General features: G+C 42.4%; 3 protein-coding genes across 6 annotated transcripts; 1 reads left to right on the top strand and 2 right to left on the bottom strand.

Annotated features, from left to right (window-relative positions):
* Positions 1 to 18,462: 18,462 nt before the first annotated feature.
* Positions 18,463 to 48,870, bottom strand: LOC116939057 (signal-transducing adaptor protein 1-like). 2 transcript variants are annotated; one of them, XM_032946946.2, is made up of 16 exons: positions 47,818 to 48,870; positions 47,263 to 47,331; positions 40,177 to 40,224; positions 36,690 to 36,809; positions 36,237 to 36,293; positions 33,681 to 33,955; positions 32,222 to 32,359; positions 31,532 to 31,601; positions 29,987 to 30,071; positions 29,729 to 29,827; positions 26,110 to 26,187; positions 24,908 to 24,988; positions 23,242 to 23,322; positions 22,678 to 22,758; positions 21,852 to 21,926; positions 18,463 to 19,858 (listed from the first exon to the last, which is right to left on the bottom strand). In XM_032946946.2, the coding sequence occupies exons 1-16, from the start codon at positions 47,905 to 47,907 to the stop codon at positions 19,794 to 19,796; spliced, it is 1,512 nt and encodes a 503-aa protein (XP_032802837.1). In that variant the 5' UTR covers positions 47,908 to 48,870; the 3' UTR covers positions 18,463 to 19,793. The 2 variants fall into 2 exon arrangements, with proteins under 2 accessions (XP_032802837.1, XP_032802845.1); XM_032946954.2 differs by lacking the exon at positions 40,177 to 40,224.
* Positions 48,871 to 50,547: 1,677 nt separating this feature from the next.
* On the bottom strand, positions 50,548 to 73,828 carry LOC142924288 (signal-transducing adaptor protein 1-like). Of its 2 annotated transcripts, none has more exons than XM_076066385.1 (11): positions 73,425 to 73,828; positions 72,768 to 72,839; positions 69,645 to 69,764; positions 67,038 to 67,091; positions 61,659 to 61,903; positions 59,708 to 59,845; positions 57,546 to 57,615; positions 55,680 to 55,767; positions 54,687 to 54,824; positions 53,426 to 53,500; positions 50,548 to 52,089 (listed from the first exon to the last, which is right to left on the bottom strand). In XM_076066385.1, the coding sequence occupies exons 1-11, from the start codon at positions 73,533 to 73,535 to the stop codon at positions 52,007 to 52,009; spliced, it is 1,194 nt and encodes a 397-aa protein (XP_075922500.1). In that variant the 5' UTR covers positions 73,536 to 73,828; the 3' UTR covers positions 50,548 to 52,006. The 2 variants fall into 2 exon arrangements, with proteins under 2 accessions (XP_075922500.1, XP_075922492.1); XM_076066377.1 differs by having other exon boundaries at positions 53,426 to 53,503; positions 73,425 to 73,826.
* A 5,382-nt stretch (positions 73,829 to 79,210) lies between these two features.
* Positions 79,211 to 143,895, top strand: LOC116939048 (serine incorporator 5-like). Of its 2 annotated transcripts, XR_004402366.2 has the most exons (13): positions 79,211 to 80,677; positions 88,972 to 89,139; positions 90,483 to 90,661; positions 92,588 to 92,670; positions 93,941 to 94,034; positions 106,771 to 106,982; positions 125,304 to 125,399; positions 129,174 to 129,303; positions 131,291 to 131,363; positions 132,752 to 132,821; positions 134,669 to 134,708; positions 136,809 to 136,956; positions 140,065 to 140,202. XR_004402366.2 is itself a non-coding variant. In XM_032946932.2 (12 exons), the coding sequence occupies exons 1-12, from the start codon at positions 80,651 to 80,653 to the stop codon at positions 140,213 to 140,215; spliced, it is 1,398 nt and encodes a 465-aa protein (XP_032802823.1). In that variant the 5' UTR covers positions 79,213 to 80,650; the 3' UTR covers positions 140,216 to 143,895. The 2 variants fall into 2 exon arrangements, 1 of the variants encoding a protein (XP_032802823.1); XM_032946932.2 differs by lacking the exon at positions 131,291 to 131,363 and having other exon boundaries at positions 79,213 to 80,677; positions 140,065 to 143,895.
* The last annotated feature ends 284 nt before the right edge of the window (positions 143,896 to 144,179 follow it).

The raw sequence follows: 144,179 nt of genomic DNA, 5'->3' as shown, positions 1-144,179 counted from the left end.
AGGCACTGTTATCGCGCAAGTTTTGAAGGACACAGTGCAAACAAGTTGATAATGGGTCATTTCGAGCGAATTAGTGATGGATTAAGAGTTTTGAGAGAGAGAGAGAAAACAATCGCACTTCACTTCCGTCAACTTAAATTTCGATTTAAAGCTTTCGTGACTGCAAGGATTCATCTTCTTTGGTTCTTTCGGTAAAGTCACGTAGAATGAGAATCAAATAATAAAATAACACAATAAAATTCTCACGACGTTTCGGCCACAACGCAAGCGGCCGTCTTCAGGTGAAAGGTACCGAACTGTCGGGATGACAGAGCTTCAATGAACGATGTTAAGATTCGTAGCGACTTTTAAGCTGGTTAACCAGCTGCGAATCTTAACATCGTTCATTGAAGCTCTGTCGTCCCGACAGTTCGGTACCTTTCACCTGAAGACGGCCGCTTGCGTTGTGGCCGAAACGTCGTGAGAATTTTATTGTGTTATTTTATTATTTTATTCTCATTCTACGTGACTTTACCGAAAGAACCAAAGAAGTTCCGTCAACTTTTCAGGTTTAGCACGCGTGGGTGCAACAGTGCAGTGGTCACAGCAAATTATTGATATTAAAAAAGACCCTGTACGCATTCCACTTCATGCACAACACTCTCGTGTCACCGAGGGCTTTCATCTCACCTGGGTCTGTCTGGGTCGGCGATCCGGAAAATATTTCTGCACCCAGCATACAACAGCCAGGATACCTCTTGCTATGGCTACCACTGTAGTCACATGTCTACCTCCGGTCGACCTGCGACATGAGAAATTAGACCCTGCTGCTGCTGTCGGTGCAAATACTCGATACACAGACTGGCATACCAATTGCGTCACGCATCGATAGCCATTCCATAACTGGTTCAGAAAAAAAAAATCCCTGGTTTTTAGTTCAAACGCTTACTCTGCGGTGGCAATTTAAGACTCTCTTAACACAATAACGTCTTTAGAGAACATAGAAAAATATACGATGGGATTTTAAAAAAGTGTGAGCTTTTTGTGAATCCACTGCTGGATGTAGGCCACCCCAAGCCATGTCGGTCAAGTGGGTTATTAGACCATGCTTCACCACGCTGGTCAGTGCAGGTCCGTGCTGGGGAGCCAGGAACTGATGAGATATTAATCACCATTGAATTTAGCCGTGGCCAGGAATTGAACTTAGAAAAGCTGGTTTCATACCGCGGTGCATGAATCACTACATCAGACACTGTTATGCTCTCCGGGAGAAGAAAATAAGGAACGCGCGTAAGTCGGGCTCATACGTTACAGCAGAGACTTTCAATTATTGAACGGTTATAAAGTAGAGGTGAAAGGATGCATCATTGCATCGATTAATATTTACTCCTCCAGCTCACAATGTGTATTGATTGCTTTATGTTGCACTATATGTTTTGGGTTCTTGTGTCTCCTCCATTCACTCAAGGCCACTACATTCACCACCGCATTGTTAAATCATGGAATAATTTCTCGAACCAAATGTGGCAACTCATTGAAATGGGAGGGGGGAATAAGTGTTGCATCACTCATTTCAAAGTTTTGTGAGATTAAAAAAAGGTATTATTTCGTCTTCAAATGATTAAGTCCTCAAATATCAGGACACGTTGTTAGACTTGCTTCAAAGCGTGCAAGATAGACATTTAAACCTGGGAACTCGGCTACTGGACAGACCCAGATGGATGAGACGCGTGCCATAACGCTGTGGTCATTTTCGAGGAGTGTTGTGTGAGATGTCTCAAGGGGAGAGAGAGAGAGAGAGTTATCAAGCCTCCCTGCAACAACGACTAAGATCGCAAGATCATAATCACCATCATCAACACGATCCACGGGCAGATAGCCCGTAGGTGTCCACTGCACATTTCGTCACTTGTTTCCACTTTGCCAATATGCTGGAGTAGTGCCACATCTTTCTGACACCAACCTCTTGCGTCGTCAGGCCGTACCCGATAAGGTCTTCCTCTCTTTCCGGTTCCTTCCATTTTTCCGAACAACACAATTGAAAATATCCTGGCCTCGTCCATCCTCCAAATGTGCCAAAATAGTGCCAGTTTCCCTTCTCATCACTGCCAGCACCAGGTATTTTTCTATGGCAAGATACGTGACCGCATTTTGTAAGTCTAGGATATGATGTATGATTGCTCGTCTCCCATGTGAGAAGCCATAAACAAAGAACATTTTCAACATAGAATTGAAGCCAACAGTAGCTGAGCACTCATCGGTTGGAGTGATGTGAGAATACATGATCTACAATGATTAAGTCCTGCTGCTGACCATGTTTACTAAATTGATGAAGTGTTATTCTAACTGAATTTTTTGTATTAAAGAACCATAATTCTGATAATTATTAGAATGTATGGGTCACTGATTATATGCACTGATTTTGTAAATTACTTTGTCTTGTAATGATTTCATATAACCTCGCCGTGACGTCATGCATTGCGCTTTGGCGCTGTGCATTATAAAACTACAGGGCACTCCCTACACTCACGTGTGAGCGCCTTCATCCCAACCTAATTGTACATTTTAAAACTACAAGGCACTGCCTACACTCACGTGTGAGCGCCTTCATCCCAACCTAATTGTACATGATAAAACTACAGGGCACTTGCCTACACTCACGTGTGAGCGCCTTCATCCCAACCTAATTGTAAGTTCAGGACCGAGGCCAGGATGGAGTTTTATTATAAACTACAAAACCATGAACATTTTTTGTTATTTTACCAGGTAAGGCCCACTGAGTTATATAGCTTTTCTTCATAAGCGACCTGGTCATAAATGATAGCTAAATGAAGTGGCTCATCGCATATAAAATTTATAGCAGCAACATACTCCTAAAAGGATTGTTTCTAAATGTGGAGGGAAAAACTGGAGGACCCGGAAGAAAATGCACACAACCGCGGGGAGAACATGCAATCTCCACATGTACAGGCGTCAGGGTCGGGATCGAACCCGAGCTCCTGTTTCCCTGGCGATGCGGTTAACGTCTTGCGGGAGTGGAACGGGCTGCACCCACACAGCAACACGTGGTGGAATCAGATTTACTGGGACTCTTCAAGAGTTAAACGCCTCAATAAATGTGTAAAATATATCTGCTACAAACGAAAAAAGGAGCAAAATGGACTGAATGGTCCACTCTGTGTCTAATAATTATTGTGTTTTTTTGGCTTTGTTACGTAAAAAAATAGCTTAAATATTGGCATGATTAATGCAGGTAAAATATGAAAACATAACGTTAATAGATCTTGCAATAATGGTCCCCAAACATTTTTATGAGACTTACTGCAGTTATATATGACTTATAATTCGTCCTAGAGTTGATACCATTTTGTCCTTGTGTCAAACTTAAAAACGAAATGCATGTGCAATGGACGTGTGCGTGTTTCCTTTTATTTATGCTTGAAAGAAAATAGATGATAAAACACAACAAATTACTTGTACAGTGCTTAAAGGGAACACTGTGGATATTTTTTATCAAAGAAATACAATTGTTTAGAGTACTGGTAGATAATACGGTAATTTAGTTTTAATTAATCTGTCTGCCCGCGTTCCCATGGGAGGTGTAACCTTGAGCAAAACTGTTTGTACATTTTATAGGGGTGGTGGTGGGGGGGTTTATGGCTCCTCTGCAGATTTGGAGGCCACGGTGAAATCGTTTGCCCAGAAGAAATTGAAACCAGGGCTCAGCATGTGTTTGCCGAGCGAGGCGTGCAGCCAAATAATAATGCACACGTGTATATATGTCACGTTCGTACAGAGTAAGGCTGCTGATGAGCACACTGGACTTGCAATCCAGAGGCCGTTCACCCGTTTAGTCTTCTGGCGCGGCGCTAGAAACAACGACGCAAATTTCTTAAAGCTTGTCACTTCTGTCCATCCAGTAGTCTGGAAGGGCTGCGACCACCGTTGTTGATTGACAGATCGAGTGTGGTGGTAGTAAAGTTTGCCGAACTGCCATCTCATGTCTGGTCAGTGTGGAGGAGTGCTGTGTACTCCAAAATACCCAAATGGAGGGGCACTTTTTAAGGTCACCCTGGAGTGCACGTGACCATTTGCACCAGCAGCGGTTGTGAGCAAGCATTTGCAGGGATTCACCTTTTTCCTGATACAGCCGAATGGGAGTTAACAAACGGAATTATCGACTCGAACAAAAAACCTCAAATGATGCCAGGAATCCATCAGAAGATGCGGTGTATTTCATGGGATCTCTTTTGTCAGTACCAAAATATGAGAATAGGTTTGTCCCTTTTTTCTGGCAACAAAAACACCAAACTGAAACCTTTTACAAGAAATCATGTCTGCATTCTGACCACAAGTATTGTGGTCAGAATGCAAACCAAAAAATACTCTGATAATATGTATATGCATTGTCTTTTGGCGTCCTCTGGTCTAACACTTTCAGCGGTGGGTGAGTGAATAATCCACAGTTTGTGGGTGCTTTATGTAGCAGATTCATTGTGTTGTGAAATTGGCATTTTCACAAAAACTATTTGTCAGAACCCTGGAGGCATAGTGTTGAGAACTACGTGTGCAATGCATTAGTAAAGCCACAAAGACTGGTGATGCTTTTGTTTAAATGGTTACTAGTGCGGTGTTTAGAACGAATGTGTATGCAGGGTCAAAATAGATAGACGGAACCCATATTTAACAATTATGCTGATGAATAATTAATAAAAGGAAGCGATGCATAAGTATGCTCATATATTTATTAAAGGAGATTATCACTGCATAAAAAAAACATCCATCATATATTTAATCACTTAAAAACAAGAGTAAAATGTAATCGTATCCATTTGACCGAACTTAATTACAGACCTGGATTGTCCAGTGTTCCAGGTACATTAGGCCACAAGGCTCAGTCCGCTTGTCCCAGTGAGGGTCGCGGCGGCAACATGTTGAGTAGGGCAGTCCAGAACTCACTTTCCCTGGCGACAGACTCGAGCTCTTCCTGCGGAATTTCCAGGTGTTCCAAGGCCAGCTGAGCGACATAGTCCCGCTAGCGTGTCCTGGGCTGGCCCCGGGGTCTTTTCTCATTGGTAAGTGCCGGTAGAGTTCCAGGGGGAGTCTAGAGGAGGGCATCCTTACCAGGTGCCTGAAGCACCTCAACTGGCTCCTCTCGATCCGGAGGAGCAGCGGCTCGACTCTGACGCTCTCCCGGATTACCGAGCTCCTCACCCAATCGCGAGGCGTGAGCCCAGCAACCCTGCAGAGAAACTTAATTTCGGTCCCTTGTACCAATTTTAATATCAATTTTAACTATAATGTTACAAATATTACTCTCATATGCAGAGCAGGTGGGAAATTGATGCCCTCTGGGACCAGGGGTCCCTTTATTGGATCTCAGAGGTAGCTCTGTAATGTCCACTTCCTTGGACCTTTCACGAAGATGAAGGGTTGTACTGTTCTCTGAGAGATCTAAATGGATATTTCATCTCATGACATGATGCCAGTAGAACAATCGAGATTAATTCGAGGAAAATTATCAATATATATAACAGGAGGGTGGCCTACACATCTCTAAAACCGCCAACTTCCCTAGGCACCATGCTCGACCATAATGTCGTTTGATCACCACGTGCAAAATGTAGTCAAGTCCTGCAATGTTCATATCAGGCCTCTATGACACATTCGACCAATATTGAGTCAATGATATAGGCAACACGGTGCCGTGTAGCATAGTATCGACAATGCTCGATTATTGCAACTCACTACTCTACGGGACGTCTAGAAAAAACCATCACCAAGCTACAGCGTGTACAAAATTCTCTGGCACCACGTGTCGTGACCAGTACTGAGGGATCTGACCATGTCCGTGCAGTGCCTACCGAGCTGCATTGGCTTCTGGCTGCCGAACGAATACATTATAAGGTCGCACTCATCGCACACAGAGTGCTTGCAACAAATGAACCACAACACCTTGCTGATCTCGTTAAGGAGCATAAACCATCACGCGAACTCAGCTCATCCTTGCAGCGGAGTTTGGCTTAGCCGTCTGGAAGGCTCTTCCTTCCGATAATAGGAAGCCACTGGAGCTGTGCACTTTTAAAAACTAATTTTTTTTAGAACAGTTTTTTTTGTGTTTAGTTTGTTATCCTTCCCCACACCTCTGATTATCACGGTTGGCTATGTACGGTGCGAAAGAAGTTCAACCTACATACGTAGCCAAGTATTTACGTGTTTTATTTATTTCATTGCGTCTAAAATTTCAAGCATTCTATAATTTAAATTCATATCGATCTCATCCACTCCATCAAGTGTCCTCTCATGTTTGAAATGTGAACAAAATCAATATTACCTTATCTATTGGAATGCGAAAACACATACTCTCCAAGTTAAGTTTTTGTGTGAGTGCCAGTCACACACAACGTTTGCAGCATGTGAAGAAAGTGCCAAATGTTCGCACTCTGGGCCGACATCCAGAGAATGGAGGGTATTAAATAGGGTGTGCGAATGAGTTGTGGCTAACGGGTAAACCAGTTGAATCTCAATGCACTCTATGAGTTTGTGTATTCGAATAAAATTTATTTTTACGTTCTTTCAAGGTTCAACATGCTGTGTTGCTCTTGGAACAGGCTCATGTAATATATCAGCATACTGGGCCAGCGCTTCTGGAAACGTTACCGAATAACCAAGGGCAATTTCAACTTAGGCAATAAAAGTTATTTGCATGTTATCAGTTTGAATAATTTGGTAGTCAATCACTGACTGCACTAAAACCAAAAATATGTATTCATGTTATAAAGTACTTATTAAGCCAGAACATGATTTTTATTTGAATGAAATGCACAGCACAAGCAATGATATTGTCATTATCTTTGCTTTACAGAGTCGAGTATTTTTCTTCGTATATTTTTTCAGGGGTAGAGGGGGGGAAATGTGCAATGGTTAGCGCAATGCACCATGATCCCGGAAAACCTGAGTTAAAGTCCTGTCCATGTCTAACATTAATGGTGTTCGTATCTTAACTGGGCCCGGGATTTTGGTTCACCAACTTGTACCGACCGGCGTGGTTTTTTTTTTATAGTAAGCGTAATTAAAATTCGTTCAATTAAATCTGCGAAGTAGACATTGCAAATTATAATTTTCGCCAGAATCATTTTAAAATAACCAAACTGTCACCGTAATGTAATAATAGGGTTTTTTCCCTTTTTTCTGGCAACAAAACTGAAACCTTTTAACAAGGATTCATGTCTGCATTAACCACAATACCTGCAGTCAAAATGCAAACAAAAAACATATTTCCATTCTACGTGACTTTACCGAAAGAACCAAGAAGAAAAAAACGTACTATGATAATATATGTATTGTCCTTGAAACTGATTGGTCCACACCAAGGGACGGCTTTCTTTTGAGCCTCGACCCAATTGGTGCTCGACCAGATGACACCAAAAGGTGTACTCCAAGCATCTTATTTGACAGAAATTAGAATTAAGTAGCTTTTTAAAGAAAATGTAAGTTTCGTGATATGGGCACGTGCATTACGCTGAAAATGTAGGGAGTATATAAGTCTTGGGTGAAGCAGTTGTTCACACACTGTGCAATGAATCTGGCGACTAGACCTCGATTCTCAACAACTGCTTACATCAGTGGCGAGTTAACAAGTCCTGAGACCACCCCCTTCACCAAACCGCACTGGCCAGCATTATGCAGTATGGTCATACAATCCCCAAAACTGATACAGCATGCTGAGGCCTTCATCCAGCAGTGCATTAATAAAGGTCAGTATATTTTTACTGTGCAGTAGTGAATATATTATTTTCATTTTTTGTGCTCATTGTTTAATATAAAATGATAAAAGTGTAGGAAGGAGTCTACAGAATGGAATGTTACAATATGAACATGTTATTTGCCATCTTCAATGTCACTAAGTCCAAAGTGAAGGTTGTATATTGTTTAATACCCAAGGTAAGTACACAAAATTGAGCATGTTTTCCATTTAAAACATGGCCTGGTTTGTGGCAACAGTGAATGAGAAATCATGATAGCCATCAACACGATCACCACATGCTGGCGGAATCAGCATGCGGGAAATACATTTTGATCAGCCAACATTTCACTGGGGGGTTATCATCCGAAGAGTGGCGACTGTAAGATTGTGCTTCAGGAGATGCCTGCCATGGTGTGGCGGTCACCACCCTGGGACCTGCAATCCACAGGTTGCCGGTTTGATCCCCCCACCCACGCGACAGTTCAAGCAAATTGGCAAGTTTATTTAACCTCCTCTGCCTCCGTTCTCCCAACAGTACAAATGGGTACAACACAGTCGATTGGCAGCTCCTATGTGGTGAGGGGTGGGTGGGGGGGGTGGTAACGTTGTGGGCACTCTCACCTCTTCCGAAACGTCAGCTGGCCAAAAATGCCCTCTTAAGATGGACTCTCCTCAAGAGCTCCATATAGTGGCGGCTCTTTCGCCAGCAGTGGGATGAGCGAGCAATTGTAGAGCTGCACCTCGGCTTGCCGCCTCGCTCTATCAAAATTGTGCTGTGCACTCTAACAAAGTTCAGCACAATATCACCGGATCTATGTACAAATCAATTCCAGCCACCTAAAACACAGATGCCAGATTCCCGAGCTGTACGGGTCAAACCCCAGACAGATGTCAACCCCAGCTGCACCTGAACCTTTTCACCCTGGTCAGACACACCTAGCCCACTCAGTCGGAGCACGGATGGAACTCGGGTACTCGCCACCCGCCTTTGGATCTCGTAATCACTTCTGGAAATGTATTTTTTGGGGAGACGCATAAGGGCGGTGATGCATTTTAAAAATGCATTGCGCTTGGCAAATGGTGTCTGAGTGTGAGGCACAATTCGGAGCGCACTGAACCGGAATGAATTTAAATAGTTTTTTTTGTAGTTTATGTGCAGAGCAGGGCCGTATTAGTCCATGGGTTTCAGACCAGATATTTCTCTTGCCGGTACTGTACCACCTCAGGTGGCATGACTTTAGCGGTGCCGAATAAAATGTCAATTACGTGGCCAATAACGTTGAATTATGTGATAACTGCTTGAAATTAGCGGTGTTATGAAGAAAAAAACACTCTTGTTCGCCACGTAAATCCATCGGTACGACTAAAGTTCTGCTGCCTTGGTGTGTACTAATTTCTGCTTGGGCTGATGGACTACTCACGGCGCAATCGGAGCGGACGCAGAATGCATTTGGATGGAATAGCGCTCTCTGTTGGCAGCAGTATGGAAATCATGTGCACGGAGAGGTGGCATGTTGCAGCATCTCAAAGAGTCAGATAGTAATTTAGAGAAATAACATGACTCAAAATGCCATTCAGCAACTCTCTTCAGCTGTAATACATGATGAATGTCTCCAATGGATTCTGAATGATCGAATACATTTTCCCGTCTAGCTATCCATTTGCAACGATGCTTATGAACGTGAATATAAAGTAGACATCTGGACAACTGTAAAAAAGACCTTCATAGCTCATCGGATTCCTCCCGTCTCAGATTTCTGCTGAAGTAATATTTTTTTTGGATAGCCCATCTTGCATAAAAAATGTAGGGTGAACAAATCGAGCGGAGGAGAGTTGCTAGCCCAGGGGCCAAGTTCACAATGTATAATTGATGGCAAGGCTATAGCGACGAAGGTGCAAGGCTGCAATCGGCAACACCGGTGGGTGGGGGATCTTGAAATCACTGGTTCGACGACGCCAAGTGAATAAGGTTTCCAGGGTTCCGTGTGCCCCTCGTACACCTCAGGAAGGGAGATTAATGGAATTGATATTGCTGGAAAATCCCAGCGAGGCACAACACCCCTTCTTGCAAAAATTGTTAATTCTAGTGGGAGATCAAAATCTACACGGTCACCGCCAATGGTGAGCAGAGCGAGCGTGTCCAAAGTGAAATGAGAGGTGTTCGACCCGAAGATTATAATGTATCTAAAATATATATGTCTCTGACGTGGTCTTGGATGTTGCCGCAAGGCAGCATGTGGTGAAATGGTGAACGGTTTAAATTTGCAACGGGAGGAAATACTTTAAAGTCTGACTTTCGGAATATTTATTTATTTCCAATGACTACAGCGTAGTGTTTCGACTGCCAAGTTCCGCTGTCCTTAAGCATTTTTCCACTTGAAAGAATGCCTCGCTGACGTGAAACTCCTCAACCCCATCACGTCTCAGTCCAATTAAAGCTCTCGTGGAAAGAGTCAAAGCTATATCCAAGTACAGGAGTTTAAACGTGATCTCCATGTAATTTTGACATTCTAAAACAATAAATGCCGGTACATTTAAATGCATTTTAGTAGTCAGGAAAATTTTACGTACCTATAATGCCAGCATGTGAATATCTTTTATTACATTCATCCCTTTTGTATGGAGCTTGTGTTTTTTTACAATGTAATGTAATTTGGTTTTATATGGCTTAGAAGTTGGACCACATCTCAAGACACTGTCGACAACAGTGGGGATATTTACTTTGTAGAAAAAGGCGGTTAGTCATTGACAGAGGGATAAAGGGACGACTTTGAGCCTGGACTTGAATGGGGGACAGATAGTCGACAGAGCTGGTGGCGGGGGGGGGTCAGACTACGAGGGCAGCAGAGGAGAGAGATTGACCTCACACTGAGCGAAGGTCGACTGGGGGGCTGTGGCAGAAATCCTTGGTTGCTGGAGTGGAGAGTGCGTGGAGGGGAGTGGAGTGAGATGAGAGGTAGGAGAGTGTGTGGAGGGGAGTAGAGTGGAGATCTAAATACAGGTGTATCCATAGAGGATATTGTTGAAGTAAGATTGTAGTAGAGCACTGCCCTACTCTTCTGGGCGTGGCGCTTTGGACCATTTAGAGTTCAAGGATGAGAGAATTGCGGAGGCTGTAGAGGAGTGAGTTGCAGTTGTCTAGTTGATATGCGATGAAGGCACGAATGAGGGTCTCAGCCGGTGGCTGGAGTAATGAAATGGTAGATGTCACGTTGATGGAGGTACGAGGTCCTGCAGTTGAGATTTGTCGGAGAAATCAAGAGCTAGGGATTGATGAAAACTCCAACGGTTTGCATTCTCTTTGCCAGTGCAATGTCAGAATTTAGGAGGTGCATGCTCAAACCGGAGTCTATACTGAGAGGAGACTGTCTTTTTCTCCTCACCAGTGACTAGTACTTCTGTTTTTTTGCAACATTTCGCTGGAAGAAATCAGAACCAGTCCAAGAAAATACCAGGTCAGGGCATGGTGGAGAGTGGGCACTGCAGTTGGGTTCACGGAGTCAACGGCAACTTTAGAGCAGCGAGTCATCAGGACACTAGAGACGATTTTGCTCAGCCGGGGAGGAGATATGCCGAGATGAGCAGGTGGCCAAGGGTGGCGCCTTGTGGGACACCGTAGCTCAAAGGGTTTCTGAGAGTAAGTCAGTCCTTGTGTGGAAACAGCGGAAGGAGCGGTTGTAGAGGTAAGAGCAGAACGAGAAGTGTTGCCGGACGCACCTGCAAAGCTGTGGAGACTCCCAAGGAGGATGGAGTGAGGCAACGGTTGTCAAAGGCAGCAGCGAAGTCAAAAAGAACGCCGGGTGAGGGCGCACCATAGTGTGAAGAGTGGCACCGGTCGTTTAGCACACACAGGAGAGCAGTTCCAGTCGAATGGCCTTGGCAGAAGACAGAATTTGCTGGGTCATGGAGACCCTGCAAAGGAAAGGTAGTAGAAGACAGTTTAACACGTAGGCTTTCGCGACCAATAGAAGACAATTGGCCTTTTTGGAATTTTTCAAGAAAAGGGTGGTTTGAGATAGCAGTCGAATGATATTAAAGACTTTCCTCTTTCTGGCATGAATGCAGTTGTCATAAGATGTTTAAATATCAAATAGACACCTATTATTACAAGGCATCAAGTCTGTATGAACCACACATACTTTTGGTAAAAAATGCTCACAAATGTTTTGATGTATGCACTGTCCTTGAAACTGATTGGCCTACACCAGAGACAGCCTCTTGTGTAGCTTTGTATCACCGGTGCTAGAACAAAGTGGTCGACTATGCAATGTCGGGATGTGGTTTTATGCGGTCCGGTGTGCCTGCTGGAGATAGAATCCAGGCAGATCTGTGGTCGGATCATCGACAAGTTTTTTTGGAAGGTTCAGTTTGAGGTGGAGCAACGTTCGTTTCAACGACTGCACTTAAGAACCCAGATTAATCAGAGACGGTTGCCTGGGTTTGAACCAAGAGTCTCAGCACTGCCAGCTCAGTGTTCTGATTTCTCAGCCATGCAGCCACCTATAGCCATTGTTTATAAAAACGACCCTTTCAACGTTCACATCTATGAAATCGTGAGGGTGGCACTCGTGCCCGTGAAATGCACGTTTACGAAGAGACTATCGTTTTGCAATTTATACCTTTGTAGTGGGTTCAATTGAGGCGCACACACAACATGGAGGCAACACTGTTTATTAACGCATAACAACCAACGTGAACATTATACATAATGTTCATTATACATTATACGTTCCTAATCTCACTAACAATCGGGGAATACTACACAGCGTGACCAAGGCAGGTGACGGACTGCCTGGTCACGAACGACGATCGGAGACTCGAGGACCTCTGATGGCGTCTTCATCTCGGGGTTGAACAGCCCCGCTCTCTGTTCGCGGCCCGCTTGTAACCTCTGTGGCGTGGCCGGCTCAGCCAAAGGCCACGCCCCCCTTCTCGATCCTTCGGGAAGGTCTGGGCCCCCAACCACGTGACCCCCAAGCTCCCCCTTGGGGCCCCTAGCCCCCGTTTATCCGGTCACGTGTCCTGTTGGGTTCACGCGGAGTGTCACGGCCTCACACGACCCCCGTGACACCCGCCTACAGCACCCGTACCGAGCCAACACAGTAGTGACGTCGCATGTCACTCCATTTTTATCTGCTTCCCAAAAGTGTTTTGTTCTTCTTTAAATAATTTTAAAGGACTTGAGGCAGAGGTTTCTTTACACTTTTTTACTGGAAGAAAAAAAAGTCACCTTATATTTTGTGCAGGAAATATATATAAGCCTTCTTTAACACTATAAAGTTGCCAGGCTTCAATAGAACCACCTTGTCTAAGCAGAGAGGGGAATTGTGTGCATTGCGAACTGATTCACAAAAAGGGACCAATTTCAAACATATTTTAATCAACACTCCCTGCGATGGAAATATCGAATTTTCCTGCGCAGGGTTGATCTGTGCCTCAAAGCACACCCTTGGAAGAACAAACATGTCTGAAGGAGCCGATAATGGCTTGCTGTGGTCATTTATTTTATCCTAGCGGGCATGCACTTTACTTCAACCCGTATTGATTTTTCTTTTTCATTCTAAACTACATTATTACCGACAATTAACTGTTATATTGCTGTAGCTATATGCTCTATTTTTGAATATTTATTTTCAGGTTATTAACTGCAAAAATACATTTCGCAGGAATTGTATGATATTATTTGTTTTATTTTTTTAATGAATTTGACGATGGTAATAACGCAACGTATGTTCAACGTTGTAAGTCAGGGTTCGTGTACTTGTGTCTTACAGGCATCGGGTAAATATCTGCATATTTTGATAAAAACCGTTAGTTTCAATTGTTTTAATGCTAATACTAATATGAAATAAACTCCAATTATTCATATAACGTCTTTCATTGCAAATTGCATCTCACAATCTCTGAGAAATCACAAACACGAGCTGAAAAGCTACCAGATGGTGAGCTGGCGCCAAAAATTGCTCTGCAGTTCTCTACATGTTAAGATTTTTTCAGCCACTTAGTGAGTGTTTATACGTGTAGTGAGTCGTAGACGTACTTCTTGGAGGCAACACATATTTATTAACACCAACACATTAACACTAAGGGGTTACTGCCCCTTTACCAGATGACCTATGGTGGTGGACCACCAGGCTAACTACGCTTGTTACTGGGAGTAGCTACAACAGACAGGACCCTAGCTGGGGTCCTCGTGTTGGTGACTTGGACGTAGAACGTAGAATGTAGATCTTCAGATGACAACAGCAACACTGAACCCCTGTCCCTGTGCGGACCCAGTTTGAAAGCTGCTGGGTCGTGGCTGGCCCCGCCCTTGGCCATGGCCACCTTCGAGAAACCTCTTTGTCGTTTCTCAACCCTTCCCATAGGATCTCACCCTGACACGTGACCACCCCCAAGCCCCCCCACCTGGGGCCCCTTGTGTAGATCTTATTGGTCACGTGCCTTCCAGGGTCAACCAGAGTGCTAAGGCCCAGGGTAACCTCATCCCATGGCTGACACTCTCACACTCCCTCCTGTAGGAGTCAGCACTGCACGCCACGCGTTGTGCCACTGCGCTCTCTCAGCGCTCACCGAGCCCCCTCTAGGGCTGGTACTACACCCACCTATGGGGTGTCCACGCTGACAATGCATCGCACGCCGTGCCTCGCTAGGGCCGGCACCACACAGTGACATCCGCGATGCCACTACATACGTATGGAATTATAATACTATTTTGTAGGTTTCCATGGTTGTGCTGCTGCATAGCTCTCTGAAGTGTTTTTGGGTTGTACCGTGTGTCGTTTAGCATGATGTCCAATCTCCTGACAGCTTATTAGGTTCATGAAGAAGCTTCCTGCATGTGGAGGCAAACGTCGGACATCGTGTTGAACAGCAGGCAGTACAACCTGAAAACGAATCTGAGAACTGGATGACATTGTGTTTCTTTATGCACATTTTAGTAAATTATGATATGTAGTATTATTTTAGTCATTGACACAATCTTAATACAATTAAATTACCTTCAGTAATCATCAAACATTTGTTTGTGATATACCGTTATGTTCTCTAGTAGAAACTGTCATCAAATGTCATGTAAAATTCGTACTTATTAATAATGCACATCACAGGATGGATCGTTCAATACGTGTCTCTTGCCAAACCGCAGATGTACCTCATTTACTTTTCACGTGCATGCGTTTTCTCAGAAGTTTGAATGTTCAATATGTATATGGCTATTTTACAAAAAATACATATATATTTTGGAGAGGAACACATCACAAGAATGCCCTTCAAACAACCCTGCTATGGTATGCATTCAAGAAGAACTTCATGGATAATATGAATGGTTTTCATCTTTGGCTTTTCCCACAATTTTAATAATGCATGGCCAATTGCTGTTCTTACTTGTGTCATGAATTTATGAGCATTTTGTATGTGTGATTCCAGCAGATTTCGCATAAATTGTACCCTCCAATATACCGTGCATTGTCGAACAACGCACGGTACAACTCGAATACCCATTGGGGAGCTCTTCCAGCCTGTAATTTTTATGTAGAGGCCTCGTCTCATCCTGCTTATGCAATGCTCAGTGTAGGTGGCTGCCAGGTGGAAGATAGTGGCACCAGATGTGGAGTAAATGAGACCACATGCCCTTCCTGGTTACTGTTGCATATTGCATTATACTGGAGAAATGTATTCCTTTGTAAACAAAAACAACGCAGCTACTACCACCATCAACTCTAAACGTGTGATACGTTCTAGATTTAAAGCTTTCGTGACTGCAAGGATCCATGCTCTTTGGTTCTATTCGGTAAAGTCACGTAGGTAAAAAATAAAACAACAAAAACCACGACGTTTCGGCCACAACACAAGCGGCCTTCATCAGGTGAAGGGACCAGCGCTGTCCTCGAGACAGTCTGGTCCCTTCACCAGCGCTGTCCTCGAGACAGTCTGGTCCCTTCACCTGATGAAGGCCGCTTGTGTTGTGGCCGAAACGTCGTGATTTTTGTTGTTTTATTTTTTACCTACGTGACTTTACCGAATAGAACCAAAGAGTGTGTGATGCGTTGGCGCATTTGCAGCAGAAACATCCGTTGAGATGTCCCATTGAGATTGAGTTCCCTATAACGTCCCCCCCCCCTGTTTGCGCCTAAGTGCAGGCTAAGGCATGCAGAGACCACAGTGCACGGTTTGTGTCCATTTCCTGCGTAGGTCGTGACGGCTGCGCTGCAGAAGCTCTGCCGCGTGACCGTGTTGTACCGCTCGTTGTTCAGCACGATGTCTGACGTTTGTCTCCCACGCACACGGTGCCACGCAGCGTATTTCTTGACCTGTAAGCGTCTTGACCAGTGAGCATAGAGGGAGGAACTACTTTTGGTGTTAGTTTTGGGAGCCATATAGACAAGTCAAGAGTCAGAGTTTTGTTGAGCATGTAAAAACTTGTGCCTGCATGGGCTCTCTTCAAAGGTCGACATGGTAAAGAGAAATGGGCGTCTGAAACATAATTCGCTAAGCCTACCCAATCAACACCTGTGAGGCCTCCCAATCAATTGCAATCGTTAATATTTCTTTAATCTTGTAATGTTATATTTCTGCTCAATGTTATCCCGATGGTGCTATTGAAGTTATCGTGTCAGGAGATGAAGTATCGATTCGGATATCCCGTAAAATACTACGACCCTTCATGTTCAAGAGTGGCCCTCAGACGTTGATATCACAGAGCTACTCCTGAGGTCCCTACAGGTGACCTCTGATTACACAGTAGGGGGCAGCACTTTCCCACCCGCCCTGCCAACGATATCAATGTCCGTCGCATGACTGTCAACCCGACGTTTCATTATCAAAGCCGGAATTTATCCGAATTAAGTGCAGAACCAAATGTAATGCAAAATGATTTTGTGTGTGTGAGCATTAATTGGTGACCAGGCTGAGACCCCCAACTCCCTAAACCTAAGAACTCTTTTTTTTTCTCGAATCAATATCGGTCCACCACATGAGGGCTGCTGCTTAGTGGCTACAATTCCGAACAGAACAGCCCATCCAATTTCGGGGGTCATTGTAAACTTATCTATTACTCTGTGACCATGGCAATGTACTCCTTTATCACATTTCATGTCATCTTTGCATTTCAGCTGCTGGTCACACCTCCGGGTACTGGACGGCGCAAGCCTCGTATGTTCTCGGTCACAACACGGGACACATAGATAGCGTGCTGAAACACATAGATAGCGTGCTGAAACACATAGATAGCGTGCTGAAACACATAGATAGCGTGCTGAAACACATAGATAGCGTGCTGAAACACATAGATAGCGTGCTGAAACACATAGATAGCGTGCTGAAACACATAGATAGCGTGCTGAAACACATAGATAGCGTGCTGAAACACATAGATAGCGTGCTGAAACACATAGCGTGCTGAAACACATAGATAGCGTGCTGAAACACATAGATAGCGTGCTGAAACACATAGATAGCGTGCTGAAACACATAGATAGCGTGCTGAAACACATAGATAGCGTGCTGAAACGCCACGCAGGCATTGTCGCTTCATAAAAAAATATATATGTAAAAAATGGCCCTTTAGAAGTTTTATACGTTGATTGGGTAAGTTGATGGAACATGTTTTGTTAACAATTAATTGTTTTATGGTTTAAAACATTTCAAAGAGTGCTTGGATTGTATAACACATTTACGAATTATGAGGCTATTTTATTGAAGCGTGTAATATTTTCTCTGGATTCCTAATGAAGTATTTAAATCGCATACATTGAATCTTAAAAATACTTCAGTGAATTATAAACAACTGCATAAGTATCCCATTTCACGAAACAACCTATTTGCCGTTTTATTACGAACACAGATTTAACGATGAATTTTATGACAAGTGTTTTTCTTTAAGAAAATATAAACTGCAAAAAACATAATTATGGTGTTTTATATTTGAAAGAGTGGGAAATTGTATGAATTATCCTCCTGCATCAAACACGATATTTCGAGCTGCTACACTTGAGACCATCTCATTGCTCCATATCCATGGTAGACGTTGCCCTCGGTTGTGTTGCCTCGGATGTGTAAGTCCTGATCATTGGCTGTCATCTCTTTTATGAAATGTATATCTTGTTAAATTACATTGTTCTTTTTATGGCAGTTAATTAATACATGTTTTAAAGTTATATTAAAATATAAAAAAATACTGAAAAGAGTAATTGCAAGGTCAAATTACGGAAGAGTACTGCATTAGCCTGATATAATTAGAACTTGACCGACATAAGAAACAATTACAAATGTATATGACTAGACATAATCGTTATTTATTTAATAAAAATTGCGGTAAAAAATATAGTTTTTAAACACCTTCAAATATTCTTGCAGATTGTAAAGTTATCATTATTTAATTAGGGGCAGTGGCTTGATTCCAGCAGTTAATGAATAATCGTCCTTGCGTGAATGTATGAGACTTGTTGAGGGCTGTGTGCAAGGCTAATTCAATTACTGCACAATTATGACCGGAGTTGATTGTTCAACTTGAGAAGCGATATATTATGAAATTAAAATGGAATGGAATTAAAGATTGACGTCACAAATTAGGAATTATTTGTTATTGAAAAAACCTATGTTGGTCTCTCCTGTTCAACAAACATGGTATGCACTGCACACAACGGTTATATAGAGAATACTAGTCGTACATTTTATATAATGCTGTAAAACGTTGTCGCGGCCTTGACATTCAAAATAACATTCAGTGTCAATAATTGTGGACACATGTCATGAATATTGTATTTACGTGTTGTCAATAAAGCAGCATGTAATCCGTCACACAATATCTGTTTGTAAGGGCAATTGGAAACTGCATTTTTACTCATAAGCCATCCGGGCATCTTTAGTTTGCCCCCATTCAACGGTCTTAATGAGCATGAGTTGACCATGTGCCCCATCATTCCGTCGGCTCCACAGCCTTAGAGGCTGCCCATCAAGAACCATTGCACGGTGGCACCAAAGTAATTTCAACAGCTTAAAACCAATGCCTAAATAACCATCGAATGCCTAAACAACCTTCAACATTCATATAGAAAGTGTGTTGCTGTTCATCGCCCTCTTGGCTTTTCAGACCAACGGTGTCCAGAAGCATTCGTTTAAGCAGATAATATTTTGTATTTATATGTGGTAACAAAGAATCGAGTTCGGCTAATACATATTCTTTCATTCATGACACTCCATGGTAATGCATATTGCGTTTGTATACATAATTAGAAGATTGATCAGCAGTACGTATTGCCTTATTCCTCCGTTGGGTGGATTTAGTCCTCGCTACAAATCTATTTTTTTTTTTACAAATGACCGTGTGTGCGTCACAGCAGCTGTCACTACTCTCACACCGCGGTTCCACAGATGAACTTCAGTTGAATTTGGGGAAAATTACCTTCCCATTTTTGGTTATGAGTGAACCCGGGGCCTCTCATTTCAACAAATTGTTTGGTGATACTGCATTGGCAGTGGTGGAAAAGTACAAGTAGGAAAAAGCTCAAAACATCTGTCAATAACAAGACCTTGAAAGGAAAAAATATACTGTTTGCTAATGAATATGTTTTATTCGTTTGTTATCTGACCCTCTCAATGCTTGCTTTAGACTTTGTGTTCTTTGTATTTATTGATTTGATGTGGCTTATGGCATTCACATTTTCACCTTTTCTCGTATGTAGATGCATTTCAATGACTTTTAGGTCAAAGTTATGCATATGATCAGCATGTACAAAAAGTTTAACACGTAGGCTTTCGCGACCAATATCAATGAGTGTGCAACGTATGACAATGTTAAATATTGATTATACCATATAATCACTCTATACACAATACCTCGGACATGTATATGCTAGACGTATGATTTACAATCACGGAGAAATCGATGCAGCTTCTCCATAAACAATAATAAGTCTCGTGTAGGTGTGTTAACAAAAAAAACACGGCTAGGTTGTTCAGATTGCAGTTAGCACTGTATGTAAAGCAAAGGTCAACACTATTCTGTTGGTAAAGTACAAGTCCACAAGTTGGCTCTCCAAGTATCTGCCTTCATCGATGACCCCAACTATTCATATTCTCCTTCAAGCTGCAGACGCCTGAGTTCAATGGCCCTCTTGAGTTCATCCATTCCTGTAGACACATAATAAATCATGACAGACATTGAAGTGTCACTCCTGTGTTCGTGCTTGTGCTTTCAGGTTGTACCTGCATGTTGTTACAAAACGATGTTCGACGTTTCGTTCCACATGCTAATTCAGTTCCCAAAAAAGCTCCCCAAGCACGTGAACAAAAAATGTACAATTTGATTGGCCAGGTAAAGCCCACTGAGCTATATTTTTATTGTTCCGAGGTGACCCAGCCACAAATGAAAGTGGCTAATGATGTGGAAATGCATAGCAGCCAAATACTTTAAACGCATGTCTCTAAACGTGTAAGGAAAAAAACGGAGGACCCGGAGAAAATCTACGCGACCACGTGGAGAGAGATGCCGCAAACTCCAAATATACAGGCATCAGTGTTGGGACCGAACCCACGACCTCCTGCAAACCAGGCGAGGGAGATAACACCTCGCCACCATGACGACAACCATCAGGTGGCACACCTAGAAAACACATCGAAGAGCTAGACCTTGATCTGCAGTGAGGGAGAGGTCCAAATTGTTGGAAGGGAAAGTGTAGAACACTGCACGGTAATTGCCCCAGACCCATTCTCCTCCACACTGAAGAGGAATATTTGTTGTGTCTTCGATAAGCCATTCCCTATTGGTGGAATACGCTTTCTACGAGTGATTTAGCTGCAAGATGTGTCCTGCAATACAGCTAAGCGAACACACATTCCTTACTGGAAGTGCATTCTAGGTACGAACTGTATTCAACTTTAGTTCTCCGGTGTGTGCTTGGGTTGTGTTTTTTTTCTGTTTTATTCCCAGAAAGGGAAAAAACCTCGAAGTATTTTTTCATAATTTTGCTGCTGGCAAAAAAGGTCCCGTAGCTATAACTGCTCAACCCGAGTTATAAATCCTCTTGATACTCACATTGTCTTTGTACTGTTCATCTTGTGGCATTCTCTGGTCTCACACTGGCGAGACGAGGCCATGAAAAGGCTGCCTCTGGTATAAGCCAATCAATTTCAAAGTAAAATAATTTATTATCAGAGCATTTTTGTTTGCATGTTTTGCCACAAGTACGTGTGGTTAATGCACTCTTTATGCCTCACAAAAGGCACCTATTTGGTGTTTGATCATCGTAAAACCTATTTTATTGCCAGAAATGGTAAAACCTATACTTATTTTTTCATAATTTTGATACTGCCAAAAAGTCCCATAGATAGGAATATCGAAATAGATAGAAAATCATGACAAGGTGAGAAATGTCGATGAATTGAAATATACAGTACAGAGAAGGGAAGAGAAAGGTGGAGAAAGACCGGGCTCTATATATGATTAAACGTTTTCCTGGCTGGCTGGCTGGGAGAGACGGACATACAGTCATGTCCATATGACATGCGAGTTGCTAGTTCAGAGATTTAAAACAATACGCTCGTGTTTGTGAGAAAAAAAATCACATTAGAGCAGTGCCGGATAATCCTAGGAACAAAAGCAGCGACATACGCTACAGGCCGCGCACTTTCAAGGGCCCCACGCTAAATGCTTTCAAGCTATCAATTCCGGTTCAGTGATTCTGCACTTGCTCTATTACTATAGCACTATACTGCCTTTAACTTTTATGAACGACTGGGTGTTTAAGTTTAGCGATTTGTCGTATTATCTGGCTGTATGGAAAATGAAAAAAATACAATTACTTTACTATGCAAGTTAAAAATGTACGTTTTTAATTTTTTTTTTAATGTAGGGCCCCTTTATAACATATGCTACAGGCCCCACACTAGCTTAATCCGGCCCTGCATCAGAGTATAGAACTATATTTTAGAACGAATACACATCACTACAGTAAGACGTTAAGTGCCAACCATAAGCAGCTTTGAGGTCAATCCCATGACCATTATTTACCTATACACTGGAGTTGTCATCACATTTGAGTACTTTTACCAAGTCGGATTTGCAATACTCAATCATCATTTTTTGGGGTCAGTGGAAATGCAATTATAGGCAGTGGATCAGTACCATTTCCTGGGGATGGTAATACTTCTTTAATTGTAGATACACCTTTTGGCGGCAACATCGGTAACCAGTTATCATCTGTAAAATATAAAAAAACACAACATTCTATTATGCTAATGCTGTGAGTATACTACTATCACTCAAGAAAATATTCACCGAGTTCCAAGACACTTTCAGGAGTGTCTTGTTCACAGATGTTTAGCCACATGTGTGTCTCGTGCTGCACACTCTACCAAGTTTCAGGAGAATTCAATTTGCTCATTGCGCTATGAGAGTTGCCCTGGTTACTTGGAGAAACCTACAAATGTCTTGCTAGCAATGCATTCTAGGTACAAATTGTATCCGCATTTAGCTCTCCAATGTGCGTACGGGTCATAGCGCGTGTCGTTTGGCATGATGGCCGCTATTTCGCTGCACATGCTGGAAGATTATTGAGGAACGTTGGACATCATGTCCAACATTAAGCGGTACGACCCAAAAACACATCAGAGAGCTATAGAGCACAATGACTGGCGCTGGTGTCAAAATGAAAAAAAAATACACTCATGCTTATGGAAAACATAATCAAATTGGAGTAGAGTACAATATTTTATTTTTAAAAATGCAAGACATTAAGTTACAACAATCAGTAGCTTCAAGGTCAAATTCTATGACTAACATTTACCTCAACTTTTGAAAAACATTCTGCAGTAAAACCCATGCTAAAAGGATTACACCTGAGTTATCGTCACATTTTAGTACTTTTACCAAGTCGGTTTTGCAGTGCTCATTATCATTTTTTGGGTGGGTGAGTGGAAATGCAATCATACAGTAAGCATCTGATCAGTACCATTTTCTGGGGTTGGTGATGGTGACAATGTTGTCATTGTGGATACATTTTTTTGTGGCAACACAGATGTCCATTGATCAGCTGTAAAATAAAAACACACACAACACTCTGTTGTGCTAATGCTGTAAATATACGGACATTATGCGCAACATTAAGAGGTACACTCAGAAAACACATTGGATAACTATACAGCACAATAACGAAAGCCAAGGCAGTAGTATATACATCTTTGTAGAACTCTCCCAGGTATACCTGTGTGACTGGGATTGGTGTTCACTAAAATAAAATACACTCGCGCCAGCATTAGACTCGAGAACAATATTTTATAACAAATATACACGACACTTGAGTGCTAACAATAAGTAGCTTCGAGGTAATTTACGTGAGCATGATTTACGTCAACTTTTATTGAGAGAAAAAAATTAGTAACACTCATGCTAAAAGGATTATACCAGAGTCGTCCTCACACGTGAGTATTTTTACGAGGTCTATCGTACAATGATCAATCACTGTATTGTTTTTGGTTGTGAGTGGAAATTCAATCATAGGCAGCTAATGAGTTACCATTTTCTGAGGACGGTGATGGTGATGGTGCTGTCTTTGTAGAGAATCTTTTTGACGGCAAAAGTGATTTCCGGTAATTCGCTGTAAGATTATAAGACACATCATTAGACCGCCTTTGCCAGTACGAAAATGTAATAATAGGGTTTTTCCCCTTTTATCTGGCAACAAAACTGAAACCTTTTTACAAGGATTCATGTCTGCATTAACCACAATACCTGCAGTCAAAATGCAAACAAAAAAAATACTATGATAATATATGCATTGTCCTTGAAACTGGTTGGTCCACAACAAGGGACGGCTTTCTTTTGAGCCTCGACCCAATTGGTGCTCGACCAGATGACGCCTTATATTATCACAGTATGTTTTTTGTTTGCATTTTGACTGCAGGTAATGTGGTTAATGCAGACATGAATCCTTGTAAAAAGGTTTCAGTTTTGTTGCCAGAAAAAAGGGGAAAAAACCCTGTTATTATAAGACACTTTAACACGCAGGCTTTCGCGACCAATATCATCCGCAATGCACGTTTTTTTTAGATCGCGTAAATATATAAATATGTCGTTAAACCCACCACCACCCGACACAGCCAACTAGTAAGGTTTTTCATGTAAGCAGAACATGCCAATTCGTCACAAGTACAGCAAAATCGGTGTGTTGGGAGAGCCAAGCCAACAACATTTACAATCTGAGTACGACGTTTCGCCAATAATTACAACTAGCTTCATCAGGCGACAGCCAGATTTGTGGAGAAATTATCCTGTTTCGTTCCTTAAATAGAGGGGTAGATGTGATAACAACGTATGTGTGCTCTTCTTGCACGAATTGGGGGGGATAAATGAATACATATAAATGACTATGAGTATCCATTGTCGTTTGCGTTAGTTAGACAACGTAACACTGTGTTATGTTAACGCTGTTACAATACGTCCATTACCCAGGAAAAGATGCACCGAGTGCCAAGACACTTTCAGGAGTTGTGTGTTGCCGCTTGTGTGTCGCGCTGCACGCTGTACTAAGTTTCAGTAGAATTGAATTTGATCATTGCGCTGTAAGCGTTGTCCTGCCACGCGGAGAAACCTACAAACTTCTTGCTAGCAATGCCTATTAGGTACAAACTGTATCCGTGTTCAGCTCTCCGATGTGTGTGCGGGTCGTAGCGCGTGTTGTTCGGCACAACGTCCGACATTTCGCTCCACGTGCTGCGAGATTCTTGAGGAACGTCGGACATTATGTCCAACAGTAAGCGGTACAATCCGAAAACACATCAGAGAGCCGTGCAGCGCAATAATAAAAGCCGACGCAGTTGTATTAATCTTTGTGTAACTCTCCCAGGTATCCGTGTATGACTGGCATTGGTGACACATTGCAAAATATATATATGCTTGCGCTTTTGGAAAACATAACCAAATTCGAGTACAGTACTATATTTTAGAACAAATACAGAATATAAAAGTGCCAATAAATCGTAAGATTCGAGATCATTTCGACGAGCATCATTTATCTCGACTTTTGAAGAAGAAGAAAAAACATTCTAGTAACACCCATACTAAAATATGTTATTATACCAGAGTTGTTTTCACATTTGAGTACTTTTGCAAGGTCCGTTGTGCAATACTCAATTATTATTCTGGGATCAATGGAAATGCAATCATAGATTGCTAATCAGTACCATTTTTTGTGGATGGTGATGGTAGTGCTGCTATATTTGTGGATACTCTTTCTGGTGGCAAAGCTGGTTTCATCTTATTAGCTGTAAAGTACAAACACACACAACACTCTATTATGTGAATGCTGTAAGTATATACATACTATTATTACTCAAGAAAAGATTCACCGAGTGCCAAGACGCTTTCAGGAATGTGTTTTGCTCACAGATGTTTTGCCACTTGTGTGTCATGCTGCACGCTGTACTAAGTTTCAGTAGAATTCACTTTCTCATTGAGCTGTAAGAGTTGTCCCGCCACTCTGAGAAACCTACAAACGTCTTGCTAACGATGCGCTCATGGTACAAATTGTATCCATATTTAGCTCTCCGATGTGTATACGGGTCTTACTGCCTGTTGTTTATGGGGGGGCAGTCGTGTAGCAGTTAGCGCGCTGCGCTACGAACCCGGTAGCCCGAATTCAATTCCCGTTCACGGCCAATACCAGTGATGATAATCTGAATCGGTCCTGGGCATCCCCTAGGTCCACTCAGCCTCAAATGAGTACCTGGTGTGGTGTGTAAAAACATCGCCACTGGAGAGACAAAGGCGGTCTGGCGTGGTGTTGGCCACCCACACCCTCGTGTACTGTGCCGGCCTTTATAGGTGCTCGCTAACAGCACTTGCCCCAACAGTGTTAAGGCTATACGGGGGGATCTTTGTCTTAGTTCGACATAACATCCGACGTTTCACTACACGTGCTTAGAGATTATTGAGGAGCGTCGGACATCATGCTCACCATTAAGCGGTACACCCAGAAAACGCATCAGAGAGCCGTGCAGCACAATAACGAAAGCCGACGCAGTTGCATACATCTTTGTGTAACTCTCCCAGGTATCCGTGTATGACTGCCATTGGTGACACATTACAAAATATATATGCTTGCGCTTTTGGGAAACATAACCAAATTCGAGTACAGTACAATATTTGAAAACGAACACAGAACACTGTAGCAAGGCATAAAGTGACAACAAATCAGAAGCTTCGAGGCATCGTTGACCTCAACTTTTGAAGAAGAAAATAAACCACTCCAGTAAACACCCATACTAAGTGATTGATTACACCAGAGTCGTTATCACATTTTAATACTTTTACAAGGTCCATTGTGCAATGCTCAATTATTATTTTGGGGTCAGTGGAAATACAATTATAGACAGCTAATTGGTACCATTTGCTGAGGATGAGGATGGTGATGCTCTATCTGTGGGTAACATGTCCGGTGGCAAAACTGGTTTCAGCTTATTAGCTGTAAGAAAACCACACAAACACAAAACACCATATCACATGAATGTTGTATGCTTTCATTGCTCAGGAATATATTAACCGAGCACCAAGACACTTTCAGGAGTGTGCCCCTGATCGCAGATGATTGGCCACTTCCTTGTGTGTCGTTGCACTTCACTGAGATACCAAGTTGCAATGGAATTCACTTTCACGGTGGCGCTGTGGAAGTTGTCCTGCCACCGATGGAGGGGTCATCGCTCAGGACCATAGGATGGGGACGAATATATATTTTTAAAGCGAGGGCTGAACTGTATGATTTTTATTGGATGAAATTACATTTTTAGATATCTACGTAACTTTACCGAAAGACCCAATGAGTATAAATTCCTGCAGTCACGAAAGCTTTAAGTCAAGATTTAACATTTTTAAAATGAATTATTCAAAAGAAGAAGTGAGATGAGCATCCAAAATTCAGAGGGACGCAAGCTTGCCAAGAGCGGACAGCCGGGTGATGCGGGTTCACCCACGTGGCTCTGCCGGCGGTGACCTTGCGCTCTCTCCAAGAGTCCAGCTTTGAGGGGCTTCAAGGTCTAGGCCAGGAATCGGCAAACCTAGGGGCTCTGGAGCTGCACGCGGCTATTTAAGGACTACTTCGTGACCTTATTGAGTTGTTGTTTTTTTGTATTTCATTGTAAGCTGGTAAGTATATTTGACGGGGCCAATCCCAGTTAATCATAGCCACCCACTGCTGCCTATGCTCAGCAGTTATGTTGGAAATGGAAGGCCACTGGGGAAGAAAGCTTGACGTTTAGGGTACTGCACAAAACCACTTTTCTTAATTTGCCAGTGTTCTGTATTCACAAGATAATTGCTATAATTTGTAATGCGAGTTGTACAATGTAGCACACGTAAAACACACCTGTTGATTATCAGACACCGGTGCAGCATTGGTGCAGCCATTAGTGTACTGCACTAAGAATCTACCAGCTTGAAGGTGCGGGAGAAGGACAACAAACTAAACACGACAATCAGTTCTAAAGAAATGAGTTTTCAATTTAGAATTGTATGATGGATGGTTGGCTAAAGTCTGAATATTGACTCAAAAGTAATTACCCTTCCATGCTTGTGTTTTGTATTTATGTCATGCGAGAAATAAAAGCCATTTATTTATTCCATTTAGTGAAATGTGTTCATTACAATGTGAATATTGAAGCTATTGATTGAAAAAAAGTCTCCTTTTGATTTTTCATTACAGCATAAAGGTTGTTGGTTCTCCACAACATATGAGAGCTTGTTAAATATTTATATTTAACAAGCTCTCATATAAATGGCCATCAGGAGCATAATACGAATGCTAAATAGGTGCTCTTCCAAGATGTCTGAACAGCGTTAAAGAGGAGACCAAATCACCTCTTCAAGGGTTATCTTAAGAGCTCCTTCCCGGAGGAATCCGTTCAGCCAGTAGTGGTGGTAAGTAAGCAATTGCAGGGGCTGCACTTTCACTTTAAATTATTAGTTTGTATTTGTTTATATACATGGACCACATGATGACAGTTTAATGTGTTAAGTTCCCAATGAAAATTTCCAATATGCTGTGCAAACACACTTGGGTTTTATAAACCTCTGTATGGAGACAGCTGCTGTGGGTGTAATAACCTTGCCAATGCGCGTCGTCTGCTTCACAGCGGACTTAAAGATCACCTCATTCACAAAAGTAGGCCATTGTATGTATGCCGACGTCAGGGTCCAGTGTTTTTTTTTTATCGAAGATTCTAAAATTATCAGCAAATTGCTCAATTGGGATGATACACATAGCAGGCCAGATGGCTGAGACACGTTATGCTCACAAGGGCAGCTGCCACTCAGGGGGGTGCCTTTGATAATGTATGAGGCGTGATGTAACGTGCTCTGAGGGCAATATACGTATAAAAAATGTCATTACTTCCATATCTTGCTCTGTGATTGTCTCTCTCTCTCTCTGTCTCTGAGGCACACTTTTGCCTCATCTGCAAAGGGCTTGAATTACACAGCGCATGGATGTGTTTCATTTTTAGATAGTTAAAAAAAATCTCCACAAAATCGGGCCTAGATGCTACATTTTGAGTGGAATTATTTTTTTTATTTTGTTTCGATCGGCCTGAAAATATGGCATCGCAGGAAACAACATCACAAACAACGAGTTACTTGCGTGTTTTCCAGTCAAAAGGTGACATGTCATGACATCGGGCGACGTCACGTGTGTTCGCACGCAGACGATTTAAATAATTATTCGACGTGAATGATCCGAAAAAAAAAAATACATCCAAAATCGACCTTGAAAATCTGAAATAGAAATCGGGCCTAGATACTACATCCCTAGTAAAGAATAATTGTAAAACTGACTGTAGGACTAGCACGCAGCAAGGCATTCGTGGAATAAATAAATAAATGGATGTATGTATACAATATCTGTGTCAAATCCAAGAAGAGTGTATTAAACCAAAATAATAATTGCATTCATTTTATGAAGCTCCTTTCATATAAAAATATCTAAAAGTGCTGTACATAATAATAATAAAAACTACGCTCACAAATATATATATAAAATCCAATTAAACTAGAGGAATGGTCAAAACACGAAAATATGTTTTCAAGCTGTATTTAAAAGTGCCAAGTCACAATTGCTGTTATAGGCGGTAGCAGTTGTAATTATATTTCAATCATGGTTGCTCAGCACAGGCCAGCAACAAACAGCACTCCTACAGGTGTGATCGATGAGTTAATACGTTTCTTGAATCGAGCAAGGTTGTAAAATGGATGGCATTGCAACGTTGAGCAGTACGATGAAAGAAACAGATAAGTGTCGTGGCCAGCATTATGGTTCTTGAACAAGTATGAATGAGGTGTATGTATGGTTATTTTAATTCGTTTTACCTACGTGACTTTACCGAATAAAACCAAAGAGTATGAATCCTTGCAGGCACGAAAGCTTCAAATCTAGAATTATGTATGTTGAATTTCTCTCGCAGCATACGTAGCAAACCGTGCTAATTGGAGGTGCGGGAGAAGGACAATAATCTAAACACAAAACGCAGTTATAAGGAAATCAGTTTTCAATCTACGTGTAAAAGTGCATAGCTCCAATGGCTTCCTAATATCGGAAGGGAAAGCGTTCCAGACGGCGCAGAAGCGCGTTTCAAAGCTCGCGATGCAGTGACCATCTCTGTGAAAGTATGCTAAAACAAGTCCTCAACATGGGTGCTGGAACCAAGGAGTGTAAGTCCATGGGAACAGTAGCAACGGTAGTAGCGATACAAGAGCACACTTCGTGTTGAAATTAACAAAATTGGTCGCAAACTGTCTGCCTCCCCCATCAGAGCAATGACTTGTAAATGCTTTTCAATGCATATGAAGCCCTTTGAATGTACACATCTACATACAAAGCTGCATAATTTAACATGTTTGACCACAATGTGCTATGCGTTTGTTCAGGGTGTTGTTGTATTTTTGTTTTTACCGGGCAGCAACTCTCAGTATTATTGAAGCCAAATCCACATGCAAAGCTTTTGCAGGCACCGATGTACCTGACAGTTGCTCTCCCGTAGAATTCGGTTCGCTCTCTGCGCCTACAAACAGCTCCATATATACTTCAGATTCCAGGGCGTCTTCGTAAATAACATTCTCTGCAAAGATAATACATACATTACATGATATCGTTCGCGATGTAACCACCTTTGGTTGTGTGTACGCGCGCGTGTGTTTTGTGTGAATAACGCACGCGAGTGTGCACGCTCGTAAGCAAAGGCGAGAATGTGCGCGATGCGTCGAGACACGTGCTTCACCGGCTTGTTGGACGTATGGTGTCAGCATGCCGTTGGTGGCTTTGACGAAATGGTCTACTACTCCCTGCAGCGAATTGACCTCCACCTAAGCGTGGTGCAACACGTGGGGGAGGGAGGGAGGGGGGTCGCAGCTGAAGACATTACCCAACGTCGACCCACGCGTGCAATGGGTGCGATTGTACGTGTGCCATTTAAAAACAGTGATGAGCTCACAGTGGCTTCCTGATAGTGGGAGGGTGGAAATATGCGTGGTTGATGACGGCGGCGATTGAATGACGGATACTTTATTGTTGCCATTATTATATTTGCAATTGGTTAACCGGGGAAAGCCACACGAAGTCTCAAGATCCCTTTTTTTCAGGAGGGTCTTGCCAAGTTCCCACCGGAGTTGGTGCTTTCGTTTAAGTAGGATACGGAAGGACTGTCCTGCATGTACATTTCCGTCCAGGAATATGCGCTAATGTTAAAAAAACGAACACTTTGAAAAGTTGAAAACATTATTGTGACTCTGTAATTATGCCATTTATATATTGTAATCACGTAGCCAACTGATTAGCTAGGTAGGCTACGTACTGTACGGTGCGAAATAAGTTCAACATACATACACGCAAGTTTAATGTCAACCATATTTAATCCAATTTGACACCAAGTGGGAAAAGCAGTTGATGCAATGGTTAGCCCACTGCACTATGAACAAAATGATGTGAGTTTGATTCCTGACCACGACTACCACGAGCGCAGATGAGCCAAATTTGAACCCGTCCTGGGCCCTCCTCCCCTATCGACGACTTTTACGGTGAATTATTCTCAAACAACGACGGCGCTCTGGAAGCCTTCATCCTGCAGTCGATTAACCAATGCCTAGAAAATCCATCGTCACCTGTCCCTCATTTCGCGACGATGGGGCCGAACGAATTTCAGCCGTGGTTCTCTTACTAGAGGCGGCATTACTGCGTCGTTCAGTCTCAATTTATTTTCTAGATAGTTTTTTTACTGTTGCATCTATTCTAACTGTTTTTTTGTCTCCCCGCCTCCTCTGCCTTTCATCCCCCCACTTGTGTTGTGTGCAGCATCGCCAAGTGCGGGATCCTGCCCGGGCCCGTTCTCATAACGCATCCTGACCGCCCGTGGCCTTCTTTCGTTGACTTTGTCTAAAACGGTTGTTTTCACTCGCAAACCCATTTCTTATATCGCTTTTGTTGGAGCCTGTGCAGGCGAGATACTCCTAGAGTCCTTCTAATCGCAGTCACCAAGATCTTTATTTGAGTTTCCTTGTCAAGAATTCTGTGCCACATAACAGAACTAGAGCTACCACGGACTCGTAAAGTATATTTATATATTGATGGCACAAAGCGGCACCTCTGAAAAGTTGTAAATGTTGTTCACTCGCTAGAAACCCATGACCACGAGGTGAGATTAATTCTGTAATTTGGAAATTGAAAAGAGATAATTAAAAAATGTAAGATGAATCTGGATGATTTTTACGAGGTGGATACATCATTATTAAACCACGAACCACAATGTATTAATGTGCAGGGTACTCACTTTTTTAGTAAGCTCAATGATGTATCGATCATTTTTATGTGTTACTTTGTAGTGTTGTGGTCGATGAGGCCTACATTCGAAGAAGAAAATAAGTTTACAAAAATGTGTTACGATAAAGCGACAGCAACTTTTTATATATACACAAATACATAAATCCCCCATACATAGCCTTAACTGTTGGGGCAAGTGCTGTTGGCGAGCACCTAAAATATATGTAAACACGCACATGCAGAAAAGTCCACACTTAAGGAAAGAAAGTGGACTTTACCAAAATAATAAATTATTATTTCAACTGTGAAGAAGACAGTCCCAGAATAGAACGAGTCGGTTATGAATCAAATGCATTTGATTTGTCCATTTTACAATAAATAATCATCCCTATTTATTAATTTAGTACTGGCAAATACACAGATCGCATTTATAATTTCCACACTACGGAGGGAGTTAAAACCCCTTGTGTGTTTTGTGCACACACTACTTATATTTAGGTGTTTCAATCGCCAACAGATGTCATGTTTTGTATATTATTTATTATGCAAGTATTGGGCATTCGTGTGCGTTTCATTTTATGGCGGGCACACAACTGCTGAGACGCTACACTGACTGATCCGTTGATGATTAATTATCAGCCGAGGTGAGACGACACATTGGTTGCGAAAGTTGAACCAGGACGGTCGAAGGTCGTCTAACCGGTTCAGAGGCTGCCAGTGGCAAACTGAGACCGAGTAGTCCTCGTTATTGGTGGCTGGGCGGATGAGAAGGTTGCCCAGCTCCGGATGCTCTTGCAGCATTTTCTCAGCCTCCACGCGATCCACTTTGTAGAAGCATCTGCACAAACCAAGAAACACACTCTGCGTTGTGCCCCTTAAACGTTGCAGTCTGGAGAAGAGTTTTGTGCGTAATTCTCATGCAAAACCAATTGGGGTATTTTTTTTAATTATCTCGCTCTCTGATGGGGTTACGGCTTGTACACTGTGCGTTGTTCGACGTTCAGCTGGCAGCTTTCGCAAAACCGTGACACACAGTGCCGTACAGCACACGGTGCCAACTCGAACACCGATCGGAGAGCGAGCTGTCCAGCACCACCGCGAAAACCTACGCAGCAGATTCTTAATGAGAGTTAAATATTCACCTAGAATCTAGTTATGGCCCTGATAGCTATAATTTAGCAGAAAAAATACTCAATTAAATACTAAACTATTGCATCTACCGGGTAAGGCCCACATATAGCTCTTTTTCAGAAACGACCTGGCCACAAATGATAGCTCAACAAAGTGGCTAATCATGTCGAAATGTATTACAGCCAAACACTCGAAACGCACGTTATTACATGTGGAGGGAAACACCAGAGGACCCGGAAAAAAACCCACACGACCACGGGGAGACCATGCAAACTTAAAATACACAGCAGGCGTCAGGGTCGGATCGAACCCACGACCTCCTGCATACCGGGCGAGGGATATAACATCTCTTCACCACGACGCTCCATAGTAAAGCAATAAATATTGTTTCAGAGTAAAGCAATATACTTCAGCAAACATTTGAAATTGCTCGACTGATAATTATTTAACAGCGTGTGCGGTTTACAGCCTATAAATAAAGTACACATGTAGCACGTACAGCCCTATTGCCAATCCACTGCTGGATGGCCATACTTCACCACGCTAGAGAATGTGGGTTCGGTAAAGGTGGTGACCATGAAATCATTGTACAGTATTTTGGTGCACTGCCCCCTGCTATTCACTACGTAGAACAGCACCGCGGTGACAAAGACAACGACAAATATTCCCCGTAAAGCCTTCACGGACTGTTGGGGAAAGTGATGTTACACGAGGGAGTGGACGGCCGGCACCACTCCTCATCGCATTTGTTTCCCGAGTGGCTATGCTTTCACCTCACACCAGGTCGACCTGAAGGTGAGTCGACCTGAAGGTGAGTCGACCTAGGGGAGGCACAGGACTAATTCGGATAGTCGTGTTGGCCATGAGCGGGAGTCTAATTCGGGTGGCCGGGTTCAGAGTGCAGTGCGATAACCTCTACACGACCGCTCCCCGCACAGAGGGTTTAGCTACACACAGACACACACACATAGACATTTTACCGGATTGAATTCATTTTAAGATATGAAAATACAGACAACGTAAATCACCTGGGATACAGCAAATCTTCTGAATAGATATTTGCACCGTCTGTCTCCGCTGACGTAGCGCATTCCGTTGGCCTCACCAGAGGTGATTGTTGGGGTAATTGTGGCTTCGGTACAGGTAGTGGCGGCAGTGAATGTGATGGGGTCTCTGGGCCTGGCCCGCTGAAGGAGAGCTGTGATTCAGGATCAGCCAGCCTCGCCCTCTTCTCGGTCGCTATGGCTTTGTGCACCCGGTGCAAATGTTCCAAGGGCAGGCGCGATTTTTCCGGCACCTTTAACTGATGGAAATACAACATCGGAAGGCACCGGTAAGTGGGTTGACAGTTTAAAAGAGACATGTATGGTGACGGTGAGAGATCGAGGAAAGAAGGCGGGATTCATAGTTGATATTAACCAACTCACGTACCGACTCGTTAAACAAGGCGTAACGTATCAACAAGAGAAGACTTGTAAATACGGAGAGTCTGTTGTGCGTTTGTGTTTGCATTTGAGAGGTAGTGTAGCAGTAAGCGCGCTCCGTAACGTTACTCAGCGATTTCGATACCCGTTCATTTCCAACACCAGTAACAATTATCTGAAACAATCCTGGGCCTCCTCTAGGTCTGCTCAGTCTCAAATGGACACCTGGTGTGATGTATAAACCGTAGCCACTAAGGGAGACAAAGGCATCCAGGAGTGGTGTAGGCCACCAACTCCCTCATGTGCCGTGCCGGCCTTCAAAGGTGCTCACCAACAGCACTCACCCTTACAGTCTGTGAAAGCTAAAACGGGGATCTTTGTATTTGTTTGCATCTGAACATGTATTTTGTGCAAACACCTCGCTCAGGAAATATAATATTGCGAGGACAGTTCAGGAAAACAAGGATACTAATAGAAGTAGTGAATTCAATGTTGCAAATAGTCTTATGTTTAAGTGCTTGGAATGAAAATCAGCAGCACATACATTTCAAACATAATTTAGATTGTATATAGCATCTACGCTAAACTTATTTCGCACCATACACAGCCAACCTTGCTAATCAGAGGTGTATCTAAATGCAACCATGTCTCAAGATGTTGTACAGAAACAGTGGGTGTATTCGTAGAGAAGCAGTCACAAACAGAGGGAATGTATGGTATTCATTTTGGACTTGGACAGAGGCTTGACACTACAGTTGACTGGGGGAAGAGAGTTGCAGACAATGGGAACAGCAGAGAAGAGTAAGTGACCTCCCACTGAGAAAATGCTGACTGGGCACTTCGGGAGAAAGCCTTCAAATAGAATGAGATGAGACGGGAGAGGTAGGCAGGGGTGAGTCAATGTAGTATAGACGGCGAGAGCATATGGAAATTGTAACACTGATTTTTATAAACGTTTTCCGTAGTAGTGTTAGCAGTAGCAGACTTTTTGTTTACTGTCATATATTCCATTGAGGCATTAGTCTCCAACAAGGGAGGCCTGGATTAATCAAGCACTTCACAGGCACGTTCTATGCATGTGCATTACAAGTGTAGTGAGTCCAACTGAGTGGCAGACGTTATTTATTTTAGAGGCAACACATTTGTTTGTAACACGTAACACAAAGGGGTAACTGCCCCTTTACCAGATACAGCCTGGGGTGGTGACCACCCAGCTAACTACACTATACAGAGGAGTTACAGCTACGAAGGGTCGGACCCTCTCACTCAGGATCGCGACCACGTGTTTGTCTCGTAGGACGTAGAGCTTCCAGCTTGAGACGTAGAGCTTCCAGTTTGTAGAATGCAGCGACCCCGGTCCCTCTCAGGGACCCACCTTTTATCCCTCCATGGGTCGGGGCCGCTCCGCCCTTGGCCCCGCCCCCTTCTGGAGCCTTTCAGCTCCCTCTCGATCCCTCTCGAGAGCTCTCCCCGGACACGTGATCACCTACTAGCCCCCCCCCCCACCTGGGGGCCTCTCTGTGGACACTCCGGATCACGTGTCTGCGGGGTCAACCAGAGTGCCATGGCCCAGGGCAACCCTGCCCCTGGGCCATGGCACTCTCTCACGCCCCCTTGTGGGGGCCCGCACCGCACGCCATGCGTGGTGCTCGCGCTATCCCAGGGCACACCAAGCACCGCTAGGGCTGGTACTGCACCCGCCCACGGGGTGCACGCGATGGCGGTGCATCGCGTGCCGTGGCCCTCTCAGGCCGGCACCATCCAGTGAGATCCTCCGATGTCACTACACATTTAACGTCAGCATGTTGACCTCGAATAAAATGGATTACAAGAACCAATCAGAGGCGTGTCTAGAAATTCCCCAGGGGGAGGCAGTCCGGAAGTTCTAGATTTGAAGCTTTCGTGACTGCAAGGATCCATACTCTTTGGTTCTATTCGGTGAAGTCACGTGACTTTACCGAATAGAACCAAAAAGTACAGTCCAGAAGTGTCGAGCGTTTTAAAGAGGGCTCTATATTGATGGGGCGGGGGGGGGACATATTCAATGCGTTTCCTCTGGTAAATATAAATAATGTCAAGTTTTTTTGGATTCGCCACTGCAACGGACGCATTTATCCGCCGCAATACGATACTGTACTGCATGTGTGCCGTTTTACATACCTCCGTAACTGCAAGCATGAACACTCTCCACAATTCCATGCAGTCCATCGTGTCCGCCTGCAAAGCGAAGCAAAGACATAGGCATGTTGGCTCCGTACTTCGCCACCTTGGCCAGTGTGCGTTGTTGATGGCGGGCAGTGGAGCGGTGGCGAAGTTAAAGGGTCAGGCCGACAATTACAAGGGTTGCACCCTTTGTCCATTATTTCTTCAACCCCCCCCACCCACCACCGCATCTGCCCAACCATTATCACAAATGGGTGGGCAAACGCAGGGCACATGCGGTGGAGTAACGTGTAGTTACTCCCACCTCTTCCAAGACGTCTGTCCAGCATGAAAGAGTAGGCCAAATATCTACTAGAGTGACTCTCCAGCGCTCCCTCTAGTGGAGTCCCTACCTCCAGAAGTGGTGTAGGCATGAATGGGTAAGTCGCATAATAAGCACGTGGTTTCTACCCTCAACTTGACTTCTGTAGTGCCAGTCTTGAGTGTCATTTTGGCGGTAGAGCTGCCAATTTTCGTCAAGTACTTGGTGGTGAGGGTGAGCGGCGATTTCAAGTAAATTTTTTCTCCGTACTAACAGGGAAAAGAAGAGGGAAAAAAAAACACAACAATGCAATTATTCAGGTCACCTAAAAGCAGTTTAATATTATATATAATATCAACAAATATTGCCTTTTAATTTCAAAGGGTAGCCTCACAGAGTGACTTTTTTTCATGTGGGCCTTGCATTGGCCAATTCAATATGGCACTGACTACTTTCAGTGTGGTTTGCAGATAAAATATATTATTTCCTAAAATACCAAATGAAAATGTGAAATGTCCACATTCACAGTTTATCGCCAAGGTTGGCACTCCCTACAGAGGCATCTGATAAATATATATTACAGATTAGACAACAGTTACCATGGGTGGAGAGGCGGCGTAGTGGTTCGCACACCACGCTGCAAACCCGGCGACCTGAGTTTGATTTCCAGTCGCGTTTCACATCAACGGTGAAGTGATATCTGAACCGGTCCTTGGCATCCCCTTCATCGGCCTCCAAAACAACTCCAATTACCGACCAGGCATGGGAAGGCCTTTCATCCAGCCGTGGATTGACAAAGGGCTAACTTTTTTTTAAAATTGGAAATCCAGTGCCACGTTGCAATCATGATATTTGAGCGGAGCAGTTTCCAGTGTGTTGAGATAATACTTATTACAATAATGAATATCAGCAGCAACTGCATTTCCTTGAACACGTGGATTGGATCCTGGGCTCGTTGTGAGAAGAAAAAAAGGCTCAATGCATTGTGACAAAAATATTTGGAGCTTTGCTGATGAGGCTCAGGCTGGGTTGATCCAGTAAAAACTGGCTCGTCATTGCACCACTCTACATTTTGAACAGGTTGTCCCTGTGTCCCAAAGAACAGATCACTATGCCAACACAGAAAAGACATTAGATACTGTGGGATTTCCCATTGTACCATTACTCCTAAATTGTAACAACAAAAAACCTAGGAAAAAATTAACAATTTGATTCTACGTCACTTACGAACAATGTAAGTGACTTAAACAATTATTCGTAAGTAAGTAGTGCTATCATTTAAAATATGGTAAGAATTCATAAAAAATTGCTCTTTTAAGTAATAAGAGTAGAGAATCCGTTTGTCTGCAGCTGCAAATAAGAGACAGCTGTCATTTTCATATTCCTCTAACAATCCCCCTGTGCTCACACATAATAATAATAATATGTATTGTGAGTTTCTATATGTTTTCGCTGTACTTAAATCATATTCCGGGTGAAAAATTGTAATATTAATAGTTGTACAATTTGAAAAGCTACAGCCATTTTAAATGAACCGTGTCAGTCTTCTGTATTCGTTTCTCCCACCACTTATTGGCTGCTATCTATAAAATATATTCCATACTTCTTCCGTCATTAACATACAATACAATGTTTATTTGTGTTATACGGAAAAAAGGTACCATGATGTAGCTGTTCACCTCAAGCTATAAATGATCTGATACGTGTGACATTGTCTTCGTACTGTTCGTCTTTTGGCGTTTTCTGGTCTGACACTGGTGAAACTAGGCAATAAAGAAGGCCGTCTCTGGTGTAGTCGAATCAGTTTCAAAGACAATGCATATATAATTATCAGAGTATGTTTTTTGCATGTTCACCACAAGTACGAGTGGGAAATGCAGACTTTATTCTTTGCAAAGGGTATCGATTTGGTGTTTGAATATCTTAACACCTCTTTTATTCTTAATTTGAAGCTTTCGTGACTGCGGGAATCCATACTCTTTGGTTCTTTCGGTAAAGTAACGTAGGTATGAAATAAAATAAATCACGACGTTTTGATCGCAACACAAGCAATCGTCATCAGGTGGGACAACCACATCAATAACAAACTGCTGAAGTAGGCGAGAGATCTGCCGTGGCACGAGGTCATATAGTAGGCCTCGGCAGTAGGGGGGCAGAGAGAAGGGGGGGGGGAAGGAATGTGGCTGCTGCGGGGTCCACTTTCTGCCCTCCCCCTCTCTCCCCCCCCCCTACTGCCGAGGCCTACTATATAACCTCGTGCCACGGCAGATCCCTCGCCTACTTCAGCAGTTTGTTATTGCTGTGGTTGTCCCACCTGATGACGATGGCTTGTGTTGCGATCGAAACGTCGTCATCTATTATTTTTATACTTACGTGATTTTACCGAAAGAACCAAAGAGTACCTCTTTTATTGCCAGAAATGGTAAACCCGATTCTTATTTTTCATACTTTGATACTGCCAAAATGTCCCATGATATTTAGACAAAGAATATGATATTTAGCCAATTACCCAGCTAATAATATTTGGTAGCAAAAGCCCGCAGCAGCCACTAAGAACAACAACGTTGTTATTGTCGGACGGAGAGGAGACCAGCCAGCAGCCAACCAGGAAACTGGAGGCATGGGATATTTTCAATAGCTGTGCGATTGTACTTTATTAAATATATCATATTAAAACATGGGTATCGGTCTAAATAGTTTTATCCACCGACAAAAACTTGGCTTAATGAGTGAAATTAACACAATAAATTTTACTGGTTTTGTTCAATGACAGTAATATTCCATGTGGCATCAAATGGACAGGCTATATCTTTGTTGGAAGAAGCCAGTGTAGTTTTTTTATGTATATAAATAAATACAGCAAAATGTGTGCTTCCCTATCAACGGTTCAGTGTCAAGGGGGTTATGGTAAGAATGCACACTCACGAATTGAATACTAAAAACAAATCAACACAGGCGTCAATAAGACTGTGGCCTTAAAAGGAAAAAAATATGTAATAGGTGACGTTTGAGGCAATGGCCCTTCATCATGGCAATGCCCGCAGCACCACCTCTTACGTACTTTTCCTTTTAAGGTCACTGTTATATTGACGAATGTGTTGCATTTGTGTTGTTATTTGAGCAATGCAGCAGTATCATCATATAATTTGTTTACCTTTTAAGTGGGTACATTTACATTATCATCATTTATTACAGTACTTATACCACACCTCCCTTGCAGTACAGTAGTAAGTGTGCTATAAGAATTTGAGAGAACTACTTAGCAATTGAGTGATTGCAGACCAAACACAGTGATGAAAAATAACATAGTACAGAAGATATACACAACCAACACAAGAAGCATAGTTGAAAAGCCAAACTGAAAAACCTAGTTTTTTTCTGCACTTGAATATGAGGATTTTATACACTCTCTGAAATTGGCTATTATATATTCTTAAATTGATGAATGGTAGGTTGATTGATGACATTTCAGGGTTAGCTTTTTCACAACTTCAGTACCAAACACCAAATGCCCGTTGAGCAACTCTTAATTTAATCTGCCGTTGTAATATAAAACAAAAACACCGATCATAATTTTGCAATCATTCTGCCATTAATTGTAGCCCTCAATTTTGTAAGAGCTAAGAGGTTATTTACCTTGTGTAGATGATATTCACCGTTTCTCCTGCCCACATGCCCTGGTGCCTGTGTATCACAATGAACGGACGCACATATACAGACTTTCATGCGCCAAGTCTGCATTATGTATGCATCCTCAGAAGAAAACATGCATATGTCCACATGATAAAAAATACCATTTAAATGTGCAGCCCTGTGATTTTTGCTCATGCCCCTGTTGGCAGAGGACCCTTCCCTATAAGGAGCTATAGAGAGCCCCCTCCAGCAGGTATGTGGCCACCTGTCCCACGCTGGCCACGTATCTCGTGGGGTCACGCACACTTGACCCCACCACACCTGGCGAGCAGCTAACTGGTGTACTAATTCATACGGCTGGGTGGACAGAGATGGGAGAAATAAAAAAAAATACTTTGCCACTTGTTTCAAGTGCCATGCCGGGAGTTCGACATTGCCCTGGAAGTTCTAACCATGACACCACGACAGTATCCCACGTGGCAATGATGGTAATAATTATTTACAGCCCAGTGGATCAATGCCTCCCAGTGCCATATAGGTCATGGGAGGTGTTTAATGACACTTCACCATGCTTGTCGGTGTGTAGGCTGGCGAAGTTGGCAAGGTTGAGGGCAAGAACGGTTTGGCCACTGACCGATGTCAACCACATTTTGCTTTGAAAATAATAATAATAATACAGAATCACAATGGGACAGTGGCGGCTCGTGACATTTCCACGAGGCGGGGCTGTTGTGAGTGACCTCTGAAAATATGGTGTTGTAATTAAGAAAAGGCTCGTCATGTTATTGGCCTTCCCGTGCAAGTGATATTCCTGTCTTATCTACCAACGGCGAGGCATTTATAAGCATTACGAGACAACAATGCACTCAAATGCTGTCCCCGTGAAATGGAATATTTCGGAGTAACTCCACGGTGTTCGTTGCTAATTCTTCGTTTGCTGCACCGACTGCAATCGCTGTTGCTGTTGTTTGCTCCTAGAACGTGTAGGCAGTGAGCTGCTATATTTACACAGCGCAAGCTCGCGTTGTGACATAGCAATTACAGCAACGGACGCCTTTTTTCACCGCTCTGAATGGGTCTCAAACGGCGCGGATAAAATGCGAAGCTCATCGCGACGAATGAAGGGAGATATTTATATATATACTCTTTGGTTCTTTCGGTAAAGTCACGTAGGTAGAAAAATAATAGACCACGACGTTTCGATCGCAACACAAGCAATCGTCATCAGGTGGGACAACTACTTCAGCAGTTTTTTGTTGTTGTTGCTGTGGTTGTCCCACCTGATGACGATTGCTTGTGTTGCGATCGAAACGTCGTGGTCTATTCTTTTTCTACCTACGTGACTTTACCGAAAGAACCAAAGAGTACGGATTCCTGCAGTCACGAAATCTTCAAATCAAGATTGAAGGGAGAGCTTATCACTCGGACGCCTTCGCCGCCGCCGCCCTGGTTTCTAATATGAACAACTTAAAAGGTCATCTTCGTTAGGCAATTCACGTCGAAAGGATACATTTTTTAACGCATCAAAACAATTTATAGAAAATAATTTTTTAAATATTAAATTTAATAATTTCGTATCTCCGGCTGCTTGGTTGGGGCGGCGCTCCTCCGCCCCAAGTGGCAATCGTGGCTTCAGCCATCATTCTGCCAAAATGTGCTGGCACGAATGACAAAGTAGCGACACAAATCGTGCCCCACATTCCTTAAATGTACGACGAACGTGGCTCGCATATTATTGTACGTATCGGTTTGTCCATTACAGTGTGCTGAGCAAACTTAGCAGTTACGTAAGTTGTAATTGTAAACGTAATTCACGGTCCTTTGGCTCTTCAATGCCGGATGAAGAGCCCCAGTTGCTGTCGGTCACAGGGGGATATTTGACTCTACTTCGCCGCACTGCTTGGGGAAGAGGCCCAGAACAAATATCGCTCACCACGGATGTTAGCCGTGACCTGGAATCGAACTCGGGTAACCAGATTTGAAGTGCAGTATATAAATGACATCACGCGATTTTGGACGATTTTTTACCTCCCCCCCCCCCCCTTCGTCACACGACGTCACAAAAAGTCAGACCTCCCCTCAAATATGACGTCACAAAGCTCTGCTCCCCCCCCCCCAAAAAAAATTAAACATGCTTCAAATCGCTTTAAACTATTGTCATTGTAGTGCGTATTTAATGTGGCGCTGCACTGTGATGTTGTAGGAGAAAACATTTATTAAAAGTGTATTTCATTCAGTAGAACGTGTTGTCTATATTTACTTAAAGTTGCGCATTTTGATGTGACGTCACATTTCTCAACCCCCCTAGTCACACATCGTCACAAATGTCTGACCCCACCCCCCCCTAGGTGCGTGACGTCATTTATGGACGGGCCCATAGGCGACAACATTAAGCCTGGATTTACACCACCCCCCGTGATACCGGATACATGGTGAAGTGTCCTTTTGCGGACTCTGGTACCCAGAATGTTCATGCCATGGAACATTTGACAACGCGTCAACATGTAAACATTTACAGGTGTTTTGTGCGTACATTCCTGTTTATCTGTGAATGTCAGTGGTAAGTATTCTTTAAAAATAAAAACTCGTTTGTGTGTTTAATGGGGTTGTTTGTAGGTTTAAAGTTCTGTCTTTAGAGTGACACAAGGTTGCGTCATATGCAATATCAACACAGGAATCCAGATAGGATCTTAATCGTGATGGTTGTTGTAAAGCACAATAGGTTGACAGCGGGAATCCTTTGATGATTTCTGTTTCCGTGGGTTGTTCTCAAACACACTATCTTTTGTATGAACCGAACGAACAATTTGTCTCATGACATATTGCCGATAGAACAGTTAGAATACATTGGGAAAAGGAGATTAAACATTTTGATTTAAAGCTTTCGTGACTGCAGTAATTCATATTCTTAGTTTTTTCGGTAAAGTCACGTTGAAGAGAAACAACAAAATAATATAATATATATAAAACAATAAAAATTCTCACGACGTTTCGACCATAACTCAAACGGTCATCTTCAGGTGTGTTGGTTTGCATAAATTTATTTTTAAACGGCGCATTTATTTATTTATAAAAAAAAACGTTAGCGTCACACGCAGCGATTTGGCAGTTTGCCCAGGACTAGTCCAATTTCAACCGAGAAGATGGATTCTATCTTAGCAATCATTGGAAAGATTTGATAAACCATTTCAGTTCTTAATTGATTGTTCACGCTTACAGTGGCTTTCAGACAGCATACATTATAAAAAATTTCGTCTCCCCCCTCCTCTTTTCAAAATATAGATGGACTAGTCCTGGGCAAACTGCCAAATCGCTGCGCGTGACGCTAACGTTTTTTTTATAAATAAATAAATGCGCCGTTTAAAAATAAATTTATGCAAACCAACACACCTGAAGATGACCGTTTGAGTTATGGTCGAAACGTCGTGAGAATTTTTATTGTTTTATATATTATATTATTTTGTTGTTTCTCTTCAACGTGACTTTACCGAAAAAACTAAGAATATGAGATTAAACATCTGAAGCTTTGAATAGAAATACATTTTAAATTCTGCACTTCGTAGGGATTACGTTACAAGATGGGAAGGAACGTCCAAGATACATCGAATGCGTGATTTTTCTACTGCACTTGCAAGCGTGTTGTCAACACTACAATGCAATAATGTGAATAATCATAATACATCCTTGACAATCTATCAAAATATAGACCTTAGTCGGTATGTCTCAAAAAACTCCAGGGTACCTCCCGACAAGGTACAAAGCTGATATTTGGTACATCGGTAGCTTTTAGGACACAAACAACAAGAAACATATTCTTGGTTCTTTCGGTAAAGTCACGTAGAAGGGAAATAATACAAATAAAACAATAAAATTATCACGACGTTTCGATTGCAACACAAGCAATCATCATCAGATGTGAAAAACCACAGCACTTTTTTCAAAATTTCTTGCTGTGGTTTTCGCACCTGATAATGATTGCTTGTGTTGCAATCGAAACGTCGTGATAATTTTATTGTTATATTTGTGTTATTTTAGTATTTCCCTTCTACGTGACTTTACCGAAAGAACCAAGAATATGAATCCCTGTAGTCATGAAAGCTTTAAATCGAAAATTAACAAGAAACATCTGAACATCCCAGATTTTTCATTTTAAGATCCTCTGCATCTCGATTTTTCAGTGCCCCATGAACATGTGTGTGCGTGTCATTCAGAAAACTTTCAAAATATAAGTGCGTTTTTTTTCGTTTGATAGAGCGTTAAAAAGCAAATAAAGTTAAAGCGAGAACCATTGTTCGATTTTTTATTGTTTTGAGATATTTCAGATTTAAGTAGTTTTTAACGAAAAAATACGCATTTTATAATGTTCAAATCTGAATAATTTTAAAACGGTAAAAGATAGGCGCGTCCTCTTGTAGAGTATTACGTTAATTAATTTTGGTTCTTTCTAATAAAAAAGTACGGAATCCTTAAATACAAGTATAATCAAGTCGTCAACACATTTTTGTGTTGTTTTTGCGGGAAAATACACGTGTTGGAGTAGTTTTGTTCGTGTCTGATCATAGATAAACATTGTCAACAAAAATCTGATCAGGCTCAATATATTTATTGAAAAAAAAATATCTGGCAAAGACAAGGCGTTTATGAACTAGTTATAAAATAAAAGCTTTTCAACGAGCATGTTATGAGGTATATAAGTCAAACACGTTTTCAGTATTAATATTAATTATATTTCCGATGCACTTTAGAATTTTATTCCGAATGAGTGTCGTTGATTCGACAAATGTTGTTTGGACATGTGGACATGTATACGTCCTTCTAAACAATTATCCTGCGTGGGAACAGGGCACAGATTTTATATATACGTCCGTTATATTTTGTCGATTAAATGAATTTTTGGTCGCAGTGAATAAATTTTGAGTTGAACTGATCACCAAAAGGTAGAACCAGCGCACTATTGTAAAAAAAACACCATTGACAGCAGTAGTGGCCGCTAAAGAACACATTTTAATTTTGGAAAGCAATACATTTACTCAACTTACTCAAATGAAGTTGGTTTTATGTTATGTCTTAAGAGATAGTTCTTAAAGGAAGTCCAGTGAGTGACAATAGTCATAAAAATAACACGAGCAGGGTATTTCAAATTTTAAGCGTAATGTCACAAACCATAATTCGAGAAATGTCCAAAGGTAGCCTTTGTGGCTGCCTTTTCTCCCATTTGAAATCCATAGGTTTCACTTTTTGTGCTCTACAGCTCTCGGATATGTGTTTGCAGGTTGTGCTGCGTGTTGTTTGACCTGGTGTCCAACATATCACTCCACGTGCTCTGAGTTTCTTTAAGACCTGAAATTCTGGGTTATATTAAGTTCCCGAAGGATCTCCCAGTGTTTTATATATATTTTATTATTTTATTGTTTCCCTTCAACGTGACTTTACTGAAAGAGCTAAGAATATGAATTACTGCAGTCACGAAAGCTTTAAATCAAAATTTAAAATCTCCCAGTGTGTTTTACCAGGTAAAACAGACTACATAGCTCTTTTTTTTATAAGCGACCTGGCCATTAATAAAAGCCCAATGAAGTGCCTTATCATCTGGAATGTTTTAGTAGTCAAATACTCAAAACGTATGCTTCAAAATGTGTCGGGAAAAAAAACGGATGACCCGAAGGAAAATCGATGCGACCACGGGGAGAACACGGGTCGGGATTGAACCCACGACCTCCTATTACGAATCTAAAACGCACGGGGGACCTAAACTTGCATTCTCTTTTCATAAGCCAGACGTATCTAGCAATGGACATTGTATCTAGCAATGGACATTGTATCTAGCAATGGACATTGGGTAATACTGAAACTCGTGGGTGTTGGTAATGACATAGACAGCCAGTATCCTGTATGTGCATGCTGGGTACCTGATGCAACACTGCTTAGATGAGACTCTTGAAATGACGTACAGCGTGGTCCGTATGTCTTGTGACCCGCATTTAATTATCCAAAACGAAATATATCTTCAAGTAAGTTGTATTTAAAACAGAAATGAATATGCAAAGTAAAAATGTTAGGGGTCAATGAATTGCGGGTCACAGGCCATCTGGACAAGCCCTACGCTATATATGCTCGCATGTCTTGCAATATGAGTAGAAGTATGTTAAGCATCTTGAGGTTTCACGAGGAAATCCGAAGGCTAACAATTATTAATTATTGAGAATTATAATTACATCTCGCCATTTAACAAGTCACTGTTGTATGATGTCCTCCCCGTGACGTTTCTATCGTGAGAGTGGTTTAATCAGATTTCATCGTGCTGGTCAATGCTAGTTGACGAATGAGAGCCAGGGCTGGTTCAGGGAGAACTCGCCACTGAAAATAGCCGCTGACTTGGAATCAAACTCTGTTCGCCAGGTTCATTTACAAGGACCACTACGTCACCGCTCCCGCAAGTCTTTAATGTCTCTCATTTTCTTAAATATATATTTTTCGGAAACAAACAAATGTGATGTTAACTTGGAGTTTATTTTTAAGTTTCTAGTTGGTTGTTGGCAACAAAAATTCCAATTTAGGATGAGGTTTTTTTGCAGAGTTAATTAAATGTCTTATATCAATGAGAAAATAACAACGCCTAACTTTTGTGTTTACATTTATTGCCTCTTAAAATAATGCGCTTTTAATGTGCTTTTCAAAGGGATGCTGCTTCGTTGTAATGGTGAGCACACTGGACTTGTAATTCAGAGGTTACCGGTTAGATTTGATCTTCCAGCGTGGCAGCTGAAACAACGTTGCAAGTTTTTTTTGTTACGAATCTCACCCACCTCTGTCCACCCAGCAGTACAAATGAGCACGTCACAGTTAGTCGATCAACAGGTGGTGGTGTAAAGTGTGTGTTACTCCTACCTACGTATAAGGTGTTTGGGTCCTGTGGAAGAGTAGGCCAAATACCCTCTAGAGGGGCTCTCTCGGGCTGCACCTATACTCTTTATATTTAAAATTAAGGCACAAATGTAAACGACGCATTGTTTTAGCTGACTTTATTGTGCTTTCACAACAATCACAGGGTACACATAAAAGTGGCTGCAATGGTATTTAATAACCTACCTTGTCGTGTTTGTCTGAGTAGAAATTTAGAACGTCCCCATTTAGAACCGTCCATTGTTTCTTATATTCCTGCCAATGAAAATGTGCGAAACGTTAATGAGTGCAGAACCAGCCCCTGTAGCGTGACCTTGTTTAAATGGTGTGTTAGGAGTGTATAAAACGCGCGGAAGGGGGGGGGGGTACACAGCAAATTTGAAACACATTTTAAACAAACGTTAAACGCTCAAAAGAATGAGTAACAAATATGATTTGCTTTGGCCCATTATGCGTACTGCTCAAGCTCTCGAAGTTCACCGAACTTAAGATTAAAAATTTGCCCCAATGTTTAGTAGATAAATGAACATGGATTTAAATAATCATGAAGCTAGACTACCACACAATACTTTATTATCTTATCGGCGCAAATATAAAACAAAAGTTTAAAGACCTGAGAGAAGAGGAAGCGCCCGGGTAACGGGCCTTAAGTGTATAATTCTTTGGCACACAGCGGCTTGTAGGAAAACGCAAAAATAAACACTTTAACGCGTCAATTAAAAAAAACTGCAGTGCATATACCTTGTCCTTCCGATTCTTTACATGGAGATAGCCATCGTTGTGTACTCGCAGGGAGAGGGATAGTTTTCCCGCAGCTGAACACTCTGCCATTCCGTTGTTTCAACCCTTCAGACCTTTGCTGAGTCCCTTCGGCTTTGACTCGTAGACAAAACATGACAGAGCCTTATAACGATACCACACCAGGAAACAGAGGCGGAAAACCCCAGTCGCATCTTGCAAAACCAGAATTTCAAGGTTTAACTTAAGAACTTACAATACAAATCAAGGACGTGCAATTTTGACATATTTCCCACCTGCATAGCAGGTACATTATTCTCATGCCACGAGTAGAGCCTGATAAACGAAGTGCCCTGAGCAAAGCAAATACAGTACTGTACCAGAGAATTCAAATACATTGAGTGTTTATCTAGCCATAAATCCTCAACATTCTGCAGAAGGAAATAAGTCAGTCAACTTCCTGCAGAAATAAGGTAATCTTTTGGAAAGAAGGACATTGACCAAAGCCAATCTTCTCTCGGCCCACATTTGGCCAAACGGAGCAGGTAAACGCGTGCAATTTGCACGTTCAATTTTACTTCATTTTCCCTGGGAGAGTGGCCCATTAATCCACTCGACTGGTTTGACTGAAGGCGCACAGCCAGTAAGATCTTATGCAAAACAAATCCACGCTGCATTTTTCTTCTAAGTAATGCGGAAGTTCCTATGCAACTGCATGCATTGCTCTGGGGTTTTCTGTCCCGATCAAATGCACCGGTAACATTCTCGTTAAACTTGAGTGATGGAAACTTTATTCGTGAATTTTTGGCATGGGTGGTTTTGCCAGCCAGTGCTCTTGGTCAACGAAATTTGGACAAAATGTGAGCAAAAGAGCAGGATGCGTTACGAGAAGAAATGGTGAGCAATAGTAAACACATTCCTGCGGAGGGGGCTGGTAGGAACGTTGGTTGCTCGGTCAGTGGCCAGGGTCAACGGCGGCGTGGTGTATTCCGTGGGCACAAGCCGGCGTGAGTAGGTTAAACGTTGAGTTTTATAAGGGCACCACGGGGTGACCAGCCCCTCCCCACCCAGCCCCTCCCCACCCTCCCCTCCCCACCCAGCCCCTCCCTACCCTCCCCTCTCCACCCAGCCCACCCCTCCCATTTTTTATATCCGAATGTCCGGATACACGTGGACAGACATCCACAGACATACACAATTAATCCCCTGCCTCCTGTGAGAATTAATCCCGGTTGGGCTTCCAGTCCACTACGTTTCCTACCAGTAAAAAAATTAGTGATTCCAAGGAACGGAACGCATCTGTGAGAGGTTCATCCACCGAGGAGATGGAGCGGCGATCAAATCAGTTTGTGTGCAGGTGCTAGGTGGACATCTGTAGAAAAAGAGCTTCATAGCTCATCGGATTTCTCCAGGATACATAAAAAATTCTGATTCTGATAGGTGGATTTATTATATCGCAGGATCTTGAGAGGTAGCAGCAGCGTGAAGAGGCCTTCAACCAGCAGTGGATTTGACCAGAGTCTGTGTTATTTTTGTCCTGTGTTGATATTTCAGTGATGGATTGTTATCCATGTTTCCAATGTGTGTGCAAACAACGGCATCAACAATAACATGAATACTGTAATAATTTACATCTTGGACAATCCACTGCTGGATGAATGCTCCCACATGGTGCGATGGTAATGGGGGGGTTGTGTTTGAGACCTACTTCACGGTGCCGGCCAGTGTCGCTAAGTGGACGAGGCACTCGGGAGCGGTTTTAAAAGTTACGCGCTACCGATATTGGTGGCTGTGACCAGCAATTTAAATCAAGTTGGAGTGATGATGATTGCTTGTGTTGCAATCGAATCGTCGTGAGAATTTTATTGTTTTATTTTAATGATTTTATTATTTCCCTTCTACGTGACTTTACCGAAAGAACCAAGAATACAAGTCGGAGTGGTTATGTAGATAGGGTGCATGTATGTATGTTGACATTCTTTCGCACTGTACAAAGCCGACTGGTAATCGGAGGTGCGTTGGGGGGAGGTGGACAACAATCTAAACACAAATAGCAGTTCTAAAACACAAAACAACACACGGATCAGATAACATACGCAAGCTAGAGACACCATATTGACTTTTTAAAAATGAAGTGGGCTTAGGCAGGACACATGGCTAGAAGGTGCAATTCAAAAACATGCGCCTGTCTATGCTTCCGTCTTTGCATTTAAACTTTTCTTCCTTTCTCTTCATCAGTGCACATATTTTGTAACACCACATCGGAATATGTGCAGTGCCCCCCCCCCCCCCCCCATCATAAATGATGTGCCACTTGTTACCAATTAAATTCGATTTGGTTTTCGTTCCCAGTCCAACTGAGACCACAAAAACGAGACCAGACTTGCTACTTTGAATGGATCGTGAAAAAAGCGTTAAATTCATGAAATATTCTCAGGTTATTTCGGTAAAGTCACGTAGGTAGAAGAAATAATACAAGAAAAACGACGTTTCGGTCGCAACACAAGCGTCCGTCATCAGGTGTTGCGACTGAAACGTCGTGTTCTTTTATTATTGTTTCTGTCTACGTGACTTTACCGAAAGAACCAGAGAGTATGGATAACTGCAGTCACGAAAGCTTCGAATCAAGATTGAATTAATTAAGTCTCACGGGTTGGAAGGGTGGGTATTGAATTATTACATGCCTACACTGAATGCAGAACTGTGATTACGAGGAGAAACAATAACTCCCCGTAAGATGTAAACAAAAAAATCTTTAATGGTCAAATATTAAAAATATTAAATAATAAACATTATTAAAACCATAGCTTCGAGATGTATGTGTGGTCATTAGGCATTGAAGACAATACGCTGAGCATATAAAGCAACCACTGCACACAGTTCGTGTGAGGAAATCTTGGAAAGATACCCTGCTTTATAACAACCTTCATAGGAATGAGCCCAAACATTAAATTACAAATATGAGCTGCAAAATGAGGAAAGCATATATGAGCTTGGTATATTTAAACATAGTATACAGTTATATCATATAAAAATGTCATGTATTCCGTTACCTACTGATATTTCTTCTTACAATGTAAATTATATTAATTATATGCAGTCAGACATTCTGCATACACTTGCATTGTGCAGTGCTTACATAACATGAAATACAGGACATTGCTGGTCATATTAGTTATCATCAATTCCAAGACCAAACGACCCAAAAAGCGGTGAAAGAATGGCAGCCGAAGGAGGCAAAATCCTCAGAAACTTGACAACAGTGCGGAGATGGAAAAAAAAGATCGAGTCACGTGCAGGAGTGAAATTGTGACATCTCAAAACCGTGAAGTATGGTGATGGCATGGAGAAGCTTTTATCCAGCAGTGGATATCCAATCAGCGATGGTGGTGATGATGATGATTGATAAAAACACTGGTGTTACCAATTTAACTTCTGCTTCACAAGACACATCATTAAAGAGTTGAATTTAGAAAAAAACTGCATTTGGTCTGATGTAATTGCCATTTGTTACCGTCAATATTTTTTCTACTCTGCTGCCTTTGTCTATTTCCTACAACTGCAAAAATCAAGCACGGATGCCGATTTAAGGATGGTTTTACGACTTGAAAGTACTTTGGCTCAGACCATTGAGTAGATTAAGGGCCACATTCTAAACTTGACGGCGCTACATCAACACTTAATTCTGCCTATTTTTGTTTTACTGTTAGTAATGGAGACGTCGGCAAGATTTCTCCAAAAATCACATTGAGCACTGCGTCTTCAGAAAGGCTCATTCTATGATTTATTCTTACATATGTGTTCATCCGTACTTGGACGCAACAATGATGAGTAATTGCAAATAAAAAGAGAGAACTGTAAATATCATTATATTCACAACTCTACATATATACACAACAACAACAACCGCCATTCGCCACTCAGTGGCGGTGACGTCACATACATTACAAGTGCAACTTTGTAGGTTTTCGTGATTGTGCTGCACAGCTCCCCGCTGTGTTTTCGGGTTGTACCACGTGTTGTTCGGCATTATGCCCGACGTTTACCGTTCCACGTAGAACGAAACGTCGGACATCAACCCCAAAACATCCAAAAGCCGTATATTACAAGTGCTATTGTTGTTATATGGACCCCGAGCCTGGCTCCATCCGTTCGCGTGATACAAAGCCACGTCTGTTCTTGTGGTGGCTGTTTACTTGGACTCTATGTAAATCATATCTTCCCCGATGTATTTGCGCCGACGTAATACTGCGCTCTTGAGCTCTTCATCCAATTCTGCGGGCACGTGGGATGGTGCAACAGACAGCAACAACAACATCAAGAGATGAATAGAGCGAATCCTGAAAATAATTACAATATTAATGGCAATGTACAACACGTTCGTAGATTTTTGTATTGGTTACTTTTTTTGGTCTCAGGAACCTGGATATGAACCAGCAGTGCTGACTCAGTTACTCTAAAGTCTACAAATATTAATAATCACTCCCCACCCCACCCAAAAACACGAAAAAACCTTAGAATATAGGAATAGGTTTTACCCTGTCAACTGGCACAAAAACTGACACCTTTATTCAAGGCATCCTGTTTGCAATAACCACAACACAGGCAGTCAAAATGCAAACAAAAAAGACAACTCTGATAATAATATGCACTGTCCTTGAATTTGATTGGTCCACACCCAAGACGGCTTTTCTTAGAGCCTAGTCTCCATTGGTGTTGGACCAGAAGATGCCAAAAGGTATACAACTCAAAAACAGCGCACTATCAGAGTATTGAGGGCTCAGGGTGAGCATTTACATTATGAGACCTCCTTTGCCAGTAACAAGATATAGGAATAGGTTTTACCCTTTTAACTGGCACAAAAACTGACACCTTTATTCAAGGCATCATGTTTGCAATAACCACAACACAAGCAGTCAAAATGCAAACAAAAAAGACAACTCTGATAATAATATGCACTGTCCTTGAATTTGATTGGTCCACACCCGAGACGGCTTTTCTTAGAGCCTAGTCTCCATTGGTGTTGGACCAGAAGACGCCAAAACCTATTCCTATATCTTGTTACTGGCAAAGGAGGTCTCATAATGTAAATGCTCACCCCGAGCCCTCAATACTCTGATAGTGCGCTGTTTTTGAGTTGTATGCCATTTGGCGTATTTTGGTCCAACACCAATGGAGACTAGGCTCTAAGAAAAGCCGTCTCAGGTGTGGACCTATCAAATTCAAGGACAGTGCATATTATCAGAGTTGTCTTTTTTGTTTGCATTTTGACTGCTTGTGTTGTGGTTATTGCAAACATGATGCCTTGAATAAAGGTGTCAGTTTTTGTGCCAGTTAAAAGGGTAAAACCTATTCCTATATCTTGTTACTGGCAAAGGAGGTCTCATAATGTAAACCTTAGAATGTCATGCATTTTAAAACAGAGTCCTTTTTAGTTTTATAATTACAAAATAATTCATGTGTGTGTGCGTATGTGTGTTTGAGTTTTTTCATTTTGTGATTCGAAGACTGGCTGTGACTTATGCAGCGTTGCAGTGCTTGGAAACCGTATTCCACTCGTAACAAGAGATATGCTATCTAAATCTGTTTTTCTCTGAAACGGTAGAACTACCTGCTCCAGTTGTGGAAGAGTTCCCAGAAGACGTCGATGATTTCTGTGATATGGGATGATGGGTCGACGTGCTGCCTTCTTTACACACGCACACAAAAAAACAAATGATAAAAGTGTAAAAGAAAGTTAGAATTTCATTTTAACCATGTACTTTTTCTTTCATTAAATATAAACTGTCCACACTGAAGATAATGTACGCAAATAAAAAGTGGTAAATAAATGAATGACATTGTCAAATCATGTAACAAGAACCACAGCTTAGCTTCTCAAACTAAATGTCGACATCTAATGCCTAAACATGAACTAAATTTCAAACCTGGCAAATAGTTTCTGTGTCAAGTGTCTACTCATTATGCTGCAGTTTAAAAAAATGACATAACCGATTTTAAATATAATTATTCAAAACTAAAGTTATATTTTCTCATTTAATAAATTCTGGTGAAACTGGAAAAAATATTTACTTGATACTATTCATATGCCGTTGACATGCTAGAGTGGTATGGTGGAACAGTTGTCGTAGAGCAGGTGCACTGCTCTATGAACCTGGACAACTAAGTTCAATTTCTAACCATGGCTAACGTTAGTGGCGAGTGATATCTGAACCAGTCCTGGGTCTCCATCCGCCACGCCCCCCACTTCACAACCCGAATTAACCAACGTGGTGAAGTGTGAATCTGCCAGGTGCTTATAGTGGTAAAGCAAGCGTCTCGCAATCAGAAGATTGCGAGTTCAAGTCCTGGTTTTGGAATGTATGCAGCCCATCATCTAACCGGGGTCGATAAAATGGTCACCACTGTGTGGGCAGTCAACAGTGGTCTTATGGAGAGACTCGCCACCAACAGAGAAATGTGTAATTTCCATTCTGAACCGATGGTGGAGGAGATAGGCATTGCCTCAATGCTCAATTGGTCAAGATAATCCCCAGGACTCAAAGGTGCGGGAGGAGTTCATCCAGCAGCAGATTGAACAAGGGCTATGTTGCAAATACACGTGGGCAAACAACTCATTTATTTGAGCTGCATTAATGATAAACTAATTCACTATACACGTTGCTTTTCCAAAATGCATTATTAATTCTGTACTGTAATTGTGGCCGCAAACAGCTTGAACAAGCGAAGGGTAAATGTTAACACATTAGTTTCATTTCTAATTTACTTGTAAACCGTTTCAAGTTCAAACATTTTCCTTTGACGCGTATACATTTGTTAAGTTGGAAAGAAGTATAGCTCGTCCCATCACAATCAAGTCGATAACAGTCCACCTTTGACACTGGCTGCTGGCATCGCAGGTGCGGCAGAGCTCCCGTCTGGCAATGAAGTCGAACATCGCGCAGTCCGGCCATCCGCTGCACTCGTGACGTTAGGAGCTGTGTCCGTGTAAATGCCGTAGTTTTCTGTGGCTAAATATGACAAAATGAGGCAGCGATGTATGTCATTGATTTCGTTTTGTTTTTTGGGTGAGCAACGTCAACCAACGTAACATTTGGTGAGCACCACAGTCAATACCTGGTACTCACTGTAACATTTGGTAAACACCACAGTCAATACCTGGTACTAACAGAAAACTCTTGAACAGATTTAAGAACTTAACATCTTCCTGTTAAATAATTGCCATGGAACCCGTATTAATGGACGTATTCCCTTAATACAGATTTGGTGTTGATAACAGCCACTTTCAAAAGTGTTAGTATCTTATAGTTTTAAAGTTTTAGTTAAAATCTTTTTTTATAAATTAACTTTTATCTGACAATGTTAAGCAGATACTAACTGCAGTGAGCATGGTGCCAATGCAATGTACAAAAAAAGAAAGCTTTAACATATTGATTATTTTCCATTTAATTATTGTGTACAATCTAGCAGCAGTACCTTTGTACAAATTCAACGAAATATTACTCTCACAATTAGCATTAACTACGTTTCTTGAAGCAATAGCTTTAATATGTATGGTCAAAATAATACATTTCTCAATAACATCAAAAGCAAAATAATACTTATGTTATGGCACTTTTCCTGAAACATTTGTATCATAGTTACACTTATTTCTTAAACATATATTTACATATTTGTAACTTAAACTTGACATTGCTCATCAGTATTATCGTCTAAAATTCCTGGCAGCAGAGGCGCTGTAATTCCTTTTAAACGTTGGATTTGTACGTGCGATTCTAATCAAATCCCAGCAAGGTGAAGGATGTCACGAATGTAGTGTGCAGTATGTGCGTCACAGTGCGGTGCGTCACAGTGCGGTGCGTCACCAGGATCCGGGATGATGAAAGGCCTCAGTGTACCATTGGTGGCTTTCACAAAATGATCCGAAACTTCATGCAGAGAGCGCACCTCCATCTAGACACAGTACAAGAGGAACAGTCATTGCTGAATGCATTAACCGGGTCACTCTGGCCCTGGTATCAGGTACACACGTGTGTGTGTGCGTGGTGGGAATTTGGGGGGAGCGGTAGTGCAGCGGTTATCGCGCTGCGCTATGAACTCGGTGTTCCGAGTTCGATTCCCATTCACGACCAACACCGGTGACGCATATCTGAACCGTTCCTGGTCCTCCCCTAGATCGACTCGGCCTAAAATGAGTACCTGGCGTGGTGTGTAAACATCGCCACTGGGGAGACAAAGGTGGCCGGGCGTGGTGCTGGCCACCAACCCCGTTGTGTGTCGTGCCGGCCTTCATAGGGGCTCGCTAAAAGCACTTGCCCCAACAGTCTGTTAAGGCTATACGGGGGATGTTTGTCTTTTGGTGGGCACGTGCTGTGCTTGTGTAATTGCGTGTTTGAGAGTGACAAATCGTGGAGCTGAAGCGCAGTGGTTAGCGCAAAGCACTACCAGCCCCCCTTTCACTGCCAACGTCAGTGGTTGATATCTGAACCTGTGTTGGCTCGACTCAACCTGAAACGAGTCCCTGATGTGGTGTTTAGATATCAACACGGGGGAAACAAAGACGGCTGGGCATGGTGATGGGCGCACCACCCCATCGTGCGCCATGCCAGCCTTTTATAAGTGCTCGCTAACGGCACTTGCCCCAACAGTATATATCGCTCGACGTGGGATCTTCGAGTTTGATATGCAGGGAAGTCTTCTTTAAAGTAATTGGGACCACGTGCTTGTTCAGGAGGTTTTAAGTGCATGGTATTCAGTAATGGGTACCATAGTACTTTTCCGAGCCCAGTTGTAGATGTCTGCCTATCTATGGAGCTGTGGTGCAGTATTTAGCACATTTCTCTGGTACGTGCATTGTGCTTGTACTGTTCGTCTTTTGGCGTTCTCTGGTCTGACACTTGTGAGACTAGGCCATAAAGAAGGTTGTCTCTGATGTAGGCCAATCAGTTTCAAAGACAATGCATCATATATTATATCAGAGCAAGTTTGTTTGCATGTTCACCACAAGTACGTTTGGTTAATGCGGACTTGATTCCTTGCAAAAGGTGTCTCTTTGGTGTTTGAACATCTTAACGCCTGTTTTATTGCCAGAAAGGGTCAAACCTATTTTCATTTTTTAATACTGCAAAAAAGCTCCCATGACACATCACCGCGCTATTAACATGTCAACCAGAGTTTGATTTCCAGCCACGGCTAACACCAGCGGCGAGCAATATTTCAACCACCGTGGGCCTCCCCTCCCCGATTCACTGACCTGCACTACATTGACCCAGAATGGCGAAGTGTGGTCAAGCAACAACACCCCCAACCGACATGGCCAGTCGTGGATTCATAAAATTTCGCAACAAATGCGAGTGTGTGCTGATTTGATGTAATGCACACATCATGTAACTTCCTAAACAAGCGTGTCCTACAAAGAGTAGTTTTGCAGAGGCTTTGTTTATGACTATCTTAAAAATCCCCTTTGAAACGTTTCCAAGCAAAGCACGCATTTTGCACAAATGGCCCTTCGTTTTTAGCCAGACAGCAAGGTCACGTACTCCTTTAACTAACATACTTACCCACACATGGCAATACCTTTCCACCTGATGTAAAGCACCCGGCCTAAAAACATAATTAAATTATGCCTGACGAAACAAAAACACACATGTTTTCCTTTGTCCGTGGTCTGTAGAAAGAACAACAACACCTGTTTGGAGGATAGTTATGGCACAAGGATGAATAGTGTTTACCTTATTAGTGAGCTCAATGACGTACAGATTTCCTTTAACACTGATTCTGTAGTGTAGTATAGCGCCAGTCCTGATTGGGAACAACAATGACAGGTCTGAAATGTTAGTACAGTAAATTAACGCTGGCCTTCTGAAAATGTGAATATCCCAGGACAAGGCGTTTCGGTAGCGCTATTGTTATACGTTGTTGGTATTCTAGGCAGACTCTTTGGGTAAGTAAGGGGTTATAAAATGCATTCCAGTGATTTTTTACGTAGCTAAGCTAGAACAAATATATACGTTTGGGACGCTAAAAACAGGTTCATTCAAATTCTTCGTTCTTTCGGTACAGTCACGTAGAAGGTAAACAATAAAATAAAAAAGATATAAAAAATACAATTCTCACGACGTTTCGACTGCAACACAAGCAATCATCATCAGGTGTGAAAACCACAGCAACATTTTCTTGCTGAAAATGAAGCAGGGCCACGTAAGTACAACTGCTTTGTTTCATAAAACCGATGTATTTGTTAACATAAAACAATCACGATTGAGAAACAAAGGAGTGCAAGGCTGCAGCAAATGTTAAGAACCACTGCCCTAAGCAAAAACATATTCTTTGGGAGGCCCCACTTTAAATTGATAAAATCCTAGCAAGATAACAGAAGAGACATAGACAAAGAGATAAGAGACGTAGTAAGATAAGAGAAATGTAGACAATAACATACATGTGTAGTGACATGGAATGGGTCACTATGGCGTGAAGCGGTGGTTGCTTGAAGAGAAGGGGATCTGCTGTTGTAACAGCCCTGTCTGCCAGCAGGTCATGTGATAGGCCGGAGAGAGAGATGGGGGGGGGCAAAGGTGACAGAGGGGGCACGTGAGGTAAAGCAGTGTTTTTCTTGCTGTGGTTGTCCCACCTGATGACGGCTGCTTGTGTTGCGATCGAAACGTCGTGATCGATTATTTTTCTACCTACGTGACTTTACCGAAAGAACCAAAGCGTATGCATTATATGATTTGATTTTAAGATATTATGAATCCGGGACCCACTGAGCTTCTAAGGGACCTAAGCTTTATTCTTGTTTGCTTATGCCAAGTGCCACCACTGGTGTAAAGTTAAAGCATTATGTTTCAACATACATTCGAGCTAACACAGTATTTGTATATGAATCAATGAAATATTTCCATAGCAGACCTTCAACTCCGGTAGAACAATGTGAACTTTCATTTACAAAACAATGGTTGAAGTGTTCTACTCAGATGTTTATTTTTAATTGGGGGTCAGTTCGAGGGGGATACACTTTGTGATTTACGCACAACGATTTCAATCCGTCCAGGTGTAAAAAAATGGTGGAATGTGCGGCTCGCAATCGGAAGGTTTGAAGTTAAGGGTCAACTTAGTTCTTCATCCTTACGAGGTTGGTAGAATTAGCGTTTACTTTGCGGATTCATGCACAGTGGTTTTCAAATGGAAATACTTGTGTCCGCCCCGTGCTAAACTAAGCGGGAAAACCACCTTGACTTCTGTATTTTTTAACACAATTTAGAGAGCTGTTGCTCAAGCAGTGAGTTTAATTAATTAATCAATTATCCATTATCAATCCACTGCTGTCCACTCCGTCACCATCTCTCATGATCATGTGATGTAACAATCCACTTAGGTACATGCACACAAGCTGATTTCATAGTTCCATCTCCACGGGAAGCACCCTTTCAGGTGCGTCCCCTCCCTGGCCTGCCGCTCCATAATTATTTTTGACCATCGGCTATCAGCATATAACATCCAGATTTGTGGCTGTCCGCCTGATGAAGCTAGTTGTAATTACTGGCGAAACGTTGTACTCAAATTGTAAATGTTGTGGATTTGCTCTCCAACACACCGGTGTGCTGTACTAGTAACGAATTGGCCACGTTTTGTTTACGTGACAAACCTTACTAGTTGGCTGTGTCGGGTGGCGGCGGGTTCAACGACACATTTATATTTACGCAATCTAACCCAAAACAAACCTATATTACGGATGATATTGGTCGCTAAAGCCTACGTGTTAAACTATTAAAGGTTAGGAATTGCTTAACACTCGGTCCAATTTGCAACAAAATGCCACGGCGGATTGTTACACAATGCACCCTCCCACTGCGTCATATAGTAGAGTGACGCACAATCTAACAGGTTGTCTAACCTGTAAGATGGGTGGTCGTTCCACACAGACACGGCGTAGTCCGTCCGATTGCTTCCTGGCCGGAGGAGCAGATTGCCCCAGTCTGGGTGCTCTTGCAGCATCTGCTCCGCCGTTTCCCGAGAAACGTCATAGTAACAACTGCAAATAGAGACACAGATGGCCCCGTGAGCTGTCTTGCTTAAGGAAGAATGTTGGGGTGAATGATGTTAGCAAGGGTGAATTATGATATGGTACATGTGCCTAGCCCTTTTGTGAGTCCACTATCTGGATGAGGGTCGCCTCGTGCTGTGCGGATCATGGGGGTTGTTTGACCATACTTCACCAAGCCGGTCAGTGTGGGTTGATGGAGGGGAGGTGCATAGAAGTACAACACAGCTATTGTGTTCTTTTAGCACTGCCCTCTGCTGCCCACCACGTAGTACAACATGAGGTTGTAAACGGCTCATGAAGTCATGGGTGGGGTCACGTCACACCTGGCCGACTTTGTTTGCATTGAATTCCTGGTGTATCACACACCAGGGATTCATGTTCACTCATAGGACGCCCATGCTCGGCTCGGGATATTAATTGCAAAACATGTAATAATTAACCCAAACCCCTCCCTCATCCTGTCCTCCCCCACTGCCGACAATGAGATTAATTGCCATAATTCAAATCAAGAATGAATTATTTATCTTCTTTGGGTCATTCGAAAGACCCAAAGAATATGAATCCCTGCAGTCACGAAAGCTTTAAGTCAAAATGTAATGGATTATTTGTTTATGTTGCCCGTGCTATCGCGCTTATATTGCCTGATTCCCAGATTTTCTTGTTCTCTCTTTTTAATTTTATTAGCCAAAACTTAAGTTCACGTATAATTTGCATACACTTTTCGGATATTGTAAATAATCGACTCTTTGACACGCAGTTTGATGCATGTATTGTATGCATAAGAATCGCATTTTCATCGATAAATTGTCAAATGTCAAACAACTGCCATTGGGGTCCCTATGCGGGAATTAAACCCGGGTCTTGTACACGATAAATCCCCTGCGATTATACTGCACGTGCTGCGCAAATCACAGACTTTAACAATGCAGGAAAAATAAAAGAGACTGCCAATTCGGTGGAAGTATATAAGCATCACAGTAGTAAAAGAAACACGCTTATTGTCGGCTGTTCCATTTATTACACACTTTGAATTGCATCATAACGGCAAGATGTTGGACGACGGGATTGGCCGTGGTGCACAACTACACAAAAAAAATCACCAATTTCAGCAATAACACCGCCTTACAAGATTAATATTTTTATACAAAGCAAGTAGGCTGACGTTTTGAGCAATAGCTTTTCTTTTGAGCAAAACTCAAGATGCCCTTTGGGATTTATCCCTCAGAATGATGTACTCTAATGCTCTGAAAGAGGGTCAACTGCCTGAAAGATCAAACTATTTTATTGCAGGGTGGCCAACAAAGAGAGTGTATTGAAATAGACACATTATTATACGTAGTATTGACCTCTTTAAGCAACATTTTGGGCCACACTGTATTTTTATGTTGTGAGTCAGTGCTGTTGGTGTGGTATTTTTGATGAAAAACTATTGGATAATTTGTGTTTTAATGAAGTAAAAAAGATATTTGCTTGGTCAGTGAAGAAGGCATTTCTCTGGGAAGGATCGTTTTCCATCTAAACTAGGGTTGCCACCTCTGAGGTAAAAAGAAAAAAAGAAAACCTCAAAACACTGGGACATATCATGGGAAGAAGAACATCTCACAATACGAGAAGAGTGGAGAACTGTGTCAATGTATTGCTTTGATTATTTGCGTATTATTATACAGCTAACCAGAAAGCGGGACGCTTAATGTCACGTGAAGACTTTCAGATTTCCCTAGACAGCTACCTGGGAAAAGCAGGACAGGTGGTAACCGTAATCTGAGCAGATATATTTGTGCAGACTTTAAGATGGACGTACCTGGGAAAGGATAATGTGTTATTGTGCAGCACCGGCGCCGGTCCCTGCGCCGTTGCCGGTGTCAAAACGCTGGCTCTCGGTATCTGTAAAGCATCTGGATGAAGAATCCTGTGAGTCGGCGGTTGGGGTGGCATGGGGCACTCGTTTGGCTCCGGCCATCCCTGCCGCTCCTTCTCCCTTTCTATGATCTCCCTCAATCGCTGCATCTGCCCTGGGAGCAGGGTGATGTCTCTCGGGATGATGTACTGATAATACATGGGCAGACACATCGCCAGAGGTTATGACAATTCAGCCAAAGTTACGATGGCAGATACAGACTTCAACATTTTTTTTAGATCAATAGGTACATAATTAAGAGTTGGGGGTAAGGGGTAGCCAGGTGGCTCAGGCCAGAGACACTGAGCCAGCACTGTTCGGATCCTAGGTTCAAATTCGGGGTTTCTGCCAATTGTAATTAAAGTAGGTTCTCGAGTGTAGCAATCTGATGGTCTCAGCCGAGTCAGCAATAACTGCACAAACAACAATCACCTTAAAGTTGCTTTAGCATTTAATTTGGATAATTTCCAGGTCTGAATCACACACCAATCTCATGGCAGCGTGTGATTGATTGATTTTATTTCTTGATGCGTAGAAGAAACATTCAGCCCTAAGCTGTTTACAAAAATGACCCGCAGAGGACCTTGGTGAAAAAATGGGATGTTGCAGCATAGAAGTCATAATGCACATCAACACTGAAGCACTAAGTCCATTAGCCACAAGTGAAGGAATGTAGTGCACATCAGAACTATAAACACCGAATCGTGCAAGGTTCAGGAACCACATGTGCAACCGAAGGGATATTTTAAATCAAGGGAGGAATTGAAAATAGCCAGGGAAGGGATTTCAGTCGAAACAACAAAGTGAAATAATTTCAAAAGTGAAGGGCAGCAACAGGAAATGATTTTTCCTCGTGGGTCGATCTCACGCTGGGTACATTAGGGCGTAGAGCGGAGCTTATCATGCAACCGCAATGAGGGCTGTAGTCATCAAAGGTGGTCACGGAGGTAATCAGCTGATTTGTTCCGGAGTATTTTGAGAATGAAGTCCAATGACGCTTTTTTTCCCCGAGTATGAAGGTTGAGTCAGTTTTATGTTCAAATGCAAATCACAGTTTGTCCCCTCTTGCGCGATGAGAAAAAAAAGGCCGATTGAAAAGTGTTTCAGAAGTTCTGGGAACATGTCTTGCACAGCCGTTCTCGGAGCAAAAGTCTGCGCGATTAACAATTTTATTGTCTCAAGATATACCACCAATATTACACCATTAATAAAACTGGAAAGCTAAACTAATAAAAAAAAATGTTTTAAATAAATATCACCTTTATACGTAGGTGCTGATTGAATTAGTTATTCACAACCTGGAATAATTTGAGTTGTCCTTCCATACGTCTTTCCTATGGCTCAAATGAGGTTACCTTGACTAAAAGAGATAATGGTCTCCACTAAATGTACAATTTACGTGTTCATTATTGAGTTTAGTGCAGCTGCGTTCATCACACAAAGCCCTACCCGAGGCAACACCCGTACCATGCACGGTAAAGGTGGATGAGTGGCCAAACACGTAGAGAAGCTTTATAATCGTAAGTGCTTCAGCTCCAAAGTGGCGATGCAGCGCATGTAATTTAACTAATACACGGATTTATTTTCAATTATCAATATTTCTTTAAGGAAATGCCTGAGTTTGCATTTATTCTTACGCAGTCAATACTTGAATAGGCCATCCTCCCACACCTCGCTTATATAAGCTCTCTATGCTGACTATCTAGGCGAGACAGAAACATAAGGAGTTGGGTCTTGGGCCAGACACATAGGGTCGGGTGGTGGAGGGTTACGACACATTTATAAATAACGCGATCTAACCCAAACACGTTTATTATGAATAATATTGGTCGCGAAAGCCTACGTGTTAAACTGACATAGGGTTAATATGATGTTTTAAAAAGGAGAAAAGGACACAGAAGCAGGCAATGCAACACAATAATGATAACGTTTCTATCCATTCTATTGTTATTAACGGAGCAATGGATGATGGAAGGTGCAGATAGGCGTTAATAAGTGGCATGACGAGAGGGCGCTTCGCTGGCAGGGGTTGACAGAAGAGGAAGTCGAGGAGATTTTATTACGCAGTTAATCAACAATTCTGCAATGAAAAAACAGTGTTCTGCAGGTAACAGGGCTGTAATTGATTTATGTATGACTTGGCGAACCCACCCTGCATTAATAAATAGACGAACACAAACTGGCAAGCCAAGGCAGAATACGCGCATCTAAAACAGCTACTGAAGGCCCACTAGAATCAATCTGGTGAACTAAAGAGGTAGGACGAGAGGAAATTTGACTTACTTTTGGAAATCTGAACTAGATCATAAAACGTAACATTGCAATGTGCCGAAAAAAATAACAACATTATTAATATTATTATGTGCATGACCTAATGGACCTCATAATATTACATATGGTTCAGAAGCATCGTTACTTTCATGAAAAAAAAATGGAACAAAAAGTGAAAAGTGAAGGGGGAACAACATGTCCCGTTGGTCATGGCGGTTGTTTGGCCATAATTCACTTCGCTGGTCAGTGTCGGTTGTTGAAAGTAGGAAGCATTGCCGTGGACATATCGTACAGTACAGGACAAAAATTATTATTGATGCCTCAAAGGAGGGGACACACGCAAGAAACAAAATAACCATAAAATAAATTCCAGCCCATTTGTCAATTCCATGCTGGATGGAGACCACCCCTTGTCCTGTCAGTCGTGGGGGTTGTTTGACCATACCTCACCACACTGTTCAGTGTTGGTTTGTAAAGGAGGCCCAGGACAAGTTTAGATACATCACTTGCCAGTGATTTTTGCCTTCACCAGCAATCAAAAAGTCATGTGGCTGCGTAAAAATAGAAACATTCATAGATTTGCATATTCTCCTATGAGCACGGTTGTCTACGTATGATGCAAAGAAGTTCACATTTTGCAGGCAGACGACTGATATCTGCATGATTAAATGTAAAAACATTTTATGCCATGCCTAAAGGTTTTTGTTTGCCCGATCATTATAGCTCACAGTTTGAGATTAATTTTCAACATTTACATATTTTTGTCTATATAAAGCATCTGAATAATGTTAGTGGCGTCCCACAATTTTATGGTCATTCTACATGTCGCATAACGTACTTTTAGATTGCCCAGAGGGAATATTGTCATATTAAATGGAAAAAAATATAAGTGCTTTGAAGGGAACATTGTTTAATGTCCTATCCTTTGTAGAAATACAAGTGAGTTCTTCGCACTGATGCGACTAATAAACTGTGAGTAATAGCAATGATAATCCTTTACAGGAGAATGTCAATGTGTTGCTGGATGAAGGCCTGATCATGGAGGGCCCAGAGCTGGCTCAGATGTCACAACATCCCTGATGTTACCTATTGCCAGGCATTGAACTCAAGTTGTTACGTTCTTCACGCAGTGCGCTAACGACAATGACAAATGCAGTGTTACCATCTGAGTGGTTTTGTCGCTAGATCTAGCATCTTTTTGTATTTCCATATCGAAATGGGGTTATTTTGTCAAAGTGACTGGCGACAAATCTAGCGACTTCCTGGAATATTATGCATATTTAAGAGCTATTGCAGACTGTATAAATAATTCTGTATTAATGTATTACTTGTGAAGGCCTTCATCAAATTATGGATGTACCATGGGTGACGCTGATCAGTTCACTATGTTTAATACTTGGTAAATTGTCTCGTGACATTTTTGACAACGTTAGAAGGATTATCTAGTCAGAATCAGAATATGTATTTATACTGGAGAAATGACTATGAAGCTCTTTTTTTACAGATGTCCAGAAATCACTAGTGACACATACGTGACTATATAATGTTTGTTTGATGTCTTCCCACTGTAGGCGTTGGCCATACTGGAAACAAAGTTAGGAAATACTGTACATTCATATTAAGCAACATTCAGAATCAGTGTGCTCATGCATTGCACACGTTTTAAGTAGCGTTCACCAGTGTTGGCAATGATTGCTGTTTGTTTACACGCTGCTGGCATACTTTCTATGGAATAGGCAAGTTGGGTCTTTAATTGCTTTGTTCCCAAATAGAGTGGGACTTGCATTCCAGTAATCGCCGGTTCAATGTGTCCATAGTGCGTCACTTTAAATTATGGGCACATTTTTCACCCCACCTGTCTACCCAGCAGTATAAATAGGTACACCGTAGTAGACTGGCATGTCGTGTGTGGTGTGAGGTAAAGTGTTTGTACTCCCACCACTTTTCAAAACGCCTGGACAGAATCGAAGAGTCGACCAAAGAAATACCCTCAAGAAGAGGCTTCTCTAGAGCCTCCCCCAATTGGAGGCGCTTCTGCCAACAGTTACACGAGAAAGCGATTGCGGGTCTGTGCCATGACCACGTGTTTTCCCCTCCAATAGTTTTTTTTCCCTCCAAAACAGTATTTCATTCCCAAGACAATGCGGTACACACAAAGGATATGAAAGTGGGTTGACAATAGCACAAACACAGTACGGAGTGCAGTGCAATGGAAACCTGTCTTAACCGCATGTTTCAATAAACTCTTCAACCCCTGGTGTCTTTCTAATGTCTGATATCCCTGTAGGAGGAGAAGGATGGGGAGGGGGGCTAAATGCCCAAATCAATGCTCTTAAGAATCAATGCCCACTGAAGGAGAGGGAGTTGTTTCCCCCTCTAATTTAATGTAACAAAAAATTCAGTACCTCTCGTGCTCAATGCAGTACAAGTATTTTTTGGGAGGGTGGTGTTTGTCAATTGTTGGCTGACCTGAGGCAGTGCTGATTGCATGTTAATCACTGTGCAAATTGTACACGGTTTATTTACATACTGTCCACATGACATTCGTCTTGGGTTGTTGTTACAAGTTGAGCCAATTACAACAATTTACAGTGCGGTTTTTTCCGAGCGTGCACTTTTAAAATAAACAAAGTAAGAGAAATCAAACCGCGACCACGAGAACAGCTCTTAAACAACGACTCTGTTGTAGATCACCAAACAAAGGTGTGAAACCTGTACCGAGTGGGATTTACTGTAACCCCCCCCCCAAGTGACTAAGTGACTAAGTTCTATAGACTACATAAACATTTAGTCAATAGAACATCATCATTGATGATTTCCAGAGTTCTCAGTTCAGTGCAATACGAAGACGTTACAAATAGTTGGTTTGTTAACAGAATCCCGAAGGATGGTTCCAACATGCCCTTTATTGGATCGAACAATAAAGGGCTCTAATTTTATTTCACACACGTACACTATTCTATACAACGGTATTCGTAAGGCAGTGTGTTTTTGGCGACAAAGTCAGCTCACCTCTGTCACGGCGAGTATGTATGCCTTCCACATTTCTATAGTTTCTGTGTCCGCCTACAAATCGAAACAGTAAGATACCGTCAATGTCACACGCTTTATAATGAGAGAGGTGCAAACTTATTGTGGTTTTTTTCCAGTACTTTATGAAGTCAAACATGGGCGTTGTCACCATCCTAATGCATCGCCATTCTTACGTCGTTCTTTATACACAGATACTTACCGCAAGGTTGTGGTGATGTAGGCAGTTGTCAGAATTGCAACACAACATTCTGTCGCGCGTAAATAAAGACTCATTTGACGAGTTCAGTACACGATTAGTTATTGATCTCGAGTGGAATTTATTTTACGGAATTTTTTCCGTGTAAATGTTCCCAATTTTATAGTAATTTTGCTATTTGGCTGCACGAGTCGTGGATTATATTCGGATATCTTGCAGAACAGTGCAGTCCTTTGTGTTCGAGAATGGTCCACAGGAGAGGCTATCATAGAGCCACCTCTGAGATCTCTTTGAGTGACCTTTGGTCCACAGAATATAAAGTACTTTTGTCATCTGATCTACATATGAGAGTAATCTTCGCTTTATGATAGGCAAGCCCATATTTTATTACCTCAGAGCTGGTATTTCAGCCAGTCAGTGGTGTCCGGGCTGAGACCATCAACCTACCGTACTCGTACATCTGATACAATAACATGTCGCTGCTTGGATTCGCATCTGGAATCTCAGCAGTGCCAAGTTCAGTCCTCTGACCTCTAAGCCACCCGTACACATCCTCGAGTGATATGTATATGGATTGACACACGAGTAATTGCCCCTGGCCTCATCAGACGTGAATTTATGGAAAAAAATGCTCAGAACCCTTGGAAATAAACATCATCTGAAACGTATAACCCCTGACACCACAGTGCCACCTAAAACGATGTTGATTGACAATGTCATTTAAATTTCAGGGATCTAGGGGAAAGCGAGGTTCCTGCACACGATTACTGTTATTTGTTATCGAAGAATAAAGGTCAACAACCTCAGAGCTCAGGAGATTATCTGTGCTCTTAGTGCTTAGCAGCTGTTATCTCTTGGTGAGGTTGTATGGCAATGACTCATAATGAAGATGCTGATATTGCGGTTACATATCTAGCTTTCTGTGTCACCATGAGAATGATCCAGTTGTACTCACATAATTAGAAATAATTAGAAAAATATATAACAAAGCATCACGAGACGTTTTCGTGACAAAAATAAAATCATGACAATAGCGTTCCCTGCTTGTGTGTCTTGACCAATTTCATGAATATACATTCCTACGTTGATGAGAGAACTTGTCCAGGAGGACGACCACTATGGAGACGGAGTGATGAGATCAGTGCATGTACAGAAATGAGACGGATGGTAGCAGCACTGTACTGTGAGGGATGCCGACGTTGGGCCAATGTTGGGATGCGGTTAAAACCATATGGAGCAACGTTGGCCCACTATTCCCTGTTTGCTTGGTAGTGATTGATGATGTAGGTTGATGATGTAAGTTCTATACCCACGTGCTTTATGTATTCATCTCTTATCTCGTCTATATCTGGTATCTCTTCTGACTACATTTTTATCCTATCTGGTACAGAATATTTATTTTTAATACATATTTTTCTCTAATACAGGGCAGGTGCTAGGGGCGTGCTAGGGTGAGCCCAGCACCACCAAATGTCCCTTTGGCCCACCCAAATTCACTTTCCTTCGTGATGAATCACTGTTACGGTGGCCCCTCGCTCAACAGCCCTACTGCCCCCACCCCTCCATCCGAGAGAAGCCGGGCCTGCTTTTAGAACGTTGATCCTTACCCACTTATCGATAGTTCAACATTCATGTGCCATTTTATTCAGGCACTATGTGTTATCTTGTTGTGATCTGAGACTTTTTTGTAGTTGTTTTTGCTGCCTTGCCCAATATTGATCAATCGGAATCTAGAGATAAATAGATATTGCTTTAATTTCGTATTTTATTCATATTTAGTGACTTGCTTACCTTGTTCTCTATTTTGAACTATTATCGTTTTTTTATTGTTTGTTGTAACTTTCTGACCTGCCCACACTGGAGTTCTGTGAAAAAGAGCTTCATAGCTCATCGTATTCCTTCAGTCTAAATAAATATTCTGATTCTAATTATGATTCACTTCTGAATACATCTCTCTCGTATACATTCTATGCCAACTCTTATCTATTTTTTCATGATCTACCTCTCAAAAGATCTGCCTCTTTTATGAAGAAGTACACCTCACTTATATTTCTCTCTGATAAATGCATGCCACGTCTTTCTTAAATGTGTTTCTTCTGAATACATCTCTCGCCTATCTTGGCGTTAGATATTCATTGCGTTGTCTGTGGACAATGGCCATTCATGGCATGTTAGTCAAACTGACCCTAGGGCTGTTGCTCTTTATCTGCAAGTGTGCAGGCTTGGTTAATATTTTAGGGGATTTCGCGGGTCCTCAGTGCCAGAGAAAAACGTAACTTCAACTGGCTCACCCTTTCAGCGTTAAACATTGACGACAATAAAAGGTCACAGTCGCAAAAACAGCTTGAATTATTGACAGATGACAGCATTATCAACCGCTTGTTGTTTACCTTCAACTTGAGCTCAATGGTGGATGTTTTGAGCTTCATCTTGCAGGATGACGTGCCACGCATCATAGAGCTGTCCATATGGAATACAAGTGGCTTCGCAAGTGGTATTTTTTCTGTGTACTGCAAGCAAAAAAAACAACAGAAAAAAATGTACTTTATCCGACATCTGGAAATGCGTGCGATATTGAATAATGTCCCATAATTAGTACACCGGACAGACGACATTTAATAAGTCATGAATGATCGATGGTCATAACACACACGTTGTACGCTATACAATATTCTCACATTGTACAGAGGAAAGCTTAACATTAAATGTTCATGAAATAATACTGTTTTGAAGAGAAAACCCTCTGTGCTGTACTCTGTAAAAATACAACGAATCAGGTTATCTTAACAATGAAGTACATTTTTTAAAAACCCGAAGGTAGTAATAAGGATATTAATTTACAGCACTTTGTGCCATGTCAGTCACGGTAGTTATTTGACCATACTTCATGCTGACGAGTGCAGGTTGGTGAAGGGAGCAGTCGGGAGACCGTCCTCGACTGATTCAGGCATCGCTCGCCACTGATGTTAGCCGTGGCCAAGAATTACATTTAGGTCACCTCCTCTCCATTGTATTCATCCTTCCACTTCACCAAGCCGCACTGACAAGTGACCAGCATGGTGAAGTATGGTCAAACAATGCACATAACCGACATGGTGTGGAGAGCCCTTCATCCTGTAATTAATTGAAGAAGGGCTCGAGCATACAATGATTATCATCAGCCATAAAATATACATTGCTGGAGGAAAGCACGACTTTTGTTTTGTTCATATGCATCTGCAGCTCGCTCCCTCCCCCGCCTTTGCATTATTGCTTATTACGTTCTTCCAGCATCTCCTGTCGTCAATTCGCATTAGCTGTTATGGCTGTCATCAGCAAATCTGAGATGGCTAATATTCTATACGTTTGTATTCATGCTTTTACATTTCTCAAATCTAAATACCAGAAAACGTCCACAAATGTCGCTGTGCACAACTTTGGCGAAATAGTGTTCTTCTTTTCCTACATCCCTTCAAACGTATTTCATTATTTTATTCATGCATTCGCAGTGCAGATGTAAAAGCTTTTTTTAAGGTTGTTTCTGAATTGTTATAAAGCCTCGCTTTGGGTGAGCTTGGTTGACCGCACGGTTTCCACCGACTCGAACAAAGTCAGGATATGTAGTCAATCGTAAGCCATCTGGCTACCATGAGAGATTCGTTCATGAGGCTATCCACATATACAAGCACAGAGACAATTTCAACCGAGAAGATGGATTCTGGCTTAGCAATCATTGGAAAGATTTGATTAACCATTTCAGGTCTTAATTGATTGTTCACGCTTACAGTGGCTTTCAGACAGCATACATTAATTTTTCGTCTCCCCCCTCCTCTTTTCAGAACATAGATGGACTAGTCCTTCTAAATAAATTGCCAAATCGCCGCGCGTGGCGCTGACGTTTTTTTAAATAAAGAAACCTTCTAAAAATAAATAAATTAATGCAAACTGACACACCTGATGACGACCGTTTGTGTTATGGTCGAAACGTCGTGAGAATTTTTTTTGTTTTATATATATATTTTATTATTTTATTGTTTCCCTTCAACGTAACTTTACCGAAAGAGCTAAGAATACGTAGAAATACCTTTACGAAATCCAACTTTGCTCAAATGGTTTTTAGTTGGCTTCTATAATTGTACATTGCAATACTGTATACAGTTTCATATAATGTTCGTTAACAGTTTACATACACGTGAGAGGAGACCAATGGAAATTGTATAATTTTAAAATCAGTTTCAACACCAGTTTTGAAGAGGAGAATGATTGCGGTATAATTCAATGCTCACACATACAAAATTGCAGTGTGAATCCTGCAGAATTTTATTTTGTATAAGTATCTCATATGTTACGCCACATCATAAACATTACAGTGATTTTATTCGTGAAACTTTCATCGGTGCGCAAATAAACTTCATCACGTAATTCAGCTGTCCTCTATCGAGTACTGCATATGAATACCTGGCAAATAAAATTACAATAAGTGTGGATGATAAAATTTGCATAATAAAGAGATACACTGCCTTGTCCACTGAAGTGACTGTCATTCATGTTGTTAACCTTGACAAACCCAGATACGAGAACAAAGTGCAAACAGTACACTGGGTTTATCACCCTGCGCTCCCTTCGTTGACAAGGACCTATGCCCACAGGCAATTACTGCAACACCACAATGACCAGGTGAAGTACTAAAACCTCTTTACGGTTACAGCTTAGTTCGACAAATTAGAATTTTACTTTTCTACCGAGACTGGAATGTAATAGCGAGCTTCACTCTTCCTTGAGCACGTTGGCCTTTTAACGAGACCATTCTCCTCCTCGTGTGGCACTTTGTGGTTTTTAAAGAAGTTGCTTGGTCTGTTCATGCCTTGTTGTCAAACCAATAAATTAGAGGCATAATTAAAGTGAAACGTCTGTAATATGTACAGTATGTTATAGGGGGTGCAGTAGCCCACTGCACTATAAACCCCGGTGTCTTGAGATTGATTTCGAGCCACGGCTAACATCAGTGGTGAGCGATATCTGAACCCGTGCTGGGCCTCCACTCTCACCAACCCGCACTGACCAGTATTATAAAAAAACACCCAAAATAAACATGGCATGCAAATACCTTCATCCAACAGTGGATTAACAAAGGATATTTTTTTTCCAATATGATATTCAATAAAAAAATACTGTATGTTGAAATGTTACTCACTACTGTGATATGCCACCACTCAACAATTGTTTAGTTACTTTTTACTTAAGTTGTAACACATAAAGTTGCTTTACAGACAACTTAAATCTATATGCAGTCATGCTGTGCATATAAGAACCGTATTTCATCTTGACTTTGACCCTCATGAACTTCCTAACAGTTGGCCCAAGCACTTCTATAAGATGGATTCATGAAATAGGGTATAAACACTGGCATTTTAAACTGGGGGAACATTTTTTTAATATGGTCCCTGTTCTCAAGACTAGGAAAAAGGCAGCGGTGGGAAATATTAGGCATCATCTTGGATATGTTTTAACTTAATACAGTGTTTCACAATTACCTCAATGTCACGGTCGGTTGAGTAAAAGAAGAGAATGTTTCCTCTGAGTTCTACCCAACATGTTTTGAGTGCCTGTTAGGAGGAAAAAAAACTTCCCGTTAGTTGGCATAGCTGTGAGAGCACAGACGAGTGTAAACATTACATTAAAAGCTTTAATAAAGCACAACTTTTATTGAAAAACTCATGGGACCATGCACAAAACTTAATTCAGTGCACCGTCACAAATGTGACCGTCACATATCCATCTTGACCAATTAAGTCCCCACACCCAGCGTGGTGCAGTATGCAAATGGCATACTACTTTTCTATAGAAGTTCACATATCCGACTTTTTTTACATATCTGCATATACCTCAGTCCCCATGTGACCTTGTGCTGTATGCTCAAATGATGGCATTAACTATCAGCACTCCTGTCATTCTGCCAAGTGTCTACAGGTATTTGTTTTCATCACATTAGAAGTCTGATCTTCCGCAGTTTGGACTACCAATAGCATGAACCACAATACAGTGCAAACAACATTTAGCACCACATATCCATTTTCTGATTACTCTTAATCAGCAATCAATACATTCCCCTTGTGGGCAACACAATATCGTGTTGCCGGCACAAGATATACACGAGATTCACGAAAAAGCCAAACGATGTCTTACTGCACCTTATCTGTTGATGATTTTTTTTCAAGAAACCCTCTCATGTACACAGGAACCATCGTCTTTTGGTCGCGCATGATGGCTATGTCGCGTTCTCTCTGTACACGAAAATCCATCGTAAGTCCTCTGTTGTCTGCCCAGGGAATCCAGATGCGACACAGCACTCACACTCGCACCGTGGGCCACTGCTTCTTACTCGTGGTGTGGTGGTGGTGGCATCTCATAAAGTCGGACTCTGGACCAGGAAACATTGAAGTGGAATCGCCGTGTTCATGTTTGAAATGACGTGTTTTTTTTACAGGATTATTAACTTGGATATTTTGTCTCATAATTTGCTGTAATTTACCGGTGCGGTGTAATATTTCCTTTTGAGTAAAATGGCAATTGCCGGCGCTGTGCTGAAGTAAAGCTATGGTTGACACAACATTTATTTAAACTAAGCCACGCGAGAAGCCATTCAGAAGATGTGTGTGATTCTATGAAAGGGAAAACTAGAAGTAAGTATGGGTATATCTTCTTGGTTCTTTCGGTAAAGTCACGTAGAATGATAATTTTATTGTCTTATTTTGTTTTATTGTTTTATTCTCATTCTACGTGACTTTACCGAAAGAACCAAGAAGATGAATCCTTGCAGTCACGAAAGCTTTAAATCGAAAAGTATGGGTATGTTATTAAATACACATTTGGGGGAGAAAAAATTACGATCACTTCAGATTGAGACTTGTCTTGATATATCTACCTATTCCATTATTACGTGAGATGTCTTGTTAGCCATATCTCTTTTTAAACTTGCCTGCTGGAATGTGAAGTGGACTTGTTTATCTTTGTAAATGTATATAGGTAAAAGGGGGTGGGGGGAACTGAATACATCAGGTGACCATCGGGTAATTGCGACATAATGCACGCTGTGACAGGGGGACAAAGTTGTGGAGTGTGGGGGAGGAGTGTATTATCAGCAGGTTGCTCCTTCACCTATCCCACCGATGTGAAATCAGAGTTGCTGGGGAAATGAGAGATGGGGGGGGGTCTGTGGATTATTCACCTGATAAGCTCACAGTGACGACATCACATTTACCCCCTTTATTTAAGACCAAAACAGGAGGTATTCTCAAAATTCTGATGAAGCTGGTTGTAATTACCAGCGAAACGTCATACTCGCATTGTAATGTTGTCGGTTTACTCCCCAACACACCGGTGTGCTGAACGAGTAACTAATTGGCATGTTTTGTTTATGTGACAAACCTTACTAATTGGCTGTGTCGGGTGGTGGCGAGTTTAACGACACATTTTGATTTAAAGCTTTCGTGACTGCAGGAATTCATATTCTTGGTTCTTTCGGTAAAGTCACGTAGAAGGGAAACAATAAAATAAACAAAATATTTTCTATATTTTTTAAATATTTGTATTATTTTATTGTTTCCCTTCTACGTGACTTTACCGAAATAACCAAGAATATGACACATTTATATTTAGGCGATCTAACCCAAAAAACTCTATTATGTATAATATTGGTTGCGAAAGCCTACTCCGTGTTCAACTGATTTGACCATTCTATTCCACGCTGGTCAGTTCAAAGATACCCACCTGAATGGCAACACACTATAAACGCAGAATATGTATGCATGTATGTTGAACTTCTTTCACACCGTACGTATTCAACATGTTGTCTTTGTTATGCAACATAATATAACAGTAATTACAAATGTAATACTTAAATAAATGGTGAACTCCAAATTATCTTGATGTGTGGGAGAAACTATGGCAGATCCTATTTTCCAAGCCCATCTGAAAATAACTCCTGATTGATTATTTCTATTCTCCAAATATTTCTGGGAATCACTCGAGTTTCTGCAGATCGATTGGGAGCATGTGTAGTGTCAGCAATTCAGAGACAACGGTTTTCAGGAGGCACCTTCTTTATTAACACCTTCACACTTCACAGGTTTGCCCTCACGCTCTCCCTAGTCGTATTAGCCTAGCCTCAACACAACCCTGACCGTGAAACACTGATGGCGCTGACCGAGACAGCCAACAACTACCCGGCCACGCAATATCGAGCGAAGACGGCAGCGACCAAGACGGCGAGACGACAGCGACGACGAGACGAGTCCACTCCCAGAACTGGCAGTCCTGAGCTCCCGCTCTCCACTGCTTTTATGCTACCCAGTATATCTTGTTACTGGCAATGGAGGTCTCATAATATAAATGATCACCCCGAGCCCTCAATACTCTTGATAGTGCGCTGTTTTTGAGTTGTACGCCTTTTGGTGTCTTCTGGTCCAACACCAATGGAGACTAGGCTCTAAGAAAAGCTGTCTCGGGTGTGGACCAATCAAATTCAAGGACGCATATTATTATCAGAGTTGTCTTTTTTGTTTGCATTTTGACTGCTTGTGTTGTGGTTATTGCAAACATGATGCCTTGAATAAAGGTGTCAGTTTTTGTGCCAGTTAAAAGGGTAAAACCTATTCCTATATTGTAAATGTTGTAGATTTACTCTTCAAACGCACCAGTGGGCTGAAGAAGTAACTAATTGGCGTTTTAAATTTTGATTTAAAGCTTTCGTGACTTCAGTAATTCATATTCTTAGTTCTTTCGGTAAAGTCACGTTGAAGGGAAACAATAAAATAACAAAATATATATAAATATAATTGGCGTTTTGTTAACGTGACACATTTTTTTTACTGATTGGCTGTGTCGGGTGTTGGAGGGTTGCAGCACATTTATACTTCCCCGATCTAATCCAAAAACCTTTATTATGCATAATACTGGTTGCAAAAGCCTACGTGTAGAAATTGAGGACATGTATGTATGTTGAACTTCTTTTGCACCGTACATAGCCAACCGTGTTAATCGGAGGTGCAGGGGAAGGACAACTAATTAAACACAAAAAAAGTTCCCAAGAAATTAGTTTTCAATTTTGATTTAAAAGTGCAAAGCTTCAGTGGCTTCCTAATATCGGAAGAAAGAGCGTTCCAGATGACCGCAAAAGCGGAGGGTAGAACAGGAATTTTGTTTTATGATGTACTATGCACCAATGCCTTTCTTTCACCAACCCATACTGACCAGCATGATGAAGTATGGTCAAATAACACCCGCAGCTCGCAGCCACATGGGGTGACCCTCACCCAGAAGTGGATTGACAAAAAGGGCTCGACATGAACATTTAATTATTGTGTATGTTGTAAATTATTCTGTTACAGTCTTGAGGAATGTAGCTCAGTTCTTTGAAATGTATTCTTTTGGGAATTGGTTATAGTCCAGACCTCAGCACGAATTTTACCAGACAGCACAAACCATTTGTTCATCGTACTGTACCAACTTTATGTTTAGCCAAGGTTGAATAGTTTGGTGTTTTTTACGCATGTTCCACTACCTCCAACAATATTATATAGTTCCAGATTGTTGAAAGGCAACACAAAACGTGTTTTTCTGATTAAGGTCATTTCAAAAACTTTTAGGAAACAACATTCATTTCGATTTTCTTGTGTTTGATCCAATTCATTATACACGTGCAACTGAAAAGCTGTTAACCATTTGCCTGAAGTCGTTTTTAATTTGTGTATTTTGCCAGCTGTGATGTAATTCAGAAACACGGACATTACAGCATAAAAGCTGTGCAAAGTGTGGAGAGACAGCTTTCCTAGAGAACGTGAGTCAGGAAAAACTGAACTTCATAGACATCTCAGAAGAAAAGAAAGTGGATTTGTGCATGATGCATGAATAGAAAAGATGTTGGCTGATGGAAAAGACTATGGATGGAATGGCAGCCAAAGGAGAGAACACATCCACCATGGAATTGTATTATCGTGAGCAAACCAGACACATCTATAGCTCTCTGCTGCCAGCCTGGGCAGCAATATAACTAAATATACGAATTAATATCGGGCTTCGTTTGCTTTTCCCCTGGCTTCGGTATCGCACGCTTTAAAAAGTGTTATAAGTTTGACATAGCCTGATTTAAGATGAGGATCCAACAGGTAAACAAAGTTCAAAATGTTTGTTGCAAAAGCTATTACAAGTTACACCAATCATGACGGGCTGAATGTTTGTGATTATTTGCCAATTCACAAATTAGCATTATCATCAGTATGCCACCTCCATAGCTCTTTACTGCCACAGTGTGGCCAGCGATTTCTCCAATGAACCATGATCAGCCATGCTAAATCCACTGCTGGATGATGTTCTTCCCCAAGCGTCAACATTCCTCACTGTCCTGCGATGCCGCAATCCACCCAGCGCCTGCAAACGAGGCCATCTCATGGCTCCTTCTACGCCAGTGTTCTTCACACATTTTCAGAGGGGGCCCACTTTCGCCGTCAAGGCATCAGTGTGAGGGCCGCCACGCATTTTAAACTATTGGGTTTGACAGCACGTATGGTCTGTGTGACGTCACGCACCTGGGGGGGGGGGTCAGACATTTGTGACGAGGGGGTGGAGGGGGTTTGAGAAATGTGACGTCACATCAAAATGCGAAACTTTAAATATAAACAACACGTTCTACCTTATGAAATAGACTTTTTAATAAATGTTTTCTCCTACAACATCAGAGTGCAGCGGCACATTAAATACGCACTACAATGACAATCGTTTAAAGCGATTTGAAGCATGTTTTATTTGGGGGGGGGGCAGAGCTTTGTGACGTCATATTTGAGGGGGGGGTCTGACTTTTTGTGACGCCGTGTGACTAGGGAAAGGGGTCAAAAATCGTCCAAAATCGCGTGACGTCATTTATGGACGGCCCCATAGGTGCTGTGCAATAAATTGTAGGATTTTAATGATCTCAATGTCATTCCAAGCGTGCATCTGTACATACATCATTGCGCAATTTTCAATTTTGTAAAAAAAAAAGTGCTTTATGACTACGATGGCGATGATAGCAACATTTCACAAATTAGCAATAATCAACAGAGGGCGCTTGATTTTTCACGCAAATCAATAACATAGGGCCAACCTCCACGTGGCTCTCGACCGCCAATAGCGTGGACGTAAATGTCACAAATTGCCAATCATTAACAACAACAAAAACACGCGAGTAACCAAGCTGTAGGTAGCCCTCTACTGCCACGGCGTGGGCAAAGGAAATAACACACAGTTACCGTGTACAGTGCAACGTAAGCGCCGCATTGGGATTTACACGTTAGCCAGACTTATTACAGTTCTGCTGAGAACCTTGGCGCTTTAAGCATTGGGACCGCAGCGTCTGTGTGCACGACGGTGCCTGCTTCTAGCAAAGCGTCTGCCGGGGGAGAGAGGTCAATAGGGTAAATGGATGGACGTCCGTTAGCAAAGCATTTGGACATCGCAACCAAGTAGGGTCCGTTGCCCATATAGTTACGCGTTGTTGTAAACACGTGTTGTTGTAAACACGTAACGTCGGCGTTAGGGTGGGCAAGAGGCCGGGAAGAGCCGACGCCGGTTACGTCTGCGGGTGGCGGTGCCGTGGTGCAGAGTGCCGCGTCAATATTTAGGTGGCAGAAAGTTACAACAACAACAACGAGTCCGAGGACGTTTTCTGCCTGAGCTGTGTTTGGACCCCCCCCTCCTCCTCTCTCTCTGTCTCTCTCGTCGGTTTCCGTGTTACAAGGGACACGGGAGGCGAGGCCCGTCGGGGTTTTGGGCGGACTACAGAGACGAGCACGTCGTCGTCACGTTGCTGCCAGAGCTAGGAGGTGGAGGTGTAGGGTGCAGAGGAGGTTGTGAGGTGCAGGGGTTGGTGGTGGTGGTTGTTGGGAGGTTGGTGGTGGTGGTTGTTGGGAGGTTGGTGGTGGTGGTTGGTGGGTTTGTGGTGGTGGTGGTTGGGGGGGGTGGGTGCTGTTGCAACAACGAATTCCTAAACGTAAACGTGTCCTTGCGTTTATTTTAGCAACAGTTTGGTTCGACGGCGAAAACCCCGCCCGAGGAAGCTTCTGCCGGGCGTCATCCTCTCGTTCTGCTGCGGCCTCGCCGAGTCCTGGGGGGGCAGCACCTGCGTCATTTATATTGAGCCCCCCACAGCTGCGCCGTTCCAGTTCTTGTTTAGGGGGAGTCGGGTGGTGGATTACTTTGAGAGTTAGGGTGAGTCTGGTGGTGGATTACTTTGGGAGTTAGGGTGAGCCTGGTGGTGGATTACTTTGGGAGTTAGGGTGAGCCTGGTGGTGGATTACTTTGGGAGTTAGGGTGAGTCTGGTGGTGAATTACTTTGGGAGTTAGGGTGAGTCTGGTGGTGGATTACTTTGGGAGTTAGGGTGAGCCTGGTGGTGGATTACTTTGGGAGTTAGGGCGAGTATGGTGGTGGATTATTTTGGGAGTTAGGGTGAGTCTGGTGTTGGATTATTTTGGGAGTTAGGGTGAGTCTGGTGTTGGATTACTTTGGGAGTTAGGGTGAGCCTGGTGTTAGATTACTTTGGGAGTTAGGGTGAGTCTGGTGTTGGATTACTTTGGGAGTTAGGGTGAGCCTGGTGGTGGATTACTTTGGGAGTTAGGGTGAGCCTGGTGGTGGATTACTTTGGGAGTTGGGGTGAGTCTGGTGGTGGATTACTTTGGGAGTTAGGGTGAGTCTGGTGGTGGATTACTTTGGGAGTTAGGGTGAGCCTGGTGGTGGATTACTTTGGGAGTTAGGGCGAGTATGGTGGTGGATTATTTTGGGAGTTAGGGTGAGTCTGGTGTTGGATTACTTTGGGAGTTAGGGTGAGTCTGGTGGTGGATTACTTTGGAAGTTAGGGTGAGCCTGGTGGTGGATTACTTTGGGAGTTAGGGTGAGTCTGGTGTTGTATTACTTTGGGAGTTAGGGTGAGTCTGGTGGTGGATTACTTTGGGAGTTAGGGTGAGCCTGGTGGTGGATTACTTTGGAAGTTAGGGTGAGCCTGGTGGTGGATTACTTTGGGAGTTAGGGTGAGTCTGATGTATTACTTTGGGAGTTAGGGTGAGTCTGGTGTTGGATTACTTTGGGAGTTAGGGTGAGCCTGGTGGTGGATTACTTTGGGAGTTAGGGTGAGTCTGGTGGTGGATTACTTTGGGAATTAGGGTGAGCCTGGTGTTGAATTACTTTGGGAGTTAGGGTGAGTCTGGTGGTGGATTACTTTGGGAGTTAGGGTGAGTCTGGTGGTGGATTACTTTGGGAGTTAGGGTGAGTCTGGTGGTGGATTACTTTGGGCGTTAGGGTGAGTCTGGTGGTGGATTACTTTGGGCTCGACTCTCCCAAGGCGGTGGTGGTGGTGGTGGAGTCCGTGGGACCCCCCCGACGAGAGCCATGTGTCTGCCGTGCCTCCTCGCCCAGGTGAGTGCTCCGAGCAGGTTCGCGGTTCGGCGTCTTGCTGCTCTGTGACAAACACGGGAAACCATAATAGAGGTTTTATTTCGGGGGGTTAGGTCGTGTAAATATATCAATATTGTGTCGTTAAACCCGCCACCACCCGACACGGCCATCTAGTAAGGGTTGTCACGTGAACAGAACGTGGCCAATTCGTCACTAGTACAGCACTAGTGTATAGTGTAGTGTATAGTAATGTAGTATATAGTGTAGTATACTAGTACAGCCACACCGGTGTGTTGGAGAGCCAAGCGAACAACATTTACAATCTTTGAGTACGACGTTTCGCCAGTAATTACAACTAGCTTCATCAGGCGACAGCCAGATTTGTGGAGGAGTCCACTTGTTTCTGGCCCTACGTAGAGGCTTCGGGTTTTAACGACACATTTATACATTGACGCGATCTAACCCAGAAACCTCATCACATGTATGATATTGGTCGCGAAATCCTCCTACGCGTGTGTTAAACTGACGTGAAGGCCTTGCGAGGGCTTGTGTTTGTTCGCCCTTCTTCTCCGGCTCTTAACACTGGGACCTAAAACTAAAAAGTAATATTAAAAAATACTTTTTTAAACACGCTTTAAGGAAATGTACCCTACGAGTAATGTGGCAGAACGCCACGACTCGAGAAAGTGGCCCCGAAGCTTGCCATAAAGTAAGGGGACCGTGGTGATCTACAGCCGAAACATAAGATCTAAAAAAAAGATTGCTTAAAAATATATACTTTTTAATGACAGAATATAGTATTGTCATCAGTATGACATACGCGTACCAAATTTGCAGTCGATACGACGTTGGGAAATGGGTTAGAATTGAGTTACAAGATTTGAGGATACGACAACAGACAGAGCGAGTTAACTAAAAGCGTGTAAAATTACATGAAAGCGTGTAAAATTAAATAAAAGCGTGTAAATAAATAAAAAGGTTTGCCGTCTTCACCGGTGTGTGAGACCAAGCAGTTGCAGTGCACCGTAATGAGCACGTGCACCGTAGTAGGCACGTGCACCGATGTTTGGAGTTTGAACGTCTTAACACCTGTAATGATGTACAAGTCGTAACTAGTGACTGAATTATGACAATACACGGCCCTCCTCTCCATATCCACTGCTGGATGACGAGGAGGCGAAGGCGCCCCTCCATGCTTCACCACGCCGGCAGCATAGATGCGGGCGCATAGGAGTAGAGTACAACACTGCAACTCTCCTCGGTGCATTTTCTGCCTTGATGCACACCTCACACGTACACCTGATTATTATCCACTTTACACGTATCGCCCACCTTACTAGTACACCGTGTGCGCATTTCACATGTGTGCATGCGCTAACTCATAACAACTATTTGCTATGAGATCACGCATGGTGGTTGTTGTTAACCACTCACATTGCACAAGGGCCTGTGTGTGGTCTGGCGTGTGTGGGGGGGTGAGGTGTGATTTAGAGGGCTGCAGGTGTTTGTGTACGTCTAGAAAACGTACTCTACGTGTAACGATAAAGTACTGTGGTCTGCAAATGTCTGTACAAGTGCCAGTGACTGTCATTGTTGTAATGCGATCTGGGGATTGTGAAAGACTGTAAGCAGAGAGCCATTGTCAATGTAGGTCCTTACCCAAAGGCAGGTGGTGGCGTGTACAGGGTGGTCCAGTTGTCTTGTGACACCCCCCCTCCAAAAAAAATTAATTGGTCCCTGACATTGTTTTTCCTTTGGCATATTAATTTCTGTTTTAAATAAACCATTAAACATTTTTGAGAATTAAATGGGGAGGGTGGGGCCACAAGACATCTGGAACACCCTGTACAGTACGGTATTGTACGACAGCATCACCAAACAATTGTATACAGTATCTTTGCCTTTGGCATTACCCACAGTCGCCTGTACAGCCAGTACACAATTAGCTCCACACTACTACCTTTAGTTAATCATTCATACCATATGTAATCCTCCCAAGCAAGTATGAACACATGTTTTTGGTTGATGCTGCTGCTGCGTTGGCAATGGGTGATGCACAATTAACGACAACAAACCAACTCAACACATTTGTCAACAGCAACAGTGGCCTTTAATAAGTTGTATGTGTCATGACGAAGGGCTGTTGCGCCGAAACGTCGCCCGTTTATACATTTGTACCCTTTGAAGGCGACAGTGTTCTTGACGAATGCGAGTTATTTCTGCTCTTCCAAGTGTAATCGGTGGTCAAATGCCACGATCTTTGTGTGTTTGCGTGACGCCAGCATGGCTAGCAGGCGTGTTGCGTTGCGGTGGAAGAGTTGAGTCATCTTGCGCATTGAGCGGGGCCCATGAACTCCATTCATAGCTCTCAACCCCTGAGCAGTGCCCCCCTACATTATTACAGACAGGTTCAGACCTTATTGGTCACCCCCGTGCCCTTATAAACTCAACGTTCATCCTACAAAGTCCCATTTACAAGGGAGAAACACAAACAAATAAAGAAATACAATGTTTGCCCGTATCGAAACGGCTGTACGCCGCATGGACCCGGAAACTCTATTTCCCTGTACAGCATCACGGGCTAAACCGTGTGGGTTGACGCGATAAGATATTTTTTTTGGGTTAGATCGCGTAAATATATAAATGTGTCGTTAAAACCCACCGCCACCCGACACAACTAGCTTCATCAGGCGACAGCCAGATTTGTGGAGAAGTCCAACTCTAAATAAAAGGAACGAAACTGGTGGACTTCTCCACAAATCTGGCTGGCGCCTGATGAAGCTAGTTGTAATTACTGGCGAAACGTCGTACTCAAGATTGTAAATGTTGTTGGCTTGGCTCTCCAACACACCGGTGTGGCTGTACTAGTGACGAATTGGCCACGTTCTGTTTACGTGACAACCCTTACTAGTTGGCCGTGTCGGGTGGTGGCGGGTTTTAACGACACACATACGCGATCTAACCCCCAAAAAACCCTCTATCATGGATGATATTGGTCGCGAAAGCCTACGTGTTAAACTGGGTTGACACGGTATGTGACTTTGTTTTGCCATGCGACTTTGTTTTGCCATGCGGTTCAACCACACCACCACCCACACCCCTCTTGAGCCCTCTCTCTCCAACATTGCCTCCCAACGAGCCGAGATATTGCGCAACCCGCCACTGTAAGTGCCATGCTCGACCAAGCAGATGTGCCCCCTCCTCTCTCTTCCAGCGTAGTTGGATTACGATAAACAATCCTATTTACCTTCCACGGCAAAAGTGACATCCTTAAGCAGAGCACGGCGGTTCCGTGGGGGGTGGGTTGGGGGGGCGACTTGGTGCATCTTGGCAGACGCGACAATAAGCTGAGGATAAGTCGGGAACAGATCGAGGCTTTGGTGGCATCACAGGAGCAAGAGGATACACATTGGGGTTGTGTGCCCACCCCCCCACCACCAATTCAACAAAACCCATAGCTGTCAACCCATAGGGTTTAACCCCGTATTCTTGTAGAGGGAAATTGACTTTTCATGTCCATGCGGCGTACAGCCGTTTCAACACGGGCAACAACAAAAAATTGTTTGTTTGTGTTTCTCCCCTGTGATGGGTTTTGTAGGATGAACGTTGAGATTTATAAGGGCACGGGGTGACCAATAAGGCCTGAATTGGTCTATAATAAGGTAGGTACTGATAAGGGGTTGACAGGTACGAACACCCATCCACTTAAAATTTTGATTTAAAGCTTTCGTGACTGCAGGGATTCATATATAAAATTTGAAAAAACTTTTTTCAAATTTTTTCAAATTTTCTTGCTGTGGGTTTCACACCTGATGATGACTGCTTGTGTTGCAGTCGAAATGTCGTGAGAATTTTATTGTTTTATATTTTTGTTATTTTATTGTTTCCCTTATACGTGACTTTACCGAAAGAACCAAGAATATGAACCCATCCACTTTGTTTTCTATTTTTGAAATAAACAAGTCCTGCTTTTTTGCTCCAGGAAGGAAACAAATAATAATAATCCATAGAGTTTGTATAATTATTTAAAGTATGAAGTTGTCACACCCATCCAACCATGTATGTTGAACTTAAGTCGCTCCCTACGTAGCCAACCATGATATTCGGAGATGTTAAAGCAGTTTGTGATCATTTTTTTTTTAAATATATCTCAAGTAGGGGGAACTGCAAAGGATTTATTTACACTGTTCGTAATTATTAATTGAATCGCACAGAGTGCATATAATCCACTTGTACCTGACCCTGGATAGGCCAGAGAACAGAAGCCAATTAACGATCAAATGTCACCACAATTGTATCTATTTTGAATCAAGTAATACGGCACAGTATTGTAGTAGATCATGCAGTAGCTATGTACCTGGCGTGCATTAAATATAATTGCCTAGAACAGGGGTGGGGAAACTTTTTTTCTGCCAAGGGCCATTTGGATATTCATAACATCATTCGCGGGCCATACAAAATGATCAACTTAAAAATTAGCCTGTTATATTTGGTCAAACATGTAATGAACTCACCCCTAATGCAATGGCTGGAACTGCTTCTCTTTGGCGAGGCGTGTGATGTTAGCAGCTGGTATTGATGATTTTGTTACTCGCAACTGCTTTTCCAGGTTTGCTCCTGGATTTATTGAATTTCGAGTCCCGCCTGCAGGGCCACACCAAATGATTTCGCGGGCCTCATACGGCCCGCGGGCCGGACGTTCCCCACCCCTGGCCATGAAACCTTGAGTACATTAAAGCTTGGTACTGTAGTCATGTATAACAGGTTTGATAAATAGTTAAATAAATATTTCTTGAGACAACTACAATGAACATCAATATATGCACACCTATTTCAGGTGGACTGTGATGAAGATTACAATACGAAACGGCAAACAAGAACATAATAAAGGTTTTTGAGTTAGATCGCGTTATTATAAATGTCACAACCCTCCACAACCCGACACGGCCAATAAGTAAAAAACATGTGTCACGTTAACAAAACGCAAATTAGTTACTTCTTCAGCCCACCGGTGTGTTTGAAGAGTGAATCCACAACATTTAGAACGTTTCACTGGTAATTACATCCAGCATCTTCGGGCGATTTGCCAGAATAGTGAAGCCATCCACCTCCTTCCGGTCTTAAATAGTGCATGATGACGTCATCATTGTTGAACTCCATCACGTTTCGTGATCAGAGGTGGGGGGTATTGCAATTATGTAATAGATCAGTAATCAGCCACTTAGCATGTGACTCCTCTATAAGGAATTGCGATATTTATTGTGTATTGCTTAATATTGTCTGTATCTCAGTCGTTATCCGAGTGTCTAAGTGTGAGTATTCATGTACCGGGGCATCTCCCGTAGTGTGCCGAGAAATGTTCTGGCAAGAATGATTCAACATCACCTTGCCACTGGCGAGAAGCTTGCAAAGCCCCATTGTGGTTTCCGACTAGGGTGGTCCTGCACAGACGCAATTTTCTTTCTCCGTATGTTACAGCTGAGGTGTAGATAATTTAAACATGGCCTATATCTCTGTTTTATTGACCTGGTCAAAGCCTATGATGCCATAAATATACCAGGGCTCTGGGTTGTTCTTCATGCTTTCAGAGTCTCAGACCATATGCTAACAATAATTGGGGACCTTCATGATGGTGGGCATGCCTGGGTAAAGTTGTGTAGCTGGGTGTTGGAACCATTTTCTGTTCATCTTTGTCCCTACACAAGTTAACATCTTCTTTGATCACATGGTTGAAGAAGTTTTCAATGGATGTACCGGTGGAATTTCCATCTGGTATGGATATAATGGGGGGCTGATCGATGCCAAGGTGTGGTCAAGGGATGGCTTCTTATTGGTCAACCATATGTATGCGGATTTGGTGACTGCTCCCCACTCTGAGAAGGAGTTGGAGATGCTACTGCTGAACCTGGAGCATGCTGCTAGAGATGGGGCCTGATCATAAGCCCTACACAAACACAGCACCAGTTCTGGAGAGAGTGGAGAAATTTCCATCTTTATTAAGCAATACACCAATGGTTTGGCAGCCGAAGTCTCAGTCCGAATCAGTTGGGCGGCATTATCTTTTTATCAGCTGCGTAACGCTGTGTGAAAGCTACCTGGCCTGTTGCTCCATACAAAGCTCCAGGTCTTCTTGGCCACACTTATGCCCTCCCTTCTCTATGCTTGCAAAACGTGAAACTCTCTACAGGAACATCTGTGCCATTTTGAAACATTCAGGCTCGCCTGCCTACGGTACATCCTGGGTTTAACTAGACTGGATTGTATGAGGAGCTCACAGATGCTTGAAATATCTGGACAGTCCCATCATTGGAGCTCCGGAAAACGAGGCTGCGTTGGCTGGGTCATGTAGCCCGCATGCCCAGCCACGGCAAAGCAAACCAACTTGTGTTTCTCTGGATAGATGGGGCTGAATGAGCGTGGCACAGGCTAGAGAAGAGATAGACTGAAGTGGTACACAAGGATGTGGAGATGATTGGACTTCCTGATGACTGGTACCAGCAGTGTCAAGATTAGCCTCTGTGGAAGGAGGTTCGTGAAGAACGCTGTTGGGGAGTTAGAGGCAGTCACCCTCCAGCAACAACGAAGGGCAAAGGAGCGATGCTTACTGCTTACAGCAACGAGCAGAGCGCCAGGTTAAACGGGCATGACCGACTGAGATGACTCACACGGTCAACCCCGAGCACTTCATGTGGCCTCAAAGTGCACCTAGCATGGCACAAGCACCATGGTGACGTCACCGCCACTTAGTGGTGAACGGTTGTTGTTGTTTGAATGTCTCCGTGTGTGTGTCTCCATGTGTTTTTGTTTGTGTGTGCCCATCTCCGTGTGCGTGTCTCTGCGTGTCTCTGCATATCTGTGTGTGTCTCCATGTCTGTGAGTTGAGGGCTGGCAGTGGGGGCTGACGGCTGTCTGCCATACTTCTTTATGCCTGACCAATGGAGAGGTGGCGGTGGAGGTGGAGGCTTTTGACATGTCTTCCCATAATTTTGAAAATACCGCACGGCACACCTGGGACTGCCGTGGCACACTAGCTGCGAAGCACTGAACTGTGGAATGACTCCTACTGTAATAATGTAGAAATGTGTCACCACTGCTTAAGGTTGATCAGCTAAGATTAGTGCCACCCAATGCTGGTTTGAGAAAATAGAGATGTTGTTCTTGTAATGCAATGTATTATGACAGTCATTACAAAAAATATAAATACATACGTGGTGACCTCCCAATTATCTAGACGCGAGGGAGACGCTATGACAGATCCTACTTTCCAAGCCCATCTGAAAATAATTCCTGATTGATTCTTCATATTCAAATGTATGTGGGAATAACTGGAGTTTCTCCAGATCAATTGGGAGCATGGATAATAGCAGTTGTGAGTTGTAGGGCCCCAGGTAAAAGGAATTTATTTATACCTAGCCTTTGTCCCGTCCAAGGACGGGTGTATTTCAGTAAATCTGAAACCTGCAAGCGAAAATCAGACGGCAACGTGATATTCATTGCATCAATTCGTGTACAATTTGTAAGGCCGCGGTGACACAGACTTATTTCATTTAAAGGTTATAATCCCTTGTTCATCATGACGTCCTTTTTACGTCTCAATAGCGTTGTGGAGATCACGTGACGTGAGGGTTCTGCCTTTGTTGTGAGGGTTGTAAGTTGACGCTGAGGAAGGGGGAGGAGGCGCCTCACCCCCCCCCCCCCATGTGGAGTGACGTTACCCACTTATGATTATTAATGAGGGGGGGTCCATGTGGAGGACGTCACCAGTTCATGACTATTAATGAGGGGGGCTGGCCGACGTGAAGTGACGTCACGCGTGGGACATACAGACATTCTTGGCTCATAGTAAATTGAGGTCACGTATGTATGTTGAACTTCTTTTGCACCATACGTAGCCCACCGTGCTAATCAGAGGTGCGATGTACTTAATTTCTGTAAAAATGTTTTAAGTAAATAGGTCTGATAATTTTGTTATTATCACACGTGTATGAATTATCATGATCGTGGATGATAATAACCAACTCGTAATAATAGGGGTTTTCCCCTTTTGTCTAGCAACAAAACTGACCTTTTTACGAGGATTCATGTCTGCATTAACCACAATGCAGACATGAATCCTCGTAAAAAGGTTTCAGTTTAGTTGCCAGAAAAAAGGGGGAAAACCCTATTATTACATTTTGGTACTGGCAAAGGAGGTCTAATGATGTAGATAACCAACTCCTTTTTCAACGTTATTTGTGTGCCTGCTTGGTGTCATGTACTTCTGCTAACCCGTGTTGTTGCACATCTTCCTGCCCTCCATTCGTATTGGCGTGCAGGTGGCATGTTGCTTTGGATCGACCGCCTGCTCGCTATGCTGCGCGTGCTGCCCCACCATCAAGGAGTCGACGGGCTCGCGCATCATGTACACATTCTACCACATCTTGGGCACCATCGTCTGCTGTCTCATGCTGGCCCCAACCATCTCCGAGTCGCTGAAAAACAATGTGCGTTCGGGGGCTTTGGCTTTCCGGTCACTGGCGTGTAAAGTTACGTTATATCCTGCGGTAAAAGTTAAAATATGTAAAGGTCCCACCCTGCAATTTCTTGCTTATGCCACTGCTGGCGTAAGGGCCATCCACTAGAGGGAGCTCGAGAGAGCCCCTCTATAGGACCTACTCCTCCACACCAACCAGAGGTCTTCGAGGAAGTGGGAGTGCCCACACTTTACCCAACCACACGCGAACTGCAGATCGATCAGCTGTAGTGAATTCAAATATATTGCCGGATGGACTGAGTCGGGGGTGGGGAATTTCAGAAACGCGGCCATTGTTTCAGCTGCCACGCCAGGGGATTAAGTGCAAGTTTAGTGAGATAACCATTACATTACAGCAACATCCAATTACAATATAGCACTGTGTTTTCATTTGATTTTGGACTTAAGAGTTGGGCATTTTAACAGTTTTTTTAATGGATTGAAAATGTGGTACAAGGTGAATGTACAATGTACTTCAGTGGTGACACTCATTTCCCCTTTGTAGAACTTTCACCTGTTTATTTCGATTAAAAAAAAATATATTAATACAGTGCTTGCATACGATAATATAACAAATATTTGGAAAATTCGAAACTCTACATATGTCTTTATTTGATCAATAATTTATTTTGCACGCATTTTCCATGTGAAGACAAGTGGTGTTGTAGTCATGGGCACCTATTTGAAATTCTTGTTTATATAGTATAAAACTCCTAAAGTAAGATATCTGTTGGAGGGACTCAACTGGAAAACAGCAAAAATATTTATACCTAGGACAGCTATTGAAGTAGATCAGACTCAAATTGATTAGGTTAAGAGGCTCATGATGGAGAAGTTTTATTTAAGTGCACAAAGAAACATGGAGAGCCATGTGCTTGAAATAACACGGAGAAATAGGAACGTGAAACTTGTCCTCTGACATCCACCGGTGAGACAAATAAATCAATTCAGCTCATGTGCAGGTGCTTAGGTGTTTTTTTTTGTATCGTAGGATCGGGAGAGATGGCAACAGCTTGGGGAGGGGGGCGGGCCTTCAGCAGTGGATTTTGTCATATCTAATGATAACTATGAATGCCTGTTGATGACTAAAACATGGTTCCTTTTTTAGTTTGCACATTGCTGTATTAAAGCTGCTCAGGCAGAAGAGCCTGCCTCATTTATAGAACCAAGTGGCACGCACAACTCTCTTTGAACTGCCAGTATTACTTCACTATGTAAGCCAGGCTCTTATGATGTATACTGTATTCATGAGTGTGCATAAATGCACCACACATTTCGTCCTTCATTCTGTATATCTCCCTTTATTTCCAAAAGGTGCCCTTTTACTCGGACTTCTGCAACGCCATCCAGGCCGGCGTGGACTGTGAGAAGCTGGTTGGCTACTCTGCCGTGTACAAAGTGTGCTTTGGGATGGCGGCCTTCTTTTTCATTTTCGCCATCATTCTCATCAACGTGAAGACGAGCAGAGACTGCCGCTCCTACATACACAATGGGTTTGTGCTTGCGTGACGATTAATGATTGTTAAGAAATTAATGGTAATTTTCTGTTCATACAAATTCATAATATAAGGTTGTTTTTTTATCATGAACCAATTGGCCATATGTGTTTTAGGTATTTTGTCACTGTTGCATGCAATGATTTTTCTTGTACTGTATATGTGCTTCACTATTAGCCTTTTCTTCTGTAGTGCTTGTATTTTTTGCACTTTCCCAGTCTCCCATGCAAATAAAATACGTATCTAATTGAACTCTTCTACGGTTAATGATCTACGGTAGAGGTAGCATTTTAGCCATTGCTTAAAAAGTTACATGCAGCTATGAAATGCATCCAATATGTTCAACCATGTTTATTGCTGAACACTGATACATGCGGTGCTCCACATGGAGTATGCGATAGCACTGCATCTAATTCATAATCAGCATTGAATGCAAACCACATGGAGTGAAACTTGGCCAATACAAGATGCCGACAGCGGTGTGTGGTCACCAGAGTAATACTACTGCACGTGGAACTGGAGCGTGCACATGTGCTGCCAGGTTTTTTTTGCTTGCCCCGTTATGAACCCTGAAATAAGTTGCCTACGAGAGTGAATGTAACTGATCTTGATGACCAGCCTTGCATATGGTGTACACCTGAGCCTGGTGCAGTAGTGACCAGTAATCATCATTAGAATTACACTGGTAATTGTCATTCTAAAATTCCTTAATCTGCAGAATACCAGATATTTTTAAGCACCCAGTGCATAATACCTGCTATGACACGTGGATAACAAACATGGACACTGAAAATGTAAATGGAACAAAGACCTGAAAAGTGTGTAAATTAGCATGGAAATGTACATGCTTGGGAGCTAGACTTAGACGGAAAGATGAACACATTGATGAGAGAACATACACTATTATTTTGATATTGACTTAAGAAAAGTAAACGAGCTTGGGTAACACACGTCACGAAAATTTATTATTTAAAAATACCTTTTTTAAATGCAGTGAATTGTGGGCATAATATTACTACTTGAACACATTTGCAGGTCATTCATGTGAATGCTGACAACCAAACTGCTTTTCTTTGGTAAAAATTTGGTTGGCCCATTGAAGCCACAACAGTGTGTGTCTGTTTTGTTTAACCGACTCTTGCATTGCCAGCCAAGCGGGAGTAACTGTATTGTCATTGGTGTAGAACATAATATCAACGTTACTGTGAAAATATACTGACCATTGACATGTGTAGTGAGTCACTCAAGAGACACTAATAGTAGGAGGCACTCTATTTATTATAGCCTTCACAGGTACAAGAAGTAACTAAACTATGGTCAGGACAGCTAACAGGCTACCTGACTAACAATGCCGAGGAGGTGAAGACGTTAACAAAGACTCCAGCAGCACGGCGGGTTCCACTCCAAACAACAGCCCCGAGCCTTGCTCGGAGCTCCCCCTTTTATCCACCCAGCGTGGCCTCGCTCCGCCTTTGGCCACGCCCCCCTTCTAGAACCTACTAGAAGGTTCCTGGGCTTTACCTCACGTGCCCCCTCTATCACCTTTGCCCCACATCCCTTTCTCCGGCTTATCACATGACCTGCTGGCAGACAGGGCTGATACAACAGCAGAGCCCCTTCTCTGCCAGCAACCAGCGCTACACACCATAGTGACCCATTCCATGTCACTACACATGTATAAAGTGAAAAGTATACAGAAAGCTAATAATATACGAGACATTATTCAGTAAGAACAGAGAAAACAAATTGTCATGTATTTGGGAGCTATGCTTTTTTGTTGTGGTTGAAAAAAGAGTTGACATGAATGAGAACATTAATTAACAAGTGTTGTAAGTGGTATTTTCAACAGCATATGTGAGTAAAAATTGTCTATTGCCTGTACTGTAATTAATGAACATGGATAAACGCATGTCCTTTTCCTAGGTTTTGGTTTTTGAAGTTCCTCATGCTGGCAGGATTTTGTGCAGGGGCATTCTTTATTCCAGATCAGAACACCTTTCTGAAAGGTAAGGAGAAAATCGCACCCCAAAATGAGGTTGAATCAGCAGCAAGCACTACACTTAGTTTCCTGTATTAGTTTCCTCAGCAACGATTGTTGCATGAAGTAGTTAAATTGATGAACAAAATTAATAAGCATACAAAACGTCTTCTTCACGTTTTAGTTTATTTCACAACTCCACGAATGATTCATTTGCGGTGGTGTAAGTGTACTATTGGACCTATAGATGGCAGTGTTGTAACAAAGAAAACTGATTTCATTGCAAATTGCATTTGCACGTGGTTTGCGACTGTACACCGTGCAGGAATAACTTTAATTTGACACCATAGCATTTGAAACAAAAACAAATCCGTATGTTATCCAATTTGCGCTATAAGCGTCACCTTATATAGCCAAAAAAATTTAAACCTGCAGAGGACTGCATTGCCCCATGTTAAAGAACGGTCCGTGAAACGAGATATCACAACCACTTCTGAAATGTCTTAAAGTTAGGTCTTGTTTCAATTTGTTTCTGTCTTGTTTGTAAAAAAATAATAATCTCATCATTAGCCTCAATATATAGTATATAATTCCTAATTTGCATATAATCGGCATTAAAGCATACATGTTCAATAGTTAAATGCATCATTAAATCCAGGTATTATAAGCGTAAGAGTGAATGGATACATTGTTACCTGTTTATTGTTGATGGATATATGCTACTGGAGACTGAAAATACCAATTTTTTGTATTTTAAAAGATTTTCGTGCTGTAACTAAGATAGAGTGATTCTAATTGGTGTTCCTTAAATTATTAGCGTTTTCTGCCAATAACTTGGTACTGTATAGTTTAAGGTACATTTACCATATACACATTGATAGAACGTTTTACAATCATTGTCTTTTGCTCATAATGTGTCCAATATTGCATTTACTTTACATGCAGAATTATAGTGTTGTTGTTTTTTAGCGATGGTGGCATCGGGCGGCACACTGATCTATGAACCTGCCGAGCTTAGTTCAATACCCAGCCATAGCAAGCATCACCTACGAATGATATCTGAATCTGGTCTTAGGCACGACCTGCCCCCCCGTCTCCCCCCCCACCCTATACCACATCTTAACCAACTGGCACTGAGCAATGTGGTGAAGTATGGTTAAACAACCACCAACATTGTGGGGAGGCTTTCCTCCCGTATCGGATTTACAAAAGGCTGTAATGCATGAGTCGTCGTTGCCTTATACTACCAATGCAGTATACATCAATTAAAAGCCGGTTGATTTGTGGTGTGTTGACAGTGTGGCAGTATATTGGGATGGTGGGAGGTTTCCTCTTCATCCTCATTCAGCTCATTCTCCTCATCGAGTTTGCTCACTCCTGGAACAAAAACTGGTGAGTAATTTTCGCCGGCAATAATGTAACTTTCCAAAAACACGCACAAAAATGGTATGGTGAATATATTTTCAAGACCCGTCTTCATAATTCCCATGTACATCCATTCATCGGAATCAAACAATGTAAAGATACACTGTTACTCACTTAGAAAGTGACAGTAAGATGGAACGAGTTCATCAAAACCGATATCCAACAACAAAAATCAGACAGAAGCTTTAATAAATATAAACCCGTGTTTGTCGGAGACAACATTCCAAACCGGTATCCAAGCTGGGGCTTGAAAAATCTGGTATTCTGCAGCTTAGCAAGGCATTTGAGAATGCCAATGTTAGGTGTGGCCAATGTAATAATACCAAGCTACTTGTAAAATGTGACCAGGAAAATAACATTTAATCCATCAGCCAATGTGCCTTGCAGATTAATGGAAGGCCAGATTCCTGTATTTAAACCTTAGACTGGATTAAACCAAACTGGGTCTTCAGTAATACAGCACAAAAGCCTCTTTGAAGTGTAAACTCTGCATTTTGCAGTAGCTCATCTGTGGGAGAGACCCTGACAGCAGCACTGGGCTATCCGATAGTATTGGGTTAACCACGCCACACAATACCGTTGACACTTGGTGAAGTACAAAATTGGTCCAAGGTTGCCTCGCTTGGTGTGAAATGGTGTGTGACCTGTGTAAGATAGAGTGTGGATGATACTCTGATATGAGATGAGAACTGGGTTTGTGATTGAGCCTCTGCGGGTCATTTCCAGTGGCTCTCGTCACCTCTTTTTATCATTACTTACTCAATTTAGACATTACCACTGACACGAGACATTTATAAATAAACGGAACACTTGTCGCTGTCACACTGCTGATTTGTTTCTTGTCCAACTAAAAAAAGCCACTGAACTCTTAATTAGCAGTGTACGCCCCAAGTTGAAGGTAAAGGTACAAGGCCCACCTGGTCTAAATTACAGTTCCTGCCACACAAGTCCGGCACAAAACTAGAAATTCAGGTTCCGGTTCGGCGCACAGGCCCAGTGCTCGCACCCCTGCACAGCGCCTTTCCTTGCACACGCCTTGCCTTCCTGATGACCGCACGTTCCCATAATTATTCCCTACGGTTTTTTGTTTGTTAATGGGGCTCTCCACAGTGAGATACTTGCTCGCGCTTACTGGTCCAGAGGTTACGTGGCTCTGTTTGGAGTTTGGGGTTCATAAGTGTGACCCTGCCCGCTGTGATAATGCATTCCAGGCATTGGATCACACGACGTAGAGAGTGCCGTGTGCTTCCTCTCATGGGCCGTCCGCGCTCCTTACAAGAGCAGGCCTTTGTTAGCGAAGGTGCTGTCCACATTGACTTAAGTGAAATAAAAACAACGAATAAACTGGCCTCTTAATAGAGAACACCAGAACGCTCTACGATGTTATTAAAGTTAATAAAATAAAATTGCACGACCCTCTGGACTGCATTTATGTAATGAGAAAGCTTATGGGCTAAAATAACAGACACTTAATTGGTAATGAGATCAATTGTGATATCGCAGCTGTGCATGCACCAAAGCCACCTGGTTAAAGCAATTGAAACCGGTTGGTAAATAAACAAATTAGCTATAAAGATACTTTAAATATTTTTATGGTCTTGAGTACTTACATTTATCCATAATTCATAGGAATAATTCCAGTGTTCTTTCTGGGGTTATAGATGCCGCAGCATGGAGGTGTTACCTTTTCATTATAGTTTATTTAAGTATTAAGGGTTCTTTGTAATTTATGGCTCTTGAAGGTGCTTCCAACATGCACCTGCAGTAAACTGTGCCCCTGCTGTTTAACGGTAGTGAATTCTTTACATTTAGAGAAATTATTTTAATAATGGTTATTATAAACCATAGAATGTGCTGATATAAATAATATGCATGTCTAAATAGATAATTTTAAGATAAAGTCCACAAGCTTTAAGCCATGTGTGCAGCCAAACTTGCCACTACCCTTAGTCCTATGGAGCTGCTGTTAAATTCACTTCCATAGACCCCTGGCATCAATATCTGTTTGCGCCTGAAATCGTGCTCCCCTTTTCTTGCCTGCTGTTCCATTACAATGCCATCTTCCCTCCGGAGTCTATTTCTTTTTCTTTATAGTGATTGTGATATTCCGCTGTGTAATCTGATCAATTATATTTCCTGCCTTATTTCTTGAAGTGTTTGTAAGGTGTGGGCCATTATAGGCTAAATACATAATGATTGTACATTATTTGCACGGTGTGTTTGGATTTTCAAAGCATACTGGTTCTTATATAGTATATGTATTTTTTAGTCATCCAGGAATGTGCAAAACACAAAAAGGGTTTGAGTCTAGATGACAGAAAAATTTACAGTAAGATGTACATTACCATCATTATTTACAGCATGGAGGTGTTTTAAGGAATGATACAAGCTATGGATTTTCCAAACATACTGCCAGCCTGGCTCCACCTTCGTGTACAAATCTGCTTTTGGCTTGCTAAAGAAGGGGGCCTAAATCTGCCTTAATCGGCAGAAGGCACTCTGTGAAGTGTTCTAAACCATAATCCTGCAAAACAAAGTTCCTGCTTAAAACGCAGGGGGCAAAGGTCACTTCTAATAGCCCTCCAAAATCTGTCTTCTATTAGCATGCAAACGTGAGCTTAAAACATATTTTGTCTCGCGTGATTGCAATAATGCCATTAGTCTCTGTTGGGGTGCTTGTTTAGAGACATTTGACTGCTTCATCTCCAACAAAAGGAAGAGCTTTGCGTACTGTCATAATGCGTGGGGAAAATTACAGTTGTGGCTTCACTCGCATTGTTTTTCAGTGGCCTTTTAAAAATACTTGAAAGATATTTAACTCTTCTCAGTAAATATGCAGATATAGGATGAATTCTGTTCTGCATTTTGTCCAACATACAATACTTAGACATTTAAAAACGCATGCCAAGCTGGGAAGCGGTATTTTCAAAGCCAACCTCCATTATTCCAAAAATTATCAAAAGACATATGGTCGGGTACTTTTAATCACATTAACAGTAAAAACATACATGTATTCAGTAATAAACAAAATAGGCATTGAGGTTCCCAGAGAATGGCAGTCTAGAAATTGATTAATTAATCTATCTGTGCAGTGCTTTGAGTGTGACAGCCTTGTGCATGTGTGTGGGTTTTCTCTGGTCAACTCCATGCCAAAAACACCCATTAATGGAATTGGCCAAACATCTCAATGGTAAAGTGAACATTTTTCTCTGAAATTCAAAGGAAAATATTATTTCCCTCACTGAAAATATAATTACTGTGCTTTAAACAAAACAAGATGGTAAACAAACAAAAAATATCCAGTCAAAAGTGTTTTATGATGCCAAAAATATGTGCCTGCGCAACCCACAATGTCATTTGTGATACCATCTCAGGGTTGTGCATTTATCAGTACAGATCACCATCAGCTCATAAGGCATTGCACTGAAGCAGTGGCTCAGCAAATAGGGAAATAAAAAAAAAACACTCATACAAATCCACAGAATATTAGCTTTAGCACTGCCAAAACGTGCTGCTTTGTTGTGTCGATTGTGGGTTTTTATTTTACACATTGCAAAAAAAGAAATCTCAATTATATACGTGACCAACTTTGGAACGTAGGCTTGCCGCGTGAGAAAGGCCACCCTGTACTTTAAGAAATATTTGTGGTTTATGAACTAAGGCAAAGAAATTAGTCTGTCATTTCAGATGTTTTTTTCCTCCACACAGTCACTGCATCACAGGCGCCATGCCACACACAGGCGCCGCTCGCCGCCGTAGGTGGGCTTGAGGGCTAGCAGCCCTGTCGTGAGCAACTCCGCTGCCTGACAATGAGGGCACCCCGGTTACATTCACGCTGTCTAATCCCCATCGCAGTCAGTTGTAGGTGCGATTGTTCGAGTTGTTACGATACTATTTTAATTGGAAACACAACCCATGTTGGCCGCTTCGAAACGGATCTCCAGAAATCCTGAACGTGACCTTACGTCTGCTCGCATTCACCCACCGCAGAGCTGACTCCCTGTACAGATTCCTCAGGAGAATCGGTAGAGGAGGCTGCGTTCACACGGGAACTGACAGCGGAGTTTTCTGCACTCCTGTCAGTGTCGTGCAGAGGAATGTCTGGTGTTTGACCTGTGATGTTCTAATGCACGATTTTATTTATTTAAATTTAGCATTATGATCATGGTACATTGTACCGTTTTGGTATTATGTTACCAAACGTGTAACAATGCTTGCTTGTCAAATGTCGTGGGTTCAAATACATAGCCAAATTGCTATATGTGATGCAGTCTCTCCATTCTCAAACATGTGTCAGCTGGTACCGATTGTGGAAATTCAGTTTTTCTATGGCACAGACTAATCTCTCCACAGAACAATTTCTGTTGACTTCATGCCAAGTGTGTACTACTTAGAGGGCTTTCCACCAAATGTTGCTTACAATTAGGTACTGCTTCATTGAGGAAAACAGAGTACTGCTTTATCAGACCTAATATATTTAATAACGTTTACGAAATTGTACCACTCTACATCAATGTTTTAATTGAATTAATGGTCAGTTCAGGAGTAGGATTTGACTGTCGTGTGACCAAAGTTCTGCTTTTCTTTGCTGCCCTCCCCACCATCCTATAACAAAATGTCCAGACCGTGATGAAGTAAAAAATGTCACCCACCTTCACAATGCCAAATGTCATTTGGCATTGTGAAGGCAGTAAGCTTTCATCCCTGTCTTTGTTTCTAATCCTGCAATTACAATATCCCAAAATAACAGAAGGATGATGAGCCAGTAAATGCTGCAATTGACTTGTCAAATTAAAGGCTATACAGAGGTATATATTTATTTGTATAAAATGTCTTGCTACCATGACCAAGAAGTGATGGAATGCTTCCATTTGTAGTTGATCGCGCTTTACTGGTGTGGCTGATCACATTTTACCAGTGGTGATAATTTGGGCAGTGGCTGCTTGTGCCATGTACAGTATCTGAGGCCATGCATTTTATTCTTCAACAGCAGGATCCATTGTTTGGTACCCAGGACTAAGTCTACCTGATCCATTCATTCAGTACCTCCCGTCATTAGCTGGAGGATGGGAAGTTCCAATCACTTTAGAGAATATGCTCTCCCAAGTCACTTCTACGCCGCGCCCATTACTTCACCGGCGTACACGTCCCACCAGTCTTGTTCTCGCACATGATGTAACCATGCCTTTTTGTCCAACCTCAGCTCTGTTTAACTTCAGCCACACCTTTAAATATAATCGATGTCAGTATTGTCCATGGATTTTTATTTATTTTTATCTTTAAAAACCACATCCCTCTACCCTTTGCCATGTATATTTAGTTGACCACAATAAGTATTGAAGAGCCCAGCTCATCCAGATCTCAATTCTTGGTGTTTATTTGAGAGCCTTACTTTGTGCAATGAAGTTGCTAAAACTCTTTAGGTAGTTTAACATGCTTTGGATTAAATGAGGTTTATTTTACGTGCAAAAAATATACTTTCAATTTTTATGTGAAGAGACTAATGTGGGAAGGAGGCATTATGCCTGCTCATGTATATTGTTACATATATTCTCCACATGGATGCGCAATGATTATCATTGATTCTTCAGCTCACGAAATATGCATCAAATCGTATTTTTAAGATGTTATGTGTTTTATCATTCATGTAGCATGGAATGAGTTCACGTGGCTCGTTAATCCACTGTGGGTTGTGACATTAATTCCATTTTTCAAATGAATCGCGACCGTAAATCGCAACGTTTCAACAAATTTTCCAGGGGGATGGTTGGCTACATATAGTGCGAAAGAAGTTCAACATACATACCTGGTTTTCACACATTGTAATTTAATATAAATGTAAAAATAAATTTGTAACTAAATCTCTTATCGTGGCCACTGAGGATCCTCTACTTAATTTAATCTTTGTAAATGTATAGAAGTTGTGAACTTGCTTTATACCAAAACAACATGGTTGCATGCATGTGGGAATCATAGACACATTTGCAGCAAAAATGTAAATAAAACATTTCCTAAACAAACAATACAAATCAGCGCAGTGAATGGGACACCTGCTCCAGGTGGCAGTGTTTAATGTCAAATGCGACTAGCTGAGATTCAAGAAATTCTGGCAAATACATGATTGTCATTCCAGTCCATCATTTTGATGTTTCACTTTTCTGCCAGTAAGAACATGATTATTTATGCATGAATACAAAATAATTATGAATGTAATTGTCACTGCTTCAATGTGCAATTTTAAACATGAATTGCTTTTTGTGTTTGTTATCAGTTCTAAACCAGTAACAAATTCCATAATCCTATAGGATGGAATGCTAAATTCCATAGTCTAGCCACTTTTGACTTTCCAAAATTGTTGTCGACCAGCCACTACTCATTTTACTGATCCCATTAGGATTATGTTTGGAGTGACTGTTAATTAGGACCCTTTCAATACCTTAGGAGGATGAGCTTGCTGCTATAATGATTTCACTCTACCAGCCATGATAATAATAATACTGTCACAGTAATTTCAGTGATACTGGGAGATGATAACACCCCGGGCTCCATTTCACCATGCACAAATGTCATAATCAAGCTACTTTGCATGGTGCCAGGGTCTTCCTGGACCTAATTCACATATATATCCTTTACAGAAACAGATCTCCTGCGAGTCAAGCATCTCCTTTTACAACTAGCATATCACTGTCTTGACATCATCTCTGTTGGTGATGCCAATCCAGGAGTAAAAAAATATCCACATTTCTATGGCATAGCCAATTTTCTCATGTGTGTACACGTGCCTATGTAACATACAGAACTGTGTACTAAACAAGTCTGGTTGTCAGATGCGTTTTTACGTTGTACCATGATGTCCGACGTTTTGCCCCACGTGCTCGGAGAAATTCAGTTCCTGGAGGAGCTCTCAGTACGTTGAACGGAATGGGGGACGATTGTGCCAAACAACACGCAGTGCAACCCGAAAACACAACGGCAAAAACCCATCGAGTAAAACAAAAAGCCTGTTTCTGCAGATCTAATTTTTTTACAATGATAGTGGGGTGCCTTTTACAGGAAAATGTACACAGCATGGTTGCACTTTGTGGTTTGGTGGGGAGACTGAGTGGCTTGGTGAGGTGGCTTTGAGTGGTGGGTTTTGTGACTTGCCTCTCTGGCTTGCAATGTGGTGAGGCTGTTCGGTTGAGTGCAGTAGTGGGTTACTGAGATGGTTTTTGTTAAAATAATTTCTTAGGGGACTATTGCCAGACTCACTAGGCAGTCTCATATTGTTGGCCCAATGCCTTGACACAATCCGGCTTACACTAGACTGTATTTGAAACATAACGTATAATGAATTGTTCATCGCCATTGGCAGCATGTATTTTATGATTTTTTTAAATATGTAATCGGCCATTCTAGATGAGCACCGCATTTGTTTGCCTCAAAATGTTCTTATATATTTTTTCTATACATCTGTAAAATGTTGAACGTCACATTTACACGTTCTACACCATCCTTCTACTTCACGTAACAGAAATTTTAAATTAATACCGACGTTTTTTTTTTAAGTAACGATGCTCTGACACATCTGAAACCAATCCAAAAGGAGATGTTTGCCACAAGTAAATTACAGCAATAAAAAAACACACACGTTTGATGCATGCATTCACCTTGCTTTTAAAAACGTTTACACAATGCTATGTGGACATTTTATTAACATATCTTGTTATTTTACGTTTCGGTTAGCAACATTGAGTGTAATAATTGTGTATTGCTTGTACTAACTAATCTGTGCTTGTGTACCAACATGTTACAATCACTTGTAATTAAGGGACATACTGTACTGCAATTTTGTTTGATCTCTGCCCTGTGAGGGCCTCTTTGAGGTCCTTCCAGGATTCATAAAAATGCTGTTGTGCCCACTCATGTGCATAGCCAACCAATAATTTACCATCGGTGGAAATTAGCCAAAATGTACAGTGATTGAGGTTTACTGTTCACAGAGAACAAATGCAATTGAGGGATGTTTTACTTTGAAAAGTAAATGGGCTTGACCAGGCTGTTATCGCAACAAGGAATCATAACCAATGAACTAGACTGGAGATGGAATGACAGCCAAATGATGGAGAAATTAAATCGGCTCAGGCACAGTACTGTGAGAGATGGTGATGACGTGGAAAGGCCTTCACTCAGTAGTGCATACATTTATGGTTGATGATGGGCAACATTTGGCTACATGATGTTTTTAATTACTACATATGCGCATTTAGATTTTTAGCGAATTAAATTTTAATGTCCGTCGTGTCACAAGGTGCAGAGGACACCCTTCTGAAACTTCCTCAGTCTGCTGAGCATTGCATCCTGTCAAAATGGCTCCAGATGGTGACACCACAGAAATTATTCTGGAATAAAACACATCCTTATTAACCAGCATGGGATAATCATAATCAGACAATATCAATCCACTGCTGGATTAAGGCCTCGCCAAGCTGTTGCCATTCATCATGGTCCTGAATTGTACCTTTTAATAATGTACTATCATATACTTTTTGTGAGCAATTATTTGTCATTTGAGCTCATCAACTCCCAATACCAGAGTACCTTTTGTTTAACCAGATTTCAGCCCAGCAGTGCTGCTCAGTACTTGGAAAGGCATTGGCCTTCTGAGGGATCCAAGCCAAATTCCTTTATGTCTACTATATTATACAACAAATATGAATAGATACTACACATGCGGTTATGTAATGTATTCCACAAGCCAGTGTATTGTTCCTGCATTCTTTGTAGTTTGTGTTGAAAGGATCAGCAAAGCTCAGAACAAGTTGCCTGTAACCAGTATGGTGGCAGAGGCAGTGGTGACATGTGCTTAAATGCAGTGTTTGTAGATTGCATTCCAACTCTGGCACGAATAGCAGTGCAGTGTTTACTGCTGTCCATCCAAACACGGGCGACATATACATTGGTAGCCAAAGTGTTTAGGCATTTTTTTAAAGCCCTGTTTTGATTTTCTTTGGATAGAAGCCCAAATTAACTTGAGACTGGTAGCTTGAGTCATAAAATATATAGAACACACCAGATGGCTTGATGGGCTCTTTGTTTTGTGTTATCAGTAAAGGTTAAACCTCTAAGAGAGGAATAGATAACATCCCAGTAGTACTATGGGCTTTTTTATATTGGCACAAAGCTTTACAAAGTCACTCACAAATTATCCATTGTGGCCTTTGTTGTATATGTAAAATACAAGTAAGAAAGATTAACGATCGACTGGCATGTCAAGTTTTCTCAACTCTTTACTGGTATTTCAGGACTTGTTCCTGTTTAATAATATAGTGGGTACATCACAACTTTAAAAAGTCAGCGTGTCATGCTTTGTCAAATTTTTTGGAGAACAATTCATAAACAAGCAACCCATTTTATTTGTTTTCTGACTTTTGCAGGGCAGTGGGAATTTGTGATGTCTGAAAATGACCTCACAATCGTTTATCTGTAGTGGAAACACTTAACGTTTTACAATAAGTTGTCCTTTTTTCTGTTGAATAAAACGTGAAAAGTGACCGTTCCATCATTAAAACTGCCAGTCGACCATTGTGGGTGTTATGATTACATAAGAGATGCAGAGAGTTAGCATTAAGTGTTTCTACTTTGGCATCGTTAACAGCATTTAATAACGGTATGTTCTGTTGAGGTGCTTTGTGAGGTTCAACTAAAGGTAGGAGAACATTTCCAGTGCGATTGGCATGCCGGGTTGGCACAGTTGGTACCTGTATCTGGAACGAGCTTTTAAATAAAAGTGGAATCTTGGAATCTTGCATGAACCTGCATTTGCACCGAGTTTCTGTCAGCTAAGAGCTTGTGGTCAAGCCATGTTATACTTGACGCCGTCTTTAAAATGTAAACGGGGGAGCATGACGAAAAGCAGACCCAGGAACAATCCAGTGCTAGCGTGGAGTTGTTTTCGAAGTCCAAACCTTACCTCTATGCACAGCCTACTGCTCTGTGTGTTTTTAAGACTGATATCACCTAAGGTATTACATTCGTTTATTTCATAATTATTGTTATCTTTTAAGCTATCTTAAATAGCCAGTGTTTGCATTACTGGACTAGATTTATTAATGAATAATGATATAACAAATTACAATGTTTGCACATTCTAAGACATGTACAGTACATCTTAAATGAACACATTTTAACATAATTTACCTAGGAAATTCTAATTAATGATATGCATTTCACACAGAGGAGAGTATTAGTTGGGTTTAAGGAGACATACAAACACGAAACAGGTGGGCTTCGAAGGCTACTGTCTCCCAGGACGTCTTAAATTAACCAGAATGTTTACTCGAATGGAATGTGGCTAGGAAATTCGGACTTGAGTCTCAAGATATATTTTATGAGCGATCTGCTTCAGATATTTGTCCAACTCCTTGCCTGTCTTTCTGATACGATAAGCCAAGTTTATTTGCTTAATCAAGTAAGGACTCAAGAGACCAGGATAGTCGCATTTCCAAGCGTGAACTGGGTATAACACTGCAATTGTCTGGAAGTACCATTGCTTATGAGTGCATAAAAGTGTCTCTCCACACAAATAAAATCTATAAGAAGTTGCCGTACTAGATCCTGTATTTTGATACAGTATTTTTAAAAAATAATTTTAAAATAATGTTTAGTGTTTAGAAACCTAGCCTCCTGAGTTGATTCCCAGCCGTGGCTAACATAAGTGGCCAGTGATATCTGAACTATTTCTGGACTCCACCATACTTTCACCACACTGAACAGCATGGTCAAGTATGGTCAAATAATTCCCATGGCTGATGTCACCCAGGGAGGACTTTATCTAGCAGTGGACTCACAAAGGGATGTAAAACAAAAGCTATTTACACGTTTATTTATGTACGAAAGAAAAACTCAGTTACTTTGTTCAGAAGACATTAAACACTGTCAATGGCCAGCCTTCCAATGTTAGGGCTTTGAATTTGGCAATTCTGCGGTTCAGACATGAGACATTGTCTTACTCTATCGACCACCCTGAGAGTAAGATATCCTTCCCTCATGATTGATTATCCCATTAAGCAGCAAACTATTAATGCAGGAAAAACCACCACTTTGTCTTCTGTCCTGTGGCAGTTGGAAATTTAATATCAATATTAAGTTGAGTGGTCAGTAACTTTGAGGTAAACGTAGGCGTAGACATTTTTTTCTGTTCGTTTTGATTCATCCAGTTGTTGCAAAACATGTTTTTTTACCTTGCCTTTTGAGTATCCCAGATTGTCCTCTTGTAATTAATTCTAGGCTTTCGCATGGAGTGCTGTGCTATTGAAGCTTCTGTGAAATATGTTTTATTACCATATTATGTAGGTAATATAACTGTTTTTTTTTCCAGATTTGATTGGGTCCTCCCACTGCTTGTTACAATAAAACTGTCACTAATCCAAAAGAAACTTAGTGTAATTTGACATTTTACTTGTCAGTTAAAATTATCCCTATACTGTGAGAACATGCATGCGCTAGTTTCTCACGGAAAAAAAAATATTACTTGAATTGTATTCTTAATAGTTTTTACTTGTTGCAAACATCTCCCCAGTAAATGTGCAACGTTGGCCTAAGGTTGCATGTTTTTTCTGGCTGTACTTATTAGACTAACTCCACCTATTAACCTGTCTACCTCTACCCACGTACCTACCTAATCCCCTACCTGCCTACCATCCATACAAACCTAACTCCCTACCCCTACTGTTTGGTTCTATTCGGTAAAGTCACGTAGGTAAAACATAAAACAACAAAAATCACGACGTTTCGGCCACAACACAAGCGGCCTTCATCAGGTGAAGGGACCAGGCTGTCTCAAGGACAGAGCTGGAGTGAAACACAGCCACGCTCAGACCGCGAACTTTAAGCTGTTTGCGAGGAAACAAGGTACCTTGACAAAGGAATTAGCATACAAATTTGCATTTGATTGGCCAACTTGGCATGATGAACGGTGTAGAGGTGGTGTACATGCGGGTGAACATACCGGTTGGCGCGGGGGGGGGGGGGGAGTTTACCTATTGATGGTGTGAAAAGGGAATTTTTTAAGAGCTGCGAAAGTTTGGGGTACCACTACTTGAAAAATATACTGTACCATTGAAAATTAGTTTAATGTTTGGTTCGATTTAGAACATCTTTCCAATGGTTGCTTAATTTGAAACCATCTTCTCGGTTGAAATTGTGTCTGTGTTTGTAGATCTGAATTGCCTCGTCAACAAATCTCTACCCCTACCCATCTACCTACCCAACTACTCACCTTCCTGCCTGCCTATCCCTACCACCTACCCGTTTACCCACCTCTCTACCTACCTACCCACTTACTGAGCTGTCGATCTCTACCCACCTACCTACCTGCCTACCCATAGCCATTTTCCTACATATTTACCTACCTGCCTACCCCCACTCACCTACCTGCCTACCCCCACTCACCTGCCTGCCTACCCCCACTCACCTACCTGCCTACCCCCACTCACCTACCTGCCTACCCCCACTCACCTGCCTGCCTACCCCCACTCACCTACCTGCCTACCCCCACTCACCTACCTGCCTACCCCCACTCACCTGCCTGCCTACCCCCACTCACCTACCTGCCTACCCCCACTCACCTACCTGCCTACCCCCACTCACCTGCCTGCCTACCAACTCGCCTCCTGACTTGCCGACCGACCTGACCGGTGTTTCCGTTGCGCTCTTTCGCCAGGCTCACCGGTGCCGAGCAGAACAAGGCCTGGTACGCGGCGCTCATCACCGTCACGCTGATTTTCTACGCGGCGGCCATCGCCGCCTTCGCCCTCATGATCGTGTTCTACACGAACCCGTTGGGCTGCGCTCTCAACAAGGGCCTCCTGTCCCTCAACCTCGTCCTCTGTGTGGCCGTCTCGCTGCTCGCCGTCTCACCCTGCGTGCAGAAGCGTGAGTTCCTCGCAATATCCTGCTTGCTGTGGGGTGGGGGGGGGAGGGGGCAGCGCACTGAAGTGGTAGTAGAGACGTGTTTAATTGTTCTACAAAACTATTGTGTTGTTGTGGAGCATTCTGGGAAATGGCATATATTAACCGAACTCTGTTTTGCGTCTTGTCTCCACATATAAATATAGTATGTTTTAGTCCATTGGCCAATTGGCTTTCCAATCCAGTATTATCCAGCAGAATTTGTTTAAGCAAGCAAAATTTGAACACTTTAAAGGGAGTGTTTTTTTCCAAATAATATCTGGAAACCCAGAACAATCTGTTCAATAAGCCTGCCTGTTGATGAAACTCAGAAGGTAGAAACCGGTCTAGAGTTTGCTTGCGTAAACAGATGCTGCTGGATAATATTGGTCTTGAAAGCTAACAGAGCATTGGACTAAAATATTTTACTTGTATGTGGAAATTTTCAGTTCAGTTTTTTTTCAGTTCAGTTTATTTATTTTGGTATAGCCCTGTGAGCCATTCGGCTGTTGATTCGGGTGCAACCACAACAAACAAAAAAACAAAAACACGAACAAGAAAAACATCTTAAAGTGACTATGTGACTGTGCAAACAGAAAATCCAGGAAAAAAACCAGCAAAATATTCTTGAAAAAGCACCGTACACCAACGCTGTGTGCAAAAAATCCCAGTGGGATGCAGCTCAAACAACAACCACAAGAAAACTTAGATTAAGGCCATCAGTCTAACTCCGTACTACAACAAAACAAACATGTCCAAACCAAAAAAGTTTTCGAAATCACCAAAAAATAAAGCCATAATTGCAACGTAACAGTTATCATAGGGACTGTGACCGAATTTTTACAAACTACATAAATAGCATGTAACACCATATCCTAGAGCCATAGCTGGCTGCATGAGTTACTCCACAACAACAGAAGCATCAGTCGGAGTATCAAATTTTTCAATGCACCCTTAAGATCAGCACACTAAATCAAAATAGAGATAATACTTTGCAGTGTCATCTGGAGCTAAACATTTTATTTTATTTTACGCCAATAAATAGCAGTGGCAGCTAGGGGTGTACAACTCTTCTAGAGCAGTTTTGAGAGAAGATCTCATTGGTAGCGATTCAAGTTGCAGTTTATTGGCAATAGCATTGCAGACCCTGGGGGCATCAATAGCAAAGGGCCTTCCTCCAGTTTTTGTACGGCAATAGGGAATGTGAAGCTGGTAAATGAGCGAAGACCTGAGGTCAAATTTGTTCTTTGAAACAGAGAGGAGATCCAGTAGGTAGTCTGCGGATTTTTTTGTAAGTACATCGTGAATAAATAAGATCTGGTGCACAAGCCGTGGAACATTAAGATATGTTAAGTTTGACCCAATGTAGAGATCACAGTGGTGAGTCCTATATGGGCAGTTCAATGTAAATCTTAAGGCCAAGTGATAGATGGAATCAAGCTTCTTCAGTACAGTACTTGGGGCTGATTTATACACGATGTCACAATAGTCAAGTAGAGGCAGTATGGTAGCTTTTATCAATTCCAAACGGAACATTGGGGGGAAGCAGTGCTTGTGTCGATACAGAAAACCAATTTTTTTTGTCTTTTTACCAATTTAATCAATGTGATCTTCAAAATGCAGTTTTGAATCCAGGATGACCCCAGGATACTTATAGATCTTGACTTGCTTTATTTGATAATTATTTAAGGAATGTAATTGGGGAAAAATAACTTCCTGCTCTAGTCCTGGTGAGAAGCATAGCACCTTGGTTTTGGAGGTATTCAGGACTAGTTTAAGAGCAACTAGCTGATGTTGTAGTTTGTTGAAATCACCCTGTAGCTTAGCAATCACGGTATCCGGAGAGCGGCCAGCAGTAATCAGTATCGTGTCATCTGCAAAAAGATATTCCCTGGAATGATCCAGGTCAGTGCCCAAGTCATTGACATAAAGAGAGAACAAAAGGGGGCTGAGGATGGAACCCTGTGGAAACCCTTTTGTTATCTTAACACTGTTTGACCTCCAACCATCTGTGAATACACTTTGGGTGCGAGAAAAGAGGTAATTTTGTAACCATTTTACTGCGTTTTCGGAAAAACCGAGGCAACTTAGTTTACTAAGCAGGGTGTTGTGCTCTACTGTATCAAAAGCTTTGGACAGGTCTAGAAAAAAGACAGGCACAGTACTGCTTATTATCAAGGCTACTGTAAATGTGATTCAGAGAGTCTAATGCAGCAGATGTGGTGCTGTATTTCTTTCGGAACCCAGATTGTTTAGATGTAGTAGATTGTTGGTGGACAGGAAACTGCTAATTTGGTAGGTCAATAATTTTTCAAAAATTTTCATCAATGGGAACAAAATTGAGATAGGTCGGTAGTTATTTGGATCATCTTTAGGGCCCCCTTTTGTGAAGTGGACGGACATAGGAATGTTTACATTCTAGAGGAACTGATGCTTTTTTTATGGACAGGTTGAAAATGTGGGATATAGGTTTGTATATTAGGCGACCAACAGTTAGTAGAGCAAAGACGGGAATACTATCTGCTCCGGTAGAGGAGGACCCAACAGTTAGTAGAGCAAAGACGGGAATACTATCTGCTCCGGTAGAGGAGTACCCTTTGAGGTAGGACAGTTGTTTCAGAACATTACTTTTGTGGATTGGCTGGAAACTAAATTCGTTTCATGTTTGGACAGTGCTGTAGGAATTTGCATGAGCAGGGGTGACTCCCAATGCATTATCAAAAAGATTACCAGCTTCAGAAAAATGAAGGTTAAAATTGTCAACTATTTTTTTGGGATCTGAAAAATATTCCCTATTTCGGTTAAGCTCAATGGGCAGATTGTCTGTTTTGGATGCCTTTTCGATACATTTGATGGTTTTCCAGAAAATCCTGGCATTTCCATGTGATTCCAGGAGAGTGGAGGAAAAGTAGGCATTTTTTGCATGCCGTATTTTTGACGCATCTATTCCTTAATATCCTGTAGTATAGTCAGTCATTGACCAAATTACTGTTCTGAGCACATGCCCAAGCCTTGTCCCTAGTTTTCATGAGCTTTGTAATCAAAGGATCATACCATGGTGGGCGGTTGCTTTTAGTTTTAAATCTAACCAACGGAGCATGTTTGTAAAGAATTTGGAGAAACGTGTACCTGAATGTCTCCCAACCGTAGTCAGGTTGGGGATATCCTTGTCAATATCCGAGTGAAGCACATCATTAGTAAATGCCTGAGTGCTGAAGTGTCTCATAGAGTGCTTCTCAACCAATTTAGGGGGGGCTTTTGGTCTAGCTGATGATCTCACCCCAAAAAAGGAGTGATCACTAAGGTTATTACCCAGAAAACCAGTCAGTGTGAAATTGTGAGGGGCATTTAGTCAATAGGACATGAAGCAGATATGACTGTCCCGGATATTTTAGGTTGGGTCTTGTGGGGACATTTATTAATTGAAACAGATTAAATTCATCTGCAAAATTTGTGGCCACGGCCGGTGGGTTTAGCCAATTCCAATTTAGATCACCCACTAAAACCATTTCACCTTTAGGGAGGCCCCCAAAAAGCTCTCTCAGTGCAGATGCAGCTTCAACATCCTTCCCACTAGGCGGTCGATAGCAGCACACTACCAATATCTGTTGATTATTTGGGAGAGTTATTCTGAGAGCCAGACCTTCAAAGCAACATTTTTTAAACAAGGAGTGAGCTAGTGAACATGCAATAGTATTACGAACATAGATGGCAATTCCACCTCCTTTAGATCCTCGGTCAAGCCGAAAAAGGTTGTAGTTGTCAATCGCAATCTGCAAGTCATTGACGGCAGGAGTGAGAAATGTTTCTGTTAGGCAAAAAATGTCCGGGTCAAGATTTTCCACTTCTAGTTTTAGTTGACTTAATTTAATCACAAGTCTCTGATGTTGACATGTAGAACACCAACACCTTTCCTGCCAGAAAAATCTACAGAATTATACGAGTTCTTTTCATTTGGGCCAGGATGAAGCTCAATACCACCCAGAAATAAAAGTAGAATTAATAGTTTGCACAAGTATTTTCTGTGAAAGGATGAAGAGCGGCGAACCTTGGACGAATTGCAGTAGCTCGCAGATGGTGTTATTTTTAAGAGCAGAATGAAGTTTGAAAAGAGTGCTGGTGAAGTAATGGGACAAAGATAGGGTTTAAATGGATACAATGATGGAGTGTAGAAGTGTCTATGAGCTGTTTCATTAGCAGGTGTAGTGGCAAATCGAGCAACAAGTATGGACGCAAAGTAACGAGGGTAGCTGTTTGTAGAGTTGAGTGTGGCACTAGATATGGCCGGGAGGGACAGCAGTAGGATACACAGCAGGAGAATTGCCATCTCTAAAATATCTGGGGTAAACACAGATTAACACACAAGTGGAAAAGAAAAAATATATACTCGTAGGCCGAGCGCGATCTCTGTGAAGTTTTCCAGGAACACAGCTTGGGGTCCGTCGCAATGTTGCCTTGGCAGGAACACAGCCTGGGGTCCGTGGCAATGTTGCCTTTGCAGGAACACAGTTTGGGGTCCGTCGCAATGTTGCCTTGGCAGGAACACAGCCTGGGGTCCGTGGAAATGTTGCCTTGGCAGGAACACAGCTTGGGGTCCGTCGCAATGTTGCCTTGGCAGGAACACAGCTTGGGGTCCGTCGCAATGTTGCCTTGGCAGGAACACAGCTTGGGGTCCGTGGCAATGTTGCCTTGGCAGGAACACAGCTTGGGGTCCGTAGCAATGTTGCCTTGGCATTTCCACAGCTTGAGGTCCGTGGCAATGCTGCCCTGGCAGGAACACAAACTGGGGTCCGTGGAAATGTTGCCTTGGCAGGAACACAGCTTGAGGTCCGTGGCAATGTTGCCTTGGCAGGTACACAGCTTGAAGTTTGTGGCAATGTTGCCTTGGCAGGAACACAGGTTGGGGTCCATGGCAATGTTGCCTTAGCAGGAACACAGCTTGGAGTCCGTGGCAATGGTGCCTTGGCAGGAACACAGCTTGGGGTCCGTGGCAATGCTGCCTTGGCAGGAAGACAGGTTGTGGTCCGTCGCACTATTAACTAGGCCTCACTCAGGCTGCGCCATGGGCGCGATCAACCAGGCCTCACTCAGGCTGCGCCAGGTGCACGATTAGCTAGGCCTCACTCAGGCTGCGCCAGGTGCACAATCAGCTAGGCCTTACTCAGGCTGTGCCACGTGCACGATTAACTAGGCCTCACTCAGGCTGCGCCAGGTGCACGATCAGCCAAACCTCACTCAGGCTGCGCCAGGTGCACGATTTACTCGGCCTCACTCAGGCTGTGTCATGTGCAGTACTACCTAGGCCTCACTCAGGCTGCGCAAGGTGCATGATCAGCTAGGCCTCACTTAGGCTATGCCACATGCACTATTAACTAGGCCTCACTCAGGCTGCGCCAGGTGCACGATTTACTCGGCCTCACTCAGGCTGTGTCATGTGCAGTATTACCTAGGCCTCACTCAGGCTGCGCCAGGTGCATGATTAACTAGGCCTCACTCACGCTGCTCCAGGTGCACTATTAGCTAGGCCTCACTCAGGCTGCGCCAGGCGCACGATCTAGCTTGGCCTCACTCAGGCTGCGCCAGGTGCATGATCAGCTAGGCCTCACTCAGGCAGTGTCATGTGCAGTATTACCTAGGCCCCACCCAGGCCACACCAGGTGCACGACCAACCAGGCCCCACCCAGGCCGCACCAGGTGCACGATCAACCAGGCCTCACTCAGGCTGCGCCACGTGCGCGACCAACCAGGCCTCACTCAGGCTGCGCCAGGTACACACACGAGCGCACATCACCACACCATCACACACACACACACAAATGCACATCACCACACTATCACACACACACGAGCGTACATCACCACACTATCACACACACACGAGCGCACATCACCACACCATCACACACACACACGGGTGTACACCATCACACCATCACACACACACGAGTGCACATCACCACACTATCACACACATACAGAGTGCACACCACCACACTATCACACACACACAGAGTGCACATCACCACACCATCACACACACACACGAACGCAGAAGTCCCTCTCGTCACGGCCACTCTCACACGGCTCACACGGCTCATTCACACACACGGCTCACTCACACACATGGCTCACTCACACACAATGGCGTTCCACTGATATCTTTAATTTCTACCTCTAATACAGAGCATTTATGCTTGTAAGATATCACAGTTGAGCCGAAGTTGTTCTGTTGAGGCCTGGTTAACCATTCTTGGCTGCTTAAGAACGAAGTAACGCATTCATACTTGAGCACCACTAGTGCTGTCACAGAATTGGCAATGGTCTCTTCCAAGCTCACCTCAGGAGCAAGGTCGCTTACCTGACAGGCTTGCCATTGACTGCCACGTGACTGCAGAGACCACGCACAAATATTTGCGTGTTGTTTCAGCATGACAGGCGAAAAATGGCAAGTATGAAGAAGGCACTCAGAGGCCGACGTGACAAAGGGCATTCTGTCAAGTGTAAACACTTCATTAGTAAATGCAATTGCTCTGTTGTAAAAAAAATATATCAATCCATTTCCTCGTAAATTCACGCACCCCACAATCCAGTGTAACCACTCACGTGCACAGTGCTCTTAGGCAGATGCATCACTTTTTGCAGTGAGTCACTCTGCACGAAGAATGGGCTCGGAAGTGCCTCTCTGCTTGTTTCATCTAGGAGATAACGTATAGTACATATGTGCAGGGATGTGCCAAGTTGATTTATGTTTGCTGGTGGTCTGGGGATTTTTCTGACTCATGCCTTATCTATCTATTATGTACAAAAAAACCTCACTGCATTTCTGAGTGTGAAAGAGACCAGTGGGTTTTGGTAATCTTATAACTTATTCCATACCTGTCATGGGTGAATGCTCTGTGCATTTTACAGAAACGCATACAAAACTCACAACCAGATCTAATTAATTTTCTCACTTGAACTGCATAACTGTGTCTTTCATAAGTTGCTATCATCACAACCTCAAAGAGTGTGACACTTGAGGCAAATCGTTTTATTCTGTTCATGTTATATTTTTGTGCATAGTGCTGCCAGGTTGAAAGTTGTTCCATGTAACTGGGTTGTGTAATACTAATAATCACAGCCCTTTGTCAATCCACTGCTGAATGAATGCCACCTCCACCCCATGGTAGTTGTTTGACCATTCCTCACTACCCTGGTCGGGTATGGGTTGGTGGGGAGGGCAGGACTAGTTCGGATATCACTCAGCACTGATGTTAGCCACGGCTGGGAATCGAAGGTTCATAGCACGGTGAACTAAACATTGCAACATTTCTCCCCCCCCCAACGAATTTACAATGTAAGCTTGTATGTCTGCGTTACATATAATATACCACGTGTGTCCACGTGCTCATGGTACGCACTTGCTTGCATTTGAAACCTGCGTGAATGGCGTGCGACCATCAATCCAGCTCCACGGGAGCCCACGGGGCAGCATGTCTTAGCGGAGGTGTAGTACTGTAATCCCGCTTTGATCACTTGCTGCTTGAAATTGTCCAGCATTGCTGTTGAACTTTCCCTTTAATCCCTCTGCCTGACCTCTATAGGTATCGTCCAGCAACATGTTCTCCCCATGGTCGCGTGGATTTTTCTCCGGATCCTCCGGTTTTTCCCTCCACATTGAGAAACTGTAGAATTTTGGCGGCCTGTATCCACCTTATTCTAGCTCTTGCGGAGGGTTTCTTGACGCTCCGCGCCTCGCTTGTTACCCCCACTGATATTCATATTCTTGGTTCTTTCGGTAAAGTCACGAAAGCTTTAAATCAAAATTTAACCCCCACTGATGTCGTCTTCTCCCCCCCCCCCCCCAATATGTGCAGATGCTACTGACTCTGTTGTATGTGTGGTGGTCACTCTGTAAACACACACACGCTACACAGTACCTACCAGAGCGGGGTCATTGATAACCCTGACCAAGACCCTGCCTGAGGGGTGGAGGCTGTGGAGTGTGTGTGTGATCCCCCAGAACCCTGCCCCTAGGCAGAAAGCGGGATAAACAAACACAGATCGATTGGACTACCTGTGGCCAGAACCCCTCCTGAGGGGAAGGGGCTGTGGGGGATCTGTGATCCCTCAGAACCCCGCCCCTCGGTGGGGAATCGTATAAAAGGCGGGCTCCTGAGAGCAGAGCTCAGTTCGCCTCAAGCCGAAGTCGAGGAGCCACCTAGAGACGAGACCCTGGACCCCAAGCCCCGACATCCTTCTAAGGGCCGGGGCTCAGTGCAGTGCCAGAGGTCGAGAGGCTAGGACCCTGAGGTTCCCTCAGCCCGACGTCCTTCTGAGGGCCGGGTCTGGACAGGCCAGTGGTCAGAGACCCACCGGTGCCAGCGGTGGGTCAGCCTCCTTAGCTCCAGCCAGCCGGAGGGCTATAGGAGTAGGTCAGTGGCTAGGATAGATAGCCCGGAGGCTGTACCTCCACAGGTTGTGGGTGGAAGGGGCCATTACCCCTTCATGTTAAGTCCTAGTGAGTGTTGTTAAAGATATAAATAAAACGTGTTGCTTTCTACTACGAATCCGTCTCCATACACGACTACTACATATGTAGGGTGCAGGCATGCATACCTACAAAAGAATAAATATTTTGGTGGGTGGTGATATATTTTTTTGGGGTGAGTCGACAATTTTTGGAAACCTGTTTGATAAACTTTTTACCCCCACATCGGAGGGGGGTGGGGGGGAGTCCACTCTCTATAGTGTTTTTTTTTTATTCAGGCCTTCTAAAGGATGCATTTAGAGTACAGTAGAACCCCTCTTAACGACAGTAATTATTTCCACGAAACCAGTTGTCAAGCGATTTGGAAATACATGTTAAAGGCTTAAGTCGTTTCTTTAGCATCAAAAGTGACCATTTTTCACCCAAAAAGCATACCTTATAATATTTTACAATGGATATTAATACATAAAGATACTAACAACATTATAAACACATTCTATTAAAAGAAGCATGGTTAATTAATTCATTTATTCATATTTACTGTACCTACGATAGACCGTCGTTAACAGGGGAATGTTTGTTAAGCGAACAAATTGGGCTCTATGGAGGCCGTCGTTACGTGATTAGTCATTAGCAGGGGTGGTCATTAAGAGGGATTCTACTGTATTTGGCTGTTATAATTTTACACATGATAAGCCACTTCCGCAAGCTCTCATTTATAGCCAGGTCGTTTCTGAAAAAGAGCTGTATAGCTCAGTGTGCCTTACCTGGTAAAAAAAAAACATCACCACAATCTACATTGTCTCCTTATCAAGGCCCAGAAGAATGTGTCATTACGGTTTTGGCAACTTTCACAGACTGAAGTTTTGAAAGCTGAGATTTTGACTCGGTGAGTTCACATTTGTAAAGCTGTTAATTTATAACCAGAACAAATGCATCCTTATCCAGCTGTTAGCTTGTTGGATTACTGTTAAAATTTTAATGGTTTCAGGTCAAACACAATTGTCAAACAATTGAATTTACTACACTAATGTTAAACTGGCAGTGAATACATACAGAATGAGTCAGTATATCCTTGCTGGATTGGCTGAAATTATATATAGCACAAGATGTGTGTGCCTGGGATGTTTTACGCACTCTCGCAAATCTTGAAATGTTTAATGCACACATGGCATATCCACCCACATGATCGATGTGCCGAAGTTGTAAATGCTTCTCCGAACACATTACCACTTGAAGGGGGTGTCCCGAATAAATCTGTGGCGTATCAGTGTTTTCCATTTTATGGTGGAAAGTTTATGTAGTGCCTTACAATTTTAGCCGTGCAGGCCTCACTGGACACCGTCATCAGTAATCCATAAGCGTTGGCGCAGTGTGACCAGCGTTGGCCCCGTCTTTTTATGTTGTTTATGTTGAGTGCTTCTGCACGTTACACGAGCCTGCGTTTGCAAGAAGCGGCACAGCTCCACTGCCCAACTCAGGAGTGTTTTCTGTTTATTTGATATTTATTGAATTGTCCAAGTCAATCATTGCTCACTCCATGGGGGTGCTAAAATAAATATGCATTTGTTTATTTGTGTTTTAATATATGCTTGCATTGACATTTTTATACACCATATGCGGGGTAGACCGATGGCACGGTGGTTAGCATACTGCACCATGAACCCGGCAACCCGAGTTCAATTCCTTGCCATGGCTAACATCAGTGATGAGTACCGTATTTTCCCGCATATAACCCGCGGGGTATACCACTTTTTACACACAAAACAAGACCCTGTGGGGTATATGGAGGTGCGGGCTATCCCAAAACTATTTTACACGTGTGACATGTCATAACTCGTTAAATTTTTTCATGGTAGGACTATCCACTATGCAACACTTACCTTTGACTAAAGCACTGCTGAATAAACCACTGACACTAAAATTGCACATGTTATCACGTTTTAAATGATTCGAATTGTTTGTACAATGAAACGACAATGTTTGAAGTGGGCGCACTTTTTTACCGGGCGACGGGAGAGCTGGGGGGAGAGAGAGGTGGGGGGGGGGGCAGCTGGGGGGAGAGAGGTGGGGGGGGGCAGCTGGGGGGAGAGAGGTGGGGGGGGCAGCTGGGGGGAGAGAGAGGTGGGGGGGGGTTGGGGGTGGGGCAGCTGGGGGGAGAGAGAGGTGGGGGTTGGGGGGTGGGGCAGCTGGGGAGAGAGAGGTGGGGGGGTGGGGCAGCTGGGGGGAGAGAGGTGGGGGGGTGGGGCAGCTGGGGGGAGAGAGAGGTGGGGGGGGTTGGGGGGTGGGGCAGCTGGGGGGAGAGAGAGGTGGGGGTTGGGGGGTGGGGCAGCTGGGGAGAGAGAGGTGGGGGGGTGGGGCAGCTGGGGGGAGAGAGGTGGGGGGGTGGGGCAGCTGGGGGGAGAGAGAGGTGGGGGGGTTGGGGGGTGGGGCAGCTGGGGGGAGAGAGGTGGGGGGGTGGGGCAGCTTGGGGGAGAGAGAGGTGGGGGGGTTGGGGGGTGGGGCAGCTGGGGGGAGAGAGAGGTGGGGGTTGGGAGGTGGGGCAGCTGGGGGGAGAGAGAGGTGGGGGGCGAGGCAACGGAGCTACCGTAGTGCCGCTATTATCTGTGCAGTGCGCAATCTCCCAGTGCTAAAACTGTACTTATCTTCGCATTAATATGATGGAATTAAGCTGCGGTAACGACATTAAAGATATGAATGCATGCGGGGTATATGGAGGTGCGGGCTATCTGAAATGTTTTACACAAAACGATATTTTTGCAGGGTATATGTGTCTGCGGGTTATATGCGTCTGCGGGTTATATGCGTATGCGGGCGATATGCGGGAAAATATGGTAATATCTGAACCGGTCCTGGGCTCCTCAATCACAGTCACATAGTCACTTTAAGATGTTTTCTTGTTCATGTTTTTGTTTTGTGTTTGTTGTGGTTGCACCCGATTCAAGAGCCGAATGGCTCACAGGGCTATACCAAATAAATGGAAATGGAATCTCTTGACCAACATTATACTAACCAGTGTGGTGAAGTGTGATAATACAAACCCTAATGACTGATATGGTGAGTAGGAGTTAAAGTGTCACACCGCTCAAAGAGTACAGCGGACAGTGCTCATCTCCTTCAGTGACCAGAGGTACACATTTCCCACTCTATGGCAGGAGCTCATACAACTGTTGTTGACTTTTTACAAAGTTGTATGAATGATTAAAGTGTTTATAAAAGCACAAGTGATATTTATAGTGCATACCTTCAGGTTAGCTTTTGGAATGTCAATTTTATTATTCTGAGCGCAGACCTGTAGACAGGGGTGGCATTGTTCTCCCCACTGATGGCGAGGCCGTCATTAGCAGATCACCCAACAGTGACGTTCCTCCTTTCAACCCCGCCCGGCGGCTCTCACAGGAGAAGTCCCTTTCTGTGCCTTGGCCCGTCCGACTGAGCAACTCTCCTTGATGCGTAACATAAAGATGGATTTATGGCGTTTGTTAGACAAGCCCACTCGGAACCACAATCACCTCTTGTTCTGCCGGGGCTTCGGACAAATTGCTGTCTTTCAGCACCGCTGCTGCCGCCGCCGCCGCCACTTTTAGGCCTAATGCACGTGATACCCAACACCTGCACTTTCATCTGCGCGGTGGCCGTGCGCCGTCCCCGCTGCATGGGGCCGCGGTCGCTCGAAGGAGCGGAGCCGGAAGGACCCTGGTAAAGTCGGCCGTACACGGCCATTATCGGCCGTGTTAAATTTAAATGGAACACGTCGCTGAAGCGTGTGTAATTGCCGTAAATAGATGGAGTATTAAATTCGAGAAAATTCATGTGGCGTTATTATGTTGACATTCTTGAATATAGAATTTCAGCCCGCAATATTTTTGCTTGCTTTATCAGCAGTGTCATTCATACCCCTGCCCGTTGTTACGAGTTACATTCCAGATACAGTTGCACAGCCCCCCATAGAGGCAGGAGTTTGGGAGCGTTGAACAAATAGCATTCTTCTTGCGTAAATTCATGAAAGTATTTTCCGTTTCAGGTTCTTGTTTTTTTATGTTTACCCAGGAAAGCCTCACTGAGTCTCCATGACTCTTCATTCAGGAGGGTTCAGTGCAATGGTTACTTTCTGTAATTCCATTTGAGCAATATGTGGGTATCTTTTTTTATTTGAACCATGACACCAGCACATTATGACGTACTCTTGCGAACGATCTTCATCGTCTACTTTGAAGCAGGCGGCGTATATTTTTACGATGAATGTAACTGTGGTATTAATCAGGGCAGCCAGTGGTATTGAACCGTGAACCTCCAACAAGCGGCAAACTCACTGGCGCTGGGCCATGTCACCACCACTTTTAGGTGCACGAGTTGTACCACTCTGCAGAGGGCCATACTTAATTTTATATTATTTTGCAGCTCAAAGTTTTATTACTGGTAAAAATAACATCTCCGCTTTCATAGTGTATGTTTCACCCTCAAAGGCTACAGAGAGTGTTGCATGCAAAAAATAATTTGAGAAAGAGAGGAAGTGAGCGTTGCGTACTCCTCGCGTTTACTGCTGTTGAGCTGTGGCAAATGATAATGACACGTGAAAATGTAGAAGGGAAACTGTACTCATCTTTGGTCATAATAGGGTTTTTCCCCTTTTTTTCTGGAAACAAAACTGAAACCTTTTTACAAGGATTCATGTCTGCATTAACCACAATACTTGCAGTAAAAATGCAAACAAAAAAACACACTATGATAATACAGTGAAGGAAAAAAGTATTTCCCCTGCTGATTTTGTATGTTTGCCCACTGACAAAGAAATTATCAGTCTATAATTTTAATGGTAGGTTTATTTGAACAGTGAGAGACAGAATAACAACAACAAAAATCCGGAAAAACGCATATCAAAAATGTTCTAAATTGATTTGCATTTTAATGAGGGAAATAAGTATTTGACCCCCTCTCAATCAGAAAGATTTCTGGCTCCCAGGTGTCTTTTATACAGGTATCGAGCTGAGATTAGGAGCACACTCTTAAAGGGAGTGCTCCTAATCTCAGCTTGTTACCTGTATAAAAGACACCTGTCCACAGAAGCAATCAATCAGATTCCAAACTCTCCACCATGGCCAAGACCAAAGAGCTCTCCAAGGATGTCAGGGACAAGATTGTAGACCTACACAAGGCTGGAATGGGCTACAAGACCATTGCCAAGCAGCTTGGTGAGAAGGTGACAACAGTTGGTGCGATTATTCGCAAATGGAAGAAACACAAAAGAACTGTAAATCTCCCTCAGCCTAGGACTCCATGCAAGATCTCACCTCGTGGAGTTGCAATGATCATGAGAACAGTGAGGAATCAGCCCAGAACTACACGGGAGGATCTTGTCAATGATCTCAAGGCAGCTGGGACCATAGTCACCAAGAAAACAATTGGTAACACACTATGCCGTGAAGGACTGAAATCCTGCAGCGCTCGCAAGGTCCCCCTGCTCAAGAAAGCACATATACATGCCCGTCTGAAGTTTGCCAATGAACATCTGAATGATTCAGAGGACAACTGGGTGAAAGTGTTGTGGTCAGATAAGACCAAAATGGAGCTCTTTGGCATCAACTCAACTCGCCGTGTTTGGAGGAGGAGGAATCCTGCCTATGACCCCAAGAACACCATCCCCACCGTCAAACATGGAGGTGGAAACATTATCTTTGGGGGTGTTTTTCTTCTAAGGGGACAGGACAACTTCACCGCATCAAAGGGACAATGGACGGGGCCATGTACCGTCAAATCATGGGTGAGAACCTCCTTCCCTCAGCCAGGGCATTGAAAATGGGTCGTGGATGGGTATTCCAGCAGGACAGTGACCCAAAACACACGGCCAAGGCAACAAAGGAGCGGCTCAAGAAGAAGCACATTAAGGTCCTGGAGTGGCCTAGCCAGTCTCCAAACCTTAATCCCATAGGGAAATCTGTGGAGGGAGCTGAAGGTTCGAGTTGCCAAACGTCAGCCTCGAAACCTTAATGACTTGGAGAAGATCTGCAAAGAGGAGTGGGACAAAATCCCTGAAATGTGTGCAAACCAGGTGGCCAACTACAAGAAACGTATGACCTCTGTGATTGCCAACAAGGGTTTTGCCACCAAGTACTAAGTCATGTTTTGCAGAGGGGTCAAATACTTATTTCCCTCATTAAAATGCAAATCAATTTATAACATTTTTGACATGCGTTTTTCTGGATTTTGTTGTTATTCTGTCTCTCACTGTTCAAATAAACCTACCATTAAAATTATAGACTGATCATTTCTTTGTCAGTGGGCAAACGTACAAAATCAGCAGGGGATCAAATACTTTTTTCCCTCACTGTATATGCATTGTCCTTGAAACTGATTGGTCCACACCAGGGACGGCTTTTCTTTTGAGCCTCGACCCAATTGGTGCTCGGCCAGAGGACGCCAAAAGGCGTACAGCTCAAAGACAATGCACTATCAAAGTAATGAAGGCTCGGGGTGAGCATCTACATCTGCAATTATTGTGGTTAATGCAGATATGAATCCTTGTAAAAAGGTTTCAGTTTTGTTGCCAGAAAAAAAGGGGAAGAACCCTATTATATTTTGGTACTGGCAAAGGAGGTCTAATGATGTAGATGCTCATCTTTGGCCATGCAGGTGTTTTGTCAAATTAATGTATATTGTATATGTGAGGCCTACAATCCCCACTGACATCGTCTGGGGATTTGGCTGTAACACTGGCAAACAGTGACTTACTCTAACCAGTGACATCACATGATTTTGTTCCATTCAATTTCAGCAGTTATTACCAAATTAGCAAAAAAAATATCTTCCAGCAGCTATGTGAAATGATTCATTGACTCCTTGCAAGTAGTTTCTTGTATAAATTGGATCGTCTTATTTAGTTTGTACTGTTTGCGCTTGCAAACAGTACAAACTAAATAGCTACGACTACTATCTTCGCTGACATCTTCACTACTACTGGCTGGCTGCTCCGTCTTTTGGTTCCATGCGGCACAATGGATAGTGACAGCCCCTCTGTGATGAATACACTTTGACCCTGTGTGGTCTGACCCTTTGCGACCAGGAGGTGACCTGTAGTTTGGTTTAATCAGGTGCATATATTTATTTAATTTATCTATAATCTCTTCCCATCTCCTTTTCCAAGCAACAGGCTATATGCAAACTTACACCACACCCATATACTTTCTCATTCATTTACCTGCTAGACAAGACAAACATTCCGCGGGTATCTCTATAAACATTTATATAAATTGTCATCCTGTCTGACTTCTCGCTAACTGTAACTTTTGGTCCCTTATTTTAAGATTACCTTTAAAACCCAGCAGCGGATACATGTATAATTATGTTGCATCTTTAAATCCATTGTCATCTTTACAATTTTGTATGTCTTGCTTTGTTGGAATTGTGTTCGAAAGTGTTCACAAATGTTTACCGTATTCTATATGCATACAAAAAAAACATCAAATAGTCATTCACCCATAAAGCTTCTGCATTGATTAAAACAACAGGAAGGTAGTTGAGTAGCACCAGCATCACATGTCAGTAAGCAGCCACTTTCATAATTGGAGTTTCAGTTCACAGACATTGACAAATAGTGTCCAATTTGCTTTGTTTCAGTTTAGTTTGTTTATCAAAAGCCCATCCAATCTGACTAATGAGCAGAAGACCCTCTTCTCTACTGTTTTTGATGAAAAGGTTAAAGTCCTTCACCCAGTTGTCATTAAACTCAACCCCTAATTCCAAAGATATGAGACACTAGCAGAGTTTGTATATACTGTGCACATAGAAATTAGGTACAAAAGGTAATTAAGATAGAGTGTGGGTATGACATAAAACTCCCATAAATCTCCACAGCAGTAGTGTAAAAAAAAAAACCTGTGTTAGTCTCTACAATGGGACGTGTAAGAAAAGCCTGCACAAAATCCACGTTTGTGAATGAGCTGGGCAAATGGTGATTTAGCTTAAAACTCTTCTGTCTTTAATCTGCTCTAGTTTCATCATTTCCCCATTTTTCTTTAGACCCTTCTAAGTACTGAACCTCTCGGGGAAACTGAATTGTTGTTGGAACCGCTGTATTTCATTTAAGTCTTTCCTGTAACAAATTAACATTGGTCCTTTGAGAGGTGCGCCTCAAAGAACCTTGTAGATATTTGTGATGTCACTAATTTTTATTTGTATATTTATACATCGCGTGCAATTATGGGTTGCTTTGTTTAAAAATACCAACTGCCTGTTAAAACTTTGCCTGTGCGACACTTGGCAGGCGATTGTATTTGAAGCAAAATTGAGGACTATCTCAGCGGCTGTGTATTTCACTCCCCTCCCCCCCAAATGTCGGGAGGGAGGGGAGTGAAATACAGAGACCATTAACCCCAGCATCCTTTGTTGAAGTCTCGCAGTTTAGATGTTAATGTGCAGGGATGGTGAGATGGGAAAAATAACAATGCACTTTATAATCGCAGCGCCACACGGGATGGGACTGCAGGAATTGTCTCTTTCCGTGGCCTCAATGGATAAGAATGAAAGAGAGAAAATTGTTCCCTAGCCGCTCGAGTGCTTTAATTACAGGAGGGTTGACTCACACCAGGAACACTTTGCCCTGTGCACCCTATTGTACTAAATCCTGTTAGTCACAGTGAATTAGGTTTCTTAAAAGTGACCACGACGATCACCGTTGTCATTGCCAGTATTGTTTAGGCCAAATGATTTACACAGCCAGGCATTTTCATTTGTTTCCGATAGGCCTGTATTTGGATAATTTCTACAGGTATATAAACAAACATTCCTGTATGTACTCAATGTAAGTGTTAATTTTACTGTTAATTAAATTAAAAGTGCAGCGGTGCAGCAGTGTAGCGGTGCATGGATGGTGTGTTGGTTTGTGCACTGCAACATGAATCCCACGGCCGGCGTTGGATTCCCGGCCACGGTTAACGTTGGTGGCGAGTGATATCTGAACCGGTCTTGTGACCCTCTCATTCAGCAACTCGTACCGACCAGTGTGGTGAAATATGGTCAAACAAGTCCAGTGAACACTTTGGCTTCGTGAGGCCTTTATCCAATTATACACTTACATTTAACGTATAGTCATAAAAAAATAAACACAATGAATATTTCTAACATGACTGCCATTCTATATTTTTGTTCCAATATGTATTATAGTGTTGTCATTTGCAGGGCTGTTCTCAATTAATAATCAGAATCTTCATTTATAATGAAGAAATCCGATGAGCCATGAAGCTTTTTTTTACAAATGTCCAGAAGGGCTAGGTCAGAAAGTTACAACAGTCAGAAAGTTACAACAATAAATTATTATTAATTTGGTAAGTCAAATTAGAATGACCGATATATATTTTTATTATGTTTTAAAATAAATGTCTTCGGACATTTCAAGATAAACTTTATTCTAATGTATTTTTTCTTGCACAATTTATTGCCATGCATCACAACTTTTCATTGCTAAGATATTCTGCAATATTGGCTCTCAAGTGTAAATTTGTTTTCTCTTCTTTTGTTTGGTGATGTGACTTTCATTTGCTTGATGAGCATTGGCCACATTTTTTCATCGGTAAGAGTTCACTCAGAGTTTATTATGGGTTTGCTGCCTGAGCCCTAGGGCGTTTCTACAATATCCTAACATTCATATGCACGCCACATGCCAGTGTGTCTTCGCTGGAGTTAACTTTAATCTTTAAAATATATCGCACGACGTCTTTCATTACCGTTTGCTTCAACACAGATGAAGTCATAAATGGAGTACAGCGGGCATGTTTCATAAAAGCCCACTCACTGCATATTGGCACGTCTGTCGTAATCGAGTTACAATCTTGTTCTTTCAGGGCAACCACGGTCCGGACTGCTGCAGGCATCCATCATCAGCTGTTATGTCATGTACCTGACGTTCTCCGCCGTGACAAGCCGCCCTGCTGAGACCGGTGAGTGCTTGCACGCACGCGGTGCCCTGCGTCGGCCAAATGTCACTCGTGGGGCTTGCGGAGGTCCGTCCCTTTCACATTGCACGCCAAAGACACGTGAAATGACCACACAGATGGTCAGCAAAAGCATAGTAAAAAAAACCGCACAATTTACTGTTTCTCCACTTGTGTGTGTCTCCAAGATGCAATGGTGGGAGGGGGGGGTGCTCATTTTCATTGGTGGCTGAAAGCCAGTGGTGGAAAGTTTACATTACTATGGCAGGGGCCAGTCTTCCCAACGGATAGCCAGCCACTGTTGAACAGTAAGCACAGCTGTGATTCCTTTTTATTCTATAGTTTAAACATAACACGTTTAATTTCCTTAGCAAAATAGTGAATATAAACCAAACATACTAAACTTAAGAGATTCTGCACATTCATCAGATTTTATATCTGAGACCGCAGAATGCATATCTTTATAAATATGAGCATTTTACCAAAACAAACTTGAATGAGAGAAGGTGGAAGACAATGTGGGGGTTGGGGTGTTACACATGGTGTTTAGAGGTAAGTAAGCCATTTATCGGGGTCCATCAGTCACATCTCATTCATTGTATTTCTGCCCTCAATATCCATTAATTTTAATGTAACCTGCACAGACAGGTAAAACGTAGGTCCACAAGTAGCAGGATGAAGTCTCAATAATTTAGTAGCAAGCGGGTATGAATGGTCAGTCGCCACCTTATCACTCTTATCACTCCATTATACCACTTCCAGATTGGCAGTGGAACGCCGGCGTCTCGACCCTGCCTTCTGGCTTCTTCCTTTCCATTCCTCTTGTTTAGCCCTTTGTTTTTTTTTTCCTTTTGTTTTCTTAACCTCCGTTTCTTGCTCTTCTGTCTGCTTTCAAATCTTTCGTAACGTTTTTATAGCGCCCTGAGAACGATTCTTTAAGGGCGCTTTTGTAAATAAAAATTCTCATATTATGATTATTTATTGTAACTCCCATGGTATATGTTGATTCGTCCACCCATGTTGAGTACTCGGTGTACCAGGCTGACTGTTTTGTCTCATCCATACCGCCTCATCCATGCCATGCTGCAGGTCAAGCACTCTTCTTTTTGTCAATTCAAGAAACCTTGTTTTACATATCAAGCCATCAGTAGTGCTGTTTGTTGCTGGTCATTTGGTGTTTGGGCCTTTGGGGCCTGTGCTTAGCAATCATGATAAAAAGTAGTTCCACTTCCAGTAGGCAAAGGGGAAGCCTTCAATATTCATGGCAGCAGAGTAATGTACCGGCACAAATGCCTTCGAAATCTTTGTCACTTACAGCTCCGGTTGACTTCTGTGTACACATTAACTCCCACTACCTCCAGTTCTAATCGCTGTTAATCGTTTATGACAATTCGTTGCCATGCTGGGTATGTCTTACATAGCCAGTGTAACTCATTTACAGCTGATCCTACGATGAATTAGACATAATTGGAAAGTTTCACCATGCCATCATTGTCTTCAAGATTTCCACTTATGTCAGACCGACTGCAAAATAGGGCTATTAAAGATAGAAGGGCCGGATTAAGGCGGTTGTTGTAATTTGCTGTAAATGCCCAGCACAGATAGCAGAAATCCTAAAGCCTGCATGATCAAAGCCCGATCCAATTTCCCCACTAAATCCATTAGGGAGGGCTTGGGGCTTCTGGCAACACTTAAAAGAAACCCCAGCAGGGAGTATTGACTGGGACAGGCAGTGCAGTTCCCTCTCTCTTCACATCTCATTGCCTTTGCAACCAGGCATGGCCTGAATGTACCATAAAATATTTATGCCAATTTGTTTCTCAAAACTAAATCGTGGTAGTATACAACTGTATTGAACGTTGTGTATAACTGCAAGTGTACACAGTAACATTCATATTTTTTCCCCAATTATTGACAATATTCTTTTGTTTCATTTAATTTTGAAAGCAGTTCAATGTTTCCATCATAAATAAAACACTAAATTAATTTTAAAATGGACACCAAACACTTGGTTAAACTCACCGACAGAATAGATCATACGTTTTTACCCATCAAGGGTCTTGTTTTTTGGTTTTAAATATTTAGAAGCTTTCTTTTTTGCTGAATACACCCAATGATAGCGAGTCTTAAGGACAGGGTTAGTGAAACAATGTGTTCGACGGCAAGAGTGATGAGGCTACAGGTCTCAGGTGTTAAGGTCACATAATCGTACACATTCCACCAGCAGGGTGTTTGTGTTTCCTTGTGACTGAACCGGCAACTCTCATTAGCCATCCCCCCCCCCCCCCCCCAGCATCTTCACTGAGGTTTGTTTTACCTTGTTTGTTGTTTTCTCAAAACACTTCCTGTTCTCAGTGGCACAGGGCCCCCCATTAGGGCCCCCCATTAGGGCCCTGACTAATGCACAGCGACACGTGTGGCCCAGTTCCTAGACCTGCCGCTGTTTGTAAACTCACAAACGTAAACAATAGAAATACAAGCACAAGCATCTGTCTGTCGAGGGAGGTGGGTGTGTGGCTGCGTGTGTGGCTATGTGTGTGTTGCTGTGTGTAAGGGGAGCGGTGGTGCAGCAGTTAGCGTGCTGCTCTATGAACCCGACGACAACAGTTAAATTCCTACTCCCGGCCAACACCAGTGACAATTATTTGAAGCAGTCCTGGGCCTCCCCTAGGTCGACTCAGCCTCAAATGAGTACCTGGTGTGATGCATAGTAAACATCGCCACTGGGGAGACAAAGGCGGTTGTGTATGGTACTGGCCACCCACCCCCTCGTCTGCTTTGCCAGCTCACTAACAGTACTTGCCCCAACAGCCTGGTAAGGCTACATGGGGGACATTCATCGTTATTTGTTGCTGTGTATGTGTTTGGGGAGTGGTAACGTAGTGGTTAAAGCACTGAGCTGCAAGCTCGGCATCCCGAGTTTGATTCCAGAAAATATTCAGTAATCATTTTATCTCAGGTGGCAAGCGATACCAAATGTAGTCCTGGCATGGCCTTAAATTAGTACCTGGTGCAGTATGTAAATATTATCACTGGGGAGACAGGTAAAAAAGGAGTGATTCTAGCCCATAACCCCTTTGTATTATGTCATGTTAACCTTAACAGGTGCTTGTTAATGGCACTTACAATTCAGAAAACCTTCTGTGTCTTCCCATAATGCTTTTATTTTGTGATGGCTTTCTGTGTTAACTTACAAAATTGTTTTTTATTGTAGTTTATTTTTTCTTCACAAAAAGCACTACCAGCGCTGAGGTCCTTGTTATGGGTCTTATATGCGTACGACCGGCAAATCATCTGCCCTGATCGTCTCCCCAAGCCATCTCCATCTTCCATGGTCTTGCGTTCTAACAGTCTGTTTACTTCCTGCACACAAGATTATTACGTTGCTCAATCCCTGCTGTGGGTTCGCTTTTCGGGGTGCTCCCTCTGACCACCATTCTGTCATTTCGCTTGACCACCAGCCAACGTACATTTGAGCAACATGTTCTGCCCAAGCCCACTCACGTTTGGTACAGTCAACATGTCTCTAACTTGCATATGTTCTCTAATCCATGTACCCTTCTTTCTCTGTATCTCAGTTTAATTTAAAGCATTTACCTCTCCATGCTTCTTTTCAGATGTTGTTCTATCTTCCTTGTCTTTTGTCCATGTTTCTGATCCATATGCCATTTGGAATTGAATATTTTTTGTTTGTTTATTTTGGACTTCTTGTAACTATATTGAAACTTGTCGAACGTCTTGAACAAAACATGTTATGGTGCCTTTGCTGTGTAACTGTAGTCATCAATGCGAGCGGAATGAACCAGACGATCTGCTTCCCGAGCTCGAGCGAGGATGGGCAGCGGATCGGTGACACGGTGGTCGCCATCGTGGGCTCCATCATCATGTACGGCTGCGTGCTCTTCGCATGGTGAGCCCCGACCGCACCTCTGTCACACCCGGCCTCATCACCGCGAGGTCTCCCCATCAGTGGGCCTCACTACCACAGTCTCGTGTACAATGTGGAGGCAGCTATGGAGATCAGCCGCTATACTTAAAACAAGTCTTGCACCCATTGGCTTCCTCCCTGCCATAGATGTTTTTAAATCTACCGTTCACCATCGCGGAGATTGTAGAGTTTTCAGAAGAGACTCACAGTTTCAGGAGGTTCTCAGCTGATGAAGTTAACTGAACTGGATAGGTTCTGCAATAACTGTTAGGTACCACCTAAAATGACTGTTGAGGAAAGCATAGGGAGAGGACCTTAACAAAACTGCGCTCGCTTTCACTCGTCGTTATCACAATGTCACCCGTTGTCGACGAGTGCCCCCTCTGAACGGAACTCGAAGGCGGTCTCAGGGCCCTCCGCACTGCCGATGAAGCGACTGTCATCTGTCTGAGCAAGACGAGCAGACAATCACAAAATAATAATAATAAAGAAATTGCTCAAGAACAAGAGTGTGGTGATATGAGGTGAAGCGTGATGAACAAGATGGAATGGGATCGAGGGACTTTGACACATGGACCTGCCATAACCCTCACAAGTAAATGGGTCTCAAGACCATTTTTTTCTGTTGGTGGAGTTTTGCCTGATTGCTTTATGTCCATCTGGAGGAACCAGGGTGCCCCGGGAAAACCTACAGATGCGAGGGGCAGATACTCAAAACTCCACATTTCTCAATAGCAATCTGCTTGTAATGTAGCTTCCATCATAGGCCTCTTGCTGCCCAAATAAATATTATATATGCCCAGCGCAGTCCCCAGCCAGTGATTACAATGCAACCGCTCTTTCTTTGGGACATTTGTTTTCGATGCCGCAGCGTGCATGTGTGCAAACCACGCCTGCCTGTATGCTCCGTAAAACACCACTCGCCCCCAGCAGGCCCAGTTTAAATGTTGAGCTCCGTGTGTGTCCTCCCACAGTCGCTAGAACAATATTTTGCTTTTCCCTACTTGCTTCTGTGCATCCACGTGGTAATACTCACCCCTGCATTAGCCTGCGAGAGTCACGTTGGCTTGGCACAAACCCGAGCGCTCTTTGCTCGCCTGCGCAATGCCCTTTCGTTTGTCCAGACAGCGATGCCATGCTGTACAGATTGTAGCGGGTGCACAATCAGTCAATCAATCGATCTTCATTTAACGTGCCGATGTCGCCCTCAATAAGTAGGCATCGCTGCTGCACATTACAGCAGAACGGTAATGGTACAGGATGCATAGAGCAACAGGAATGTAAAAGTGAAAAGCCGTCATGACCTAACTAATAATTGCATTTACCAACTAATAATTGCATTTATTAAAAATTACATAAGTCACATAAGTATTATCATCATGTGTGATTAGTGCCATTAAATACTTAACAGGGAATTCGCAGCTCTTTTGATTAACACTACAGAAAAGCATTTTTTCATTTACAAATACATCTTTTTATTGCACTTTTATCAAAACCCGTCATCTATAACAGCGTACGAGTTTCATGATAAGCTGGATAATAAAAAAAAACGAATCGTTGATGAGAAAATGAATTAATCAGATGAGTGTGATGTTTTGTTTGCAAGTAGGGATATAATGTATGTTGAACTTCTTTTGCACCGTACGTTGCCAACCGTGCTAAGCAGAGGTATGGGAATAGGGATATAAGAATAGAATTTTACATTTGTAAGTGTTGCATGTTATGGGTTCACATCTTCCCTGCAGCTACTATAGATGCCACTACTCACTGCAATGTTAAACAATCTACTCATGGCCCCTGAATCTCAAGATTCCATCCAAATCACCTGGGTGAATTATTATTACATCTTTATTCTTGTTTTAGTGAGCATGTGTTTAATTATATTTTATGTGCATGGTGTTGTTTTCTGTTTTTCTGACTTTTGTTCTTATTTATCCTCCTTTGCTCCCCTTCCTGCCTGACATGGAAGTAATGAAGCCTCCTACTTAGCGCAGGCCTTTGGTCCTTGTTGGGTGATCAACGTTTATAAATATGAGTTTAAAGTAAGCACTCTGTTCAATACATGCATAACATGCTGCGCATTAGTCCGCCTTTCCCTTGCAGTGTCTGTAGTTTTACTAAGCTAGAATATTCGCAGTCGCAACTTTCCCGGTAATTTAATCAAACATGTCTACTTGTTTATGCATTTTTTGTGTTTATTTAACGAAGCAAAACAATTAATGAGATTCTTCTGTAACAAACAATAGATTTGTTATTGTAATCTATTCTTAGACCTTACTAATAAAAGTGCAATCATCTCCATCTAGGTTCATTCCTAGTTTTATCACAAGGTCAGGCAGACAGGCCCACCATTTCAGCGGAGACTTCTTGTTCCGCCACATCTTGGCGATTTCCATATTCATTGTCACCTGATTCAAATTGATGCCAATAGGTCAAAGCCGTTTTCAAATTTCTCATGGATAAATAGTAAATGTATTTTAAACTTATTTCGCACCATGAGTAGCCAACCATGCTAATCAGAGGTGCGAGGGAAGAACAAAAAAATTAACACAAAAAGCAGTTATAAAAAATATTTTTCAGTCGAGATTTAAGTGCATAGCTCCAGTGGCTTCCTAATATCGGAAGGAAGAGCATTGCAGACGGCCGCAGACGTACATCCGAAAGCACGGTATGCAGTGACCGTCCTTGAGAACATGCATATTGGCCACCAAAATTGTGCTTGCTTTAAAGAGTTACAGAAAAATAATGGCAAATAACACAGCGTGCAACCGAGTATCCAAATTCCCCCCAGTAGTCTGGTTACACTTCCTGATAAACCTTTCCCCACTCTCTCTCTCTCTGGCTAATGAGCTCATTTACAAGGAAGTGCGGTGCTCTTAGTTGCTGGCCGATTAATACATCTTCTGTAATTGAAGCACAAATACACTCCTTGTGGATGCAGCTCTTCAGAGATTCCCTCTGATTAGAAAGTGTAATGCACTTTTTTTTTAATGTGTATTGTACGGTACAACATCGCTCATCCGACTCGCTGGGGACTGGGGTATAGGTGAATATGTGAAAATGTCGGATACGTGAACATCGGTAAAATATGACAGCTACACCGTGCCCAAAGAGGTTACTGGACAAAAATAAAGGTCAGATTGATTTTAAATTGGGAAAATAATTGACTATACTTTAGCATGAAATGAATGTGCACCGCATGAAGAAAAAAAAACCCTCGATGTGAAAATATGGAATTTGTAAACATCTACTGTATTTAAAATAACGGTTACGCGATGCACAAATACTGCACTGGGTGCCGGCAGTTAATTTGTCAGGGTGGATATGCGACGGTCGGATACGCGACTTTGTACTGTATGTAGAAATGTCCTATCATTGCCTACCCTGCCCTGCCCCTTGCACCCGCCCTGCCCTAACCCCACCCTTGTAGTGTTGGATCCCCTGTGCGCTCGTCTGTGGCTGCTCTGGGTATTTCCAGCGACGAACGACCGTCTGCGACAGTGAGTGACAACCTTCCCCGCACCGACTGTTTGACCGACTGTCAGCGTTTCTCAGAGCCCTGCGGTGGTTCGGCTGCCGACCGAGCCACGTTTTTGATGTCACGGCCTGCCCCCGGAGAATGGCAGTGAGAAGGAATAGAGCAGCGAGAAAAACAGAAGAAAGTGGTGTCACACCATTGTATTGTCAACGATTGAAGTCCAACTTGCTGGATTTTAATGGTACACTGGAGCTGGTGTTGGTTACTCTGTTGACGTTTTATGGATTTTGTGAGCGCTGATCGCTTTTGCTGGTAATTCTAGACCGGTGGCCGAGCGAGCATCTTTTAACGTGCGGTGTATTTTCACCAGGATGTCCCTTCACACCTCTGCTCGCTTAGTTGGTGCTTCCAGCCCTCATCACTTAAGACTGAGCATAGCCTCAGCTTGACTTTTTAAATGCTTCTCGGACATCGCCAGGATGGCAAGATTTTTTTTAAATAAAAGTTTTAAGGATATTTGCGCTGAGAGACAGAAAAGGAAAAGAGGAATCAGGAAATATACACAAGGCATAGGCATCATATTGACGGTTAAGAAGAGTAAGTGGGCATGGACCGGACATGTCACTATAACAGGATGATGGCCAGTGGTTGAGACTAACAATGGAATTGTCATCAAAAGAGGGAACACGGCCGGAGTGATGAGATCAGATTTCGATTTAAAGCTTTCGTGACTGCAATGATTCATCTTCTTTGGTTCTTTCGGTAAAGTCACGTAGAATGATAATAAAATAAAAAATTGATAAAATAAAATAACACAATAAAATAATAAAATAAAAAATTGATAAAATAAAATAACACAATAAAATAAAATAACACAATAATATTCTCACTGAGAATTCTCACTGAGAATATTATTGTGTTATTTTATTATTTTATTAATAGTCTCACTGAGAATATTATTGTGTTATTTTATTTTATCAATTTATTATTTTATTATCATTCTACGTGACTTTACCGAAAGAACCAAAGATGATGAGATCAGCTTGGGGTGCTGTGGTGGTGAGATGTTATCTCCCTCGCCTGGTTTGCAGGAGGCTGTGGGTTCGATCCCAGCCCCTGACACTCGTATATTTGGAGTTTGCATGTTCACCCCGTGGTCACGTGGTCCTCTGGTTTTTCCCTCCACATGTAGAAACATGCATTTAGAGTATTTGCCTGCTATACATTTATACACGATGATAAGCCACTTAGTTGAGCTATAATTTGTGGCCAGGTCGCTTCTCAAACAGATCTATAAAGCTCAGTGGACCTTACCTGGTAAAATAAAATTGTTTTTAGTAAGATAGATTTTTGTATCATGTGACTTTTAAGAATGGTGCCGGCTTTGAGATGCCTTCATCCAGCAGTGGATAGCTCAATGATGATTGTGAGTTATTTTTAACAAACGTTCAAATTAAATTGTCAGACATGGAATTTTACTAGAGTACACCAAATTAAATGTAACATGGGATGACATATCCGATCGTTAAAATGTTAGTTTTATCGTTACATTTTAATTATAGCATTGAATGTCTAGTGACATGGAGCAGGAGTAAAATGTAAACTTAAGTTACAGGAACATTACTTGATCACACTATAAGTTTATGAGGAAGTGTAAACAGTTTGCAAATAGCGCATGAGACAAATTAACCACAAGTACTTGTTTTGGACCAAGACGAGAGAAAAACCAGACAGTGCTGGCAACCTGAAGACATTCTGAACAGGATTAACTTCTCCGTTGCGTTTGGTAAAACATGGTTTTGTTCTAGAGAACTGACATTTGAAAGTTGATTTTGCAAACTAATACACGTCCCCTTCGTCCTGTTTCAGGAGGCGTCTTGTTGTTTTTGCTGCGTCCAAGACGAGGATGGTAAGATCGCATGTCTCGTGCGCTCATTCACCGTCAGACCACGGGTATCTTCCAACAGTCAACGCTCAATTATCCACGCCAGGGACGGGGGGTTGGTCCAGATATAAAAAAACACAGATAATGAAAAACATAGGTATATTCAGAGATAGAAAAAATAAGATTAATCCTTCATCTATGTAGGATGGGGGTCAAAATGAAGAATGTATCGCCGGTTTTTATTGTGGTTTAAAGTCATTGGCCACTAAGTCACAAACGTGTTGGGAGCAGCTAATTATCGTGGGCGTGGAATGCCATATCTTCTCTTATTAAATTTTATTTCACAAGCATGGTTGATCCGCATCCCAGATAATCTACACATTGATAATGGACAGTTAACTGTAAATGTTTTAACCTTCCACATTTTGCAGCGTTTTCTTTTTACAACCCACCATTGCATTTGTTTTACAAAGGACACCTTTACCTTACTTTTTTTGTTAAATGACACGTTTGAGAAATTATTCCACGCTCGAAAAATGTTTAGCCCGTTTGAAACTCGACAACAGTTGTAGCAGGTGCAAAACAAAGTCACGAAAAACAACGTTGGTGTGTGTCTTTTGTGGTGGGGAAGGGAAATCGATGGGGAGTGGGTGCAACTTGCATGAAATACCTGTGTCTCTCTGAGATAACATTCCATGTGGACCTTTTTGCACGTTAGTTATGCTGGCAGCTTGCCTGACCGGTTATGACAATGCAGACTCAATATGATCGACTGAGCAACAGGACTGGGATCACCTTTTCCATTAGATAGCGTTAATTGTATTTTCCAAGCAATTTCGAGAGCACTCTGTACATGTGTAATATATTAAAACGGTGGTGGCTGCCTTTAACTGTTTAGTGTACACAAAGGGATACTATCGTCTGTAATTGTATTCGATTAACAGATTACTTGAGCCATCAGTTGTGTTTCATGTGTTACCAAGCAACGATTGACACAGCGGTTGGCCACATTAATTTTATAACATAGCATTTGCCAAATGTATAAGTTATGTGCTCATGTACTCTTTGTTTATACAAATCCAATAATCTCCCAAATTATGCTAAATTGAAAAGGTGGAGAGCAAATACATACCTTGCTTTAAGACGTTTCTATACCAAATGCATGTTAATGAAAATCAATTAGTTTATGTCTCAGGTGTCACGGATAATTTTATATGTGAATCTGTTTGAATTACCGATACTTATGTGCAGTTGGCTGACCCCATTTGCTAAGGGCCCTGAGCTGTAATCTTACACAAAACATGCAGTGAAGCAGGCTACAGTATGTGACTTCTGCGGCATGTATTTAAAATCCTGGCACACTGCTATGACTAAAGATCAAACACAGTGCCCAGAAGGCAATAATGCTTTCTAAGGCTCAGTTGTATGTTTAAACATTTATATGGATGTTCTTTTTGTCATTTCTCATTTTGATGTCGGTAAGATGGCATTTCACTCATGGCACAATGGTTGTTTTGCAGCCAAAATATTTAAATATCCATGAAAGATGTCTTTAAAAAATTACCATTGTTAGCAATGCAGCTGGATTTGTGTAACCCATTGAAAACCATCATGTATGCAGCATGCTGTAATGGAGCTAATCATCCCAGTAGATGACTGAAGTTAGCTTGCAGGGTATTTGTATTTTTTGTAAAGCATTCACAGGAGGTGGTCAGGTGGCTCAGGGGTTCCATTGTTTATCTGGCACCACCTGAGACCAGGGTTTTCATCTGGGCAATCTCCTTGTGATTAAATTCGATTCTGAAGTGGAGCAAATCAATGGTCTCCGCCTGGTCACCAATGTCTGCTATAACAATAACCACAATAAATTAAGTTTTACCCTTAATTTGGATTAATTGTAGTTCTGAAACAAAAAATGGACTGCTATGTGTTTAAAAAATTGCTAGCAGTATGTTAAAAGGATTTTCAAACAGCGATTCATTGCTCTGAGAGAATCCCAAACACATTCCTCATCACACGACCCAACACCGATAGCGCATTGTAAGACCAAAGAAAAAAACAACAACATTACTGTCCTCGTGGATTTACGCTACATCTTACACCATCGTTGTTTACATTCGCAAGGTGCGGTCTACGAAGAGCCGGAAGATGGGGGAGGACAGAAGGTGGTCTTTAACGAACGCGACGGCGTGGTGTACAGCTACTCCTTCTTCCACTTCGTTTACTTCCTCGCCTCGCTATACATCATGATGACACTCACCAATTGGTTCAGGTGAGTCACCAACCGATGTGCATTCTCATCTTATTCCTGTTGGGGGGTGAGCAGCATTATTTGTCATCGGTTGCTGCTTGTAGGTTGACAGGAAATCCAGGAATCATGATTGGACATGGTTCAGAAGAGTCGGCCAAAAAACCCTCTCGAGATGGGGTGACTCGAGATCTCCCTCTGACGGGGAAGGCCTTATGCCTGCAGTGGCCTGATCAAGAAAATCAAGGGCTGCACCTTTCCTTTTTACGTGAATATTATTCAGCCATCGATGCGTGTTTGATGTTGGTGTCTTTTGTGCCTATTCATCTAGTTTGTCAAAATAGTACGAACATAATTTGCTCTTGCAAAACATTGGTCACGTGAAATCAATTATATATATCCCATAGGCTATATAATTCATGCGTATATCCAGCAAGAGAAAACGCATTGCAACAGCTAAATGCGACAAGACGGGCGACTGTTGCGTTCTGCCGCATTGGCGTACAATGCCACTCACGTGTTTTGAGAAAAGTATGAGAGGCACGCTGCACTCGGGTGTATTCAGGGCAGGCAGGCCTGTCAAAACACGTCAGTTGTTGCACTTCCTCGACACTGACACGCTTACACAGTGCGCTGGAGAAGGAGTAATCTACAGAAGCTTACTGCGTCTTTGGCAGTAGATTATCCACTGATTTCAGGGTTACAACATTCTAGGTTTTGTTTGTTGGTTGTAAGGATAAAAGAAACCCTGTTGCTTTAATCCCGGAGGCTCTGTGAACAGAGAGCGCTGCTAACGGATGCTTGTTCCTTAGCCACGGACCCTGATGACATGGTCAGGTCCACAAACTGGTTGCTCTCCTGTGTCATCACCAGCAGTCGTCACAGCGGATACCGATTTTTTTTTTTAGGATGTATTGACCTGGGGCGGCGGTTTATAAGTTGACTTGGAGTTGCCGCTAGGTCACTGGAAGGGTGGGGGGGGGGGACCTGTTGCTGCTTATAACGTTGTTTTAAAAATAAACTACAAATTTAGGCCTCCTCTTGTCACAACCTTTACAAGTACCTCTAGAGGCCAGACAAGCTTCTCTTTCAAAACAGTCAGAAGGGTTAATTCCATTACGGGAATTTCACGGCGTAATTAAATTGTTAAACAAAATTGCATTCATGCCACGAGGATGAAAACAATCGATGCCGAGTGGCGGATTTAAACAGATGTCTCAGAAATTGAAAATATATAATGGTTCTGTTTTTTTGGTCTTTTAACGCTTTAAAAAAAAGTATAAGAACCAGCTGGTAATTGTGTAACAAGGTGTGGCCTGCTTTTTGTAGCACTTTTGTGTCACTAAGCCCAGCAGTACAGGGTGTGTTACCCCAAGCACATTGGTGTTGTTACGTAATATGCAAGCTTGCTGTCGTGGGGTGTCACAGTTGTTAACGTGTATTTCAGCAGTTTCAAAGATCTCAGCAGCGAGTGTCCATCCTAATACTGGGCGTGTAATGATGCTCCGATTCGTTTATTAAAGTCTATTATTTCGCTCAAGATACGTGACTCTTATTTAGAATTAATACAAATATGCACATATGTTGAATTCAGGTTAATGAAGGCAACAAACCTGTACAAATGAGACCGAAAAGCAATAAACAATAAGACAACTTATTCTTAGCTCTTTCGGTAAAGTCACGTTGAAGGGAAACAATAAAATAATAAAATATATATAAAACAATAAAAATTATCACGACGTTTCGACCATAACACAGACGGTCGTCATCAGGTGTGTCGGTTTGTATTAATTTATTTATTTTTAAACGGTGCATTTATTTATTATAAACGTCAGCACCACGCGCAGCGATTTGGCAGTTTATTTAGAAGGACTAGTCCATCTATGTTCTGAAAAGAGGAGGGGGGAGACGAAAAAATTAAAGATTTGATAAACCATTTCAGGTCTTAATTGATTGTTCACGCTTACAGTGGCTTTCAGACAGCATACATTAATTTTTTCGTCTCCCCCCTCCTCTTTTCAAAACATAGATGGACTAGCTAGTCCTTCTAAATAAACTGCCAAATCGCTGCGCGTGGCGCTGACAGCTTTTATAAAAAAATATATATACACCGTTTAAAAATAAATTAATGCGAACTGACGCACCTGATGACGACCGTTTGTTTTATGGTCGAAACATCGTGAGAATTTTTATTGTTTTATATATATTTTATTATTTGATTGTTTCCCTTCAACGTGACTTTACCGAAAGAGCTAAGAATATGAATTACTGCAGTCACGAAAGCTTTAAATAAAAGAATAAGACAACTTGATAAAAAAAAGAACTTGTCTCACTTTACCATCAGGTTGACCACAAAACTTGATGATTCAGCAAATTTATGACAGGGGTAAATCATTACACGCTTGATTATTTGAAGGATCGTTTGGTCTAATGTTTAACTTTGTATTTTTGTATGATGCATAAGTAAGTTGACTATCAGTTGGGTTTGTTTGATTGCCAAAATGTTATGGCGATTTGTTGAGCAGCCAATTCTTCCTGATCAGTGTATCCCGTTCTTATTTGTTTAAAGCAAAGCAAACCCGATAGCAGTTTCACCTTAACTGTCTCCTCAGCAAGGTGCGGTCTGTAAAACTCTATTGCCTGGTCATCTGGTATTAGTCATAAAAGCCATCGGTGAAGACTACGAAGACCGAAATTTAGTTGCAACATAATTTAACGTAATTTTATTTGTGTGCATATGAAAATGGTCAGAATTGAAGTATCTGTCCAAAAAACATGTTGAGCTGTAAGTATACTGTTAAGTGTGTTTAATTTGATATCATTTGTTTTCAGTAAACAATGGGACACAGCAAATAATTTGCATCAACTTTAATTCATTCTATGATAGCTAGTAAAACAATTTCTCACAATTAAATTATTTTGGGACATGTGTGTTTGGTGCTCGCAGTATTTCATTGCAGTGGTAGCAACTTGCCATTTAGTTTTGAAAATTGTAAGAAGTATAATTTGATATCCTTTGTCGACACACTGCACCAGAGCTAAACTCCAATGAGGCCACAGTTCTAATGTCACATCACCCCCTGTGTGCCTCCCCCCACCTCGGAATCATCACCTGAACGTTTATCCCGGCAGCTACGAGAACGCCCGGCTGGACACGGCATTCACGCAAGGCAGTTGGTCCACCTTCTGGGTGAAGATGGCTTCATGCTGGGTGTGCCTCTCCATCTACACCTGGACTCTGCTTGCCCCTCTCTGCTGCCCTGGTCGTGACTTTCCGGACTAAATGCACCCGCGCTGGAATGCCAACCCACCGTGCACCTGCCTTTGCTGTGCCCGTGTTTCGCAGATTTCTGCTCTACCACGATTTCAGTGACCCACGTTATATGCACCTAATCTGTAAAATGGCTGACGCTGCCATCAGGTAAATGTTGTATGCTTCTATATGAGATGATGTACATTGATTTAAATTTGACTGTTTGCTCCTTGGTGATTTGACCTCAACCAGTTTGTGGGTCATAATTTGAGAAAGCTCCAAATTTTGTCTCAGGTTTTCTAGTTTCACATATTTAGATTTTAATTACAGGTGTTTGATATATAATTGAATTAGCAGAACTCCATTCTGGGTCTGCATGTAAAAATACAAATAATTCTTAGTCCATCTGTGTATTGGCTTTCCAGACCAATAGTATCATGCGAAATTGTTTAAGCGGCCAAATTCTCAGTCTCGTCAGTACAGTAGAGTCGGGCTTATTATTGGTTCTTTCGGTAAAGTCACGTAGAAGGGAAACAAAACCAGTTTATTATTTTATTGTTTCCCTTCTACGTGACTTTACCAAAAGAACCAAGAATATGAATCCCTGCAGTCACGAAAGCTTTAAATCAAAATTTAGAGTCAGGCTTGTTAAATAAATGTTGCCAATAGGCCGATGGACTAAAATATATTTGTATTATTATGTGGAGACAGAATGGATTACGCTTATAATTATGTTTACCCATAATGCATCACGGCAACACAATTATTATATTCATGCAATCCGAGTTTAACAATTATGATGCACCAGTGTTGTGTTTCAATTGGCCACGGTGACGCTCTGGTTAAAGCACTTCACTCAAAGTTGGAAACTTCTCAGTTGAAGTCCCATGTTAAGAACCAACTTGGCCTATCATAACTCCATTGTTGAAATATTAAGTACCGTTTTGTGGGAGGTAAAGAGTCCTTATCCTTAGGGAGACTGGCCTTTGCCATGGAAATTTAGAATTTCCACCACTGGTTTAGGGTTGCCACTGAAGGCCAATGTTTTATTAAAACTGTATCTCCAAAGTAGGGAGAGAAAAATATATATAGGACTTGCAGGTAATATCCTAATAAACAGATTCCTTAGCTTCGAAGAGCAAACTGATTAAATTCATGTCAACCCTTTAATTATGAATTAACTAGCATAGCACGTTGAAAATTAGGTGAAAGTTTAAGGAGCAAATAGAGAACTAGATACACACTGCGTGTAAATTACCGGAAACTTCACACAGTAATGTGAATTTAGTTAAATTCTGAAAATGAACTTGACATTAAACCAAATTAACAACTGTGTAAACACTTAAAACGTGGTCAGCGCTTATCTTTAAAGTTCTTGTTAATGATGTTAATGTATAAAAACTTTTCGGTGACATGTTGCAATTGGCTGCAATTTTTGATACATTTTATCCAGCTTTAAATTTACACATATCTTTTAATGTAAGCAACTGGTTTATATGCCAGAACAATTATTTCAGCATATCGATACGTTTTCCACAGTTAATTTCGCCTAACTGCTTTTCCCATAATCGCTTGCATAGATTTTCATCGCGCTCATAGAATGTGCTCATGAACTTTTAAGTTATTTTCTAGACTTACAAGCACTCCTGATAGAATTGTTTAACATTATAATTGCTATTAGTGCAATATGTTAAATAAACGTGTACGCTTTTATTCGTTTAACTTATATGTATTTGCTGTAGTTAGTTCATTTCATGCTTTGCATTATAAAGATGTGTTATAAAACCAACAAGCATGATCCATGATTTTATTAAAAAATATATTGAACTTGGTCTCGTTTTTACCATCGCGTTTGCGTTGTTTCTACATTTTTCTTTTTTTACGTCTTTGCATGGAAATGTTGATCACAATATTTAGCCTAAGCATAATAATTGGCATATATCTAAATAACTTTTCACATCAATTTAATTTTCATAAATTATCCTTATAAATAATCTTGATGTGAACTTTTCAACGACGGTGACGTAAGCGTAGCATTCATCATGAATTGATGCGTCGTTACACGCCTGAAGACATCGCTCTCTGTATTTACGGTAATTGAGTGCAACGATGCATTGGAGAAGTACAATATGTTGCGTGTTTGTACCTTTATTGAATGTAATGGTAGTGGGGGAAACCAAAAGTTTTGTTTATCATTCACAGTAACTGTATTTCATACTGTGAATAATGATACTGCTTCATTTAGTATCGTTAATTCACACACGAGGTTAATGTCAAATTTGTCGCAATCCTATCGGCTGCTTCGCTGCTAATTACGCCACAGAAGCTGACCTTTGTAATGTGTGGATCTCTATAACAACCGTCATCACCATCACGGTGCAGTGGTGTGCGGAGGCAACTGATGTGTCCACGAATGCCTTTTGAAATATGAAGTTATACATTTCAGGTATGCATTTGTTGTGTTTGTTGACAACTTAGATAAAGCATTTTTTTCTGGTGTTATTCGTTACAGGCAACATTCATCACTGGTTATGATTTTGATGTGGTTCATGATGTGGTGGTATCGGAGTGGCCCTTAGATGGAGATGCCTTGTATTTACATTCTGACTCAACAGCAAGATATGTATGCACCTCTCAGATTTGTACATGTTTCAATGTTGTAGCAACCAGACCAGCTGACATCATGGTTTAAAAAACGTATATGTCACAGTCCCTTTATCAGTCCACTGCTGAATGAAGGCCTCTTCACACCGTGGCAGTCTTGGGGGTCGTTTGGCCCATACGTCACCATGTTGGTCAATGCTGGTTGGTGAAGTGGCACGGTGGGGTCAGGACCACTTCATATTTCACTCGTCATTCATGCTAGCCAAGTCCAGGAATTTAACTGTGCCCCAACCACTGTTTCTGCTGGTTCATCCCCAGTGGATTTGGTATCTGGCTTAAATTCAGGTTCCTCTTTTTCTACGACAAATTGGCCATGTATATATCTTAATAATTACATCCAAAGCCTGTGATACAAAAGTAAAATATGTACTCAATCTAGTTATTTGCAGTGGGCTGCTTTTAATTGCTGGGTTAATGCCGTTTGTGCTTATATTCTGTGCTATTTGAAATCAAATTTAAAGCATTTTTATTTCAGTTTCCCATCCGCAGCGATCAATCTCCTAAACTCTTGAGTACCTCGAACATCCTTAACTACGTTGGGTAGATGTATTGAACTTTGGAAATTAGCTGTCAACAACCATTGGTTAAATCTATCACTGTAAGCTGAGAGTTGAGTGTGGACGGTGGTTAATGTGTCCATTCAAAACGACACATCGCCGCTATGAAACGGGCACCCACGTCAAGTTTTAGTTTGTCAATTCGTATTTTTTTTCGTAATTTGTCGCAACCTAAAATTATTTGCTAGTTTAAGTGATTTTTCAAATGAATTTACCATTGCTTGTAAAAGCCCTGACTCTGCGCAGCTCGCCCGTTAGTTTATGAGCTTTTTTTTACGGTGACCGCCAAAGGTGAACTACGTGCCTCTCTTGTTCCGGTGTGGTCTCGGTGCATCATCGCTTAAAAATCAATTGAAGCAAAAGCTTCCCGCAGTATGACGTGGATGTTATTTATTATGGAACTGTTATCTGTGGAGCGCGTGCTATGTGGTCACATCCATCAGGGAGACCGCACCAATGTTCAAAGATAAATAAATAGCTGGCACCCAACACCCTGCCGCTTGGTCTTCTACAGTTGTGCTGTATGGCTCTGCGATGCGTGGTTCGGGTCGAAGCGCCTGTCACTTGGCGTGATGTTCTACGTTTCGCTCCACGTACCGGGAGCACCTGAAGAGGCGACTTGAAGCTCCCCAGCACGTTGAGGGCATTGACAGATTATTTCGCACCTCCGATTCGCAGGGTTGGCTACGTACGGCGCGAAAAAAATTAAGCGAGTCTCTGTCCAGCATGACAGACGGGACACCACCACCACACTCGGGGTACATGCCGGCACA

This window comes from Petromyzon marinus, chromosome 1 (assembly GCF_048934315.1).
Source record: "Petromyzon marinus isolate PM22_M1 ecotype Great Lakes invasive population chromosome 1, UKy_Petmar_22M1.pri1.0, whole genome shotgun sequence".
In the NCBI taxonomy this organism is placed as follows: domain Eukaryota; kingdom Metazoa; phylum Chordata; class Hyperoartia; order Petromyzontiformes; family Petromyzontidae; genus Petromyzon; species Petromyzon marinus.
The sequence above is the reverse complement of the archived record's forward strand: the minus strand, read 5'-3'. Positions and strand labels throughout refer to the sequence as shown.

Bases quoted from the DNA above. Each gene is read 5' to 3' on its own strand.
- LOC116939057 (XM_032946946.2), bottom strand. From the start codon at position 47,907: ATGGCAGAGTGTTCAGCTGCGGGAAAACTATCCCTCTCCCTGCGAGTA. The intron at 40,225-47,262 runs GTAGGTTATTAA...TGTGATACACAG, and splicing joins ACTCAGACAAACACGACAAG to GCACCAGGGCATGTGGGCAG. The intron at 23,323-24,907 runs GTACTGATTAGC...ATAATCTTACAG, and splicing joins ATCACCATCCACAAAAAATG to CGAATTACCGGAAATCACTT.
- LOC142924288 (XM_076066377.1), bottom strand. From the start codon at position 73,535: ATGGATTTTCGTGTACAGAGAGAACGCGACATAGCCATCATGCGCGAC. The intron at 55,768-57,545 runs GTAAACACTATT...TACTGTGTCTAG, and splicing joins TCATTGAGCTCACTAATAAG to ATGGAGGTGCGCTCTCTGCA. The intron at 54,825-55,679 runs GTGACGCACCGC...TGTCATATTTAG, and splicing joins TTTCATCATCCCGGATCCTG to CCACAGAAAACTACGGCATT.
- LOC116939048 (XM_032946932.2), top strand. From the start codon at position 80,651: ATGTGTCTGCCGTGCCTCCTCGCCCAG. The intron at 125,400-129,173 runs GTGAGTGCTTGC...GTGTAACTGTAG, and splicing joins AAGCCGCCCTGCTGAGACCG to TCATCAATGCGAGCGGAATG. The intron at 134,709-136,808 runs GTAAGATCGCAT...TACATTCGCAAG, and splicing joins CTGCGTCCAAGACGAGGATG to GTGCGGTCTACGAAGAGCCG.